This window comes from Lathyrus oleraceus, chromosome 3 (genome assembly GCF_024323335.1).
Source record: "Lathyrus oleraceus cultivar Zhongwan6 chromosome 3, CAAS_Psat_ZW6_1.0, whole genome shotgun sequence".
NCBI classification, from domain to species: Eukaryota; Viridiplantae; Streptophyta; class Magnoliopsida; order Fabales; family Fabaceae; genus Lathyrus; species Lathyrus oleraceus.
Genome location: NC_066581.1, coordinates 421,599,516 through 421,743,694, shown reverse-complemented (window position 1 = coordinate 421,743,694; position 144,179 = coordinate 421,599,516). Strand labels below are relative to the sequence as shown.

The 144,179-nt window shown below is 40.5% G+C and overlaps 2 protein-coding genes and 1 long non-coding RNA gene across 3 annotated transcripts; 2 read left to right on the top strand and 1 right to left on the bottom strand.

The window, feature by feature from the left end:
• The first annotated feature begins 7,504 nt into the window (after positions 1 to 7,504).
• On the top strand, positions 7,505 to 13,362 carry LOC127128016 (peptide deformylase 1B, chloroplastic/mitochondrial). Its single transcript, XM_051057275.1, has 7 exons — positions 7,505 to 7,888; positions 7,971 to 8,109; positions 9,002 to 9,194; positions 10,783 to 10,893; positions 12,121 to 12,183; positions 12,575 to 12,689; positions 12,862 to 13,362. Exons 1-6 carry the CDS (start codon positions 7,717 to 7,719, stop codon positions 12,686 to 12,688), a joined length of 792 nt encoding a protein of 263 aa, XP_050913232.1. The 5' UTR covers positions 7,505 to 7,716; the 3' UTR covers position 12,689; positions 12,862 to 13,362.
• A 64,889-nt stretch (positions 13,363 to 78,251) lies between these two features.
• Positions 78,252 to 79,942, bottom strand: LOC127128015 (uncharacterized). The gene is made up of 2 exons (XR_007805619.1): positions 79,377 to 79,942; positions 78,252 to 78,642 (listed from the first exon to the last, which is right to left on the bottom strand). It is a non-coding gene; the product is annotated as an uncharacterized LOC127128015 (long non-coding RNA).
• Positions 79,539 to 104,778, top strand: LOC127128014 (uncharacterized). The gene is made up of 3 exons (XM_051057274.1): positions 79,539 to 79,681; positions 81,362 to 90,877; positions 93,446 to 104,778. The coding sequence occupies exon 2, from the start codon at positions 84,964 to 84,966 to the stop codon at positions 86,236 to 86,238; it is 1,275 nt and encodes a 424-aa protein (XP_050913231.1). The 5' UTR covers positions 79,539 to 79,681; positions 81,362 to 84,963; the 3' UTR covers positions 86,239 to 90,877; positions 93,446 to 104,778.
• Positions 104,779 to 144,179: the final 39,401 nt, after the last annotated feature.

Below are 144,179 nucleotides of genomic sequence, written 5' to 3'. Positions count from 1 at the left end.
CCGTTTCTAGGAAAACTCCAGTTCGAGCGACAAACACTTTTCCCTCCGAAGGATTGTAGAAGTAATATCCTCTTGTTTCTTTAGGATACCCTACAAATAAGCATTGGTCAGATTTGGGCTCAAGCTTAGTTGAAATTTGTCGTTTCACATAAACTTCGCAACCCCAAATCTTCATGTAAGACATATGTGGTCTCTTACCACTCCATATCTCATATGGTGTCTTTTCAACCTTTTGGATGGAACACGGTTAAGTGTGTAAGCTGATGTCAATGGTGTATGTCCTCAAAAGGAGTTTGGAAGATTGGTGTGACTCATCATGGATCGGACCATGTCCAACAGGGTTCGATTTCTTCTCTCATATACACCCTTCCATTGGGATGTTCCAGGAGGAGTAAGTTGGGATAGGATCCCACACTCTTTCAGATGGTCATCAAACTCTAGGATTAAATACTCATCACTTCGATCTGATCGAAGAGTTTTAATATTCTTACCTAGTTGGTTTTAACTCGTTAGGTTTCACCCTTTTTGTATTAATATTATTAATAGGCATTTCAAGATCAAGGACATATAGTCCATTGTTCATTTGTGCAGTAGCATAGAATATATCATTCAAATAAATTGAGCAACAATTGTTCTTTATTATAAATGAAAAACAAACTTGTCCAAACAAGCAATGGAAATAATATTGCTGCTAATTGCAGGTACATAATAACAGTTCTCTAACTGAATTATTAAACCACTAGGTAAAGTCAATACAAAAGTTCCTACGGCTAAAGCAGCAACCTTTGCTCCACAGCCAACTCGTAGGTCGACTTTACCTTTTGCCAAATCTCTACTCCTTTTTAGTTCTTGCACATTTGTACAAATGTGAGAACTACATCCAGTATCTAATACCCATGATGCAGAAGTAGATAAATTAATAACAAAAATACCTGAAGTTGAAGTCTCTACTCCATTCTTCTTATCTTCCAAGTACTTTGGGCAGTTCCTCTTCCAGTGTCCGGTCTTACCGCAATGGAAGTAGGTGCCTTCTTTTGCTATGCCTCCACTAGGCTTCAAAGCAGCAGTGGGTCTGGGATTGGCAACTTCCTTGCCCTTCCCCTTATCACTCTGCTTAGTGGGCCTTTTGTTCTGTCTCTTTCCATTTCCGATCATCAGAATGGACTTCCCTTTTGACTTCAGATTCTGCTCGGCAGTTCTTAACATGGCGAGCAGTTCAGGAAGAGATTTGTCCATATCAATCATATTGAAATTTAGGACAAATTGACTGAAACTATCTGGCAACGATTGCAAGATCAAATCAGTTGCAAGTTCCTTTTCGAGGGGAAAACCCAATCTCTCAAGGTTTTCCACATACCCAATCATCTTGAGTACATGGGAAACTACAGGGGCTCCCTCAGCTAACTTGCTTTGAAAAAGGGCTTTTGAAACTTCAAACCTCTCATGCCTTGCTTGCTCTTGATAGAGCAACTTCAGGTGTTCGATCATATCGAACGCTGACATGTTCTCATGTTGCTTTTGCAATTCTGAGTTCATGGTAGCCAGCATGAGACAAGAAGTTTCATTGGCATCATCGACATGCTTCTTATAAGCATCTCTTTCTGCCTTAGGTGCAGAACTAGGAGGTTCCTCTTCAGGAACATGTGTCTCCAAGACATACAGCTTTTTATCATGTTTGAGGACAATCCTCAGGTTTCGGTGCCAATCCAGAAAATTTGTCCCAGACAATTTTTCCTTATCAAGGATTGATCGCAGGATGTTGTTAGAGGTGTTTGTTGTCATGGTAATCTACATAAGGATTAATGAAAATATAAGTATCATTGACATATTCAATTAGGCCTTTAATTAAATATGCTCCCACTATTTTACTCAAAACAAATGACCCTCATCATCTGATTCGGAAAATCCCGTTGGAAGATTTTCTAGTGGGTCGAGATCCATATTCACTTCGTTCTAAGTCCGCGTAGGCGGATTACACAAAACTAGGTTATTTAGGTAGGAACTCCTTCCAATTGTATCTCATACAACTCTCGAAAATTTCAGTTAGGTGAATAACTCCTTATTCCAATCCATCATATGGATTATTCCCAACTCTTGCTTCTAAACGTATATATAATCTTATTATAATTTGTTTAGTTAAGTTTGACCCATTGTTTTAACAGTTGGATATTACAATTATCCCATCGCACCTTACTAATATAGAACATGCACCTCGCGTAGGCGAAACCTACATTATTCGATTCTAGTCTTGATGAGTGTTAAAACTTGGAAAGCTTAAAACTTAATATTTATTTTGAGGGAATTGCAATTTTTCTGATCTCACCGGCTTGTTTATCATATAAACCGTCTCTCACATGCATCAACATACATTCACATGCATCAACATACATACATACATAATGAAACAGTTATGGCCCCTAGCGCAATTGTTCTCCCAAACCAATGAGAGAACCTAAGCTAACCTACAACGATCTAAGCTTCTCCAAGCAAGATCTTCAAGGTTGTCCTCCTTTGGCACTGACTTCTTTGCTATCTTCATATCATTACATTACATGAAAGAAACTCGTTTTACATACGAGGGAGTGAGATGAGAAAAGAAGTTACATTTGGGAGATTAATAGAGAGGCACGACACGCAGGTCGTATTTTAAAAAAACCCAAAATAAAACAAAGGAAAACTAAGGCCATAACCGATCACCACAAGACAATAATAAACACTTTATTATTATTATTATTATTATTATTATTATTAATTCCTTTAATTAATTAAAATCAAATTAAATTTCGATGACCGATCACACTACATAGAGTTAGCCGGGGGTGAATTTTTCCTTGCGTTAACCGGTTAACCATATGCGTTAACCGGTTAACCATATGCGTTAACCGGTTAACACTGTTTGAAAACTTTTAGAAAATTCTTTTCTGCCTTGCGTTAACCGGTTAACCATATGCGTTAACCGGTTAACACTGTTGAAAAATTTCTTGGAAAACTATTTTCCGCCTTGCGTTAACCGGTTAACCAAATGCGTTAACCGGTTAACACTGTTTGAAAATCTCAAAAATTTTATTTCGCATTCCGTTAACCGGTTAACCATATGCGTTAACCGGTTAACACTGTTCCAAAAAAATGTTTAGAAGGCTGTATTCAGTTTCTCGTTAGCCGGTTAACCATACGCGTTAACCGGTTAACACTGTTCGGAAAAGTGTTTAGAACGCACAACTCTTGTGCAGTCAAACCCCAATCGCATAACTCTCTGACAACACAACCCTTGTGCCGTCACTAACCCTGATGCACCAATTTCAGACCGTCAAACACATCTCGATTGTTAATTCAGTATGATTGATCAACACGTCATTGCTTCACCATACTAATGTCGGATCAAGAAGCAAACGACCATTGATCGCTCAAAGGAAAACAATCATCGATGGTTTGAATGAACGAAACGAGAACACTATATCATATATAATGTATTTTGCATCAGGATTACATATATCACATATATGTAACTTGATCGATCTCAATTTAATCTTTGATTCATTCTATCTTTAATCATATTATTACAGAACAAAAACAGTTATCAGATTCATGGTTTCGTAAGTGGCTCTGATACCACTGTAGGAGAATTGCCATCCAAGGCGCAGCGGAATTTAAAAATTTCTCCATTTAGTGATCCTTACGAATGGGCATGATCAGTGATAGAATCGTTACCTCTTGTGGCGATTCAAACCTTTGGTGCAGGTCTCTGATAATGATCAAAACCTTTGATACAAATCCACGGGGCGATCACGAACGTTGAACAATGACAACGTCTCTACTCAGTCCACACGAACGGATTCCTTCAATCGCAGTGCTAGCTGTTATGAATGAAGGCTTTGAGTGAGAGAAAGAGGGAAACAAAATTCCAAGTCTCTACTTGAATTTCTGTCTGAGTGGATTGGAGTGACAATGCTTCTACCCAAGGGGTTCTATTTATAGAACCACTTGTGTGGGCTTCAAGCTAAAAAGCCCACTTAAGTGTATTTTGGCCCATATCTTATAATATGCCCAAAATCACTTAAGTATTTGGTACCTTACCATATTTCGTCTCCCACTTAAGTGCACCGTACCTTACGGTGTTCCTTAGTTACTCTATCTCTCATCAATCCGTCCTTTGTGTGTGACCCTATAGGTTTTCGCGGCGTTGGCAATTATATTAAATCACGCATTTAACATAATAAACAGTGAGCGGTATCTAGCAACACATCACTGCTACCCAAGTCACGAAAATGTCATGTGATCTGACAAAACCTCCTGTGATAATAATTATGTGTATAATTACCCCTTTGCCCTTATGTCTATATTGAACACAAGGTATAGACCGTGTCACCCTTGTCTAGTTCAATATTGGGCCCATAGACATTTATCCTGTTACGCAGGATTGGCAAATTCCATCTAGGACACTCATGTCCCTCAGCATGCTTCGTGGAGTACCCATCAACTGTCTTTATGGTTATCCAGTTACGAACAATGTTGGATCAGCAATAAAGCACTCGACTCTACATCTAGGATCCATAGTGGTTTCAGGTCGAAGAGTGGTATACACTATTATCACCATGAGAATAACTTATGACACTTTGCATAACTTTCTATATAGTATTCTCATAGCGGGTCAATCCGGTATAAATATTACTCCTAATATTCATACCTATGTTTAAGACTTGATAACTCTTTATCCATGATCTATGAGATGTGATCATCAGTCTACAAACATAATAGTTCTAATACTTTAATGTTATCTCACTTCACATTAAAGCTCGACTACGGATACTTTAAGAACAGTGCCCTTATGTTTAATGTGTTCTCATGATTAAGTCACACTTAATACATTAAATGGACTATCTATTCTAGGGACTTTATTAATCAACCATAATAAAGAAAATGCCTTTAAATAATTCGATACAAGTACCAAAAGTATTGGCGTCTAGGGCTTACACCAACATCCCCTTCCTCTTCATCTAATTCCCATTCTTTATGCATTCATTTCATTTGGCCTATGACATCTCAAAATCCTAAGGCTAGTTGATTGCAAAATCAATATAAGTATGGATGAGATTAGGCCACCTCTTTTGCATAATCTTTTTGTGTGTGATATGTTTCATGAGCATAGTTCATTATACTATGTCTCTAACATGCATTAACATCAAAATTCTATTGCCCGACCTCAAATAGTTGTGACTTCTACATAAGTCCAATTACGATTGCTTAACATAACGCTAAATTTTTGACACAAAAGGCATATCATTCTACTTAGTGAGATTGTAAGTCTCCCCTCTTTCATGGTATTGTGTGGAAATTTGGCCTTTTTTCCTTCCTTTGGAAGATGTTTTATCTCAAGGATCCATGCTTGTGATAAGTGGGTTGAGTGTTCTCCAAAGAATGACTTAAAAAAAAAGCAAAACAATACTAACTTCTAACTCATTAACAAATAACATTTCATTTCAAGCCATTTACTTTAATGCCATTTAATTTCAAGTCTATATTCATTTGTCATTATTCATACCATTCTAATTGTTTATGTTAATGCTCTTTTCACTTTGTCCACTTGGACCATATTGTGTGATATATATTGTTTGTGTATATTTTGTTTGTTTGTATGGTCTTTGACCACTAATGTACATAATAAGAACAAAAACCCTAAAAAACTATTGTGTGGACTGTTGACTTGATCTTGGAAAATTTGACTTAGAATTTAGGCAACATTCCTATGCTAAAGGATTTGGCCAATACCAATTTTTGTGAAACCAAGTGCTTGCAATTTGAAACTTCATCTGATACATCTTTGAAGATCCATCTGAGTTCGTCTGCTACAAGATCATTGTGAAGCTGTTATTTTGAACCTATGATTTGTGGAATTCATCTATTACATGAGCAAATTTGAAGGAGATTATGGAGTGGCTAAAGCTTGGATGAGGCTATCTTTATTTGATGCCTTGCTCTTCAAGATAATATTGTATGCATTGTTTGTTGCTTCATTCTAATATCCAAGGGAACTTGGGGTTTCTATATGACATTCTTGTCTATTGGATTGTTACCCATGGGTCAGATCTTTTCAACTCTTAACTTTTAAATTTGTGCTTAGGATTAGTCTCTTCATCTCCTCCCCATCTCTTTAATTTCAAAATCTCTCTCTCCTTTTAAAAAACTTCTTTGATTGAACTTGTTTTTTTTCTTAACTTTGACCACTTTGCAAACTAGAAACGTTGGCCTTATGCCATTGCATTTTCAAACTTCTTTTCTTAAATCAAACTTGTAAATAAACTTAACTATACTTGACTTAAAATTTTCAAAAGTCAAAAAGAACTAACTCATTCAAACCATTTTCTAGGCCCTTGTGCCTTTCAAACTTAATTTTTGATTAAAAGCAATGCATTCACTTTGAAATTTGTATCACGAACTACGAGGTTTTGATCCCTCATTGTTTATGTTGGTACGTAGGCACAAGTCCGAAGGTCTTGTCAAACACAAAAATATAATTAATGAATTCTTTTCTCATCCCCCATTCTATTTGTTTGTAAACATCACTTTATACTAAGTACATATGCACACAAAAAGGGCTCCCTAGGAGTACCTAGGACACTTTGGGTGCTAACACTTTCCCTCTGTGTAACCAACCCCCTTACCTGTGATCTCTGACTTTTATTACTCCCTCCTTTCCTTTTTAAGTGTCATTTTTTGACTTTTTACACATACCAAGAAAGCTAATCATTATTGTTATTTTTTAAAAAATAATTCTCATTTTACCTATAATACCCTTAATCATATATTACCTTCATTTTACTTTTTTTCTCTCCCTAATAATTGCATGAGGGTAATTTTGACAAAATTACATTTAATACTACCTTAAACTTTGCAAGTGACAATTAAAAAGAAACAAAAATTTATCAAGAAAGTGACACTTAAAAAGGAACGGAGGGAGTAGTTTTTATTTGAAAACTTCTTACTTATTGGGTTTTGTTCGTACTTTTCCCTTTTTCCTTGGAAACAATAAAAGCGCGGTGGTTACTCTTGTTAATTGATCTCTAGCTTGTCAATAGCTTGATGATCATGAATTTTTTGCTACAGCGTGTACTTCCTTCTGATGCGTCGAATCTCGGACTCAAAAGAAGTCTTCATCTGAGCCTTCTCAAGGACAATCTGGCCAACAATCTTCTTCCAAGCACCGGAAGACTGAGGCATACTAGAGGAAGTACCTATGACACTTTGAGTGTTAACACCTTCCCTCTGTGTAACCAACCCCTTACTTCTAATCTCTGACATTTTTATTAGTTTTGATTTGAAAACTTTTTATTTTTGGATTTTATTCGTACTTTTCCCTTTTTCATTGGAAACAATAAAAGTGCAGTGACGACTCTGATTTTATTGATGTCTATCTTATCAATAACTTGATGATCATAAATTTACCGCTACAACATACTGACCAAATATAAAATTTATTATTAATACTTAATTGGATTCAAATAAATACTTAATTGGATTCAAATCTAAAATTTTAATAAAAACACACTTCGAGGATCTAAACGCTTAAACCAAAACCCAAAACTAACGCATCCGATCAATCCCATTATTCTATAGTTACTTTTCTTAAACACCGAATTTTGTGTAACATTTCCCATCTATTTGAAGTTACCCGATTTAATTTTATTTTCTAAAACCTTACCCCGTTCTCAATTCGTGGCCATGGCTTCCCTCCTCCCAACTCACCCTCTTCTACTTCATCATCCTACCGGTTCTGCACTTGCTGCCGTTCCAAGCGGCTGCTTCCGTCAACCATCCTCCTTCAACCCGGCTCTCTCCTCCATCCACCGGACTAAGGCGGGCTTTTCATCCTCACAACATGAATTAGCTTCTCGTGAGTTCTCCTCTTGTCATATTTTTCCATTGCTTTTTTTTACACCTCTTGATTTTGAGTTTGAGATTGTTTTATTTCAAAGCTGCTGATTTTGAATTTGAGGCCCCTCTTAAAGTATTGAAATATCCCGACCAAAAACTAAGGAAAAAGAATAAACGCATTGCAACCTTTGATGATAGTACAAAGAAACTTGTCCATGAAATGTTCGATGTAATGTACAAGTAAGACTTTTCTATTTTCAACTGTTTTTTTCCTCCTTGCAGTTTAATTTTCTTTTGGGTATACAACTTTACTTAACTTTTTATCAATTAATTGCTTATTTATAGGCTGTTTCTAACTAAAGATGGAATAGAAGGAAAATGTTTGCTCATAGGCTAAAGTCGTTTCTGTAGAATCTTGTGGAAATAAGCTTAAAAGAATCTTGTGTTCGTGTCCGTGTCGGTGTTGGACATTTGCACCGAAACTTGTGATCACTTTTAAATTTATTCATTTTTTCAAAGTATTATCAGTGTCGAGGTCGTATTCTGGTTGATAAGTTCAAATAAATTAATCTAAACAAGCCCTTGGTCCGTCTCTATTTGTTTGATGGAGTAGAATGTATATTAATTGAAAATCATTAATGAACTGCATCATAAGAAATTTTAAGGAAGATGCACTGAAAAGGATAATACATTGCGTTGGTTCTTGTTTTCGTTCATGGCTACCTTGTTTAGTTGCTTGAAATAGTTTGGGTAATATAAAGCATAGTCTACAAGAAGATGTAAAACCCACACTCACACAATTGCAGAATAGTCCCACGCCCAAAGTGCGTTGCTTCACCTTGTGGCCTTGCAAAAACAGTACATATCTATTATAATAATATAACAGAAAAAAGAGTTGATTTAGAACAATACTTCAAATATATTTTGGATCATGTAAGCCAGGTTAATGTAAATGTCAATATTATCAATAGCGGAATTCAACTAACATTGAGGGATATTTTAGAGAATTCGATATCTGCATTGTTTTAGAACATTTAGACTGAAATTGAAAATAATATCTATATTGGGTGCTTTTTAACAAGTCCTTCCAATTTACTGTATACTATATTATTGGCTGACTTTGTTTTTACAGAACTGATGGTATTGGCCTCTCAGCACCCCAAGTAGGGGTTAACGTTCAACTTATGGTTTTCAACCCGGTAGGTGAACGTGGTGAAGGAGAAGAAATAGTTCTTATAAATCCAAAAGTCAGAAAATACTCAATGAACCGGACACTATATAATGAGGGTTGTCTATCTTTCCCCGGCATTAATGCTGATGTAAAGGTATGAAAATGAAACCTTTTTCTTTTAATGGACTATTTTGAACCTAGCTTTCCTTTGAGGCTAGTTTATAGATATAGCCACTTTTGACCTTAGTATGAAGGTTTTTTCACCTATTCTATTTATATTTTTGTAGTAATCTTCATACCTATCAACCATTGAACTATGAAAATCTCGGTACCTTCTTTTGCTATCCTTACTCATGCATTCTGTCTTACCAAATAAAAATTTAATGATAATTAGGCGCATGTTAATTCATATTTTAGTTCCTTGATAATGCAAACGAGGCTTAGTTATTGGTGTTTAGATTAATCGTAATCTAAAATAAGGTGCAACTAAAAGTTTGAACTATTTGCCGTCTTTTATAGCAGAACCTTACTTTTAAGTTTAGTAGATATTTGATAGGTACACGAGGAAGTACAATGAGTAATCGAGGATAGAGGGAAGCAGTTAGAAGAGAAGGGAAATTATAGCTAAATGGACAGGTGGTACCTTGTAATTGGTGGCTAAGAAAAAACTTAAGGTGGTTTAAAGGAGTGTGAAGTGGAATTAGTAAGGACGAGTGCCGGGGTTTTTTCCATCTCACGCTAGGGGTTGCTCTCAAGTGGGAGTATCAATTACTGTCTTCTCTTCATTTTGCAAGGAGATTCTTCTCCATTTATAGACACCTCTGAAATTAGGCATGTCCTCGTGTCCAACAGTTATACGACACGACAGGAGTCCAAAAAAACTTTTTTTTCCTATACTATGACACACTTTAGACACTCCTTGGATATTTCTATAAGGGTTAAAGTTGTGTCAAAATAATGAAGATCAATGAAGGGGTTGATAATATCAAGTTTAATTGCATCATTTTTTGCTTTTTGATATAGCAGGGTGATGAGAATGAAGTGAATTAGCAGGGCTGAGTATTTCATTGAAGCAATATCACTCTGCAAAATCATCTGCATCCATTGTCATTTATTTACTGTTGTAATTCATCTTCTATAGTGGATTAATCACAAGAGTTCATCTACAATACAAATCAGTCTTTTTTCAGTTAATACTTTCTGTTAAACCTATCAATATTCATTGGGTTTCTCCCTGCCATTTTTGGCTTTTGGTGAGTGTGCACTTTTCTCCTTTCTAGCAATTACAAACTACCAAGAATGAAACTAGAAATGTGGAACTTAGCATTCAACAAGAACCGGCTATTTAGCACAACCATCCTTTTAAGTTCATTAAATACTTCCTGTAATTTTGCATGTTTTTTATTGGAGTTCCTTTCTAAATGAATTGTTCCATTGGTTATAGTTTAGTGCTTACCATGACTAGCTTCAAGGGCGATATGTATATTTTATATCTTCTAGATTTATTTTGTAAATAGCACTGGTGTCTGTTCAAATTTGTTATTTATTTCATTTTGTTTAGTTTGCTATCCATACCAAAGTTATTGATGTGTATATAGTTAATATTTTTTATTTTGTTGATATTTCAAGATGTACCCAAATAACGAAACATTGTGTGCCCTAAATTACATGACTATGATGGGGTGATCTTTGAATTTGTTTATCTCATCCTTACCCAAACAAATCACATTATTGCTGTGCAGCGACCAGAATCTGTGAAGATTGATGCACGTGATGTCAATGGTATGCGGTTTTCAATCAGTTTGTCTGGCCTTCCAGCACGAATATTCCAACATGAATTTGACCATCTCGAGGTATGTTTTTTTTTCAACTTGCAAAAATAAAAGTTTTTTTGGGTTCTAAAAGTAAAGCATTTCTACTAGTAGATGCTGGCTTTTTTTATGACCTTTTGGTGTGTCATCTACATATACCAAGTGTTTTGATAGGCATCCAAACCCAATGGTTGGGAAGGAATTGATGAGATGTAAATAAAAAGGATCTAAGGGTTGGTCAGTTAGTTTGATAGTCAGTAAACTTGTAAGGAGAGAATTGATCTCACACACACCTTGCATTGTAACTTTCTTGATACATCGACCACAGGCTAGTGAAAAATATCCACATGGTTTTCTAACAAAAAAAGTATAAATTAGGATCCTGTTAGGATCACACTATGAAGCACGAACACCTCTAGGAGTAGGCGTGTCGCGGTGTCCGACACACGTTGGTGTCTGACACTTGTATGACACCCGTTCGATACGTGTCGGAAAAGTCAAAGAAGTGTCGGAAAAGTCATACAAGTGTCTCTACTAAAAATGGTTTTTTTTCTTTGTTTCGACACTCTTTGAATCAATGGTTGACACATGTATGGCACTCATAACACATATGTCAGACAATTTAGACAAGTGTTTCAAACAAAAAATTGTTTTTTCTTTGATTCAACACACCTTTATACATATTTTGGACGAATCTCACACAAATTTAAAATTGTTAAATGTGTATTTAAGCAATGTTATCAATAAAGAATTAAAGACATTAATTTTTTATTAGAATATTTTCAACTTTTTAAAGCATAGATGGATAAATAGAGCTCAAATACTTTCTTATATATTGCAGTGTCGGTGTCCTATGTCTTAACATTATCGGTGTCAGAGTGTCAGTGTACGTGTCCTATTGTGTTCCGGTGTCCGTGTCGGAGTTCGTGCTTCATAGGAATCGCATGATTCTGATTGATTCTCACAACTATATACACTATTTATAAAAATAAGACTCGAGGCATATAGGGATGCTCAAACCTGAAGAAAAAGAAAATTTTATCCCTCTACCTGTACTACACTTTTATGTGTGGCACTTCATCTACAATAAACATACATGATACACTCGTTACTTTGGATACAAACTCAGGTATCATTGGGTTAGTTATCCCTTGATTCGTCAACCTTCTCACTCTCTCTCTTGATAAGGCAGAGTTTCATCATGGTCAAACTTTTTAAACGTTGGTTAGCCATGTGCTTATATAATATATATAATGGTTGTATCTGCAGGGAATCCTTTTCTTTGAGAGAATGACAGACGAAGTTCTTGATAGTATTCGTGCACAGTTACAGGTTAGAAAAAGTACACCCTCTTTTGTCATTCTTTCACTTGGTTATTTCCTCTTAACATGAGAAATACATCATGGCGATTTAGAAAAACACTTAATCCAGCTAATAATATACCAGCCAAGCATAGATATATGATGCCATGATTTAAGAAAATCACTTAAATTTTTTGTGCACTTTCCGATCTAATTTCTACCAACACCATTTTTCTGCTCCACTTTTCAAGTAGCTTAGATTCGTCGTATAGCAGGGAGATCAAGTTTAATGTATCTTAGGAAGTAGGGGTGGCTTAATTGTACCCTTTTAAATTGCATTTGGGATTATTATCATTGTAAACCACACTGGAATATGATCTTATGTAAAGAACTTTGATACAATTTTGGTCAAATTATTACAGGCCCTTGAAATGAAGTATGAGGAAATGACTGGATTCCCAAGTCCTGAAAAGATAGAAAGTCGCAGGAGAAGAAAGGTTGCGACTGGCTTTGGGAAATCAAAACCTTTAAGATAAAGTAATGATAAATTTCACCTTTCTCTTTTGCACTAATAAATACTAGTACTGTATATATGTTGCCTTTCTCTTTTGCACTAATAAATACTAGTACTATATATGTTGCCTTTCTCTTTTGCACTAATACTTATTATATGTGTCAACTTGAAAATTGCTTGATGCTTATTTTACAGGTCAATGTTATACTCATCATATACCAGAATTCCAAGCTTGAGACTGAATTCATTCAGTAAAACCACAGATTGTCACAAATGCTGCATATGGATATGTATCATATATAGAAGATAGATATGGATGTAGAAAATTGAAAGGTCTCATTCATCTATGGGTGGACTATCTAATTGCTTCTATAGGCATCACTAGTAGTGCATAGTCATCAAAGACATCTCTTATCATCAAAGCCACCGTCACGTATTCATGTTGTTCTGAAGGGAGGAATTCTTCAATGACCATTCCTCTTGTATTGTGTTGGTTGGTGTCAATTATTTCATCTCTTTAACTACTGTGTTGTTTAAAATCTATGACATGGATGGTTTTAGTACTGTTTAATTATCATTCTTTCGGGCTTTCTACAAATTCATGTAGAGCTCCTATGTGATGATTTGAGCTGATAATATTTGAACATTTAGGTGATACTACAACATTGAATAAAACAATTTATATATTTTCTTCAATTTATTTTTAAATCAAATTTAAATAATAAAATTGTTTGCAATTTGTCCCAAATAAAATAATAAAATTCATCTAATTTGGCTTTTAGAATATTTAATATGTCCAAATACGTAAATTTTATGAGAATATATATATATATATATATATATATATATATACACGCAATCAATCAATTAAAGTGTATTCTGTCAAATCACACATACATTTTAAAATTACGATAAATTAATGAATTTTTATTGGATGTGTGCTACTTTTAATCTCAAATTTTATATTATTTTATTTGTCTCAATTGTCTTTCCTTTAATCTCAAATTTTATATTATTTTATTTGTCTCAATTGTCTTTTAAACATTTGAAACTTAATTTAACAATTTTTCATTTATACAAAGAATTATATGGGGTCAAAAACCAAGTCCATGAAAGACGAAGATGAGTCATAAAAGGAAAGCTTGTCTACGCATCCTTCACCCTAAAAAAGAAGAGTGGAGACAAAAAAAAAAAGCTTACTCTCAAAATCAAAGTCATTACAATAAAATCACTCTCATCACAACCCCTTTTTCATATAAACACTTCTGAGAGAACATTTTAACTAACATTCATAACTTTAGTTTTACATTCAATTGTATGATATTGAAAATAATTTATTGTTAAATATTTTGGGATATGATCTTGAGAAATAAAGAAATGGCTCATTCTCTTGTGAGTATTCTTAGGTGAGTGAATTTGATAGAGTTTAAATTCATCACATTGACTGTTCAAATTCTTAGGTGAGTTCTTTATTTCTTCAAGCTTAATTTGGTGAAAAGTTTGGTATACATAATATCGCATGAGTTTTTTTTTTCCGCTAATAAGAATCTTGTTAATGAGGATGTTTGACAAATTAAAGTTGACCATGATAGTCGTCATCAGTGAGAAAAATATCTGTTGGAACTGTCCCTTACCTTTTCATTGTCTTTAAAATTTAAGATAAGTTATTTAAATTCCTCTTCTCCTGATGACGATTCTCCATTTCCTATCTATTTCCAATAATTTCACAATCTTTCTCTTCATGGTCCCATGGACAACATCTTGGGATATGGGTCTATCTAGTAATATACATAATAAAATGATAGCTACCATAGATTAAATCTATGAATGGTTGATTTCCCTTATTGTCATCCTCCTCTTCGTTGCTATCTTTGCCTTTACTAGTGCCTTCTGAAGCTAGCGGAACTATACCCGAATGCATCGCACGCTCGAACATACAACAGAGTCGCCATCGAACTTTATTTATTCCCGAAGAAAAGGAAAAACATCGATAAAACCCGGGGGAAAGAGATATGTTGAGTAAGGAAGTCGGTTATGCAAGGGAAAAATATTAACACCCCTTACATCCATGGTACTCCATGGGAACTGTTTTGATTGTTCTCGCTCGAATATGTATGATATCTAATAATATTACTCGTAAAAGAATGAGGGGAAAGGAAAGAAATAGATAAAGTTCTAGGTGAGGATTGGGGCCCTCATGCCTACGTATCCTTATAGTGCAATGAGGAATTCAGAGCTCCGTAATTCAAAGAACTAGTGGTGGGAGGTGAAAAGAATTGTGATCAAAGTATGGTCTGAACCAAAGGATTATGTGATTTGAACTCCAACAAGGGGTAAAATATGAACCCAAGAGTAAACTGGTATGAACCAACAAGTCAGGGCCTACAACACAATATCGCTGTATTGGAACAACCGAAAAAGAATGAATTAGGTGTTTGGGTACAAGCCAAACTTCTCTTGGTTCACAAAGGGATACAAGATGAAGCACAAAGGATATTATTGTATTTGGATCAAAGAATAGGGTATATCACATGAAGTGAATGAATGTAAAATATGAATGTATCATGGAAATGAATGACCAAAGTCAAAGAAATGAAGGTTTGGCAACAGTGACTAAAAAAGTATAGTTTGAAACCAAAGGTAAAGATGTATTGAAATCCATAGGAGAAATGAAATTTGTACCATAGAGGAAAGGTGGCATAATCCACAAGTGAGGGGCTTAAAACATGGTATCACTGTTGTTAGATACCCAAAAGTGCTTATTTGAGCTATCAAATATGGGCATCTTTCACTCCATTTCCTTGCTAAAGTATTCGAAACCACCTTTGTTTTTGATGAATTGCAATACAATGATACGCGATCTTGGTACCTTTGATTTGTGTGTTATTGTGCAAGAATTAGGCATGAAATAATAGAAAATGAAGGCACAAGAAAATGGCAAGGGACCAAGAAAAAGAATGCATTCATCAGCTTGCTCGCTAGGCGAGGGCTGTGGCGAAGAGCTCGCTAGGCGAGCGCCCAACGAGTCCCCAGCGAAGAGCTCCAGTATTTTACAGTAGCAAACATCAACAAACTCGCTAGGCGAGCTGCCAGCGAAGGGTGTAGCGAACACGTCCAGACTTGGCCAAAAGCGCAGCCAGCACTCACTCGCTAGGCGAAGGTTTTGTTCGCCTAGCGAACATGCCAATCTGGCAAAGGTCATTTCTTTGGGCGCAGGTGCCACAGGTGCCTCATTTTGGGGCTCGCTAGGCGAGCCATTCTGCTCGCCTAGCGAGCATGACAGCTCAGTAGCAGCACTATAAGTAACAAGGGCTACTTTTTGGAGCCATACTTTTACACCTCCATACTTTTGTACTTTTTAGATATTTTTCCAGCATTGCTCTAGAGATCTTTTGTGACCTAGAAATCATTTCTCTTCATCTCTTAACAATCTTTCACAAAAAGAAGGTGGATTCCCATCCAATCTCGATTATTCGACTCGGATGTTGATCAACCTTCTTCCGAAACTTGTTGACCAAGCTACCATGAGATTAAGAGAATTCTCGAAAAAACTGTGTCAAATTCGAAAAAAGAGTGGTCACAAAAATTGGATGAAGCGTTATGGGCATACCGTACCGCCTTTAAAGCTCCAATTGGGCTCACTCCTTTTCAATTGGTGTTTGGTAAAACTTGCCATTTGCCGGTCGAATTGGAGCACAAAGCCTTGTGGGCTCTGAAATTTTTAAATTTTGAAAAGGATTTGGCAGGTGAGAAAAGGAAGGTGCAACTGCTTGAGTTGGAAGAGATGCGCAATGCCGCATATCACTCAAGTTGGTTGTACAAAGAAAAGGTAAAAAAATATCATGACAAAAAGCTTCGAAAGAAAGAATTTGTGCCCGGACAGTTGGTCCTATTGTTCAATTCCAGGTTGAAGTTATTCCCCGAAAAGTTGAAATCAAAATGGTCCGGCCCATTTCGGGTCAAAGAAGTGAAGGAGTACGGAGCTATTGTCATTGAGGACATGGAAAAGAAGGAGAGTTGGACCGTTAATGGCCAACGTTTGAAGGTTTATCTCGGCGGTCATGTGGGTCGCGAGAGCTGTGCTATTTCTTTGGATGCTCCTCTGTGAGCATCGCACCGTCGAGCCTATCCGACGTTAAACAAGCGCTTGTTGGGAGGCACCCCAACATTGTAAGTATTTACAGTTTTTCTGTGTTATCGTAATGGGATTCCAATTGTTAAAACCTTGCTGAATGTACCATAAATGCTGTTTTTGAAAAGGCAAATGCTGTCATGCTCGCTAGCTGCTCGCTAGGCGAAGCAGCAGCGAGCGCTGCGTGGAAGCACTAATCTAATTCTCAGCAGGCCACTCTTTTGGGCCCATAACCATTTTTAAAGTGTTGCACTCACGAACTCTGAACTCACACTCACAAACACTCTCTCACATTTCATCTAACAACTCTAAACCCTAACATTGCATCCCTAACCTCCTGTGCATTTCAAATTCAACAGATCTCAAATCAGGTTTTCCCCTTCTTCATTACTTTCTGTTTCCAATTGTTTGAAATTTCTGAACATGAGACATTTAGGGTGAAGTTGGTGGTGTGGGAATCTTTAGGTTTTGCATGTGGGTTTAGAAGTACATGTATCCTAGAACGATTCTTTACATGATAAACCATTTTGTTTCTGAAAGGGATACCATGAGACTTAGGTTTTTCTGGAATTTGGTTGTTAAACATTGCAGAACCCAAAAACCCGTAAGATTCGCTAGCAACTCGCTAGGCGAATCAGTGGCGCGCATTCGCTGCCACTTCGCTAGGCGAACCTGTAGCGAAGCTTCGCTAGGTTCTCGCTAGGCGAAGCAGCAGCGAGCATGACAGTAGTTGGAATTCTGCTTTTGCTTTCTAATCTGTTTTGTGTTGTGTGGTTTCCTCTCTATGTCTGTGCAGATGGAATCCAGGTCCGGAGCTTCGAAAAAGAGAAAGGGAGGTAACACTTCCCGTCCCGTACCAATACAATTCGACACCGACAAATTTGTCGGGCCAAAGCAAGCCGCAAGATATATTGCTTTGGAAAAGCGAAAGATTTTTCCGGAAAAGAGATTTTTAATCAACCCTGAAGGCACGAACCGAACATTCGTCGGGTTGATTAACAGCAAAAAGTGGGATCGGTTAATATCCCCCCTGGAGCATTACGATATCGCAACAGTGCGTGAGTTCTACGCGAACGCACTGCCGAACGACGACGAGCCATTCACATGGACGTCTAGAGTGTCCGGCCGTCCTGTTGCGTTCGATCAGGATGCAATTAACCGTGTCCTGGGTGAACTGCTCCATCTGGGAGCCGAGGAGAGAGACACCTACCACCAAGATTTAAGGCTTCACCGGGATACTGATGCGATTTCTGCTGCCCTGCTTTTGAAAGGGAAATCAGTTGAGCTGAACCCATCTGGGGTTCCCATGAGATACCATAGGGAGGACATGACTCCCTTGGCTCAACTGATTCTTTTGTTAGTTCTTACAAACATCGCACCCAAGTCTCATACTTCTACCATGCCGATCCCAGTGGCACACTTGGTACACAGCATCCTCACGAATGTCCAGATTGATGTGGCGAGGATTATTGCTTTTGAGCTGAAGTCCGTGATTGAAAGCGGGCTAAAGTCGGGGGCACGAGTGAATTGTCCCCTGGCTTTCCCTTGCCTAATCATGGCTTTGTGCCTGCAAGCGAGGGTGAGGCTACCCTCTAGGGGTCAAGTAAGGATCCCGCCACCCATTGATGACCGATACGTGGCCAAGTATTGCAAACCGAAGAATGTAAGAAGTAGTTCAGCTGCTGAGGTTACCGGGGCTTCTGATGGTCCTGGTACTTCTACTCTAGGATCCGATCCTTTCCAGCAGGCTGTCTGCAACTACAACTGGGATTGGATGGCGGCAACTCAGCGCGCCATGCTAGATATGCACGATTCTATGCAGCTGTTACAGCTGCAGATGCGCGACCCCTCCGGAGAGCATTCTATGATGACACGTGAGCAGTTTCTGCAGCATGCGAGCTGGCCTGTGGACAGGCCTGTGTTTGGAGAGGGGGCGGGTGCTGGTGCGTCTTCTGGTGCTGCTGATGGAGATGATGATGATGATGATGATGAGGCTACCGGTTCTGAAGCCGATACTGATGAGGGTTATGAGTCCTTGGAGGGCTAAGTTTATTTTTTTTTTCTTTTCATATTTTGTTTTATTTCTATTGTATTTTCAGATTTGTGTATTTTGATGTTGGTTATGTACTTTTGGGGTGTTTTGTCCCCCATGAACAATTTTAAATTTTGAAGTAATGTATTATTTATGTTTTAAATTTCGTTTGTTTTAATAAAATTTTGGTTGGTTGAGTGTCAAACCTTCTAGATTGGTTGCTCCTCAAAGAAGTATCCAATGAAGGTGCATCCGAGCTTGGATGGCAATGATAAAAATAAACAAGTGAATAATGCTAAGGTACATGGTTACCTCCGGCTAGAATTTTAGAATGCATTAAGAACTTTACTCTTTTTTGTAATTGAATATTGTCTTTTTGCAACATAATTGAATGAATGTTTCATCTAGGACTTAAAACCACAAATTGTGAGGAAACCTCCATTGTACACTTAAATGCTGGATTCTAATAAGCTTTGTTGATTCATTTGATTCATGCTTTGTCTTTTATTATTGTGAATATGTGGAAGCAATTAGGAATGATCAAGGCACTTGTTTTCTATCGAGCACAACCAGTTCCAAATACAACTTACCTGTGAGCAGAGAGAGTATTCGTTAACCCCTTTGAGCTTAAACAGTTGAATCTCAACTTGAAATAAAGCGAGATTTCAAAAATCTTTTTTTTATAACCCGGAAAATTTTGATAATTGTTCTTTTGCCGTAAAAAGTCAAGAGCATTCACTTAGGGTGAGTAAGAAATAAGTTGGGGAGAACGAAAATGAGAATCGGTAAGTGCCACAACTCTTGAAAAACCGAGCAAGCATAAAAAAAAAATATATAAAATATAGAAAAGAGAAACATCTGTTTTGTAAATATGATGTGAAAGAAAAGAAAAAATAGAGAAAATGAAAATGAATGCTTGCTTGGAAGAAAAATAGTGAAAAACAAAAATTGAGTGGTGAAATAAGAGTTGTGAAGGTTTCAAATGAGAAATAAATGGAACGAAGTTGAGATGTGTGAATAATGTACAGTGAATGTCTCTTTTGCATCGGCAATTTCGTTTTCAATGGCCTTAGAAATGACCCTTGTTTGTTAACCTAACCAAGCTTCAACCGAAAAGTCCTTAGTGATCTTCGTGCTTCCACATTACCATTTATAATTGTTAGACATTGTATGAATTGAATTGATTTCTTCATTGCTGTTGGAGAGTGAGATTATTCCCGCGGTTGCAAACGCGTAATTTCTTCAATCCTTATTCAAAGAGGAGAGATAGGATGATTCATTCAAGATAATATTGTTATGGATAGATACATATTTCGCATTGCTACTAAGTTTTAGTTCTTGTGTATTATTTTATTCTAACAGTTGGAAATTTGTATCTCCTGATTCGCTTGTGTTTGAGCCGTTTTATCCGATTTCGGAGAAACCTTTTTCTTAATGCAAATCCTCTTGTCCTTCAAGAGGCATACTTTGCTTGAGGACAAGCAAGAATCTAGTTGGGGAGAGTTGTTAGATACCCAAAAGTGCTTATTTGAGCTATCAAATATGGGAATCTTTCACTCCATTTCATTGCTAAAGTGTTCGAAACCACCTTTGTTTTTGATGAATTGCAATACAATGATACGCGATCTTGGTACCTTTGATTTGTGTGTTATTGTGCAGGAATTAGGCATGAAATAATAGAAAATGAAGGCACAAGAAAATGGCAAGGGACCAAGAAAAAGAATGCATTCATCAGCTTGCTCGCTAGGCGAGGGCTGTGGCGAAGAGCTCGCTAGGCGAGCGCCCAGCAAGTCCCCAGCGAAGAGCTCCAGTATTTTACAGTAGCAAACATCAACAAACTCGCTAGGCGAGCTGCCAGCGAAGGGTGTAGCGAACACGTCCAGACTTGGCCAAAAGCGCAGCCAACACTCACTCGCTAGGCGAGCCATTAGCGAGCTCCCAGCGAGCAATTACAGTAGCAAAACCTCCTAAGCTCGCTGGAGCGAAGGGTGAAGCGTCTGCTTCGCCTAGCGAACATGCCAATCTGGCAAAGGTCATTTCTTTGGGAGCAGGTGCCACAGGTGCCTCATTTTGGGGTTCGCTAGGCGAGCCATTCTGCTCGCCTAGCGAGCATGACAGCTCAGTAGCAGCACTATAAGTAGCAAGGGCTACTTTTTGGAGCCATACTTTTACACCTCCATACTTTTGTACTTTTTAGATATTTTTCCAGCATTGCTCTAGAGATCTTTTGTGACCTAGAAATCATTTCTCTTCATCTCTTAACAATCTTTCACAAAAAGAAGGTGGATTCCCATCCAATCTCGATTATTCGACTCGGATGTTGATCAACCTTCTTCCGAAACTTGTTGACCAAGCTACCATGAAAATGAGTAGCTAAGTTCTTCATTTTGTCAAGGTTAGATGTAGATGATCACTAGCTTTGTGTGTAAATGGGATGATCTTCATTTGTAAACTCTTTAATGGTGAATATATGGTGAAAACTTTGTTTTATTGAAAACTCTTTGTGTTGGTTTATGATCGAGAGATGTTTACCAACTCTTTACCTAGGTTTTCATCCAATCTTATTTGTTAGCTAGAGATAGTAATGAATGATTTTGTTCACCATAAGGTTGAACCAAAAAGTTGTCATTTTGATAGATTGTGTTAGAGATAAACAATGGATCAAAATGGGAAAACTCACAATGTGTGTTAGAGATAAACACATTGGGAGGACTTTGTGAAATAGTTTATCATCTAAAGGAGTTTATAAGTTTTGTTGATCGAACATATACATGCAAAGTGATCGTCGAACCCTAACTTTGGCAATATTTCTCAAATATTAAAACCAAATCTTTTACCGCATTTTAGTACACTTTTATGCAAGATACCGTGACTAAACCCAAAAACCCCCTTGTTACTACGAGTTAAGAAATGAAACAACTGTCGAACGGCGGCGATATCTCACAATCCCTGTGGAGACGATAACAAAAACCCGACACTTAAAATTACATTCAACAACTGTACGGTTGAGCCGCAAAAGAAGAATTAAATGTCTGGGTACAAGCCAAACAACTATAGGTACAAATGCGGATTCGTCACTATATGGTCCTAAAAGGGTGTATATGGATATACAAAGAAAACTATATTTCGATTTCAAAGAAATGATAGGTCACTAGGTGAACGGTTTATGATCAAAGGTAGATAATGGATTATGGAAGATATGAATGGTGCCCTAAGACGGAAGGAAGAATAATAAATAAGTATGCTCGCGGAGGATTCAAACCCTCGTGCTTAAGTATTCTCATCATGTAATGAGAAAACCAAAATAATCGTAGTTCAGCCTACTACGGCTGAAACAAAAGGGAACGAGATTGATTTTCCAGGGTACAATATCCTTCTAGGCTGAAAAAGGAGTGCCATTGTTCACAACCTTCTAGGCAATGTATCACTACCAGAGTTTATAACTGATGATGTCGAGGAACTGAACTTCCAAGTTTTATTACCTTATAGGACGAAGAGAATCAAATGCCAGAGTCTATGACTCTCAGGGAAAATGACTGAATCGAATAGCCAAGATTTAACACCTCACAAGGCAAAGAGAATCACATGCCAGAGTTTATGACTCTCAAGGCAAAGAATTAAATGGAATAGCCAAGGTTTATCACCTTACAAGGCAAAGAGAAGCAAGTGCCAGAGTCCATGACTCTCAAGGCAAAGAGCTGAACTGAATAGCCAAGGTTTATCACCTTACAAGGTAAAGAGAAACATATGCCAAAGTCCATGACTCTCAAGGCAAAGAACTGAATTAAATAGTCAAGGTTTAACACCTCACAAGGAAAAGAGAAACATATTCCAGAGTCCATGACTCTCAAGGCAAAGAATAGTGCCAAGGTTTATCACCTTACAGAGCGAGGAACAAGTGCCAAGGTTTATCACCTTTCAAAGAAAATAATTGAATTGAATGAGGGTGTACAACCATGAATTACTAATAGCAAAAGTTACTCCATTATTGAAGTGTTGAAAGCTTGATACTCGCTTGAAGAATACTTGTCAATTGTGTGATTCAAATTGCACTAAAGTCTATGAACAAGGGCGAGTGCTTTGAATAGATAAGGTCTACGCCTCGTACGCAAAGTCACTCTAGACAAGGGTAGGAGAAACTCCGTCTCATCATTCGTCATTACTTGAGGCTCATAGCGTGTAATCCTTATCATGATTGACAAGTGTTGTTAGAGGCTTCTGATTATTGATCTTGGTGATGCCATGCTGTTGTTGTATTGAGAAGACTTGACATTTGTTTGATACAAATAGTGCTAAAGTCTATGAATGAGGGAAAATGCTTTGAATAGCTAGGGCCTATTCCTCGTACGCAAAGTCACTCTAGACAAGGGTAGGAGAAACTTTGTCTCATTATTACCCATTGCTTAAGGCTTATAGCTTACAATTTGAACCGCCCTTGTCAAGTGTTGACACCTTTGTTGTGCTTGAGAAGTAGTCCACTTTGCTAGCTATGCTTGACTGATGTTGACTTGAAGTCTTGGTATGACGTTTGAACCTTGAGATGTTGAGCTCCTACGATTCAACATATCCATGATAGCTTGAGCATAATGAACTTGCCATATAAAGTGATCAAGGGTCCTTTGATCACTTGAATAGGCTTGAGGCTTACAACACAATTACAAAGGATTTGGTTGACCAAAGTCACCTTTGGTCAACACTAATCAATGGGACTAAACTAATAGATTTAATTATATTCTATAATGTCCTATTTAAATAATCAGCTAAATAAAATTAGACAAGTCTGATCAAGGTCCTAAACTAGGGAAACATGTACAAAAATCAAGATTTTAAGCCTTAAGGGCAAAATGGTCATTCCACAAAGCCATTAATATTGAATTAAATCCTAATCATGAAATCCTAATGAAAATCAATTAAATCTAATTAGTTCTAATTTCCAAAAAAAAATCTAATTAAAACTAATTATCAACATTTCTGAAAATTCTATTATTATTTCAAGCTCAAAATTTCTAAAAATTCTAATATAATAATCCTAAGATCATAAACAAGTCCAAGGAAAGAGGTGCATAACCTAAACATAGAGTGAAAAATTCAATAATAGGGACTTTGGGGAAAACTGAATAATCCCAAATACAAGGAAAATTTATTGGATCCAATATGGCTAGCACCTAGTGAAATAAGGGCGTGGAAAGCAAAATATTGGGCTTAAGGGCTAAGCCCAACAAAATTTGCAAAGGGGAATGTAGAAAAAACAACAAACTCACTTTGTCTTCTCTACACATCATCTTCCAATTTCATGTCAAAAAGGAACCACCACCGAAGCTCCGACACCACCGCACCGGAGGCGGCGGAGTTAGTCGAAATCAAGAAAAAGCACCACTTTCCTACTCCTCTAAACCCCTTCTGTCCTAATATGTCATCTATTCTAACTAAAAGTTAATCAATTCTGGAAACTGAGCCAATAAAGTCAAGAACTCTAAGCACAAAATGTGAAATTAAATGGAGATGGAGGAGAATCAAACCACCAAACCTTGGGGGTTTGATTCTCCCATACACAAGCTACATTGTGGTATCAAAAATTCAGAAAACAAGCAAGGATGAAGATTCACCGGCCTGCAAGAACGGAGCTTTGTTCTTGGAATTTAGTGTTGGATATGAAGAAGATGAAGTGAAAACCAGAGATATGCTACTTCGAACCTTTAATCTTCTACTTCTACTATGAACTCCTCCTCTTCAAGAATTGACTCTAAATTGAATTGTTGTTGTTGATGTTGGTTATGTGAATGTAGGAATGATGTTGAATGCAAGAGGTTTATCTCAATTGATAATAAACTTCAATGTGAAGCTTTCTCCAATGGTGATTTGAGCTTTGGTGTAGGGAGAGGAATTGGAGAAGATGAAGTGAGAGGAGAAAAGTTGAATTTCCTTTGATGAGAATTAGGGAAGTGATGAGTTTATATAGATGCAAATTCCAGCTATTTCGGTCAGTCTTTCGGGTGGAGGAAGTTGGAATTAGGGAAGTCGTTATGGTTAAGTGATTCAATGAACAAGTTTGTTAGTGATGTTAACATTGTTAGATTTTCTGTTAAATGTCAGTTGGGACTGTTATGACAGTGAGGGATGTTAGAATAGCTTAAAGTTGATGATTTGAAGTGTTGGGAATACTTGGTTTAATGTATGAATGTTATTGTTAATTGTTGCATAAATGAGTGAAAGTTGCTATGTGTATTGATGTATGCATTGGAACTGGTTTGGAGTGCAAAGGAAATTGCATTATTGCTGAAAAAATGCAGTATGTTGGCTATTGTCCCAGGTGTAATCGATTACCCTAGATATGGTAATCGATTACCATAATGAGAAATGGGATTTTTTGGCTACTGGAAGCAGTGTAATCGATTACCCAAACATGGAAATCGATTACCATCATGAAAAAATGGTTTTTTGGCTACTGGAAGCAGGATAATCGATTACCCAAACATGGTAATCAATTACCATCATGAAAAAAATAGTTTTTTTGGCTACTGGAAGCAGGGTAATCGATTACCCAAAACATGGTAATCGATTACCATCACGTAAAAATGGGTTTTCTTTTGTTTTGATGCATGGGCTCATGTGTGAGGCATAATGGCTTGGCTTTTTTCTTGTGTGTGATTTTGCAGGATTGATCAAGGCTTGATGTTGGTTAATGGTACGGAGCATGGCATTTACGACTTTGACACTTGGGTGTTTTGTAGAAACTCAAGAGGTGTAACGCGGATATACTTGTTGATTTTGGCCTTTTAAACATTTTGTATTTTAACAATTGTTTGAGCTACGTTTTGTGCTTGAGTAAATTTGAACAAATCTTGAATTTGATATATTTAACTTGAATGAACAGTTGTTCCATGAATCGAATAAATCAGAGACCAAGATAGCCCATAGTATCCCCAATATCCAATGTCCTGATGAAATCAATGCAACTACCAATGTATACCACAGATTGGAGTCCCACGTGATTTGATCCATAAGTAACGAACCAACCAATATTGTTGTGCCAGTACCACCTTAGTAAAACCTTTGAATTAATGATAAAAATACCCTTATAAATGAATTTGCTATGAGGGATGGATATGCAGATGCAATGGGAAATAAGCCAGACAAAAACTGCAAAAGGTAGGGCATATTTTGGGGTACGACAACTGTCCCTATTTAATCTACTTAGACCTTGATGGTCAAATTGCGAGAGCTTTTCGAGTATTCAAGGTATGAGTGGATTAAATACCGAAGTATCCAAAAAAATTCCCGTTGAGGACGGTCACATGAGATATAGGAATGGAAGTTTAACTGTTACAGGTTCATCTGCTGGGATTTTTGATGTATTGTGGGGATTTAATGAAAAATGTAGGTCATGATATGCATGTTATATGCATTTTTTTAATCATTTTTTGAAACATGAGGCCATGTATGCTAACCTCTGATATAATAACAGGGAGCCCATAAGTTAACATGAAAGTTCTGAATGCCCTTGCAGATGAATGATATGCATGAGTGAAGCGACATGATTAATATATGATGATGATTCATGTAATGGTTAATCCTGATGCTCATATAGAGGGAGGTAGAAATTTTGGGCTAGGATATAGGATCAACCAGACGTGATTCTCTGACACCTACTTCAATCTAAACAGTTGTTATTACACCTCTGAGTTATGTCTAAACATGGAGAGAGCTTGTACCTGCGTAGCCTGCCTCTGCCCTAATATATTAGGTATCTACGCCAACTACCCCAATTACCAGTTATGGATTAGTCCCATCAATTGAGTATCTCCAACTAGCTTGCCTCAGCGTCTTGAAATTGTATTCTCTTGATTAACCATTCTTGGGAGTGATTGACTTCTCGTGCTCCTGGGGTGGCCTACCCCAATATGAGCCTTGAAGTAATTTTTCCCTATCCAGCTGATTCAGAGAGATTTGTAGAATCTCGACGTGGTTGCCCCAGATTGACTGACTCTTGAAGAGATCTGAGTTATGGGATATCAGGAATTTATTCAACCTTCCCATTGTGTATGTTTCCTTGATGTCAAATGATTGTTCGCATGTAAAGTGCTTATTTTGAAATGATAACTGTAATGTCATGCTCATGCAAGTTTTGAAAACTCAAGTGTATTCACTAATATTATGACACCTAGTGAACGAATCACTGATTAGAATGCCATATCAGTATCAATACAGATGACAGACAAATATTTAGGAGTCAGCTTAACATGATCTTACCATAGTATGCTTTCGAAATAAACCCTACTTCAATTAGGTCTTTTGAGGGTTGTAACATGGTCTGGTTCACAATTTCAGAAAGAGAGGATACAAGGCTCAAAACCTATTCTAACCCACTCATTCTCCATGGTATTCTCCAGTCCTACGTTTAGTTAGCTTAAAACAAACGTCCATCTTTCAGAAAAGGATTTTGGATATCAAGACTAATGGTTATGGAACCTAAGGAGCATTTGGAGCGACAATCACTCACCTTTTGCTTTTGTTTGCAGTCATAGAGATTTGCTTTTGCTAAGGATTTTGATATTGATCCTCTATTTTTGTTTTGTTTTGTTTACTCTAATTTTTGCCTAGGCTGATCCTTTGGGTCTGCAGCCCACCGAGATGCCCTAACTTTTGCCTAAGTCAATCTTGTTTTCAAGCTTTTGACTTAGCGGGATTTTCATTTGCTTTTGATTTTTTCATTTTATTTCATCTTTTCTTTTGGAGAAAATCCCGTGACACTGCTTTCTCGATTTGTTGCAAGGTTCGTGACTATCTCACTCCTTTTATGGGTAAGGGATAACCATTTTGAATTTGTGATTCCGTCCTCTTGAGAGATATGATATGATTGATCACTTGATGTGACATTTTCCTTTTGAAATTTGAATGGCAGTTCAAACTAACTGAAGACTACCCTGCCCCTGGTTAAACATGAGGGTTTTATGTGTTAAAGAAAGAGACTCCTACTTCAGGGCCCAAAGGGGTTTACTAGGGATTAAATTCCTTATATCTCCGGTGTTTAGGGATTTGAACAATGCCTTACATCATCAACACAGTCTTATTCAAAAGCATACAGGCAACGAACTTGCGTATTTTTAATTGCATCATTCTCTTTTGATTTCATTTGACAAACAGTTTGATACTGATAAAATAAAATATGAGTGAACACAAATGGATTTAAGCAAACCATGCACGTTTATTTTATTATTATTATCATCTGAAAACCAGACAAGTTTTAGAAATGAACAACATATAACAAACAAGAAAAGATTACAAATGAGACATGATTGAATCAATTTGATATTGCTAGATTTGATACTCCTCTGAAGAGGAAACTGAATCTGAGCAATCTTCACCACTAACTGCATTCACTATCTATCCACAATGATCTGGCAGCAAATTGGTTATGACATTGGGTCCTACCTCGGAGAATCACAAAATCTTCTGATCAATTAACTCTTGTACTCTGGTCTTGAGGACCAAACATTCTTCAGTAGAATGCCATATGTACCCGACATGGAAAGCGTAAGATACACTAGGGTTATGCTTGTGATTGTAGGGAGGAGTTGTAGGCGGAATATCCTTTAGCACAATTACCCCTTGTTGGACAAGATACAGGAGCAATTGAGTGTATGATACAGGTATCTGGTCATGTTGAGGACGCTTTCTATCATAACGTTTGCCCTGACCTTGATTCTGGTTTCTGTTATCTTATTGATTCTGAGAAACTAGAGCATGTGGAGGCTGCAGATACTAAGCCTGGTATGCAGGTTGCTGATATTGAGCAACAACAATGTATGGATAAGGGTAGTATGTCATATGAGCCATAGGTGCTTGAACTTGAGGGTAGACATTTTCTATCATAACGCTTTCCTCGACCTCTTTCTTCTTAGAAAAACCATGAGATTTCCTGACCACTGTCTGGCTATCAATACTAGCAATCTTTCCGGTTTTCAGCCTATTTTCAATTTGTTCTCCAATGGTTACTATGTCGTCGAATTTGTATGATGAACTACCAACCATCTTCTCATAGTAGAAACCTTGGAGTGTGCTCATGAAGATATCGACCAATTCGGCATCTGTCAGCGCAGGTCTAACTCTAGAAGCCATCTCTAGGCATATTCTTTGAATGTCTCATTGCGCTTGTAGGCTTGATTTTGCACCTGTAACCTGGTGAGAGCCATGTCCAGGTTATACTTGTATTGCTTGAGAAAGGATTCAGACAAGTCCTTCCAAGATCTAATTTTACTACGTTCTAAGCTCATATACCAGTCCAAGGATGCCCCAGATAAGTTGTCTTGGAAGCAATGGATGAGAATCTCATCATTACCAATGTAGGATGCCATCTTCCTACAATACATGGTGACATGACTTCTTGGACAACTTAAACCCATGTATTTTGGTAGTTCTAGTGCTTTGAACTTAGGAGGAGGCACCACATTAGTAACTAGGCATAAGTCATTAACATCCATACCATAAGCATAGAAACCTTCAATAACTCTGATCCTCTCATCTAGTAACCGATAGTCTACTCATCTATTCTGATCTGAACCAAAAAAAATCTGATTAGCAGTCTGACATTAACTTGATGATTAGAAGTTGGACACCCTAAGGAGCTTCCTGAGCAATAACTGGAGGAGGAGCAAACAAGGGATACCCTTGAGGATACATCAATCCCGAATTCTCCATCTGACCAACATTCTGACCATACTGACTCTAATATGGAGCATAGGGTGACCTTGGATACACAAATGGAGGTGCAACAGTAGAAGATACCCCGGGATAAGGAGGAGGTATCTAAACACCTTGATTCAAATTCTAAACAGGAGGTTGAGCAGCTCGAGGAGGAAGACGAAAATGAAGGTTAAGGCCTATGTACTCATCTTCATTATCATCAGGAGTTTCAACAATCACTGGTACAGAAGTCTGAAGAGCCTGTTTTGGGTTGATCTCACAGTTGTCGACATTAACCATTTGAGGAGAGTGAGTAGTGTCATACCCCAAAATTTGCCCAGCATTTTCGCTTTTCCATCTAACCCACGATTTGAGACTCATATATACCCATGCATACTCATCATTCATTCATTATCGACATCAACTAAAAAACATCATAGATTCAAGGTTTTGAAGCAGTTTTAGCCTGAAGATTATGGTATCACTCATCATGTGGGTTGATAGCTCACCATTTGCACTTAGTTTTCATCATCCATCCAGCATGAATCTTTAAGAATCGGTAACACTTTGTTCTTTCTTTTAGTTGATTTCCTAAGTTTTATCGCATTTCATAATTTCCTTCTTGTCTTACGTTTTATTAGTGGTTCATCTCTTTTTGTCACATTTTATGCGTTTCCATGGTAGTTCTATTTGGTTTCCAGGTCCAACAATAAGCCCGAAAGATGCGTAAGGGAAGAACGGGAGTAAAAAATGGTGTGCAAAGTGAAATATGCGCAAAACAGGTGCCTGACACGGGTGTCCGTGTCAGCTGACATGGCCCGTGTCAGCTTATGCAGAAGGTGGAAAACTTGAAGGCAAAAACAAGGGGCTGACACGGGTGCCCGTGTTAGCTGACACGACCCGTGTCAACTTGTGCAGAGGTGGAAAGCAAGGAAGCAGATAACAGGGGGCTGACACGGGTGCCCGCGTCAGCTGACACGGCCCGTGTCAGCAAAGTCGGAATGAGAAAGTTAACAGGGAGCCAACACGGGCGCCCGTGTCAGCTGACACGGCCCGTGTTGGCCAATCCGCTTCTTTTGTTGATTTTTAGTTTTCAAGTCTCTTTGTAATCCCGGAGGGAAGTCTTGGTATTTCACGATGCTTTTGGATGATTTGGAACAATTTAGTCTACTATTGATGAAGAGAAAAGGTACTTTTGGATGGTACGAAGACTAGACAGAAAAGAGAAGTGAGCTTTCAAGGGGTTTGGAGAAGAAGAGATTTTCAAGATCGGATGAGATTGAAGATCAACCTTCATCACCAAAGAATTGTAATGTCTCTATTTTGTAATTTACTTTCTTTGAATACTATGAGAAGCTAAACCCCCTAATGCTAGGAGGTGTCCCTGAATTACTTATGTATGAATAATATTTCTATGTTTTTATGATCATCAACATTGTTCTTAATTCAAATTATTATACAAAGTTCTTAATGCTTTTTTCTATCGGACAAATAGAACTTTGATCTATGGATAGGGTTTAGGTCGGACAAACCACCTTATCGCTTTTTGTATAATAATACTTCGGTATAATCGCTTAGGAATAAGGATCAAACTGTAGTAGCCGTAAATTCTTGTTACAACTGCGTTTTTCTTAACATCATTTTGAATAGCTAAGGAATTGGGATGGAAAATGACTCTTAATGGTTTTCGGCTAAGGAATTAGAGAAAATAATTCTTGAGAATCGGCGTTGAATAATTACAACGTAGATATTATATAATATGGAAGTAGTGTAGTACAAAGCAATTCATACATCTTTCCCTAGCATGCTTTCTTATATCGATTAACAGATTTTTATACACTTTGTGTAATTTATTCTCGTAATTATCATTTTGAAAACAATCAACAAACCCCTTTTGATCTTTTGTTCAATGGAATTATTGTAAAGGTATGTACTTAATACGCAGTCCTCGAGGTCGATACTCGGGATAACTCCCATTTTATTACTACATCAGTGCAAATAGTACACTTGCTATTTTACCGATCAAGTTTTTGGCGCCGTTGCGGGGGACTGCCAAAGTATAAGTTGAATAATAATTCAATTGAAATTTTGTTGCTCTGCAACCAAAATTTTATTTCTCTGTACTATTGTTTTGTTTTATAAATTCTAATAATTGTCTAATCTTTGAATGCAAGGTAAGTCCTTAGGTGAATTTCTTTTTGATGTAGAACCAGAAAGATTATTGCGTGCAAGACGCCGAAAAGCTAGATTGGAACTATCAGAAGCGACCCTCATTGTTTCTGAGTCTGAAAAAGAAGAAGTTGTTTCCGTTCATTCGGAAGACTCCGACACCGTATCTGAAATGATGGTTGAAGCTCCACCTCCCGTGGAAAGACTTCTGGGTGACTATGGAGGTGCAAATGCTCCGACTGGAAGGTTAAAAATAGTAAACCAATCGGTGAATGTTGATCATTTTCAGCTACACCCTTCAACAATTCGTCAACTCGAAAGGAGACCGTTCTCCGGAAAAATCAATGAAGATGCCAACAAGCATTTACAAAGATTTCTAACCATGACGACATCATTGAAATTTGAGGGACACTCAGAAGAAGCTAAAAAGTTGGTGATGTTTCCGTTTACATTATCGGAAGATGCCGAAGAATGGTTTTACTCTTTACCCGCGGGAAGCATTACAGCTTGGCAACAAATGGAGACAACATTTTTGAATGAGTACTTCCCTGCTTCTGTTTATATTCGTAAGAGATATGACATAGTTAATTTCAAACAGAAGGAAGGAGAGTCACCCGGAGACACTTACAAGAGGTTCAAGCGATTGTTGGTTGCATGTCCTACTCATAACATGGATGCAACTGAACAGATGCAAAATTTTGTGAATGACCTTAGAATGAAAACTAAGCAACTCATAGACACGGCTGCCGGTGGCTCAACAAATTTTACAATAGCCATTGGAAAAAAGAAAGTTATCGAAGCCATTGCAGCAAATGAGCATCTGAAGCTCTATGACCGCACTATAAGTCAACTTGAAGGTATCTTTGATCTCAAGCTAGCAAATCATGTTGTGAAGACGGAAGATCAAATAACAACTAAAGTAGCGCGAAGATTCAAGAAAATGGCTCTTGACACTCAAACGATGGCACAAGTTCAACCGGTTCAACCAATTCAAGCGGTTAGTTGTGAAATTTGTGGGGGACCTCACTTCGCCATGCATTGTGTGGCAACTGCACAATAGGTAGAAGAGATTAATTTTCTGAAGCAGAACAACCCTTACTCAAATACATGCAATCCTGGATGGAAAAATCATCCAAATTTCTCCTGGAAGGACCAGCAAGGAAATGTTTAGAAGCAAGCGCCCAATCAATATCAAAGCCAACCACAACAACAATATCGACCACAACAACAACAACCATACCAGCAGCAGTTTCAACAACCCCAACAACAATTTCAACAACAGGTACCAAGAAAAACAAATTGGGAAATTGCCATTGAAAAAATGGCGGCTCAAAGTTTCCAATTTCAAGAGGAGACTAGAAGTAATCTAAGAAACACGGGTGCTTCGATAAAGAATATGGAAATGCAAATGAGTCAGATTGCTCAACAACTCGCGGGTTCTCAAGCACCGGGTGCATTACCGAGTGTTACAGTTACAAATCCAAGAGAGCATAATAATGTGAGTGTTGTAACCACAAGGAGTGGTAAATCGAAATAAGTCCCTGAGAAAGATGGCGAAGAAGAAGACCAATTGCTTGAAGTTGAGTTGGAAATAAAAGAAAATGAGGTTGTGAGTGAAGAGGTGGTGGTGCCTAAACTAGTGGTTAAAGAAAAAGTTAGTGAACCAAAGTCGGTTGTCAAACTCCCTTTCCCCACAAGAAATAAGAAGAAAGCGCAACATGAGAAGAACTTCGAGAAATTCTTAGAGATGTTCAAAAAGCTTGAGATTAACATTCCGTTCTTGGAGGCACTTGAACAAATGCCCTCTTATGCCAAATTTATGAAGGATATTATTTCAAAGAAGAGGAGCATTGATACTGACCCTATTGTACTAACCGGAACTTGTAGTGCAATTTTGCAGGGTATGAAGATTCCGGTGAAGAAGAAAGATCGAGGCTCGGTAACTATCCCTTGCACTATTGGGGATAGATCTTTCAAAAAGGCCCTTATAGACTTGGGGGCAAGTGTGAGTCTCATGCCGTTATCCATTTACAAGAGGTTGGGGATCGGAAAAGTTCAAGATACCAGAATGACACTTCAATTTGCTAACCACTCTTTGAAGAGACCCTATGGAGTAGTGGAAGATGTTCTTGTGAAGATTGATAAGTTTGTGTTTCCGGTGGACTTTGTCATCTTAGAAATGCCAGAAGATGAAGAGATATCGCTCATTCTTGGTAGACCATTTTTGGAGACAGGAAGATGTTTGATAGATATAGAAGAAGGCACCATGACTCTAAAAGTTTACGATGAAGAGTTAAAAATTGATGTGCGAAACACCATGAGATACAAAGATGATGTGGCCACCAATCAACACATAGAGGTGATTGATCAAGTGGTTCTGCAAAAAAATCCTTTAGGTGAACCATAATTGCCCTTGGAGAGAGTTCTAAGTCTATTAATTTATGAAGACACTCAAGAAGTTGATGAAAAGGAGAGGGAAGTGTTAGCTATGATGAAAACACAACCACCCTTTAAAGGATCCCGATCACTCCGGTGGGAAAACTTGAGGGAACCTCAGTTGGAGGAAAAGAAAGATAAGACCAAGAAAGTATCTGAACTGAAACAACTGCCTGAAAATCTCAAGTATGTTTTTCTAGATTCTGAAAGGAGATGCCCGACTATTATAAGCTCTAGTTTAGAAGGTTCCCAAGAAGACAAGCTCGTCAAGGTTCTGAAGAAGCACAAAAGTGCAATGGGATGGGCAATAGAAAACTTGAAGGGGATTAGTCCTACGGTATGTATGCATAAAATTCTCATGGAGGATGGTCAGAAACCAGTGGTGCAACCCCAAAGAAGACTAAATCCCGCAATAAAGGAAGTGGTTAGGAAAGAGGTTGTTAAACTATTAGATGCGGGGTTAATTTATCCCATATCCGATAGCTCTTGGGTAAGTCCTGTTCATGTGGTTCCAAAGAAAGGAGGGACTACCGTGATAAAGAATGAGAAAAATGAGTTGCTCCCTACAAGGATAGTCACGGGGTGGCGTGTTTGCATCGATTACAGAAGGTTGAACTTGGCGACAAGAAAGGATCACTTTCCTTTACCATTCATTGATCAAATGTTGGAAAGGTTGGCTGGTCATGACTACTATTGTTTCGTTGATGGCTACTCTGGATATAATCAGATAGCGGTTGCACCAGAAGATCAAGAGAAGATATCTTTTACATGCCCCTATGGTATTTTTGCTTACAGAAGAATGCCATTTGGGTTATGTAATACGCCAACCACATTTCAAAGATGCATGACTTCCATTTTTGCTGACATGCTTGAAAAGCATATGGAGGTCTTCATGGATGACTTCTTGGTATTTGGTTTCTCTTTTGATAATTGTTTGACTAACCTTTCCCTTGTCTTAGAAAGATGCCAACAGACCAATTTGATTCTCAACTGGGAGAAGTGCCACTTCATGGTGCGAGAAGGCATAGTCTTGGGTCACAAAATTTCCCACAAGGGAATAGAAGTGGACCAAGCCAAGATCGAGGTAATAGTAAAACTGCCCCCTCCAATAAACGAAAAAGGTATAAGAAGTTTCTTGGGGCATGCGGGTTTCTACCGCAGGTTTATAAGAGACTTTTCTAAGATAGCTAAACCTTTAACTACCCTTTTGGTTAAGGACAAGGCTTTTATTTTTGATAAAGAGTGTGCCGTTGCATTTGAAACTATAAAAAATAAATTGGTGACGACACCAATTGTCATTTCCCTAGATTGGTCTCTACCGTTTGAGATCATGTGCAATGCGAGTGACATTGCAGTGGGAGCAGTTCTTGGGCAACATAGAGATAAACTGTTGCATGTCATATATTATGCTAGTCATGTTTTGAACCCTGCACAGATGAACTATGCGACTATCGAGAAGGAGTTGCTAGAGGTGGTCTATGCCTTCGATAAATTCAAGCAATATCTGTTGGGTTCTAGAGTCATTGTTTATACTGACCATGCTGCCTTGAAGTATTTATTTGCTAAGAAGGACTCTAAGCCAAGACTATTGAGATGGATCTTACTCCTCCAAGAGTTTGATATGGAAATTCGTGACAAGAGAGGGTGTGAAAATATTGTGGTCGATCACCTCTCTCGGATGTCCCCTATATAGGAGAATGAGGAAAAGCGTCCAATAAAGGATGAGTTTGCTGACGAACACATCCTTATTGTTATTGGAATGCCATGGTTCGCAGACTGCACGAACTATCTAGTAGATGGGGTGATCCCTAGCGATTTTGACTCTAACAAAAAGAAAATGTTTGTGCATGATTGCAAGTTTTACTTGTGGGATGACCCATTCTTGTACAAGAAAGGAGTAGACAGGTTGGTTAGAAGATGTGTTCCCGAAGACGAACAGAGAGATGTCCTGAAAGCATTCCATGTCTCTGACTATGGTAGACACTTTAGTGGTGATAGAACCACAGACAAAGTCCTCCAGTCAGGCTTATACTGGCCTACACTTTTCAAAGATGCTCAACAATTAATCAAAGAGTGCGATAAGTGTCAAAGGATGGGTAACATATCGAAAAGAAATCAGATGCCTCAGAACCCCATGTTGGAAGTTGAACTCTTTGATGTTTGGGGTATCGACTTTATGGGACCATTTCCACGTTCATTTGGAAAGAACTATATTTTGGTGGCGGTGGATTATGTATCCAAGTGGGTAGAAGCAGTTGATCTACCAACGAATGATGTAAAAGTGGTAGTCAAGTTTCTAAAGGAGAACATATTTGTCAGGTTTGGAGTGCCAAGAGCTCTAATAAGTGATGAGGGAACTCATTTCTTAAATCACCTAATGGAGAAGCTACTCTTGCAGTATAATGTAAAACATCGTATATCCACTCCATACCATCCGCAAACAAGTGGTCAAGTTGAAGTGTCGAATAGGCAGCTGAAACAAATTCTTGAGAAGACGGTTAACTCATCTCGCAAAGATTGGGCAAGTAAGCTTGATGATGCGCTTTGGGCATACCGAAATGCTTCCAAAACACCGATTGGTATGTCTCCTTATCAATTGGTATATGGTAAGGCTTGTCACATACCCTTAGAACTTGAACACAAAGCTTTGTGGACTTCAAAATCCCTTAATTTGGATCTTTCGAAAGCGGGAGAGTCCCGAATCCTTCAACTCCATGAGTTAGAAGAATTTAGGAACTGAGCATATGAAAATGCCAAAATTTACAAAGATCAAACAAAAAAATGGCATGATAGAAGGATCCAAAAGAAGGAATTTTGGGAAGGACAAATGGTGTTATTGTTTAATTCGAGGATGACGTTGTTCTTGGAAAACCTGAGATCAAAATGGCCGGGACCGTTTATGGTACACAAGGTATATCCCCATGGAGCAATTGAAATAAAAAATCAATTCAATGGGGACATTTTTAAAGTGAATGGCCAAAGGTTAAAACCTTACAATGTGAAGCAAGAAGTTGGTCAAAATGATGTTGTTCATCTTGTCTGAAAAGATGAACAACCGTCGAGTCAGGCGACGTTAAACGAAGCGCTACGTGGGAGGCAACCCACACTTTTGTGTCTAATTATTTTCTTTATTTTGTTGTCTGTTATTGACTTGTAGGTTTGAACAATGTTTGCTAGAGGAGCCAAAAGTTCATGTGCAAAAAGTCTATGGAAAATCGGAAGCAGAAGCCTGGTGACGAAGCTTGAAACAAAATATGAAAGAAAAAGAAAAACAGGGACCTGACACGGCCGCCCGTGTCAGCTGACACGGCCCGTGTCAAGTAGAGAGTGGAGATGAATTTTTTTTCTAGGGGTCTGACACGGCCGCCCGTGTCAGCTGACATGGCCCGTCTCAGCCTCTACTGAAGCAAATTTTGAAAAAAAAAGGGAAGAGCGCTGACACGACCGCCCGTGTCAGCTGACATGACCGCCCGTGTCAGAAAGCGCGTTTTCAAAAATTTTGAATTTTTTTGACCGTTTTGACATGGGGCCCACCTCCAATTACACCCAGTAATTATCTTTTATCACTCATTCACACCTCATAAACACTTTTTCTTACCTATTCTCTCACCTTCATCTCTCTTCCTCTCAAGAAAACCTAAGAGCCTCCATTTAAGCTTCACAAAAAGCTTCAACCTTTCCCCTCAAAACTCCATCAAATCTCCAACCACCTTCACAAAAGCTTCTCCATTTGCCATCCTCTACCTTCCTACGGTGATATTTTTCCCTAATCTTTATTTTTAATTTCAAGTTTTTTGTGTGTGCAGGTAATAACATGTCTCGCCGAGTAGATAGAAGCACGAACGTGATGGAATCATCCCAACCACGTCAAAGGGCAAGAAGGACTCTGAATGAGCATAATATTGTGTTTGAAGACTTAGAGCACCAAAAAAGGTATACTGCTCACCTTAAGAGAAAATTGACACCCACTAGATACATGTGTGATAACACTTTGCAGGAATTAGGATTGCAGGCTGAAATCCACTGAATGTTCCATAGCTTAGGTATGTTGGAATTCATGCAGTTAGAAGCGCCAACTTTTGCGCGTATTACTCTTGAATTTTTAAGTACCATTGAATTTAAATTGAAAAATTGGTGGAATGGAACTGAGAAAGAGTACTATGGTACTTTACGTTTTTGTTTGTTTAATACTGACTTGGAATTGTTTGTGGATGAATTGGGGAGTATCCTAAAACTCCCAATAGTAGGCCCTGGAACGGTGCCCGATACTTTTGTTCCGGCTGAATTTTGGACAGCTATAACAGGTAATGTTAAATATATCTCCAAGGGGGCAAAAGCATCGGGTATCCATAACCCTTGTTTCAGGTGCGCTCAGAAGGCTTTGGCGTACACCATGTTCGGTCGCGGTGATAACACCGGTGTCTCCACCCAAAGGGAGCTTTTCTTTTTGTATAGTATGGCAGCACAAAAACCTATCAATGTAGCACAAAAACTTCAGGCGACATTTCGGTTGGCGGAATGATCACCCAGATTGCCGACCATTTTGAGTTTGTGATGCGCTTGCTGAATTTCCACAGGTGCCAGGTAAGAATAAATTGGACATGGCCGCACTAATTTAACAAGGCATGATTGAGGTAAAGCAAGATCACTATTCTCTTGTCTGCCAAAAAGTTCATATTCTTGCTTTACCCGCTTATGATTTCATTAGTATTACTAATAAAGCCAACTGGCTTTATGAGTGACCCGCCCTAGACGAGGGGGACGAAGATTTTCTTGATTCCTTTCCTACAGATGAGCATATGGAGGGTGCACCTAGCACTGAGGAGCAGTTTTACCAACAACCACAAGGAACGACCCAAGCTTCAGGGTCCTACTCCATGCCACAAGACCAATGGGGTTGGATTCAAAATGAGATTGGTCACCTTCGCACGGAGCAATCTAAGCAAGGTGAGGAGCTCACAAGGTTCGGAGTTGAACAACGCTGCCAAGGGGAGGTTTTGGATGAAATGAATGTGATGATGCAACACATGATGTTGCATTATCCGTATCCTCCTCCACCTCCTCAGTAGACACTCTGAGTACCCCTATTATCTTGACAATGAATATTACGGACAATGTTTGGTTCAAGTGTGGGGAGGTTTTTATTGTTTTGTATTTTGCTTAAGTTATGTTTGTTTGTATTGTTACTTTGTTTTGTTTTTGTGTGTTTGTTTTATTTCCATGTGTTACAGATAAAAGTGGATTCTACTGGATAAATGATGGACTAGTGACCAGTGAGGGAAAGATGCAACCCCGGATTTGCTCCCGAGGCAACCTGGAAGTTGATACAGCTGAGAAAGAAAATGTTGGACGCAACTTAGCGACTCTAGACCGAAATAGGGGATGGTAGACCCAAGCTGAAAAAGAAGTTGTTTGACATGAAGAGTGGTTTGGAGCCTGCAAGCTTATCCAACATGGTGAGAATTCAACAAAATCAAACACAAAAGAGTGCATTCAGGTATGACTTTATCACTCTGATTTTGCGTAAGTTCTACTGATACAACACAACACAAAGACGCACACCGAGGCACATTGTTTGTTTTCGCCCTTTAGCCGTTTTAGCCATCCGTAATTTTGTATTTATCCATTGTTAACCCCGTTGAGCATGTTCCCCCTTGTTTGTGAAAACCATTATGTTAACCATAAGCCAAACACTTCCTACCTTCGCTCGACATGACTGTTGTAGTTCAAAATTCATGCAAATAGATAAGTTTGGGATGGTGATCCTTAGAAAAATTGAAAAAGGGCAAGTGCAACAAAATAATTTTTTTTTTTGGAAAACATATACTTCTACCGAAAATAAAAAAGAGAAAAGAAATGAAAAATGGAGATGAGATAAAAGCACTTGCCTAAGTCAAAGACTCATACCATAATGAGATACTCAAAGAAAAAAATTGAGTGAAAAAAAAAAAAGAGTCAAGTTGGACAACACCCCATGAAATAATTTGTGCACAAAGAAAAGCAACAACATAAATGTCGAGTTTTAAACCGTTGTCATCCATTTCCTTGTCTATCCTTACCGTACCTAAGCCCAATTACAACCCGAAAGACCTCTAAAAGTATGTGAATTTGGTTTGTGTAGTGAACGTAGAATTTATTCAAAAATTAAGAGTTGATATTTCATACCTTGATATTATGAGTGCTAAACACTTTAACCGCGAGAGATGCGGTGAGTGATGTGAAGAAGTTTGCAGGTGAATGTCGCATTACGCGAAAAACCGGCGGGAAAACAAGAACAACAGAGCCGCCACCGTGCGTTATTTATCCCAAAAGAGGGAAAGGAAACGCTCGAAGTAAACCTAGGAAAAGACATGGTCTCGCGACCAAAGAGAATGGGATCGGGAGTCGGTTATGCGAAGGGAAGGTATTAGCACCCCTACGCATCCGTCGTACTCGACGGGATCCACGCACAATAAGAAGGGAAACGGTTGCTAAAACACTGCTCAAACAATCATCTACACAGGCTGAAAGAGACGCAAGAAAACAAACAAGACTGACTCGGCAGGATATCGCATCCTGGGCCTACTTAGTCTATCAGGCATAGACATCAGAGTCGAAGTAGTTCGGACTGGGGAAACGACACATGCTCGCTAGGACATCGCATCCTATGCATACGTATCTCCTTGGACGAAGGAGAATCAGAGCATTCGTAGCTCGGCTGACACGCACACAAACAAACACAGGCAAAGGCAAACGTGGAGCCTGAATGCCAATCACTGGACTTACATCAGCATCCGAACCGAAACACACACAGGAAACCAACTGCCAATCGCTGGACTTACGTCGGACTCCAACCAGAAAAAGGAGAAACAACTCACACAAACAAAACAAAAGGGTGAACGCGGAGCCCGAATGCCAATCACTGGACTTACATCAGCATCCGAACCGAACACACACAAAGAGTGTGGAGACACAAAGGGTTGAAAAAGAAAAAGGGCGCCCGGAGAGATCAGCTCATCTCCTGCCTACGTACCTCATCTGGTATGAGGATCAGGGCGACGTAGTTCCCCTACGCAGGGAAAAAGGACTAGCCTAACCAGATAACAGAGGGAGACACAACACTAGGGAGACTACGACTCGAGCCTAGATGTTGTCATGCAAAATCGTCCCTAAGTTAAGGTTTCTAGCTAACTGGCACAGGGAGCAAGCCTATCCTAATCATGACTTGCACAGGAAGCAAGCCACACCTAACCTAACTCGCACAGGAAGAAGAAGGGTCTCGATTGCAACTAGGGCAAGAGAAAGGGGAGGTCTCAATCGCAACGAGGGCGAGAGAAAAGAATTAGTGTTAGTTGTTAGTCAAACTCGACAAGACATCGCATCTCGTGCCTACGTATCTCATCTGGACATGAGAATCAGAGTTGCCGTAGTTCGGCTAAACTATTCCCGTTGGTTTGTGTTTTTTAAGTGGACAACGTCACTGCGCAATCTACCTGATGCTCGACCTTTGGAGACTTACTCACCTGTAGTAGAAGGAGCTAACGTATCCTTAAGAGGGGATAATGTTTGTTTGTGTTTTAGGAAAGCTCAAGCAAGAAAGGAAGTCCTATACGAAGGAACCGTGCTACCTTAATTGACATGCAAACGAGACTACACGGAGTCTAACAAACCTAGGGGATACAATCACACCACACAAGCACATACAGCATGAAATAAACACACCAACAAGGGGCTCAAACATCAAGGCTAGGTTTTAGTCGAGGGGTCATATCAACCTCAACAAACAAACCACTGGAACTGGGTAGTGTTAGCTCTTAACCTTGCCATTGAGGGGCTAAGGTGAAGCAGATGAAAGGTGAGTGAAGATGAGACTTCACAGCTCTTATCCCTGGCCTGGGAGAGCTTAAGACAAGAATGTGTGGGTTCAGAAAGTGGGAACCCTTCTACACATTTAATACTGACTCAACTGTACAATTGTACAAGATCTTGGGTTTGTATCTGCAATGCATCAACACAGTGGTGTGAGCAAAGCAGATGACACACAGAATAGCAGGGGATAGATTGCATATCCCTTGGGTTCTGCCAATTGCCTCTTCACTTAGGAGGTCTTTGACTCTATACAAGGACAAATGTAAACAGTCACAAACATTGCCTCCTAAGGAGGACTTCAGACAGTTGCCTGGCCAAGTAACAGGCCAGGTCTTCCAGACTACATGAAGATAGAAAGGTATACCTCAATGCAAATTGCTTATCAAGCAAAGCAAAGCAAAAGTTCACAAGGAACTGAGCAACTAAAAGTACCTGAAACCAGTCAGACAACATTAGTACACAAGTCAAAGTTAAATCAAAATGAACAAAAATCAACAGTCAACACAAGCAGGCTAAGTGTGCAATGCACAAGGCTCAAGGCATGTGAGCCAAGCAACCTACAAAACAAATAGATTAGTCATGATAAACAAGCACACTCAATCAATTTGTATTGGTCTCATTGGGTAATTGTTGGTTAACCTGAAAAAATGAGCTCAAATGTGAGTAACAGGACCACTAGGACAAGCCTAGGGTCAAAAGAGGATAAGAAAGTCAAAACAGAAAATGATAAGTGTCCAAAATCAAGCTCAAACAATCAAGAAACAAACCCAATTGGTTTCACATTCATATCAATCATTATCATGATTTCATACACAAATTAGGTCAAAACATGGCAAATGAAAGCTCATAGAAGTCAACAGCAAGACTTAACTCAAAACCAAACATAAACATTTCAAAAAATTATCAAATAATTCATGATCAATCATAATCCATAACATGTCATTCATATAAAATTTCAGCTCATTTGGATCAGTAGAAGGTGGTCAATGAAAATCAGAAAGGCAAGGCAATTCCAAACATGTTCAAAGAAGTCAACCAAACATGCATCAACTTGAAAAAAATCATAAATCAGTGATGGCATATGAGAAATGAATGGGACTAAAACCATGGCAAAGCTTAAGATGTCTAGTAATCACATATCAAATTTCATGTCCATCTAATAAAGTATGAGGATTTCACAAATGAAATGGGAACATGTGTCACAAAACGTCAACATAAGACCAAACAGGGGACAAAAATCTCAATCAATTAGGAAATGCCACAAATAATTCCAAGAAAAATCACATGTAAACTAGACATACTCAAGTACATTCATGCAAAAATTCAATCCAATTTGAGGTCAAGAGGCATGGTATTGAAAATCATCAAGTTGCACATCAATGGTGTGACACAAATTGTCACACCTTACTTCAAAAAAATCATAACTCAATGACCAGAGAAGATAAATTCATGAACTCTATACCAAAATCACCATGGATGTGTCTAGTTTGAGCACAAAAAAATTCAAGGCCAATGGATAAAGTGTCACTATTTCACAAATGATTTGGTAAAAGGTACAAAATATTGTTACATGTCACAAACCCTAATACCAATTAAAAACCATCCATCAAAAAAATCAGGAAAAAATATGACAAATAAGTAGAGGTTATGATGAATCCAATGCAAAAAATCCCATTAAAATTGGATTAAAAATGATGATGTTATGAATTTTGCAAAATGATGTATCAAATTGAAATAAATAATGAAAAATGACATGAGTTTAATGAGACAAGGGGCACGCTGATGGCATTTTTGTAATAAGCAGAGTCACTTATCCAAACGCCGCGTTTTGGCCAGGGAAAGGAAATAATCTGATTGGTCAGCATGAATGTACAGGAACATGCAACGTGAAAAGCATTTTTCTGGAAAACGCAGGCTAGGGTTTGTCGCACACAGTACCAGCTTCATCATCTCCAGCAAATCGAAAAATAAATTTGCCCAGAAATACAAATTGGATACACCATCATGACCAGCAAACATCCAGCATTACAAATCCAAACATCATTTTCATTGAATCAACTTGAACAACACGAATCGAGCAAAAATAACATTTAACATCAAACTTGAAACTTAGATTTCTCTCAGAATAGTTAACCATTTTTAGTGATTCAAGTTCCAACATGACCAGCACAACAAGACCTAACTAAAGCATGGCATAGTTTCAAGAAATTGGAGATTCGAGTTCTTACTTGATTTTGAAGAAATTAGTGAAACAGTTGTTGTTTGGATCTTTGGTGATGAAACAGTTGCTCCAACAAGCTCCCAATGATGAATGATGAAGTTTGCTTGGCTCAAGAAAGCTTGGTTTGGCTCCAATCAAATTTTGCCATTAATGGAGCTTGGAGAAAACAGTCACGAAATGGTCTTTACAGTCAGTGTTTGATGCTTGGAATCAGTTCAAAGATGATGAGAGATGATGTAGCAAGCAAGGATAGCTCGAGTGTTTTGCAATTTTCAGAGTGAAGTTTCAAAAATGCAAGAATGAATATTTTGAGAGAGTGAGAATTCTGTGAGAATGAGAGGCTGCTAGGGTTGCAAATGAGCAGAAAATCAGTCTATATACTTCGGTTTTAGGTGCTAAGCATGATTCATTAACTTGGTAATTGGCAATTTGTAATTTTTGTGTTTTTGCTAATTTTCAACCAAGTTGGTAATGGGGTGTAAGTCTGCACGAAATGGGCTTGTAACAAGTCTCAAATATCATTTCAGACCATATTTGAATGGCCAAAATGGTTGGAAATAGTTAAATTGAATATTCACTTTTTCACCTCTCTTGAAAATAAATCATGTAAGTGCAAAAGGCCATTTTGATTTGTAATGTTTTGGTGCATGAGGGTTACATATTTGGAAAGAGGAGGTCAAATGTGACTTGTTGCAAAAAACCCCACCCAAATTGGCCAAATGGTTTGAGAGATATGGCCTTTTGAAGTTCAAGAATTTTTGAAAATGATTTGATCATAACTTGCCAACCATACATGGGAATTGAGAGTTCTTGGACTTTTTGGAAATGGGAGAACAAGATCTTAAACTTTCATGTTGGGCAAAAATTCATTTGAAGCTTGTATCATGATGTAAGTTAAGGATCAAGAAGTTTCCATTTTTGGCAAGTTTCAAATACAGGTCAAGTTTCTATTTTTGGAAATTTCTGATCTGGCTTCAAATTCTTCCATGATGGTGTTTGACATGATATATGAAGCTTATTTGGACATGAATGAACCCTCTCAAACCAATTCCAACCATCAAAACCATAAAATCAGGCCCAGTTGACCAAGGTTGACTTTTTAGGGTTTCTGGTAAACTGTGCATTGACTGATGACTTCTGAGCATCCAATCCTTGACCAGAACACTTCAAAAGGACCCCTAGGTCATGTGAACATGTTGGACCAACCCTAGGGCCTTGCCTCAATGGAAAATGCACTGGCTTGCTTGATTGACTGATCTCCTGACCAGTTTGACCTAATTCTTCTGAATGGCTTGCACTTGAGCAAAAGGGACAATGCAATGTTATGCAGTGGACTATGTTAATGCTATGACCTAATATGAGAATGTATGTACAAAAGGTAGGTGCAAATTTGAGGTGCTACAGCTGCCCCTATTCAATCAGCTGGGAACCCGAATGGATGAGAGCGACGGTTGTCAGACTTTCAGGGTAAACAGGGATTGAATACCAAGAACCGTAGAATTTGCACAATACAGGAATCCACCAATGGAAACGTCCACTGGGATCTGATACCTATTACTGGGTACTCTTTTTTTTTTTTCCAAAGGATACAGCCACATCCAGACATCACAACGATGATGAATGGGAATAAAAATCACAACTAGATGCCGACGGACAACTAGGAAAAACTCAACGTTTACCGAGACCAACGGAGAGGTAACCAGACATTAATGAATGACTGGAAGAGATACAACCATACGTCAACGGACGAAAATGGAAAAAACTCAACGTTTACCAAGACCAACGGAGAGGTGACCAGACATTAATGAATGACTGGAAGAGATACAACCATACGTCAACGGACGCAATGGGAAAAAACTCAACGTTTATCGGAACCAACGGAGAGGTAACTCTGCATGGAGAGGGGTACAACTAGACATCATCGGATGACTAGGAAAAACTCGACGTTTATCGTCACCAACGGAGAGGAGGAAACTCTACTGGGGAGAGTGAACACAACCAAATCATCAACGGATGACCGGGAAAAACTCGACGTTTATCGACACCAACGGAGAGGAGGATTAACTGGGGACGACCCTGTGGGGAAAGATATCAACTATACGCCAACGGACGCATAGGAAAAACTCGACGTTTATCGACACCAACGGAGAGGAGGAATACTTCACTAGGGAAGAAGGACACAACCAAATCATCAATGGATGATCGGGAAAAACTCGACGTTTATCGACACCAACGGAGAGGAGGAATACTTCTTCGATCTGAAAATCGGAAATTGGCCTGAACGCCACTTCGGTCTGAATACCAGAAAATTGGCCTGAATGCCATAAGTACATCGACCTGATCGTCGGAAACTTCTTCGGTCTGAATACCGGAAAATTGGCCTGAGTGCCATAAGTACATCGACCTGATCGTCGGAAACTTCTTCGGTCTGAATACCGGAAAATTGGCCTGAGTGCCATAAGTACATCGACCTGATCGTCGGAAACTTCTTCGGTCTGAATACCGGAAAAAACATAAGTATATTATCTATAGCCGTCAAAACGTAGATAATACACTCGCATGGAAGATTATCCATAACCGGGTTGTAGGTTGTTAAATGGATAAATCGACCGAAAAGAAAGGCATCGGTACCAGGACTAGGTATGCAAAAGATGACCAATCAAAAGAGGATAAAGTTGCTAACTTGGAGCAAATATCCAAAAGAAAAGGGGAAGACCCGATGGGGACAATACTGCTTGATTAGGGCAAGTATCCAGAGGGGAAAGAATATCAATACCGCAAACCGGATACTGATAACTGCAAAGAGGGGATTACATCTACCGGTTTGTAGGCAGAAAACCACGGAAAAGTAACCAGTCATCGGTAGGATGAGCACACAGGGTTAACTCCACCAAGGGGATGAAAGTGGGATTTTACAACTACCAGCTAGTAGGTAGAAAACCACAAAGATAGGACTTACAGCTACCGGTTTGTAGGTAGAGGCCAACAAACAGAATGAACCACAAAGGTTACCTCTGCTAGGGGGTGAAAGTGGGATTTTACAACTACCAGCTTGTAGGTAGAAAACCACAAAGATAGGACTTACAGCTACCGGTTTGTAGGTAGAGGCCAACAAACAGAATGAACCACAAAGGTTACCTCTGCTAGGGGGTGAAAGTGGGATTTTACAACTACCAGCTTGTAGGTAGAAAACCACGACGATAGGACTTACAACTACCGGTTAGTAGGTAGAGGCCCACAAATTCCGCTGAGGATAAGATGAATGAGTGCCGGTTAGTGAGCAACTATTCATTTATGCCCCAGGGAAGCACAAGAAACAGTCGACGGGGAGCCAGTTTAGGATCGATCCAAAAAGGCAGACTGAAACAAGACTCATCCTAATGAGGAAAGAACTCAATAGGGAAAACCCATCCCAATGTGTGTTGGGAGGGAACGGAAACAACCGTCATCCACGAGGATGTATCTCAGTGGGGAAATGGCAGGGAAGGATAGACACTTTCTGCTTAAGGGGTAGACTCTACATGGAGAGATCAGACACACCCACATCTGCTAGGGAGGATCTACTGGAGAGACCTGTAAATAGCAGGAGACAACCATCAACAGATACACGGCAACAGCTGCATCATGAGTATCCGAATGCTATGATTATGCATGTATGCATTATGCATGATGAATGTATGATGAATGCTGACAAACAGACATGTAAACACACAGGCCCAGGAATCAACCACCCGGTACTACTCTCTTTCCATAGGGAAGGCCAAAAACACCAGAGAGCAAACGCGATCTGCTGGAAACCGGGATATCAGGGAACAACACCATCCTGCGGGGAGAGGAGAAGACTGCTCTGTTGGAGAGACGAACGCTAACGTCTTCAGTAAACACTCTGCTTGGGGAACTACCCCACAAAAGTATTTCAACAGCAACCTTGCTGGGAATGCCCCACGGTAGGGCTCAAACAAACCTATACTGGAGATGCCCCACAATAGGGGTAACAGGGATTTGGAGGAAGAATGCCGTACTGCCGGGAACGTGAAGGCGAACAACTTCAACCGACACTGCACTGAGCAACCTTGCTGAGGAGAAACCAAAAGAGGTTCGACAGGAGAAAGATAAAGTTATGCTCGAGATACGAACAAATGTCTTACCTGTTGGTAATCATACCATCCTCGGGAGATCACTGCGGATCTCCTAAGTATCCTCCCATCATTGTGAATGTTCCCTTTGTTTAAGAACAAATTTTTTTTTTTTTGTGAAAAATTTGTTTACTTTGAAAACAATGATACTTTATCAATTAAAAACATGCAAAACATTTGTTGAGTTGAAACAAAAAGGAGTGCAAATAATTGGATAAAAGCTCAAATTAATGTGATGGGATGGTAGTCTGCAAAGGGCGAGACTCCATAGATCTGTACAAGTTTGAAATCGGTGATATATATTGGAGAGGGCTACATTGAACATAATGACCTTTCCTCTACCATTCTGAATTTTCGATGTATTCAAAGCTTCAGTCGACGACGAATCGAGAATCCCTGACGGATGACAGATATAGAGCACAGTCTTGTCAAGATGCAGTTACTTGCCAAATCCCTAATTTTTGCCTAGATTGCCCCAGTGTGAGGTGATCAATCTAGCGGGATGCAAATTCTTTTTTTTTTTTTTTTTTTTTTAAAAATGTCTCTAACTTTTGCCTGGATCGCCCTTTCGGGTTTTCAATCCACCGAGACGCTCCTTTTTGCCTAAGTCGCCCTTTGGGGTGTCCGACTTAGCGAGCTATTCTGCTTTTTTCTTTTAGGAGAAGTATTTCTTGACTGCATCGGAATTCACAGGACGAGTGAACTTCTCCATCCATTGTTGTAAGTGTCAAAACATTGCCTGAAAAGGCTTTCTTGACCACACATGGACATTCATAGCTTGGGGTTCACTTGCCCCTGGAATCGGGCACGAAAGACAAGACTTTCTTGAGCACGAGGTCACCTCCTCGGAACACACGAGGCTTGACCTTCTTATCAAATGCTTTCTTCATTCTCTGCTGATATAACTGACCATGACACATGGCAGTTGATCTCTTCTTTTCAATCGAATTCAGCATCAGCCAACTTGGGACTTTGAGGGTGCTATTTTCTTTTATTTCTTTCCTTTTTCTTCTTTCTTCTGATTTGATTTCTTTTGATTTTGCACCCTCCTCTTTCTTTTTTTTCCTTCTTTTTTTTTTGTTTTATTGTTTGTTTTTTTGTTTTTGTTATGCCCCAGTTGGTTGTTCTGCTGATTCTCGAGATGCAGCTGAGGGATTTTCTTTTCTTGCTCAAGAAGTCGGGAAATCTTGTCAGGAATCCCTTCTAGCATCATCTTCTTCCGCTTCGAATACAGGGAATTCAAAATTGGGAGATGACGTCCGATCATTATGTTCAATGGGTTTGAGAAACAACCTGCATAAAGATTTTGATATGAAAAGCTCTTTGAAAATCAAACAAGACAATCGTTATGCAGATGAAAAGATTGCTTTTATTCTTGTTTTTAGGGTCTTTTGTGATCACCAATTTCATGCAAAAAGCGAAAAAGGAAAACAAATGGAAAAACAAATGTTTAACATGAATTTATTTGAATGAAAATATCATTGCACAAAATGTTGCCAACAATGCCATCACTTCTCCTTTTGGCATGGGAGAAGGGTTTTTAAACAAAGTGATTATTGCTCTGACTTATGAACAACTGTAGGAAAGCCCACAGTGACCCAATTGTGATAGATCCCACCGGGGATGACAACTGTCGGTATCCTTTGCATCAGCAACTTCTGCTTTTGAACAAACCTCTTTGTTGAAAACTCAGAAAAACAACCATCGCCAGCCCGGGACTTGCCGTCTTCAAGCTTGATTAACACGGGGACCTAAATCCTCCAAGCTCAGAATCCCTGACCTCACAAGGTCTTGTACCTTCATCTTCAACTGAAAGCAACTATCCACGTCATGACCAGGAGCACCCGAATGATACACACAATGCTGCTCAGGCCTATACCACCACCGAGGGTTGTCGGGTATAGCCGGCGGGTCTCTGGGAGTAATCAAGTTCCGCTCTATCAACGAGGGATACAGCTCTGCGTACGACATAGGGATCGGGTCAAAAATGATCCTCTTCCTCTCATTACCCATATTGGCTTGATTATCATAGGGAGGCTGGTAAGCCTGCTGTTGAGGACGATGTTGCTGATGTTGATACTGCTGAGTTGGTCTTCTCTGTTGCTGTGGAGTTGCTGGAATAGTCACAGCAGCAGCCTGACGATTCTGTCCTCTGTTTGCACTCCTCCGACGGTGCACGGCATTTGTTTCACTCTCTCCCTTTTGGGTGCCCCAGAGGATGGCTTATTAGAACCGGAAGAACTTGAAGAGCCAGGATGGCGAACCGGAGTGCGGGTTGCTCTGACATTAATAGTCTCTGCAGCAAGAGGCTGTTCATTGATTCTGATCCCCCTCAATTCATCACTCACGGCACAATCATTGACGAGAATAGTGACAGCAGCATTCTCATGAACGGGTACATCCACTGGTGGAGCACGGTGGACTGGTGGAATCACGACTTCCAGTCTCTGGGCTAAGGCACGCAGCTCCTCTTGCCCCTGAACAACTCCTTGCATCATTGTCATGAACTGGGCCATGTTTGCCCTCATCTCAGCCAACTCTGTCTGAACCTGGTCCATAATCCTCTGATGATTGAGTCTGGTTGAGTAGCGGTGCGGACGATGATCAGCAATCCTGTCTCAGTCAGGAACCAAAGTGAGAAGTCTCTCCCAAACATGTCTGTAATGCAAGAATGATATGTGCATGATATGCATGATGCAGATGCGGATGCTATTTTATCATGAATGATCCTGATGAAGGATATGCGTATGCGAGTTAACTTTTTTCTTTTTTCATGCATTATTATTTTTTGGAAAATAAATATGCTATGATGCAAATGATGTGAACATGACTGGTCAGGCTGTGCGTCTCAAGGCACAGGATCAAAGCTTCGGCTTGAACTCTGATCACAAACATCTGAAATCCAAAGTCAATTGATACTGTCATCTGAAACCAATCCGATGAACCAAGTCACCATAAATCCGACTTGGGGAGTTCCGAAATAAACGAAACTGGAGATTACATCACTATCATCACAGGAACATCCACTGAACGGATGACAGCCAGCTCCTCTGAACAGGTACTCTCAAATTCAACCCGGGGATCCGAAATAAACGGAACCCGCTGATAAACCACGGACAGAACTCCGGCGTCCCAGAAATAAATGTCCAGAATTCATAGTCACCATCAGTACCGGGAGTCACCAACTGTACCTGTAATAATGATCAACCCTTCCCCACTCACAGGTGTAGTCTAGGCCAGGGTAAGGTCGAGAGAAACACAGCATAAATAACCTTTCGCAGAATATCATCATATACACACCTGAAGTATGCAACGACAATATCCCACCAGGGTCTGAACTGTTCGTGATATCAATGTTCCGCTGAGTGGCGCAATACCACCCGCTTCCCACGAATCACTCTATTCCTAAGCATCCTAGATTTCACTCATGGTCTGGGTATTGGACCTTTTACCTCAAGTAACTCCCACCCCAAACAGAGAAACACAACACAGCCAGCAAATGAATATGAATGAATGCAAACAATAATGCAAACAATAAATGCAAACAGTAAATGCAAATATATACAAATGAATGCAATAAATAAAGCAGCACAAAGCAACCAAAACCCTAACCTAGAGAGCGCTAGGAGAGACTCGCTTAGGGAAGATGGACCAGCAAGAGGTCAACTTCTCTATTCCCCAGCAGAGTCGCCAGCTGTCGCATTATGCGAAAAACCGGCGGGAAAACAAGAACAACAGAGCCGCCACCGTGCGTTATTTATCCCAAAAGAGGGAAAGGAAACGCTCGAAGTAAACCTAGGAAAAGACATGGTCTCGCGACCAAAGAGAATGGGATCGGGAGTCGGTTATGCGAAGGGAAGGTATTAGCACCCCTACGCATCCGTCGTACTCGACGGGATCCACGCACAATAAGAAGGGAAACGGTTGCTAAAACACTGCTCAAACAATCATCTACACAGGCTGAAAGAGACGCAAGAAAACAAACAAGACTGACTCGGCAGGATATCGCATCCTGGGCCTACTTAGTCTATCAGGCATAGACATCAGAGTCGAAGTAGTTCGGACTGGGGAAACGACACATGCTCGCTAGGACATCGCATCCTATGCATACGTATCTCCTTGGACGAAGGAGAATCAGAGCATTCGTAGCTCGGCTGACACGCACACAAACAAACACAGGCAAAGGCAAACGTGGAGCCTGAATGCCAATCACTGGACTTACATCAGCATCCGAACCGAAACACACACAGGAAACCAACTGCCAATCGCTGGACTTACGTCGGACTCCAACCAGAAAAAGGAGAAACAACTCACACAAACAAAACAAAAGGGTGAACGCGGAGCCCGAATGCCAATCACTGGACTTACATCAGCATCCGAACCGAACACACACAAAGAGTGTGGAGACACAAAGGGTTGAAAAAGAAAAAGGGCGCCCGGAGAGATCAGCTCATCTCCTGCCTACGTACCTCATCTGGTATGAGGATCAGGGCGACGTAGTTCCCCTACGCAGGGAAAAAGGACTAGCCTAACCAGATAACAGAGGGAGACACAACACTAGGGAGACTACGACTCGAGCCTAGATGTTGTCATGCAAAATCGTCCCTAAGTTAAGGTTTCTAGCTAACTGGCACAGGGAGCAAGCATATCCTAATCATGACTTGCACAGGAAGCAAGCCACACCTAACCTAACTCGCACAGGAAGAAGAAGGGTCTCGATTGCAACTAGGGCAAGAGAAAGGGGAGGTCTCAATCGCAACGAGGGCGAGAGAAAAGAATTAGTGTTAGTTGTTAGTCAAACTCGACAAGACATCGCATCTCGTGCCTACGTATCTCATCTGGACATGAGAATCAGAGTTGCCGTAGTTCGGCTAAACTATTCCCGTTGGTTTGTGTTTTTTAAGTGGACAACGTCACTGCGCAATCTACCTGATGCTCGACCTTTGGAGACTTACTCACCTGTAGTAGAAGGAGCTAACGTATCCTTAAGAGGGGATAATGTTTGTTTGTGTTTTAGGAAAGCTCAAGCAAGAAAGGAAGTCCTATACGAAGGAACCGTGCTACCTTAATTGACATGCAAACGAGACTACACGGAGTCTAACAAACCTAGGGGATACAATCACACCACACAAGCACATACAGCATGAAATAAACACACCAACAAGGGGCTCAAACATCAAGGCTAGGTTTTAGTCGAGGGGTCATATCAACCTCAACAAACAAACCACTGGAACTGGGTAGTGTTAGCTCTTAACCTTGCCATTGAGGGGCTAAGGTGAAGCAGATGAAAGGTGAGTGAAGATGAGACTTCACAGCTCTTATCCCTGGCCTGGGAGAGCTTAAGACAAGAATGTGTGGGTTCAGAAATTGGGAACCCTTCTACACATTTAATACTGACTCAACTGTACAATTGTACAAGATCTTGGGTTTGTATCTGCAATGCATCAACACAGTGGTGTGAGCAAAGCAGATGACACACAGAATAGCAGGGGATAGATTGCATATCCCTTGGGTTCTGCCAATTGCCTCTTCACTTAGGAGGTCTTTGACTCTATACAAGGACAAATGTAAACAGTCACAAACATTGCCTCCTAAGGAGGACTTCAGACAGTTGCCTGGCCAAGTAACAGGCCAGGTCTTCCAGACTACATGAAGATAGAAAGGTATACCTCAATGCAAATTGCTTATCAAGCAAAGCAAAGCAAAAGTTCACAAGGAACTGAGCAACTAAAAGTACCTGAAACCAGTCAGACAACATTAGTACACAAGTCAAAGTTAAATCAAAATGAACAAAAATCAACAGTCAACACAAGCAGGCTAAGTGTGCAATGTGTCGCATCACGCGAAAAACCGGCGGGAAAAGAAAGAAACAACAGAGCCGCCACCGTGCGTTATTTATCCCAAAAGAGGGAAAGGAAACGCTCGAAGTAAACCTAGGAAAAGAACATGGTCTCGCGACCAAAGAGGATGGGTTCGGGAGTCGGTTATGCGAAGGGAAGGTGTTAGGCACCCTACGCATCCGTAGTACTCTACGGGATCCACGCACAAAAGGAAAGAATATGGTTGCTAAAACACTGCTCAAACACACACACACACACTGGCTGAAAGAGACACAAGAAACTGACTGAAACCGACTCGGCAGGATATCGCATCCTGGGCCTACTTAGTCTATCAGGCATAGACATCAGAGTCGAAGTAGTTCGGACTGGGGAAACGACACATGCTCGCTAGGATGTCGCATCCTATGCATACGTATCTTCTCGGACGAGAGAAGAATCAGAGCATTCGTAGCTCGGCTGACACGCACACAAACAAACAAGACACAGGCAAACGTGGAGCCCGACTGCCAATCACTGGACTTATGTCAGCATCCGAACCTAAACACACCCACACTGGAACCCAAATGCCACTCGATGGACTTACATCGGCTTCCAAGCACACAACAACACAACAAGTTGATAGGGAGTCGGGGACTCGAGCCTATAACTGTCAAACAACACACACAAAAGAGAAAAAGGGCCCGGAGAGATCAGCTCAATCTCCTGCCTACATACTTCATCTGGTATGAAGATCAGGGCGATGTAGTTCCCCTACGCAGGGATAAAGGATCTAGCCTAACCAGATAACAGAGGGAGACACAACTCTAGGGAGACTACGACTCGAGCCTAGATGTTGTCATGCAAAGTCAACCATAAGTTAAGGTTTCTAGCTAAATGGCACGAGGGCCAACCTATCCTGAACAGACACAGGAAAAAACAAAGTCTCGATTGCAACTAGGGCAAGAGAAAGGGGAGGTCTCAATCGCAACGAGGGCGAGAGAAAAGAAGAGATCTCAATCACACATGGGTGAGAGAAAAGAGTTAGATGTTAGTGGTTAGTCAAACTCGGCAAGACATCGCGTCTCGTGCCTACGTATCTCATCTGAACGTGAGAATCAGAGTTGCCGTAGTTCGGCCACGGAGGGAAAAAGGACTCGATTGCAACTAGGGCAAGAGAAAGGAAAAGTCTCGATCGCAACGAGGGCGAGAGAAAGGATCGCAACGAGGGCGAAAACAAACAAGGAGTAGTCTAAACTAAACCTAACTTGCACAGGAAGCAAGTCTAAGCTAGCCTAAGAAGCAAAGCAATCACAATCACAGATAGCACACACTATATACACACAAGAGGCTCACACAAGGGTTAGGTTTTAGTTGAGGGGTCATATCAACCTCAACAAACAAACCTCTGGAATGGGGTGAAGTGTGCTCTTAACCTTGCCATTGAGGGGCTAAGGTGAAGCAGATGAAAGGTGATGAGGGGTGTGCCTCATTGCTCTTATCCCTGGCCAGGGAGAGCATTTGACAAGAATGTGTGGGTTCAGAAAGTGGGAACCCTTCTACACATTTGATACTGACTCAACTGTGCAATTGCACAAGATCCTGGGTTTTATCTGTAATGCATCAACACAGTGGTGTGAGCAAAACAGAAGACACACTGAATAGCAGGGGATAGGTTGCTTATCCCTTGGTTCTGCCAATTGCCTCTTCACTTAGGAGGTCTTTGACTCTGTGCAAGACAAATTAAACATAACAAACATTGCCTCTTAAGGAGGACTTCAGACAGTTGCCTGGCCAAGTAACAGGCCAGGTCTTCCAGACTACATGAAGATTAAGGGATTATACCTCAAGCAAGTTGCTAAATAGCAAAGCAAAGCAAGTTCAGAGAACTAAGCAACTAATGGTACCTGAAATAGTCAAACAGATCAGTACACAGACAAACAACAGTAAACAGCAAAAGTCAATAGTTAAGTTGTACAATCAGACATAATCACAATGCACGAAGGTGCAAGCCATAAGCTCATACTCAAAGGTCAACCCTACAAAACAAATTCAAATTAGTCATACACAAACAAACAGTCAATTCCCATTGGATAATCATCATCAAGCCTAAGCACAAGTGCTCCTAACCTGAAACAAAAACTCAAATGTGAGAGCACAGACCACTAGGACAAGGCCTAGGGTCAAAAGAGGAAAAAAAAAATCCAGGACAGAAGCTGATACTCCATATGAAACTCATTTAATCAAGTACTAACACGTCCTAAAATTAAGGGAGCATGCAAGATTGAATTATTTCTAAGCCTAGGGGTAGAATGGTCATTTCACAGTTAGGGAGTAATATTGAATTAAATTTCTATTTACAAAAGTAAGTTCTATTTAAAGTCAATTAGAACTAAACTAAATTTAATATTTCTAAACTATTTCTAATATTTCTTTTTAATATTTTTTAATTAACTCTAAAGTTCTAAAACTATTATTTCTAAAAATATTCTAATTCTAATAATCTAATTAACTAACTCTAAAATCTAATTCCCTAAATCAGTAGCCTAAATTTAATATTGCTAATTAATTTCTAAAATCTATTAAATCCCATTTAAGACTTTATTCTAAAATTCTAAATCTGATCATATTCTAATTCTAATTTGACAACTAATTAAAATGGTTTCCAAATTCTAAAATTAATTTCTAATAATATCTCTAATTCTAATTTCTAACAGCTAGTTAAAATTCTAAAATCAGTTCCTAATAATATTATTAACCTAATTAACTAATTCTAAAATTAATTTCTAATTGTCCTAAACAAACTCTAATCCTAATTTTCCTAATTAATTTCTACGGTTATTGTATTTCTAAAAAACTTTTCTAATACTAATCCACCTAATTAACTTTGAAGTTAATCCTAATACTAATGTATTCAATGTAACAGTCCTAAGATTAATTTCTAATTATTATTTAATTCTAATTCTGATTCTACAATTACTTAAGCAATATTCTAAAATCATTATTAAAAAAAACTATTCCTAGCATTACTCTAACTATATCCTATCAATCCTACTTATTACTAATTATTCTAAATAACACCTAACCCTCTAATTACGCTAGTTACAAACTTAATTAACCTAATATATACTAATTGAAAACCAAACAAACAGTTGGAACACAAAATTCATCTTCCTCACATTTCTACGCCTCAGCATATCCAGAAGAAAAATAAGATAGTATCGCGGCGAAGAACCTAACCGCGTCGGTTCTCGCCACCGACGACGGCGGTAGAAACGGCGGAGCAAGGACGAGACGGCGAGTCCCCAAATCTCAGTGCTGAAACTACATAGATCTTTCCGTCTCTGCATGTGAGAAACTTCACCTTCCCCAAATCACGGTGCATCGAATAGAGCAACACCGATTCACGGCGTTGAACCTCTGCTTCCACCAGTTTAAACAGAAGAATATGAACGCTAAATTGAAATCTCACCAGTCTATCAGGTACCGCGTATTTCCGCTTTGATCTCGCTTGATCCTTTCTTCTCCCTTCTCGAACTCTTTCGTTGCTGTGCGTTGTAAATAATTTCTGCAATCCTGTTATCGTTCTGAGATGAGAGTGGGGTGATTATTGCGGTGGCGAGCGGTTGAGATTGAAGGAATCTCGGTTGGGAAGAGGAGGTTGAAGTGGTGGCTGGTTTTGTGAGTTGGTTACGGTTGTTGAAGATTTGGATTGTGAAGTTGTTAGAGTTTGGAGGTGGTTGTTGGGATTTGAAGAGAGGAAGAAGAAGCTCTCCAAATTGTTAGAGAGAGGTGAAGATTTTTTTATAAAGTTGTGAGAGATTAGATGAAGTTTGTTAGAAAAAACTGCTATCCAATTTGTTATTTTCTTCTGTGAAATTTTGCAGGAATTCTGTTATGCAGTGAATTGGTAGCTTGTAGTTTTGGAGGCATTTTGGGATGTATTTCGCTTGCCTCTGCTGTGCGTTTAGAGCTGGCTTGGTAGCAGAATTTTTGTTAGGCGGTTTGGGCTATGCAGCTACTGCGTTGTTTTGTCGGTTTGTGAATGAGCTACCACACCTTTTTTGCTGTGCGTTTCAATTTTGCTTGTTAGCAGGTGGCTCATGTTTGGATAGCTTACAGCTTGGTTCTTTTTGTTTTATTAGAAAAAGGATAAAAGAGATGGATAACTTGTTTAATATGGATTAATTGGATTTTGTGAGATAAAGAAATGGATATGGGTTAACCAGATGGATACAAAAGGATTAATGAACTTGGATTAAACTTGGATAAATTGGGGATATTAATCAATGAAATGAAATTGGATTGGAAAAATCAAATTGGATAAGATTTTGGTTTATGTGGTTTATGGATTCAAAAAGTTGGACAATTGGTTAAAACAATCAAATGGTTAAATGGATATAAAAATGGATCATGGTTAAATTGGATTGTGTTAAAATCAAACTAAATGGATTATGGATTATGATTTGGATAATAAAATGGAATTATTTGGAAAATGGTTAATGGGCTATTGAAAATGGTCTATCAAGATGAAATATGGACAAATGTGGATATTGAATGAATGTTTAGAAAATGGATAAATTTGGAAAATGGTTAATGGGCTAAAATTATGGGCTTAACAAAAAGAAATGAATGGGCTCAATGCAACCACGATTAAATTTCCACAACCAAATCAACTTTTCAGTAATTAACCAGGATCATCCAACCCAATTTGACTTTCCAAGATTAATTCGAGAAAAGAACGAAATGATTTCTTCTTCCAGACAAGTGTTTGTAATGACAAATGACCTTCTTTGGGACATGAAGGAAGTGTCTCAAACCATCTATCCATCAAAACCATAGAATCAAACACAGTTGACCAACTTTGACTTTCTAGGGTTTCTGACTGTCTGTGCATGAACTGATGGCTTCTGAACAAACAACCCTTGACTTAAACACTTCAAATGGACCTCCAAGTCATGTGAACTTGTTGGACAAACCCTAAGGCCTTGATTCCTTGAGAAACACCCTTGCTTGATTGGTGGACTGATCTCCTGATCAGTTTGACCTAATTTCTTGCTTGCTTGCTCTTGAGGCAACTGGGGACAATGCAAATGCTATGCAATGTATCATGATATGCTATGACCTAATATGAGATGGTATGTACAATGATAGGTGCAAATTTGAGGTGCTACAGCTGCCCCTATTCAATCAGCTGGGAACCCGAACGGATGATAGCAGTGGCTGTCAGACTTTCAGGGTAAACAGGGATTGAATACAAAAGAACCGTAGAAATTTGCACCGACTGGATATAAAAGAACCACGTCATTTACCGATGACAAACTGCATGACAGCTTCAGAAAAGCAAAACCATTTACCGATGGTTGGAGAACTGGAACCTTGATATTTACCGATATCAACTTCAGCACGACCATTTACCGATGGTGACTGGGGAAAACAAAAATTCTGAAAAACAAAACCATTTACCGATGGTTAAAGCTTGATATTTACCGATATCAACTTCAGCACGACCATTTACCGATGGTGGCTTCAAAGCAAACTTGATATTTACCGATATCAAGGCCATTTACCGATGGCTGCTGCAACTGGGAATTCGATATTTACCGATATCGAAGAAAACTGGGCCATTTACCGATGGCATCTCCGCTTGGGGAGGAACAAAATCTCTGTGGTGGAACCAGACAAGACGTTTACCGACGACTTCTGGGAATAAAGAATGACCAGACATTTACCGATGACTGGGATGAGACTCGATGTTTACCGACATCGAAAGATGATGTTTACCGACATCAAAAAGAATGACCAGACATTTACCGATGACTGGGGTGGGAAATTTATTGGTGAGAGACAAACAAAAGTTTGCAACTGAAAACCGGGTAGGACATTTACCGATGACTCTACTGGGGATTTCTGTTGGGGATTATCAGACATTTACCGATAACTGAGTGAGACTCGATGTTTACTGACACCGAAGCAATGGCGTTTACCGACACCAAAAAAAGACCAGACATTTACCGATGACTGGGTGAGACTCGATGTTTACCGACATCGAAAGATGATGTTTACCGACATCAAAAAGAATGACCAGACATTTACCGATGACTGGGTGAGACTCGGTGTTTACCGACACCGAAGCAATGGCGTTTACCGACACCAAAAGAATGACCAGACATTTACCGATGACTGGGTGGAACTCGATGTTTACCGACACCGAAGCAATGGTGTTTACCGACACCAAAACAAAGAAGACACACGCGGGTGTTGACGTGACACTTACTGATATCACAAGAATAGAATCTGGGATATGTTGAAGCAAGGTTGATCACTTGCGGGGGTCTCACTGGGGAGAAACAAATTTCTGTCACCATCGGGTGAGGAAATAAACCTCTGTCACCATCGGGTGAGGAAATAAACCTCTGTCACCATCGGGTGAGGAAATAAACCTCTGTGGGGATAATCAATTCTGAATGCTGTCTGTAGCAACTGTAGCAGACTTGCTGTGCTGATGTTGAATAAAGATGATCCGCCTCTGCCGGGGATACTGCCTGATGGGGGGTCGAACACATGAATGCATATGTTTGAATTTTTCTATGGCGTAATGCTCCATATGGGGTGGAAATGCTACGCAGTTTTGGGGATGCAATGATTACTATATGCAATGCAATATGATGAGAACTCTGCGGGGAGAGTACACAGGACGACTGTGCTGAGGAATCTTCAAGATAAACCCACTAGGGGAAAAGAAGGCAACTGCTGGGGAGCCGTCAATACAAATCCACTAGGGGGAGACAAGGCAACTCGCCGGGGAGTAACAAAGCAACTCTGCTAGGGAAAACAACGGTAAACTGCTGGAGATAGTCCAATGAATCCACGAAAATCCCACTTGGGGAAATAACCGTTCTGCTGAGGAAATCACTATTCCGCTGGGGAAGATAAACCAGGAAACTCTCTGGGGATAAGGCTCAGACAATCCTCAGATATGATGAACTCTGCTTCGGGGAATAACTGTTACTCCGCTGGGGACGACCCATACCATACAAGCAGAAACAACTCAGCTGGGGATGTAGGTATCCGTCTGCTATGAAAACCAGTCCAATCCACTGGTGGGATGAACTCTGCTGGAGAAATATTTCATGAAACCCGCTCCACTCGGGGATCCAGGTCACGACAGCGAGCAAACAGGAAGGAACACCATGGATACCGGGTTGTAGGTATGAAATGGGTGACCGACCAAAGCGTGAATTGGTTTGTGTTCCAAAACACTCAGCATCCTGAAGAGGGCTTAGAAAAGCAGTTTTGTTAAAGGATGGACATTCGATTCCACAAGGAAAACGAATCTTACTCGGCTGGGGAGTACGACTTCGACCCAAGAGCGCATGAGACATATTATCTATTGCCGTCAAAACGTAGATAATAACCTCGCATGGAAGATTATCCATAACCGGGTTGTAGGTTGTTAGATGGATAAACGACCGAAAACATCCTGAAGAGAGCAAAGGCAAACTTGTTAAAGGATGAAACATTCAATTCCACAGGGAATACGAATCTTACTCTGCTGGTGATAACAATCGAAGGATTGACCAAAGAGTGCATGAGATATATTATCTATTGCCGTCAAAACGTAGATAATAAACTCGCATGGAAGATTATCCATAACCGGGTTGCAGGTTGTTAAATGAATAATCGACCGAAAAGAAAGGCATCTGGCCAGACTAGGTATGCAAAAGATGACCAATCAAAAGAGGATAAAGTTGCTTACTCGGAGCAAGTATCCAAAAAGAAGTGGAAGACCCAATGGGGACAATACTGCTTGATCAAGGCAAGTATCCAGGGGAAAGAATATCAATATCACAGACCGGATACTGATAACTGCAAAGAGGGGATTACATCTACCGGTTTGTAGGCAGAAAACCACGGAAAAGTAACCAGTCATCATCGGGATGAGCACAAAGGGTTAACTCCACCAAGGGGATGAAAGTGGGATTTTACAACTACCAGCTAGTGGGTAGAAAACCACAAAGATAGGACTTACAGCTACCGGTTTGTAGGTAGAGGCCAAAAGATTCTGCTGAGACAGAGTGAGAAAAAGGATTTACAACTACCAGCTAGTGGGTAGAAGACCGTAAAGATAGGACTTACAGCTACCGGGTTGTAGGTAGAAGCCAACAAACTCCGCTGAGGATAAGATGAATGAGTGCCGGTTAGTGAGCGACTATTCATTTATGCCCCAGGGAAGTACAGGAGACAGTCAACGGGGAGCCAATTTAGGATTGATCCAAAAAGGCAGACTGAAACAAGACTCATCCTAATGAGGAAAGAACTCAATAGGGAAAACCCATCCCGTGTGTTGGGAGGGAACGGAAGCAACCGTCATCCACGAGGACGTATCTCAGTGGGGAAATGGAAGGAAAGGATAGACACTTTCTACTTAAGGGTAGACTCTACATGGAGAGATCGGACACACCCATATTTGCTTGAGGAAAATCTACTGGAGAGATTTGTATTACCAAATAGCAGAAGACAACCATCAACAGATACACGGCAACAGCTGCATCATGAGTACCTGAGTGCTATGATTATGCATGTATGTTTTATACCTAAAATGTATGATGAATGATGACAAACAGACATGTAAGCACACAGGTCCAGGAATCAACCACCCGGTACTACTCTTTTTCCATAGGGAAGGCCAAAAAACACCAGAGAGCAAACGCGATCTACCGGAAACCGGGATATCAGGGAACAACACCATCCTGTGGGGAGAGGAGAAGACTGCTCTGCTGGAGAGACGAACGCTAACGTCTTCAGTAAACACTCTGCTTGGGGAACTGCCCCACAAGAGTATTTCACAAGCAACCTTGCTGGGGATGCCCCACGGTAGGGCTCGAACAATCCTCTACTGGAGATGCCCCACAATAGGGATAACAGGGATTTGTAGGAAGAATGTTGTACTGCCTGAACATGAAGATAAACAACTTCAAACAACACTGCGTCGGGCAACTTCACTGAGGAGAGACCATACGAGGTTCTGCAGGACAAAGATACAGTCATGCTCGAGATATGAACAATTGTCTTACCTGTTGGTAATCATACCACCCTCGGGAGAGCACTGCGGATCTCCTAAGTACCCTTCCATCATCGTGAATGTTCACTTTGTTTAAGAACAATTTTTTTTGAAAAATTTGTTTATTTTGAAAAACAATGATACTTTATCAAATAAAACATGCAAAACGTTTGTTGAGTTAAAACAAATAAGAGTGCAAATAATTGGATAAAAGCTCAAATTGATGTGATGGAACGGTAGTCTGCAAAGGGCGAGACTCCATAGATCTGTACAAGTTTGAAATCGGTGATATATATTGGAGAGGGCTACATTGAACATAATGACCTTTCCTCTACCATTCTGTATTTTCGATGTATTCAAAGCTTCAGTCGACGATGAATCGAGAATTCCTGGCGGATGACAGATATAGGACACAGTCTTGTCAAAATGCAGTTACTTGCCAAATCCCTAATTTTTGCCTAGATTGCCCCAGTGCGAGGTGCTCAATCTAGCGGGATGCAAATTCTTTTTTTTCAATGTCTCTAACTTTTGCCTGGATCGCCCTTTCGGGTTTTCAACCCACCGAGACGCTCCTTTTTGCCTAAGTCGCCCTTTGGGGTGTTCGACTTAGCGAGCTTTTGATTTTTTTTTTTTTTAGGCGAAGTATTTCTTGACTGCATCGGAGTTCCCAGGACGAGTGAACTCATTCATCCATTGTTGTAAATGTCAAAACATTGCCCGAAGAGGCTGGACGTTCATAGCTTGGAGTCCACTTGCCCCTGGACTTGGGCACGAAAGGCAAGACTTTCTTGAGCACAAGGTCCCTCGGAACACACGAGGCTTGACCTTCTTGTTGAATGCTTTTTTACTCTCTGCTGATATGACTGACCATGACACATGGCAGTTGATCTCTTGTTTTTGATCGAATTCAGCATCAGTCAAACTTGGGACTTTGAGGGTGCCATTTTCTCCTTTTGTTTTTTTTTTTTATTCTGCTTTTGATTTTGTTTTTGATTTCTTTTGGTTTTGCACCCTCCTCTTTCCTTCTTTTTTTTTTCATTTTTCATTCATTTTTTTTTATGCCCCAGTTGGCTGTTCTGCTGATTCTCGAGATGCAGCTGAGTGATCTTCTTTTCTTGCTCAAGGAGTCGGGAAATCTCGTCAGGAATCCCTTCAACATCATCTTCGTCCGCTTCGAATACAGTGAATTCAAAATTGGGAGATGACGTCCGATCATTATGTTCAATGGGTTTGAGAAATAACCTGCATAATGATTTAGATATGAAAAGCTCTTTGAAAATCAAACAAGACAATCGTTATGCAGATGAAAAGATTGCTTTTATTCTTGTTTTTAGGGTTTTTTGTGATCACCAATTTCATGCAAAAAGTGAAAAGGGAAAACAAATGGAAAAACAAATGTTTAACATGCATTTATTTGAATGAAAATATCATTGCACAAAATGTTGCCAACAATGTTATCACTTCTCCTTTTGGCATGGGAGAAGGGTTTTTAAACAAAGCGATTGTTACAAAGACTTATGAACAACTGTAGGAAAGCCCACAGTGACCCAATTGTGATAGATCCCCCCAGGGATGACAACTGTCCATATCCTTTGCATCAGCAGCTTCTGCTTTCTGAACAACTCTCCTGAAGAAAAGTCGGCGCCAGCCCATGACTTGTTATCTTCAGGCTTGATTAGCATGGGGACCTAAGTCTTCCAAAATCAGAATACCTGACCTCACAAGGTCTTGAACCCTCATCTTCAGCTGAAAGCAGCTATCTACATCATGACCAGGAGCACCCGAGTGATACACACAATGCTGTTCAGGCCTATACCACCACCGAGGGTTGACGGGTATGGGCGGCGGGTCTCTGGGTGTAATCAAGTTCCGCTCTATCAGAGTGGGATACAGTTCGGCGTAGGACATGGGGATTGGATCAAAAATGATCTTCTTCCTTTCATTACTTGTACCAGCTTGATTGTCAATGGGAGGCTGGTAAGCCTGCTGCTGAGGATGACGTTGTGGAGTCTGATACTGCTGAGTTGGTCTTCTCGGCTGTTGTTGAGTTTGAGTTGCTGGAATAGTCACAGCAGCAACTTGCCGATATGGTCCTCTATTTGCACTCCTTCGACGGTGCACAGCATTTGTTTCATTCTCTCCCCTTTTGGGTGCCCCAGAGGATGGCCTTTTAGAATTGGAAGAGTTTGAAAAGCCAGGATCTTGTATCCTCCCTGCTTTGATAAGGCTTTCAGTTCTCTCCCCACAGACAACAACATCTGAAAAGCTACTGAATGGACAACTTCCCAAGCGATCCATGAACACGCCTTGCAAGGTTCCAATGAACATGTCAGTCAGCTCTCTCTCCAGCATCGGAGGTTGCACTCTGGCGGCCAGCTCACGCCACCTCTGGGCATACTCTTTGAAGCTCTCCTTATCTTTCTGATACAAGCTCTGTAACTGAGTTCGGCTCGGCGCCATGTCCATATTATGCTTGTATTGCCTTAGGAAGGCCTCACCCAAATCTTTCCAGCTTCTGACTGATTCTCGCTTCAGACCCATGTACCAATCCAAAGATGCCCCAGATAGACTATCTTGGAAAAAGTACATCCACATCTTTTCATCGTCAGTGTAAGCAGAGATCTTCCTGAAGTACGCCTGCACGTGGGTGCGAGGACAGGAAGTGCCATTGTACTTGTCGAAAGAGGGTGCTTTGAACTTGTACGGGATCTTCAACCCTTCCACCAGACCCATGTCGGTCACATCAAACCCAAGGGAGTTCTGACACTCCATGACTCGGACTTTCTCAGCGAGAGCATCCACTTTTCTATCCCTCTCTTCAGTTTTCACAACATTATAGTCCTCGCTGAGGAGAGTAAACGTGTCCTCTTGTTGGTTGACAAACGAAGCTGGATGACGAATCGGAGCCCGGGTAGCTCTGACATTGACCTCTGTAGCAAGAGGCTGTCCATTGATTCTTATACCCTCAAGTTCATCCCCGACGGCATAGTCGTTAGTGGGAGCCGCAACATGGATAGTCTCATGAGCGGGTGCAGCAACAGGCGAAGCACGGTTGGATGTTGGAATCACAACTTCCTGTCTCTGGGCTAAGGCACGCAGCTCCTCTTGCCCCTGAACGACCCCTTGCACCATTGTCATGAACTGGGCCATGTTTGCCCTCATCTCGGCCAGTTCTGTCTGAACCTGATCCATACTTCTCTGTTGATTGAGCCTGGTTGAATACCGGTGTGGACGACGATCAGCAATCCTGTCTCAGTCAAAACCCAAAGTGAGAAGCCACGTCCCCAAACATGTCTGTAATGCAAGAATGATATATGCATGATATGCATGATGCGGATGCTATTTTATCATGAATGATCCTGAAAAGGATATGCGTATGCGAGTTAACTTTTTCATTTTCATGCATTACTATTTTTTTGAAAATAAACATGCTATGATGCAAATGATGTAGCCAAGACTGGCCAGGCTGTGCATCGCTGAACACAGGGTCAAAGGTCCGGCTTGAACTGGGAGTTGCAATCCATCTGAACCCCAAAGTTATCTGGTCAACTGTTATCTGAACAGGTACCCTCAAATTCAGCTCAGGGATCCGAAATAAACGGAACCCTCTGATCAATGCCAGGGTCAAACCTCCGGCGTCCAGAAATAAAGATCCATAAATCAGGCTGAACCAAAGTTACCAACAGTCACCATCTGTACCTGTAATAATGATCAAACCCCTCCCCACTCGCGGGTGTCATCTAGGCCAGGGTAAGGTCGAGAGAAACGCAGGATAAATAACCTTTCGCAGAATATTATCCTGTGCACACCCGATGTATGCACCGATAATACCCCACCAGGGTCTGAACTGCTCGTGATATCAATGTTCTGCTAAGTGGCGACATACCACCCGCTTCCCATGAATCACTCTATTCCTAGGTTTCCTAGATTTCACTCATAGCCTGGGTATTGGGCCTTTTACCTCAAGTAATCCCCCCCAAACAGAGAAACACAGCCTCAAAGCAGATGAATATGAATGAAAGAATGCAAACATAAGTGTACACAATAAATGCAAACAGTAAATGTACATATATACAATGAATGCAATAAAATACAACAAGCAGAAAGCAACCAAAACCCTAATCCTAGAGAGCGCTAGGAGAGACTCGCTCAGGGAAGATGGACCAGCATAGGTCAACTTCTCTGCATCCCCAGCAGAGTCGCCAGCTGTCGCATCACGCGAAAAACCGGCGGGAAAAGAAAGAAACAACAGAGCCGCCACCGTGCGTTATTTATCCCAAAAGAGGGAAAGGAAATGCTCGAAGTAAACCTAGGAAAAGAACATGGTCTCGCGACCAAAGAGGATGGGTTCGGGAGTCGGTTATGCGAAGGGAAGGTGTTAGGCACCCTACGCATCCGTAGTACTCTACGGGATCCACGCACAAAAGGAAAGAATATGGTTGCTAAAACACTGCTCAAACACACACACACACTGGCTGAAAGAGACACAAGAAACTGACTGAAACCGACTCGGCAGGATATCGCATCCTGGGCCTACTTAGTCTATCAGGCATAGACATCAGAGTCGAAGTAGTTCGGACTGGGGAAACGATACATGCTCGCTAGGATGTCGCATCCTATGCATACGTATCTTCTCGGACGAGAGAAGAATCAGAGCATTCGTAGCTCGGCTGACACGCACACAAACAAACAAGACACAGGCAAACGTGGAGCCCGACTGCCAATCACTGGACTTATGTCAGCATCCGAACCTAAACACACCCACACTGGAACCCAAATGCCACTCGATGGACTTACATCGGCTTCCAAGCACACAACAACACAACAAGTTGATAGGGAGTCGGGGACTCGAGCCTATAACTGTCAAACAACACACACAAAAGAGAAAAAGGGCCCGGAGAGATCAGCTCAATCTCCTGCCTACATACTTCATCTGGTATGAAGATCAGGGCGATGTAGTTCCCCTACGCAGGGATAAAGGATCTAGCCTAACCAGATAACAGAGGGAGACACAACTCTAGGGAGACTACGACTCGAGCCTAGATGTTGTCATGCAAAGTCAACCATAAGTTAAGGTTTCTAGCTAAATGGCACGAGGGCCAACCTATCCTGAACAGACACAGGAAAAAACAAAGTCTCGATTGCAACTAGGGCAAGAGAAAGGGGAGGTCTCAATCGCAACGAGGGCGAGAGAAAAGAAGAGATCTCAATCACACATGGGTGAGAGAAAAGAGTTAGATGTTAGTGGTTAGTCAAACTCGGCAAGACATCGCGTCTCGTGCCTACGTATCTCATCTGAACGTGAGAATCAGAGTTGCCGTAGTTCGGCCACGGAGGGAAAAAGGACTCGATTGCAACTAGGGCAAGAGAAAGGAAAAGTCTCGATCGCAACGAGGGCGAGAGAAAGGATCGCAACGAGGGCGAAAACAAACAAGGAGTAGTCTAAACTAAACCTAACTTGCACAGGAAGCAAGTCTAAGCTAGCCTAAGAAGCAAAGCAATCACAATCACAGATAGCACACACTATATACACACAAGAGGCTCACACAAGGGTTAGGTTTTAGTTGAGGGGTCATATCAACCTCAACAAACAAACCTCTGGAATGGGGTGAAGTGTGCTCTTAACCTTGCCATTGAGGGGCTAAGGTGAAGCAGATGAAAGGTGATGAGGGGTGTGCCTCATTGCTCTTATCCCTGGCCAGGGAGAGCATTTGACAAGAATGTGTGGGTTCAGAAAGTGGGAACCCTTCTACACATTTGATACTGACTCAACTGTGCAATTGCACAAGATCCTGGGTTTTTATCTGTAATGCATCAACACAGTGGTGTGAGCAAAACAGAAGACACACTGAATAGCAGGGGATAGGTTGCTTATCCCTTGGTTCTGCCAATTGCCTCTTCACTTAGGAGGTCTTTGACTCTGTGCAAGACAAATTAAACATAACAAACATTGCCTCTTAAGGAGGACTTCAGACAGTTGCCTGGCCAAGTAACAGGCCAGGTCTTCCAGACTACATGAAGATTAAGGGATTATACCTCAAGCAAGTTGCTAAATAGCAAAGCAAAGCAAGTTCAGAGAACTAAGCAACTAATGGTACCTGAAATAGTCAAACAGATCAGTACACAGACAAACAACAGTAAACAGCAAAAGTCAATAGTTAAGTTGTACAATCAGACATAATCACAATGCACGAAGGTGCAAGCCATAAGCTCATACTCAAAGGTCAACCCTACAAAACAAATTCAAATTAGTCATACACAAACAAACAGTCAATTCCCATTGGATAATCATCATCAAGCCTAAGCACAAGTGCTCCTAACCTGAAACAAAAACTCAAATGTGAGAGCACAGACCACTAGGACAAGGCCTAGGGTCAAAAGAGGAAAAAAAAAATCCAGGACAGAAGCTGATACTCCATATGAAACTCATTTAATCAAGTACTAACACGTCCTAAAATTAAGGGAGCATGCAAGATTGAATTATTTCTAAGCCTAGGGGTAGAATGGTCATTTCACAGTTAGGGAGTAATATTGAATTAAATTTCTATTTACAAAAGTAAGTTCTATTTAAAGTCAATTAGAACTAAACTAAATTTAATATTTCTAAACTATTTCTAATATTTCTTTTTAATATTTTTTAATTAACTCTAAAGTTCTAAAACTATTATTTCTAAAAAATATTCTAATTCTAATAATCTAATTAACTAACTCTAAAATCTAATTCCCTAAATCAGTAGCCTAAATTTAATATTGCTAATTAATTTCTAAAATCTATTAAATCCCATTTAAGACTTTATTCTAAAATTCTAAATCTGATCATATTCTAATTCTAATTTGACAACTAATTAAAATGGTTTCCAAATTCTAAAATTAATTTCTAATAATATCTCTAATTCTAATTTCTAACAGCTAGTTAAAATTCTAAAATCAGTTCCTAATAATATTATTAACCTAATTAACTAATTCTAAAATTAATTTCTAATTGTCCTAAACAAACTCTAATCCTAATTTTCCTAATTAATTTCTACGGTTATTGTATTTCTAAAAAACTTTTCTAATACTAATCCACCTAATTAACTTTGAAGTTAATCCTAATACTAATGTATTCAATGTAACAGTCCTAAGATTAATTTCTAATTATTATTTAATTCTAATTCTGATTCTACAATTACTTAAGCAATATTCTAAAATCATTATTAAAAAAAACTATTCCTAGCATTACTCTAACTATATCCTATCAATCCTACTTATTACTAATTATTCTAAATAACACCTAACCCTCTAATTACGCTAGTTACAAACTTAATTAACCTAAATATATACTAATTGAAAACCAAACAAACAGTTGGAACACAAAATTCATCTTCCTCACATTTCTACGCCTCAGCATATCCAGAAGAAAAATAAGATAGTATCGCGGCGAAGAACCTAACCGCGTCGGTTCTCGCCACCGACGACGGCGGTAGAAACGGCGGAGCAAGGACGAGACGGCGAGTCCCCAAATCTCAGTGCTGAAACTACATAGATCTTTCCGTCTCTGCATGTGAGAAACTTCACCTTCCCCAAATCACGGTGCATCGAATAGAGCAACACCGATTCACGGCGTTGAACCTCTGCTTCCACCAGTTTAAACAGAAGAATATGAACGCTAAATTGAAATCTCACCAGTCTATCAGGTACCGCGTATTTCCGCTTTGATCTCGCTTGATCCTTTCTTCTCCCTTCTCGAACTCTTTCGTTGCTGTGCGTTGTAAATAATTTCTGCAATCCTGTTATCGTTCTGAGATGAGAGTGGGGTGATTATTGCGGTGGCGAGCGGTTGAGATTGAAGGAATCTCGGTTGGGAAGAGGAGGTTGAAGTGGTGGCTGGTTTTGTGAGTTGGTTACGGTTGTTGAAGATTTGGATTGTGAAGTTGTTAGAGTTTGGAGGTGGTTGTTGGGATTTGAAGAGAGGAAGAAGAAGCTCTCCAAATTGTTAGAGAGAGGTGAAGATTTTTTTATAAAGTTGTGAGAGGTTAGATGAAGTTTGTTAGAAAAAACTGCTATCCAATTTGTTATTTTCTTCTGTGAAATTTTGCAGGAATTCTGTTATGCAGTGAATTGGTAGCTTGTAGTTTTGGAGGCATTTTGGGATGTATTTCGCTTGCCTCTGCTGTGCGTTTAGAGCTGGCTTGGTAGCAGAATTTTTGTTAGGCGGTTTGGGCTATGCAGCTACTGCGTTGTTTTGTCGGTTTGTGAATGAGCTACCACACCTTTTTTGCTGTGCGTTTCAATTTTGCTTGTTAGCAGGTGGCTCATGTTTGGATAGCTTACAGCTTGGTTCTTTTTGTTTTATTAGAAAAAGGATAAAAGAGATGGATAACTTGTTTAATATGGATTAATTGGATTTTGTGAGATAAAAGAAATGGATATGGGTTAACCAGATGGATACAAAAGGATTAATGAACTTGGATTAAACTTGGATAAATTGGGGATATTAATCAATGAAATGAAATTGGATTGGAAAAATCAAATTGGATAAGATTTTGGTTTATGTGGTTTATGGATTCAAAAAGTTGGACAATTGGTTAAAACAATCAAATGGTTAAATGGATATAAAAATGGATCATGGTTAAATTGGATTGTGTTAAAATCAAACTAAATGGATTATGGATTATGATTTGGATAATAAAATGGAATTATTTGGAAAATGGTTAATGGGCTATTGAAAATGGTCTATCAAGATGAAATATGGACAAATGTGGATATTGAATGAATGTTTAGAAAATGGATAAATTTGGAAAATGGTTAATGGGCTAAAATTATGGGCTTAACAAAAAGAAATGAATGGGCTCAATGCAACCACGATTAAATTTCCACAACCAAATCAACTTTTCAGTAATTAACCAGGATCATCCAACCCAATTTGACTTTCCAAGATTAATTCGAGAAAAGAACGAAATGATTTCTTCTTCCAGACAAGTGTTTGTAATGACAAATGACCTTCTTTGGGACATGAAGGAAGTGTCTCAAACCATCTATCCATCAAAACCATAGAATCAAACACAGTTGACCAACTTTGACTTTCTAGGGTTTCTGACTGTCTGTGCATGAACTGATGGCTTCTGAACAAACAACCCTTGACTTGAACACTTCAAATGGACCTCCAAGTCATGTGAACTTGTTGGACAAACCCTAAGGCCTTGATTCCTTGAGAAACACCCTTGCTTGATTGGTGGACTGATCTCCTGATCAGTTTGACCTAATTTCTTGCTTGCTTGCTCTTGAGGCAACTGGGGACAATGCAAATGCTATGCAATGTATCATGATATGCTATGACCTAATATGAGATGGTATGTACAATGATAGGTGCAAATTTGAGGTGCTACACAATGCACAAGGCTCAAGGCATGTGAGCCAAGCAACCTACAAAACAAATAGATTATTCATGATAAACAAGCACACTCAATCAATTTGTATTGGTCTCATTGGGTAATTGTTTGTTAACCTGAAAAAATGAGCTCAAATGTGAGTAACAGGACCACTAGGACAAGCCTAGGGTCAAAAGAGGATAAGAAAGTCAAAACAGAAAATGATAAGTGTCCAAAATCAAGCTCAAACAATCAAGAAACAAACCCAATTGGTTTCACATTCATATCAATCATTATCATGATTTCATACACAAATTAGGTCAAAACATGGCAAATGAAAGCTCATAGAAGTCAACAGCAAGACTTAAATCAAAACCAAACATAAACATTTCAAAAAATTATCAAATAATTCATGATCAATCATAATCCATAACATGTCATGCATATAAAATTTCAGCTCATTTGGATCAGTAGAAGGTGGTCAATGAAAATCAGAAAGGCAAGGCAATTCCAAACATGTTCAAAGAAGTCAACCAAACATGCATCAACTTGAAAAAAATCATAAATCAGTGATGGCATATGAGAAATGAATGGGACTAAAACCATGGCAAAGCTTAAGATGTCTAGTAATCACATATCAAATTTCATGTCCATCTAATAAAGTATGAGGATTTCACGAATGAAATGGGAACATGTGTCACAAAAAGTCAACATAAGACCAAACAGGGGACAAAAATCTCAATCAATTAGGAAATGCCACAAATAATTCCAAGAAAAATCACATGTAAACTAGACATACTCAAGTACATTCATGCAAAAATTCTATCCAATTTGAGGTCAAGAGGCATGGTATTGAAAATCATCAAGTTGCACATCAATGGTGTGACCCAAATTGTCACACCCTACTTCAAAAAAATCATAACTCAATGACCAGAGAAGATAAATTCATGAACTCTATACCAAAATCACCATGGATGTGTCTAGTTTGAGCACAAACAAATTCAAGGCCAATGGATAAAGTGTCACTATTTCACAAATGATTTGGTAAAAGGTACAAAATATTGTCACATGTCACAAACCCTAATACCAATTAAAAACCATCCATCAAAAAAATCAGGAAAAAATATGACAAATAAGTAGAGGTTATGATGAATCCAATGCAAAAAATCCCATTAAAATTGGATTAAAAATGATGATGTTATGAATTTTGCAAAATGATGTATCAAATTGAAATAAATAATGAAAAATGACATGAGTTTAATGAGACAAGGGGCACGCTGATGGCATTTTTGTAATAAGCAGAGTCACTTATCCAAACGCCGCGTTTTGGCCAGGGAAAGGAAATAATCTGATTGGCCAGCATGAATGTACAGGAACATGCAACGTGAAAAGCATTTTTCTGGAAAACGCAGGCTAGGGTTTGTCGCACACAGTACCAGCTTCATCATCTCCAGCAAATCGAAAAATAAATTTGCCCAGAAATACAAATTGGATACACCATCATGACCAGCAAACATCCAGCATTACAAATCCAAACATCATTTTCATTGAATCAACTTGAACAACACGAATCGAGCAAAAATAACATTTAACATCAAACTTGAAACTTAGATTTCTCTCAGAATAGTTAACCATTTTTAGTGATTCAAGTTCCAACATGACCAGCACAACAAGACCTAACTAAAGCATGGCATAGTTTCAAGAAATTGGAGATTCGAGTTCTTACTTGATTTTGAAGAAATTAGTGAAACAGTTGTTGTTTGGATCTTTGGTGATGAAACAGTTGCTCCAACAAGCTCCCAATGATGAATGATGAAGTTTGCTTGGCTCAAGAAAGCTTGGTTTGGCTCCAATCAAATTTTGCCATTAATGGAGCTTGGAGAAAACAGTCACGAAATGGTCTTTACAATCAGTGTTTGATGCTTGGAATCAGTTCAAAGATGATGAGAGATGATGTAGCAAGCAAGGATAGCTCGAGTGTTTTGCAATTTTCAGAGTGAAGTTTCAAAAATGCAAGAATGAATATTTTGAGAGAGTGAGAATTCTGTGAGAATGAGAGGCTGCTAGGGTTGCAAATGAGCAGAAAATCAGTCTATATACTTCGGTTTTAGGTGCTAAGCATGATTCATTAACTTGGTAATTGGCAATTTGTAATTTTTGTGTTTTTGCTAATTTTCAACCAAGTTGGTAATGGGGTGTAAGTCTGCACGAAATGGGCTTGTAACAAGTCTCAAATATCATTTCAGACCATATTTGAATGGCCAAAATGGTTGGAAATAGTTAAATTGAATATTCACTTTTTCACCTCTCTTGAAAATAAATCATGTAAGTGCAAAAGGCCATTTTGATTTGTAATGTTTTGGTGCATGAGGGTTACATATTTGGAAAGAGGAGGTCAAATGTGACTTGTTGCAAAAAAACCCACCCAAATTGGCCAAATGGTTTGAGAGATATGGCCTTTTGAAGTTCAAGAATTTTTGAAAATGATTTGATCATAACTTGCCAACCATACATGGGAATTGAGAGTTCTTGGACTTTTTGGAAATGGGAGAACAAGATCTTCAACTTTCATGTTGGGCAAAAATTCATTTGAAGCTTGTATCATGATGTAAGTTTAGGATCAAGAAGTTTCCATTTTTGGCAAGTTTCAAATACAGGTGAAGTTTCTATTTTTGGAAATTTCTGATCTGGCTTCAAATTCTTCCATGATGGTGTTTGACATGATATATGAAGCTTATTTGGACATGAAGGAACCCTCTCAAACCAATTCCAACCATCAAAACCATAAAATCAGGCCCAGTTGACCAAGGTTGACTTTTTAGGGTTTCTGGTAAACTGTGCATTGACTGATGACTTCTGAGCATCCAATCCTTGACCAGAACACTTCAAAAGGACCCCTAGGTCATGTGAACATGTTGGACCAACCCTAGGGCCTTTCCTCAATGGAAAATGCACTGGCTTGCTTGATTGACTGATCTCCTAACCAGTTTGACCTAATTCTTCTGAATGGCTTGCACTTGAGCAAAAGGGACAATGCAATGTTATGCAGTGGACTATGTTAATGCTATGACCTAATATGAGAATGTATGTACAAAAGGTAGGTGCAAATTTGAGGTGCTACAGTGAAGAAACACTTTGATATGGTAATGCGGTGGATAGTTCGAATGGGTGAACCAAAAGCTTAATCGGGAAGGAGGAAGATAAGTTGCGAATAACATCAGCTGTATTGTGGAAAGAAGAAAATCCATGGTTGACCTCTGTGTTGTCTCTTATATCACTTGAGGACAAGCAATGAGATAAGTTTGGGGTTGTGATCGGTCACCATTTGCACTTAGTTTTCATCATCCATCCAGCACGAATCTTTAAGAATCGGTAACACTTTGTTCTTTCTTTTAGTTGATTTCCTAAGTTTTATCATATTTCATAATTTCCTTCTTGTCTTACGTTTTATTAGTGGTTCATCTCTTTTTGTCGCATTTTATGCGTTTCCGTGGTAGTTCTATTTGGTTTCCAGGTCCAGCAATAAGCCCGAAAGATGCGTAAGGGAAGAAAGGGAGAAAAAAATGGTGTGCAAAGTGAAATATGCACAAAATAGGTGCTTGACACGGGTGTCCGTGTCAGCTTATGCAGAAGGTGGAAAACTTGAAGGCAAAAACAGGGGGCTGACACGGGTGCCCGTGTCAGCCTGTGCAGAGGTGGAAAGCAAGGAAGCAGATAACAGGGGGCTGACACGGGTGCCCGTGTCAGCAAAGTCTGAATGAAAAAGTTAACAGGGAGCCAACACGGGCGCCCGTGTCAACTGACACGGCCCGTGTTGGCCAATTCGCTCCATTTGCTGATTTTTAGTTTTCAAGTCTCTTTGTAATCCCGGAGGGCAGTCTTGGTATTTCACGATGCTTTTGGATGATTTGCAACTATTTAGTCTACTATTGATGAAGAGAAAAGGGACTTTTGGATGGTACGAAGAATAGACAGAAAATAGAAGTGAGCTTTCAAGGGGTTTGGAGAAGGAAAGATTTTCAAGATCGGAAGAGATTGAAGATCAACCTTCATCACCAAAGAATTGTAATGTCTCTATTTTGTAATTTGCTTTATTTGAATACTATGAGAAGCTAAACCCCCCAATGCTATGGGGTGTCCCTAAATTGCTTATTTATGAACAACATTTCTATGTTTTTATGATCATCAATGTTGTTCTTAATTCAAATTATTATACAAAGTTCTTAATGCTTTTCTCTATCGGATAAATAGAAGTTTGATCTATGGTTAGGGTTTAGGTCGGACAAACCACCTTATCGCTTTTTGTATAATAATACTTCGGTATAATCGCTTAGGAATAAGGATCAAACTGTAGTAGCCGTAAATTCTTGTTACAACTGCATTTCTCTTAACGTCATTTTGAATAACTAAGGAATTAGGATGGAAAATAACTGTTAATGGTTTTCGGCTAAGGAATTAGAGAAAACAATTCTTGAGAATCGGCGTTGAATAATTACAACGTAGATATTATATAATATGGAAGTAGTGTAGTACAAAGCAATTCATACATCTTGCCCTAACATGCTTTCTTATATCGATTAACATATTTTTATACACTTTGTGTAATTTATTCTCGTAATTATCATTTCGAAAACAATCAACAAACCCCCTTTGATCTTTTGTTCAATGAAATTATTGTAAAGGTTTGTACTTAATACACAGTCCTCGAGGTCGATACTCGGGATAACTCCCATTTTATTACTACATCGGTGCAAATAGTACACTTGCTATTTTACCGATCATGGGTTAAAACCCGAACCGCTTGGTTCACGCCATTTGAGGACCTTTTGGTTTGTGAACTTGGATTCGATAACTGGTACCTTGATCTTGGGATTGGCTGGAAACCCTAATGGTAGTGTGCTTTGATTTGGAGACCCTAACTTCCTGACACTTTCACGTACATGGTGAATAACCTATCTTGAGGCATTTGATCAAGCTTGATCATGCCTTGATCATCAGGGTTTGCCACGTATTTTGTTAATCAGGTGTCCATATGGTTTTATACCTCATTTCATTCTTGGATCCACCTTCATTTAAGACCAGTCATTGGTTCTTGGTTACATGTTTCGTATTACACACATTCATCCATTCATTTCATTCAACCATGGTTCAATCCGATTTATAAGTCTTGTCATTTGGATTCATTAGTCCATTGTGTGTTCTTATTATAGTCATCGTTGTGTCATGGTCTTCTTTTTTCAAATTGATTTCGAATTCGATTTAATCCCGGAGGTTCAAATTGGTTTGTGTCCAAATTAACCTTTGGAGGTTCGAGTTGACCTTTGAGATTCAAGTTGATTTTTTAGGAGCATTGGTTTGCTTTTGTCGAATTAATGTTAGAAACCATTAACCCTTTAATTTCGAGTCGATCTTAGAACTCCATTTGCTTTGTTAGAATTGTTTTTTTCTTGGTTTTCCATATCGGCCCATTCATTTTTTTTCTTCTCATATTGAAAGCCCAACAAATAGTTAAACCCACTAATCCATTAACCTTTTCTAAATCCATTTTTAAATCCAATAAACCCCAATTTGTATTCATTTCAATTAACCATTTTTACATTCCAATTCAAGTATCCAATGTCTAAACCAAATCCAATGAACCATGACCAATTTCATTCATTATCCATTTACCACATTAATTCCAATTTGCAAACCAATATCACAATCCAAAACCAACTATCCATTTCATAACCAATTGACAACCATAATATTAAACCATTTACATAATCCATTATCCATTTACAAATCTCTTAAATCCACTTGATAAAATCCATTTACCAATCAGTATCCAATAGCATCCAATACAAGAAAATGAAACAAAATGAAAAAAAAGCAAAAGTGAAAAGCTGCATCAGAAACCACAATGCTGCATACACACCAACGCACCAGGTACCGTCGAAGCTGCAATTCCGAAACACCGCAGTCACACGACGACATCAATCGAAATGACAAAGGCAACACGGTGGCAGAAACGCGCAAGCCAGCTGCATACAAGCCAACTCCAACGACAAATGCAATCCAAGTAAATCAAAACGACAACACCGAGTAACCTGCAAAAAACCAAGTTGAAGAATGAAAAACTGAACTAACTCAATTAACCTGAAAAAAGCTATAACAAAAATCAAAATAATCTAATAGATATTCATCTAACTGATTTACAATCCACACCAAATTCAAATAGAGGACAAAGTTACTGCATAATAACAAATCTAACCCAGTCCAACAGTCTTCCTCTAATAGTTAACTTAGCCAAGATCTAACGGAGGTTTAATGAAAAATGTAACTTCTAACTAATCTACATGATTCGGTCGTAACAGAATCCTAACACTGTTAATTCCAATCCCTATATAACTCGTCGATTCACCAAGCATTTGGGGTCTTTTTTTCTTGCGAACCAATCACTCCATAACCAAATCCTAACAAAAACTTCAAGAAAACCATAACAGAATTTCCGATCCATAACCGAAAAACTCCTTCGATAACCAATCTAACATAATTTTCAATCAACTTCATTCAACCCTATCTAACCTCACTCCCCTTCCAATCACTATATAAGTCGCAACTCACAACTAACCAAGGGATCGATTTTCAGTTGGCTAAAAACTTTCAATTCAGTATAAACAGATTCAACTTTTGAGCCTCTACAAGTTCCACCGGAGCTTTCATCTTGAGACTCCAAGAAGAAGGCGAAGTCTGGGATATAGGAAGAAGAAGAAAACAAATCGTAACGGAAGGAGAAGAAGAGGAGCACAAAGTGAAGAAGATTGGAACACGAGAGACTCACCGACCTTGGAGAAGGCTTCATCTCCAATCTGTTGCGCAATTCCACTTTCAATCATTATTGCCACACAATGATTCGAGTCTAAATTCATCCTTCAACGCAATTTCATCACGCATCGATAATCGATATGTTCTCTTCATTATCAATCAACAAACGCCACCTATTCGTCATCATAACACTACTCTGCCAAGACGAAGAACCGCGCGGCGATCCATCCGCTATCAACCACAATGTTGCGCCCGCACACGGGATCCAAGCAAAGCTCTCTTCATCCCGATCCACCAAGAACAGAAAATCATACTGCCGAGGTGAGTTTTGTATTCTCCTTTTTCTGTTGGTTACGCGGTTGTTTGTACGGGATAATCAGAAGCCAGGTTAAGGGTTGCGCAAGATTGAGGGAGAATTTGTTGAGCTAAGTTTTTCAGGTTACGCACATGGCCATGGTTTCTCACAGCGAACCCAGTTTCGTCATACATAAGGGTTTCTAGAGTTAAGCCTTCGGTCCAAGCAATTCATTCTTGCACCTCCTATCCCTGGCAATACACCCCCACCGATGGGCTTTGCAATAACAATTCACCAAGGCCTATTTCATGTTAATTGTGTGTTAATTAGCTTGTAATTAATTCTTAATTAGTTATTAGGTTAATTGGAAATAGACAGACGCAAACAAAGGTTTAACTGCTAAAGTGAGATCCGAGTTCATCCATTCTACCGTAAACAGACAGACGCTTAATGCTCCCATGCTTAAGCATACAAGCCAGTTGACAGTAGAATGCGAACGTTAATACTATCCACTAAAAACAACTAACGCATCCATCCTAGTTCCACGAACTACGGAGCTCTGATTTCCTCATTGCACGAATGAGGATACGTAGGCACGAGGGCTCAAATCCTTGGCGAGCACAATTATTTATAACCTTCATTTTCCATAATTATCCTTTTTTTCACCTCTTTCACATTATCTATTAAACCCCCCCCCCCCCCTCCCCATTTCCCTTTTTCGCGAGTAATCTTCAGATAATAACACCTATTCTTGCAAAGAACATTCAAAACAGTTCCCATGGAGTACCATGGATGTTTGGGGTGCTAATACCTTCCCCTTGCATAACCGACTTGCTTACCCATTTCTGTTCCCCCATGGTTTTATCGATGTTTTCCTTTTCCTTCGGGAGTAAATAAAGCTCGATGGAGACTCTGTGGTATCTTTGAGGTTGCGATGCGCTCGGGTATAATTCATGTGGCTTCAGCCGGCGACTCTGCTGGGGATCCTTTCATAAGCAAGTTGAGCCCAGTTTTGTTTGTTCTCCTTGTGAGTTTAGGTGTTTACCTTTATTGCTTTACTCTCTTTATTTATGTTGTTTATCGCATTACTTTGTTGCTTTAAATATTCATATGCTGTTATATTCTGGATATTATCTGTCATATCTGTTAGGATGGGATGATACTATGTGAGAGAAGCTCTACACCCAAGCTTGAGTATACACACATGATATATTCGTGGATAGTCGTGTAGGCCTGCGTTTTTCGCGTTGGGTTATCACGAGAACCACACCCAGACTAGACTCACTTGAAAGTACTTTTGTTCTATAAGAATTCACTATGGCAGGGTATTTTCATTTGACTCGATGACTCTGAGATACCTTTTAGGGACCACCTTTGAGGACTAGTACACACCTGTGAGAGGGCTATTGGGTTTTTTATGCATGAAACCAAAACCCTTCATACGATTGATATCTTATATACGTCGGACCTTTGATCCTATATTGAGTTACATAGACATGTTATTATTCGGATTTCTCATATCACATCAGATTATTGATCCTATGCTGAGTTATCTAGACTGTCTAGGTCGTGTTGGACCTTTGATCTTATGTCGTGTGATATGGCCAGATTATCCAGAATCTCCAGATTATACTAAATTGTTGAATCTATGATGCTTTCATATCATTGCATCATTTTGAAATTAATTTTTGCATGTATATTTCCAGGGAATTCAAGAGACAAGTCTTTGTTTGAGTGACCATTAGAGAATAGATCCTACTAGAAGAGGTGTTTATAGCTATAAGTTTGTGGAACCTTATTTGAATACATTGAGAGGATTGGGAGCTCGCCTGGTTTTCAGCAATAAATACAAGTTCAAGGACGCCTATAGGAATCTCCTAGGCATGCTTAACACTGAGGTCAACATTATAGCTCTTCACACTCTAGTGCAGTTCTACAACCCTCCTTTGAGATGATTCACATTCCAGGATTACCAATTGGCTCATACTTTGGAGGAATATTCACACATTCTGGGGATTGAGATTAAGGAACAGGCTCCCTTTGTCCCTACAAAGGAACTTCCTAAGCCTTAACATCTAGCTGAAATCCTTCACATAGGGAAGAAGAAGGTGAAGCTCAATCTTAAACCTAAGGGTGGGACCCATGGGTTTGCCTTGAAGTTTCTGGTTGACAAGGCTATTGCATTTGCTGAAGCTGAGAGTTGGGATGCCTTCAAAACTATCTTTGCTTTGATCATATATGGGATCGTGCTATTCCCAGACATGGAAAACTTTGTTAACTTGGCTTCTATCTACCTCTTCATGGCCCAGAATCCCGTTCCTACTCTTCTTGTTGACATATACTATTCCATCCACATGAGGAATGAGAAGAAGAAGGGGACTATCGTGTGTTGTACCCCTCTGTTGTATAGATGGTTTATTTTGCATCTACCCAGCAAGGGTCCTTTTGTTGACAACAAGGGAAATCTGAAATGGTCTCAAAGGATCATGTCCCTCACAACTGAAGACATCTCCTGGTATTCTAGAGTTTATGACGGTGTTGAGATCATCATGGATTATGGTAATTTCCCCAATGTACCTGATCGGTCACCATTTCCATTGAACTCCCGCCGTTAATTCGACATATTGTCATCACTTTGGTAAGATTTATGTTTGTTTTTAGTTGCTTTGGAGTCATTTATCATGTTTTGTTGGTTTGGTATCGCATTGCATTCGATTATAAGTTTATGTCAAAAAGATCTCGTTTATGCTTCGTTTGGTAGTGTCATTGTTACAGGCCATTGCACAGGTTTAAAAGCAAGAATGGTGAAGTTATGGACACTCTGAAAGGCAAAAATATGAAGAAACAGTCGGTCAACACGGGCACCCGTGTGCCACAACACTGCCCGTGTTGTTGATCAGGTAGAGCAAAAGAGGAGAAGAAAAACAGAGATCAACACGGGCACCCGTGTGTCACTACACGGCCGTGTTGATTAAAACAGTGCATTAACACGGGCACCCGTGTGGGGGAACACAGCCCGTGTTGTTGCCTCTGTAGCTTGTGCTGAAAATAATTAATTATGGAGAACAACACGGACACCCGTGTGGTGACACACGGCCGTGTTGATTGGACGCAGCTTGGAAAACCTAATTTTTGCTTTGTGAACCGATTCTGCTCATTAAGGGTAGTTTGGACCTTTTGCTTGGAAGAGATGCATCTGAAGCTATAAGAAAGCTTGGAAGAGAAAGAAGAAGGCACCTTTTGACAGACGAAAGAAAAGATTGCATTGGAGAAGATAGCGAATACGAAGGATTTGAAGACGGCGAGATTCAAGGGCATCAACCATTGAAGATCAAACTCTCCTGATTCTTTGTAATGTCTAATCTTTACATTATGAGTTCTTTAAGTACTATGAGAGGCTAAACCCCTATATGCTAGGGGGGGTGGTCCTGATGTTATCGCATGTTATGAATTTGAACCAATGATTTCTTGATTACTATGTTACGTATTTCAATTCAATTGTGTGATGTTATTATGCTTTTGTATCGGACAAATACAAATTGATCTATGACTTCCAATAACAGGATTGTGATTGTTAGGGTTTTCACACAATTGAGTTTATGAATGCATCATCTAGGACTAGTAACTTTCGTAAATCACCGTAAACCTCGATATTTTGTATGATTAAAACCAATGATTAATTGAATGGACATTTGAGTAAGAATTGGTAGTTTAATAGTTTCTTCCTTAAGGACTTAAGTAAGAACATTCTGAGGTTAGGTGATTGAATGTTTCATATGTATTAAGGAAATCTTGACTAAATTCATAACCGGTTAACTCAACCGCTCACCCTAGCATCTTTTATCTTAATCAATTATTTTTACTCTTTGTGTGTTTACTATTATAAATTCCCAAACAACCCAACCATTATCTTTTTGTTCTGATAGAATCAAATTAAAATAAGTATTTCCTACGCAATCCTTGAGATCGATACTTGGAAATAAAACTCCTTATTACTACATCGGTAAAAATAGTACACTTGCTATTTTTTCGATCAAGTTTTTGGCGCCGTTGCCGGGGATTGCCAAACTACATATTTTAATTTCTATTCTATCGAAATTTTGTTGCTCGCCAACTAAAATTTTATCTGTGACAATTTTGTTATTCAATTCTAATATTTGTCTAACTTGTGTATGCGAGCTAAGGCCTCAACAGATTTTTCTTTTGACGCAGATCCCGAAAGAACTCTTCGCGCTAGACTAAGACAAGCTAAGCGAGAAAAACTGGAAATAGCAGAAAAAGCAGAGAAGGAAGTTGTTGCAGTGCACTCAGAGAATTCAGATTCAGAAGCAGAAACAACTCCCGAGGTCATGGCTGCAAAACCACCACCACCAGAGAGACTTCTCGGTGACTATGGTGGAAACAACACTCCGGGTGGTCGTATGACAATTGTAAACCAACCGGTAAATGTAGACCAATTTCAGCTGCATCCCAGCACAATTAATCAACTTGAAAGGCGGTCATTTTCTGGAAGAGTGAATGAAGATGCCAACAAGCATCTCCAAAGGTTTTTGACTATGAGCACAACGCTGAAAATGCCTGGACATAATGAAGAAGCAATAAGGCTTTGTATGTTCCCGTTCACTTTAACAGATGAAGCCGAAGAGTGGTTCTATTCCTTACCGGCTGGCAGTATCACTACATGGGAGCAGATGGAAACAACATTCTTGCAGGAATATTTTCCCGCATCTGTGTCATTGTGGAAAAGATATGAAATCCTAAACTTCAAGCAGAAGGAGGGTGAGTCACTAGGAGATGCCTACAAACGATTCAAGAGAATCCTAGTGGCTTGTCCTACTCACAACATGGATGAAATTGAACAAATGCAAATGTTTGTCAATGGTCTTCGAATTCAAACGAGACAAATCCTTGATTCAGCAGCTGGTGGCTCAGCCAACTTTGCAACAGCCACCGGTATGAAGAAGATAATTGAAGCTATTTCCTCGAACGAGCATTTAGAGTTATATGACAGGGTATCAAGCAAATCTGCAGTTATTGACTTGAAGCTGGAAACAAATAAACAGGTGAAAATTGAAGAAGCTGTTGCTGTAGAGGTAGAGAAAAGGTTGAGAGCACTAAACATAGGTGCTCAGAAAGTGGCTCAAGTGCAACAGGCACCGAGTGAAGTGTGTGACATTTGCAATGGACCATACAATACTGTTCATTGTTTTGCAACACCACAACAAATCGAAGATATAAAATTTTTAAAGCAGAACAATCCCTACTCCAACACATACAATCCGGGGTGGAAAAATCATCCCAATTTTGCATGGAAAGATCAAAGAGGGAACGTGCAACAACAGCACAGGGTCAATATCAAAATCAATATCAGCAGCAACAACAACAGGTACCTAAGAAGGCAAATTGGGAGATTGCAATTGAAAAGATGGCAGCTCAAAATATGCAATTTAAAGAAGAGACTAGAAACAATCAGAAAAACACCACTGCCTCCCTAAAGAATCTCGAAGTTCAGCTGAGGCAGATAGCACAGCAACTGGCAAGTTCTCGAACACCAGGTTCCCTACCAAGTGAAACAGTTCAAAATCCTAGAGGGCAGGAGAATGTTAATACTGTCACGACGACAGAGAAAAAGGCTGCTAAAAAGAAAAAAATTATATCACCGAGCGAGCCGACTAAAGAAGAAACTACAAAAGAAACTAAACCGGTGATTAAGTTGCCCTACCCTCAGAGAATGACAAAGAAGGAACCTAGTGAGTCAGACTTGGAGAAATTCATGACAATGTTCAAAAGGATTGAGGGTCATATGGCCTTGTTTGAAGCACTTGAAAGGATGCCCATGTACAAGAAATTCGTGGAAGAGGTAATGGCTGAAAAGAAACCAACCACTAAAGAACAGGTATCTGGTAAGGAACAATATAATGCAAACTCCCTGGAGCAGAACATTCCTAACAAACAGAAGGATCCAGGAACCGTCACAGTACCATGCACAATCAAAGAAAGAACCTTCAAAAAGGTACTAATAGATTCGGGAGCTAGTGTGAATTTGATGCCATTATCAGTCTATCACAGGCTGGGTATTAAAAACATCAGTGATATAAAGACCAATCTGAAGTTTGCGGATCACTCAAGAAAATATGCATATGGTATAGCTGAAGATGTGCTGGTAACAATAGCGGACTTGACTTTCCCAGTCGATTTTGTAATCCTAGACATACCTGAAGACAATGAGGCACCCATCATTCTGGGTCGACCTTTCATGAAGACGAGTCGATGCAAGCTCGACATGGATGAGTGCACGTTAACCTTGAAAGTTCACAACAAGGAAATAACATTGAATGCTATTGAAAACCAGGAGATGGAGGAAGATACAAAATCTCAGTATCAAGTAGGCTTAATCAGGACATTGAATATTATCAAAGGCTCACCACTGCCAGTAGCCACCCGAAATGGAAAGATTCCTAACACTGAAAGGATAGTTAAAAAGGAATCGTGGCACAAAGGAGTCCACACTGATAAAAGAGACAACGTCCGTGTTGTAGACAAGAGGTGCAACAAGGTTTTGAACCTGAAATACCCCCCATGATAAGGGAAATGAACCCGTCGAGCCATGCGACGTTAAACGAAGCGCTTCGTGGGAGGCAACCCACGTGTTTGATTTCTAATTTATTTTGTTTTTATTTTTCTTTGTTTGTGCTAAAATTTTGTGTAGGGGAGGAGGAGAATTAAAAGGGCAAAGTCACAAATACCTCCAAATGGAAGGAAACCACACAAGTGCAGTAAACCAACAGTAGTCGCTGTGAGTCCCCTTTGTATCTGGATTTAAACATTGAGGTCAATGTTTAGTTCAGGTGTGGGGGGGGGGGGGTCCTTTCATGTTTTATTTCCATCGCTTTTGTTTTTGTTGTCGTTGTATTGTTTTTGTTTGTTTTCGTTGTTTACTTGTGTGTACAGAGTGATGAGAAATGGTTGGACAAATCCGGGATCAATGGTAGTGGATGAAAGACACCCCTCATACTTATTCTGATAAGGCACCCCAGAAGTTGATGCAACCATGAGAAAGTAAAGTCGGACACAATTTGGTGACACTGGACCAAGAGAGCGGTATGGTAGAACCGAATCAGAAAAGAAACCACATGACACGAGGAGGCTTCAGAACTTGTAAGGCTAACCAACATGGTGAGATTACAAAAAGCCAGACACTAAATATCAGCATGAGAGTTCAGCCAGGTATGACTTTATCACTCTGATTTTGCGTATGTCCTGTTGACACGTCACAGCATGACAACACACACTGAGGCAAGTTGTTTGTTTAGCCAGGGCCTTTCTAACCATCCCTATCTGTATGTTTCCCTTCGTGAACCCCGTTGAGCCTTAGCCATTTTATTCATCATAAACCCCCTGTTAACTATTAAGCATTTATTCATCATAAACCCCCTGTTAACTATTAATCATTCATTTTTTTCCATAACTCGGTATGATTGTGTGAATTGCAAAATGTGCAAGAAAACTAAGTTTGGGGTGGAAATCTTGAAAGAGAAGCAAGTGCATAATAAGAGATCATACAAAAAGAAATATAGTATGTATTTTCTTTAAAAGAAAAAAAAGAGAGAAAAAAAGAGAAAAGAAAAACAAAAGAGAAAAATGCACTTGCCGAGACTTAAGACTCTAACACATATGAAATGCTCGGAAAATTCGAGTAGGAAAAGAGTCAAAAGAGTGAAATTAACCCCCAGAGTATACGTGATGCACGAGAAAAAAGAGAAAGAAAAATCACACAACATGACTACCGAGTTCAAAACCCTTTGTTATCCAATTTTTTGTTTATCCCACCGTACCCAAGCCCCGTTACAACCTAAAAAGACCTCAAAAAGTGTGTGGAATCTGCTGTGGTAGTGACATTAGAATGTATTCAAAGTTAAGAGTTTGGTATTGCATACTGTGTGTAGTACCTCAAATTTGCACCCTGCATTTTGTACATACATTTTCATATTAGGTCATTTAACATAACATAGGCCACTGCATAGCATTGCATTGTCCTTTTGCCCAAGTGCAAGCCCATCAGACAAAATTAGGTCAAACTGGTCAGGAGATCAGTCAGTCAAGCAAGCAAGTGCATTTTCCAATGAGACAAGGCCCTAGGGTTGGTCCAACATGTTCACATGACCTAGGGGTCCTTTTGGAGTGTTTTGGTCAAGGTTTGAATGCTCAGAAGTCATCAGTCATGGCCCAGTTCACCAGAAACCCTAGAAAGTCAACTGTTGGTCAACTGGGCATTTAATCAGGGATTTGATGGTGGGAATTGGTTTGAGAGGCCTCATTCATGTCCATATAAGCCTCATATAACATGTCAAGCATCATCATTGAAGAATTTGAAGCCAGACAAGAAATTTCCAAAAATAGAAAGTTGACCTGTAATTGGAATTTGCCAAAAATGGAAAGTCTTGATCCTCAAACTTACATCATGATACAAGCTTCAAATGAATTTTTGCCCAACATGAAAGTTGAAGATCTTGTTCTCCCATTTCCAAAAAGTCCAAGAACACTCAATTCCCATGTATGGTTGGCAAGTTATGATCAAATCATTTTCAGAAATTTTTGAACTTCAAAAGGCCATATCTCTCAAACCATTTGGCCAAATTGGGTGGGGGTTTTTTTGCAACAAATCACATTTGATCCCCTCTTTCCAAATATGTCATCATCATTCACCAAAACATCACCAATCAAAATGGCATTTTTGGAATGGCATGAATTAATTCAAGTGTAGTAAAAAAGTGACTTTCCAAAATAATCATTTCTAACCATTTTTGCCAATTGAGAATGTTCAGAAAACTTATTTTGGTTATGTTAGAGGCCCATTTTCGTGCACATACTTACACCCCACACAAATGTAAGTTGGTTTAGCAAAATTCAAAAACATGTCATTTTAGCAAATTGTGATTACATTCCAATTAGCCACACTTAACCAACCTTAAACAGCATACAAATAGATCATTTTCTTTCTGAAACCAACCCTAGCAGCCTCATTCACAAACAGAAAATCCCATGTTCTCAAAAAACCTTCATTTTGCATTTTAGAACTTTTCTCCAAAAACCTTCAAGAACTCGAGCCTTGGTTGGTTGCTGCATCATATACCATCATCTTTGAGCCCATTTCAAGCCTTGTTTCCCAGCTGTAACATCATCTTCCAGCTCTGCTACATCAAGAACTCATCCCATGGCAGTTCAAAGTCTGGACCATTCCAAGCATTCCTGAGCTTAAAGTCCTCAACCATCCATCAATACAAGCTTGAAGCAACACCTGTTTTAACCTTTTATGGCCTAATCATCACTGAATCACCATTGTCTTCCAAATCAAGTAAGTTTTCGAGTATCACCATTTGCTAAATCTTGATATGCATTAGCTAGGTCTTTGTATACTGAGTTCAATGGTGGTCATGGTTTTGAAAATGGTTGAATGATGAATGAGAAATCTGATTTTTAAGTTGTGTTGATGATTATGTTTTTACTTGATTCTCCCATGTTAAGTTGATTTAATGAAAATGGAGTTTGGATTATGCATGTGTGTTGTTTGCTGGTCATAATGGTATGCTCAATTTACATTTCTGGGCAAATATTTTTTTTCGATTTTGTGGATGAAGATGAAGCTCCACTGTAGCAGCAAACCCTAATTTCATGGCTGCCCAGAATTTGTTTTACGTACGTTGCATGTTGTTGCTACTGTTCCATTGCCTGGCCAATCAAAACATTTCGTCCTCTTGCCTTATGCGCAGCGTTTTGTTAAGTTGTCCCAGTATTTACATTATTGCCACTGCCGTGCCATTTGTCCCATTTAATTCATGTTATTTCACAATATTATTTCATTTTTGATCCAATCTTACAAAATTCATAAGTCCATCATTTTTAATCCAAAATTCATGGGATTTTTTGCATCATGTTCATCACAATCTCTAGTTTTTTATCATGTATTTTCCAGAATTTTTGCATGAGTATATTTTAAATGGTGCTAGGGTTTTGTTCATGTGCTCATATTTTGTACACTTTGCCAAAACATTTGTGAAATGGTGATGCATTATCCAATGGCTTTGAAATTTTTTGTGATTAAACTAGACACATTCATGGTGATTTTGGTGTAGAGTTTATGAATTTATCATCTCTGGTTGTTGAGTTATGATTTTTTGAAGTAGGGTGTGACAATTTGTGTCACACCATTGATGTGCAACTTGATGATTTTCTATACCATGCTTCTTGACCTCAAATTGCTTTGAATATTTGCATGAATGTACTCTTGAATGTATAGTTTACATGTGATTTTTCTTCGAATTGTTTGTGGCATTTCCTAATTGTTTGAGATTTGTCTCCCCTGTTTGGTCTTATGTTGACTTTTGTGACACATGCTCCCATTTCATTTGTGAAATTCTCATACTTTATTGGATGGACATGAAATTTGATATGTGATTAGTAGACATCTTAAGCTTTGCCATGGTTTTGATCCCATTCATTTCTCATATGCTATCACTGATTTATGATTTTTTCAAGTTGATGCATGTTTGGTTGACTTCTTTGAGCATGCTTGAAATTGCCTTGCCTTTCTGATTTTCATTGACTACCTTCCCATGATCCAATTGAGCTGAAATTTGACATGCTTACCATGCTATGGATTGTGTTTGATCATGATTTATTTGATGATTTTTGGAATTGTTTATGATTGGTTTTGAGTTGAGTCTTGCTGTTGACTTCTATGAGCTTCCATATGCCATGCTTTGACTTCTTTTGCTTATAGAATGATGATGAGGAATGATATTATTGTGGAACCAATTGAGTTTGCTTCTTGATTGTTTGAATATGATTTTGATTGGAGTTCATTTGCTGTTTTGACTTTCTCATCCCCTTTTGATCCTAGGCTTGCCCTAGTGGTCCTGTTGCTCACATTTGAGTTCATGTTTTCAGGTTAAGCAACAATTACCCAATGAGACCAATAAAAATTGATTGATGCTTGTTTGTTTATCATGACTAACTTGTTTGTTTTGTAGGTTACTTGGCTCACATGACTTGAACCTTGTGCATTGCACATTTATCTGCTTGTGTTGACTGTTAACCTTTGTTTCATTCTGATTTAACTTTGACTTGTATACTAACTGTGCTTGATTGATTTCAGGAACTTTAGTTGCTTTTAGTTCCTTGTGAACTTTGCTTTGCTTTGCTTAAGAGCAATTTGCATTGAGGTATAACTTCTTTACTTCATGTAGTCTGGAAGACCTGGCCTGTTACTTGGCCAGACAACTGTCTGAAGTCCTCCTTAAGAGGCAATGTTTGTGGCTGTTTAATTTTGTCCCTGTACATATTCAAAGACCTCCTAAGTGAAGAGGCAATTGGCAGAACCCAAGGGATATGCAATCTATCCCCTGCTATTCTGTGTGTCATCTGCTCTGCTCACACCACTGTGTTGATGCATTGCAGATACAAACCCAAGATCTTGTACAATTGTACAGTTGAGTCAGTTTCAAATGTGTAGAAGGGTTCCCATTTTCTGGACCCACACATTCTTGTCTTAAGCTCTCCCAGGCCAGGGATAAGAGCTGTGAAGTCTCATCTTCACTCACCTTTCATCTGCTTCACCTTAGCCCCTCAATGGCAAGGTTAAGAGCTAATACTACCCAGTTACAGTGGTTTATTTGTTGAGGTTGATATGACCCCTCGACTAAAACCTAACCTTGTTTGAGCCCATTGCTTGCATATAGTGTGTGCTACTTGTGTTTGTGTGTTTGCTTTAGCTTGCTTCCTGTACAAGTTAGGTTTAGTTTAGCTTGCTTTCTGTGCAAGTTAGGTTTAGTTTGACTTGCTTCCTGTGCAAGTCAGGTGTGGCTTGCTTCCTGTGCAAGTCATGTTTAGGATAGGCTTGCTTCCTGTGCAAGTTAGCTAGAAACCTTAACTTAGGGACGATTTTGCATGACAACATCTAGGCTCGAGTCGTAGTCTCCCTAGTGTTGTGTCTCCCTCTGTTATCTGGTTAGGCTAGTCCTTTGTCCCTCCGTAGGGGAACTACGTCGCCCTGATCCTCATACCAGATGAGGTACGTAGGCAGGAGATGAGCAGATCTCTCCGGGCGCCCTTTTGTTTTGTTTGTGTGAGTTGTTTCTCCTTTTCTGGTTAGAGTCCGACGCAAGTCCAGCGATTGGCAGTTGGTTTCCTGTGTGTGTTTTGGTTCGGATGCTGATGTAAGTCCAGTGATTGGCATTCAGGCTCCACGTTTGCCTTTGCATGTATTTGTTTGTGTGCGTGTCAACCGAGCTACGAATGCTCTGATTCTCCTTCGTCCAAAGAAGATACATATGCATAGGATGCGATATCCTAGCGAGCATGTGTCGTTTCCCCAGTCCGAACTACTTTGACTCTGATGTCTATGCCTGATAGACTAAGTAGGCCCAGGATGCGGTATCCTGCCGAGTCAGTTTCAGTCTTGTCTGTTTTCTTGTGTCTCTTTCAGCCAGTGTGTGTGTGTGTGAGCAGTGTTTTAGCAACCATTTCCCTTCCTATTGTGCGTGGATCCCGTCGAGTACGACGGATGCGTAGGGGTGCTAATACCTTCCCTTCGCATAACCGACTCCCGATCCCATTCTCTTTGGTCGCGAGACCATGTCTTTTCCAAGTTTACTCTGAGCGTTTCCTTTCCCTCTTTTGGGATAAATAACGCACGGTGGCGGCTCTGTTGTCTTGTTTTCCCGCCGATTTTTCGCGTAATGCGACAGCTGGCGACTCTGCTGGGGATAAGAGAAGTTGACCTCTGCTGGTCCATCTTCCCTAAGCGAGTCTCTCCTAGCGCTCTCTAGTTTAGGGTTTTGGTTGCTTTGTGCTGTGTTTATTTATTGCATTCATTATTTGTTCATTTCATTTATTGTTTGCATTTATTGTGTGCATTAATGTTTGCATTCATTCATATTCATCTGTTGTGCTGACTATGTTTTTCTGTTTGGGGGTGGGAGTTACTTGAGGTAAAAGGCCCAATACCCAGGCCATGAGTGAAATCTAGGATACTTAGGAATAGAGTGATTCATGGGAAGCGGGTGGTATTGCGCCACTTAGCGGAACATTGATATCACGAGCAGTTCAAACCCTGGTAGGATATCGTCGTTACATACTTCAGGTGTGTATATGATGGTATTCTGCGAAAGGTTATTTATGCTGCATTTCTCTCTCGACTTTACCCTGGCCTAGATGACACCCGTGAGTGGGGAAGGGTATGATCATTACAGGTACAGTTGCTGACTTGTTGGTGACTCTTGGTACTGATGGTGACTGTGAATTGTGGACATTTATTTCTGGGACGCCGGAGTTCTGTCCGTGGTTTATCAGCGGGTTCCGTTTATTTCGGATCCCCGGGTTGAATTTGAAAGTACCTGTTCAGAGGATCTGACTGTCATCCGTTCAGTGGATGTTCCTGTGATGACAGTGATGTAATCTCCAGTTCCGTTTATTTCGGAACTCCCCAAGTCAGATTTATGGTGACTTAGTCCCGATGACTGTGACTAGTTCAGAGAGTGGGTCTACAGATGACTTGGTGGCACAGTGGCTTGCATTCATGCATTTGCATCGCATTCATCTGCATTCAACTCATGTCTGTCCGTACTCAGGGTCCATTGTTTTGAGACTCAGGTCGAGAGACATCCAGATGTCAAAATGTTGTTGATAAAATTTTATGTGTCTCGATGAAACCGGAATCAAAGGACAGAATATTCCTAGTACGGACAGACATTGCATGTGTGAGTCATACTAACCCATTTGCTGTTTTGTAGGTGTCAACCGGTGCGCGTAGCTCTTCCATTCAGACATACAGTCAAACTCAACAAATCCAAGCTGATGGATCTTCCCAACGCCGACATCCTTGAACTGAAAGAGAAGATGGGAGAGCTGATCAATGTCATGCAAGAGTTCGCCTTGGGGCAGAAAGCAATTGCCGGGAAGGTGGGGAGGATTGAAGACTGGCTGAGGAAGGGGGGAATACAAGGAAATGCTTTGTTGTCTAGACCGAAGAAATCCTTTAGTGACGACCAGCGCAAGGATGAGGGTGAATCCAGTGCTGTGTATGCCCAGAGAGGACACTGTAGGGGTCGTTACTACCAGCACACTGCTGCAGTAACCATCCCTGCTGGTAATCAGTCAATCCGACAGCAACCTCAGCCAACTCCCCAGAAAGCACAAGGAGCTGGGAACCAAGTGAGAGGAAAGGGGGTCGATCGCCATTTTGACAAGCCACCCATGCCGTATGCTGCTCTGTTTAAAAGGTTGATGGATCTTGGGTTGGTTCGATAAAGGATGTTAGCTCCATTGAGATCAGATCAGAGGCCACCCAACTATGATGAGAACGCCAGGTGTGAATTCCATTCTGGTGCGCCTGGGCATAACATTGAGGGGTGTAGAGCCTTTAAGCATACTGTCCAAGACCTAGTGGATTCCAAGGCCCTCAATTTTACACTATCACTGGATGTTAATGCCGATCCCGTGCCAGTGCAGGGTCAGGTGATGGGGGGTGTGATCGCTGAAAATTCAGATCGCGTCTGTGCGGTGGGGGAAGAGACTGACAGTGACTGTGAACTGGAGTCATGGATAAAATCGTGCGCGGCAGGGAACTGGAAGGCTTAAAAAGATCAGCACTGTAACTCATCCTGAAGAGTAGTACTTTCTTGTTTTCAGTTTTATTTGCATGAAAGCCATACGTGTTGCCCGACACGTAATGGTCCATTGTAAGGGCCACCTCATGTTTCATTTTGCAACATTTCTGCATCATTAATAAATGGATGTTTTTTTTTTCAATCAAAAAACCGGTGTTCCCTGTTTTTCATTTATTTTTGCAGTTTTAAAAACAAATAAAAATGGTAATGTTTATTTTCATTTTTCCCTTTTGATTTGTCTCGTTCCAACTTCGACAAGTAATTCTTCGGATCTCATTGATAACAATTTGGTTACACCTCGTATGACTTCGACAATCCGATCTATCATGCCGAAGAAGAAGGCGAAGAAGATTGTGATCTGCTGGAATTAACCAAGTTGTTGAAACAAGAGGAGAAGGTGATTCAACCACACGAGGAGCGAGTCAAGATTGTCATCCCAAGTGCCGCCGAGATCAGAAGGGAAATGAAAGTTGAGGCCGCTTCAGAGACAAGCCAAGAACAGGATGGTATATGTGCGCCTGGTTGTATCTAGATACACCAAGGTAGGATACCAATGTTGTGGAGGCACGAGCTACCATGGAGAGAAGACTGTCCTCCAGTGAAGCGGAAACCGGTGCTAAAAGATGAGAATGTGTGTGGACTGCTGAGACGTGAATAGAGCTAGTTCGAGAGATGAATTCCCGGTACGTCACAACGAGGTATTGGTTGATTATAATGCTCAGTTTATCTTCATGGATGGCTTCTTGGCCGAGACCAGATTGAACTGTTGCCAGATGATATGAAGGAAACCATGTCCATCACACGAGGGGCACCTTCTGGTTATAAGATGATGTCGTTCAGTATCGAGAAGGCCGGTGCCAAGTATCAGAAGTCTAGGGTGACTTTGTTTCATGATATGATTCATCGTGAAAGCAAATGCCATGTTGATGACATGATGGCAAAGTCCCAAGCAGAAGAGGGGCATCCGGTAGATCAAGTTGTTTGACAGGTAGAGATAACTCATACTGTTGAGTTCGAATTAGCGCACTTATGGAGTGCTATCCAGCAAGCTGCCGAGGCATGTTGTAAATCAGAGGAATCAAGGTTGATCCTGAAAAAAAAAAAAAAAAGAGGGGATAAATTGCAGGAACTTCTGATTCCGATGCTTCCCAGGGGGATGATTGTTAACCTGGTACTCGGTAGCCCTCGAGAGGTCTATGAGGTGCGTACTAAGTCAGCATGACTAGTCTTGTCGAAAAGAGTATGCAATTTACCTAAGCAAAAAGTTTATCGACGGTGAAACAATACACTCACTGTTCGAAAAAACTTGATGTACTTTGGCATAGGCTGCTCGCCGACTGAGACAGTGTATGCTGATTCATACCACTTTGTGGATATCCAAAATGGATTTGGTTAGGTATGTGTTTGAAAAGCTAGTAGCAACCCATGGAAGGTTATCAACCAAGGAAGTTTGAGGTCCCTGATGAGGACATCTCGAGGTACTCAAATCGAAAGATTGAGAGTGACCGATCCCGGAGGAGGGGCCTGGCCCTGAATCCGAACGGATTCCGATGTCTGATGGGGAAGTTAAAGTGAATGAGGTAGTGCTTCCCGAATCACAGTTGGTTGCACCAACAATGGCGGCTGAACATAAAGTCTGTATCTTGGATATCGAACCTTGAGATGTGCATCTATTTGGGGCAGTGACTTCCTCACAGATATATGAGAAATCAGAGAAGACTGAATGGATAAGGACTCGAATGACATGTTGAGTCCAACTGAGGAAAGAGGGCTGACAGTTACTTGTCATGGGGCGTTGTACCCAGTGAATGAAGCGTATTGTTGACTGAGAAGTGTGACCTCGAGCGTACCACGTGGAAGAATTGGTTGAAAAGGATCCTTCCTCCTCAAGACGATCGTGGGGCAGATGGATAAACAGTTATGAGTGTCTCATTCGTGGTCAAGAAGGTTTTCTCAGACCAGGCCATGTTGTTGATGACCACGGATGACGAAGATTTTCCATCCACTATGAGTGCGGATGCAGTTAGAAAATACTTCGTGAAGGAGACCCGCTGGACAAAAAGAATAAAGAGTCCAGGCAAAAATGGGCATCCCGGCGAACCAAGAAAAAAGAGAAAAAGGTTCGGGCAAAAGTTAGGGATAATAAAAGAAAAGAACTGTACACCCGGCAAGTTGAAAACCCGCAAGGGCGACTTGGGCAAAAAAGGGTATCCCGGTGGACTAAAACCCGAAAGGGAGGTCCAGGCAAAAGAGGGAATGAAACGAACAACTGCGTCCAGCATGATCATTTGTGCTCATGATGACTTGGAGAATCTCCGACAGAGACCAATCGGAAGCATCTTGTTCAGAAGACAGAAAGTGCGGAAAGTCTTGAGGACATATGAGGTGTAATTGAGTTGGAACCCGATGAGATCATGGTTTCACATTGCCACTAGGATAGAGTTTTTTCTGTTGTATGCAATCACCTCTTTCCAGGGTTTGCTTCCTGTGTGTTGCTCGATTGTGAGCCATCTTTTGTTCCAGTCAATAAAGCATGTGTTCGGTCCAATAAATTTTGTTGTTGTGTCATTACCGCTTTGATTATGAAAACATCCATTCGTTTTGATAAGAATATTTGCATTTTAAAACATAGAGGTCCCTTCGATGCATGCTTATGAGGTTGAAATCTGGAAATCTTACTCGGAAGTTTGAGTGACCTAAGTGTTGAAATATCAGAACACCTGGGGCATACCTGGGGCACGCTTTTATCTAACGATCTCTGCTGCAGAGCCAGATCAGGGGCAAGGGATAGTTGAACGGTGAAAAGACAGTGAAGGATTACGACGACGGTCCCAGAAAGATAATCAAGAAGACTCTTCAAAGTCTAAGGACTGGAAAGTTTGTATGATCCCAGGGATTCGATCTTCGTGGGATGAATCAGAAAAGTCCAGGCGAGTCTGGGAGTTCTCAAAAGTGGAACGCCGACACTGTGGGTGGACGATGAATGCCTCTGTTCGACGAATCGACAGGTGTTCCGTGTCCAATGAGTTGTATTTCCCCAGTAGGTGTGAGAGCGTTACCTCCATAACAGATTTGAGATCAGTGTCTCCTCAGCGAGCCCGAAGGTTACTGCCTTCCCAGTAGGGTTTGTGTTGATGGTTTTCCCTCAGCGAGGTCCCCAAGCGGATCGGGTTCGGAGAAAATCATCCCTAGTAGAGATAGGAATGGGTTGCCTCCCCTAGCAGGGTAATCTCCAAGCAGTTTGGGTTCGATGGAGTGCATCCCCAGCAAGGTTTGTCTTTCCCCAGCAGGATGGAAGTTGACATGGTTATAGGATCCTCAACACAGTTCCTGGAGTTTCCCGGTGTTGTCTCTAGAGGAGACGTGTGTTTATGCATTCATCATTTAGATAAGCATAGCATATTGCATCATTAGTGCATAGCGTTTCCATGATCATGGGGCATTGTGTAAAGCAAGAAAAAACTCATGCATCAACATTGCAAGCATATCCATTAGCCCTAGGCCGTGGTGACCAGCCGAGATTGGGTTGTTGGAAAGAGTTTAGCATCGCACCATGGGATCGGCTTCAGAATTGGGTTCATCAGCATGTTTGAGAGGTTGGTGCTTTCCCAACAGGTGACTCCTTAGTTGAGTGGGTATCCCCAGCAGTATTACTCCCCGAAGTTGGCAGCATCTTGCAAGCTTGGGTCCATTCCCTTAGCAGAAGTGGGTGTGTCTGATCTCTCCATGTAGAGTCTACCCCTTAAGCAGAAAGTGTCTACCATTTCCTTCTGCGCTCCCCACTGAGTTATATCCTCGTGGATGACGGTTGTTTCTGTTCCCTCCCTAATGGGATGGGTTTTCCCTATTGAGTTCTTTCCTCATTAGGATGAGTCCTGTTTCAGTCTGCCTTTTTGGATCGATCCTAAATTGGCTTCCTGTTGGCTGTCTCCCGTGCTTCCCTGGGGCATAAATGAATAGTCGCTCACTAACCAGCACTCATTCATCTTATCCTCAGTGGAATTTGTTGGCTTCTACCTACGAACCGGTAGTTGTAAGTCCTATCTTTGTGGTTTTCTACCTACTAGCTGGTAGTTGTAAAATCCCACTTTCATCCCCTTGTTGGAGTTAACCCTTTGTGCTCATCCTATTGATGATTGGTTACTTTTCTGTGGTTTTCTGCCTACTAACCGGTAGATGTAATCCCCTCTTTGCAGTTATCAGTATCCGGTTTGTGATATTGATATTCTTTCCCCTCTGGATACTTGCCTTGATCAAGCAGTATTGTCCCCATTGGGTCTTCCCCTTCTTTTTGGATATTTGCTTAGAGTTAGCAACTTTATCCTCTTTTGATTGGTCATCTTTGCATACCTAGTCCTGGTACCGATGCCTTTCTTGTCGGTCGATTATTCATTTAACAACCTACAACCCGGTTATGGATAATCTTCCATGCGAGTGTATTATCTACGTTTTGACGGCTATAGATAATATATATCATGCACTCTTTGGTCAATCTTTCGATTGTTATCTCCAGCAGAGTAAGATTCGTATTCCTTGTGGAATCGAATGTCCATCCTTTAACAAGTTTGCTTTCGCTCTCTTCAGGATGTTTTCGGTCGTTTATCCATTTAACAACCTACAACCCGGTTATGGATAATCTTGCATGCGAGTGTATTATCTACGTTTTGACGGCTATAGATAATATATCTCATGCACTCTTTGGTCAATCTTTCGATTGTTATCTCCAGCAGAGTAAGATTCGTATTCCTTGTGGAATCGAATGTCCATCCTTTAACAAGTTTGCCTTCGCTCTCTTCAGGATGATGTCGGTCGATTATTCATTTAACAACCTGCAACCCGGTTATGGATAATCTTCCATGCGAGTGTATTATCTACGTTTTGACGGCTATAGATAATATATCTCATGCACTCTTTGGTCAATCTTTCGATTGTTATCTCCAGCAGAGTAAGATTCGTATTTCTTGTGGAATCGAATGTCCATCCTTTAACAAGTTTGCTTTCGCTCTCTTCAGGATGTTTTCGGTCGTTTATCCATTTAACAACCTACAACCCGGTCATGGATAATCTTCCATGCGAGTGTATTATCTACGTTTTGACGGCTATAGATAATGTGTCTCATGCGCTCTTGGGTCGAAGTCGTCCTCCCCAGTCGAGTAAGATTCGTATTCCTCGTGAATCGAATGTCCATCCTTTAACAAGACTGCTTTTCTAAGCCCTCTTCAGGATGTTGAGTGTTTTGGAACACAAACCAATTCACGCTTTGGCCAGTCACCCATTTCATACCTACAACCCGGTATCCTTGGCACTCAGGCCAATTTTCCGGTATCCAGACCGAAGAAGTTTCCGACGATCAGGTTGATGTACTTATGGCACTCAGGCCAATTTTCCGGTATTCAGACCGAAGTGGCATTCAGGCCAATTTTCCGGTATTCAGACCGAAGAAGTTTCCGACGATCAGGTCGATGTACTTATGTTTTTTCCGGTATTCAGACCGAAGAAGTTTCCGACGATCAGGTCGATGTACTTATGTTTTTTCCGGTATTCAGACCGAAGAAGTTTCCGACGATCAGGTCGATGTACTTATGATTTTCCGGTATTCAGACCGAAGAAGTTTCCGACGATCAGGTCGATGTACTTATGGCACTCAGGCCAATTTTCCGGTATTCAAACCGAGGTGGCGTTCAGGCCAATTTCCGATGTTTCAGATCGACATCAAATCTCTCATACACCGATGCTCAGTATTCAGACTGACGAGCGGCGCTCAGGACATGGTTATCCCTGTGTTACCATTTATTTTGGTATTCAGGTCGACGTTTCTGTTTCGGTATTCAGACCGATTTCTTTTTTCCGTTCCAGACGGATTTTTCTTTCAAGACTGTTTCTTTGCCGATCCTGACAGGCGGTGTTAATTATTTTCCCAGCAGAGTGCAAATTTCTACTGTTCTTAGTATTCAATCTCTGTTTACCCTGAAAGTCTGACAGCCGTTGCTCTCATCCATTCGGGTTCCCAGCTGATTGAATAGGGGCAGCTGTAGTACCTCAACTTTTGCACCCTGCATTTTGTACATACATTTTCATATTAGGTCATTTAACATAACATAGGCCACTGCATAGCATTGCATTGTCCTTTTGCCCAAGTGCAAGCCCATCAGACAAAATTAGGTCAAACAGGTCAGGAGATCAGTCAGTCAAGCAAGCAAGTGCATTTTCCAATGAGACAAGGCCCTAGGGTTGGTCCAACATGTTCACATGACCTAGGGGTCCTTTTGGAGTGTTTTGGTCAAGGTTTGAATGCTCAGAAGTCATCAGTCATGGCCCAGTTCACCAGAAACCCTAGAAAGTCAACTGTTGGTCAACTGGGCATTTAATCAGGGATTTGATGGTGGGAATTGGTTTGAGAGGCCTCATTCATGTCCATATAAGCCTCATATAACATGTCAAGCATCATCATTAAAGAATTTGAAGCCAGACAAGAAATTTCCAAAAATAGAAAGTTGACCTGTAATTGGAATTTGCCAAAAATGGAAAGTCTTGATCCTCAAACTTACATCATGATACAAGCTTCAAATGAATTTTTGCCCAACATGAAAGTTGAAGATCTTGTTCTCCCATTTCCAAAAAGTCCAAGAACACTCAATTCCCATGTATGGTTGGCAAGTTATGATCAAATCATTTTCAGAAATTTTTGAACTTCAAAAGGCCATATCTCTCAAACCATTTGGCCAAATTGGGTGGGGTTTTTTGCAACAAATCACATTTGATCCCCTCTTTCCAAATATGTCATCATCATTCACCAAAACATCGCCAATCAAAATGGCATTTTTGGAATGGCATGAATTAATTCAAGTGTAGTAAAAAAGTGACTTTCCAAAATAATCATTTCTAACCATTTTTGCCAATTGAGAATGTTCAGAAAACTTATTTTGGTTATGTTAGAGGCCCATTTTCGTGCACATACTTACACCCCACACAAATGTAAGTTGGTTTAGCAAAATTCAAAAACATGTCATTTTAGCAAATTGTGATTACATTCCAATTAGCCACACTTAACCAACCTTAAACAGCATACAAATAGATCATTTTCTTTCTGAAACCAACCCTAGCAGCCTCATTCACAAACAGAAAATCCCATGTTCTCAAAAAACCTTCATTTTGCATTTTAGAACTTTTCTCCAAAAACCTTCAAGAACTCGAGCCTTGGTTGGTTGCTGCATCATATACCATCATCTTTGAGCCCATTTCAAGCCTTGTTTCCCAGTTGTAACATCATCTTCCAGCTCTGCTACATCAAGAACTCATCCCATGGCAGTTCAAAGTCTGGACCATTCCAAGCATTCCTGAGCTTAAAGTCCTCAACCATCCATCAATACAAGCTTGAAGCAACACCTGTTTTAACCTTTTATGGCCTAATCATCACTGAATCACCATTGTCTTCCAAATCAAGTAAGTTTTCGAGTATCACCATTTGCTAAATCTTGATATGCATTAGCTAGGTCTTTGTATGCCGAGTTCAATGGTGGTCATGGTTTTGAAAATGGTTGAATGATGAATGAGAAATCTGATTTTTAAGTTGTGTTGATGATTATGTTTTTACTTGATTCTCCCATGTTAAGTTGATTTAATGAAAATGGAGTTTGGATTATGCATGTGTGTTGTTTGCTGGTCATAATGGTATGCTCAATTTACATTTCTGGGCAAATATTTTTTTTCGATTTTGTGGATGAAGATGAAGCTCCACTGTAGCAGCAAACCCTAATTTCATGGCTGCCCAGAATTTGTTTTACGTACGTTGCATGTTGTTGCTACTGTTCCATTGCCTGGCCAATCAAAACATTTCGTCCTCTTGCCTTATGCGCAGCGTTTTGTTAAGTTGTCCCAGTATTTACATTATTGCCACTGTCGTGCCATTTGTCCCATTTAATTCATGTTATTTCACAATATTATTTCATTTTTGATCCAATCTTACAAAATTCATAAGTCCATCATTTTTAATCCAAAATTCATGGGATTTTTTGCATCATGTTCATCACAATCTCTAGTTTTTTATCATGTATTTTCCAGAATTTTTGCATGAGTATATTTTAAATGGTGCTAGGGTTTTGTTCATGTGCTCATATTTTGTACACTTTGCCAAAACATTTGTGAAATGGTGATGCATTATCCAATGGCTTTGAAATTTTTTGTGCTTAAACTAGACACATTCATGGTGATTTTGGTGTAGAGTTTATGAATTTATCATCTCTGGTTGTTGAGTTATGATTTTTTGAAGTAGGGTGTGACAATTTGTGTCACACCATTGATGTGCAAATTGATGATTTTCTATACCATGCTTCTTGACCTCAAATTGCTTTGAATTTTTGCATGAATGTACTATTGAATGTCTAGTTTACATGTGATTTTTCTTGGAATTGTTTGTGGCATTTCCTAATTGTTTGAGATTTGTCTCCCCTGTTTGGTCTTATGTTGACTTTTGTGACACATGCTCCCATTTCATTTGTGAAATTCTCATACTTTATTGGATGGACATGAAATTTGATATGTGATTAGTAGACATCTTAAGCTTTGCCATGGTTTTGATCCCATTCATTTCTCATATGCTATCACTGATTTATGATTTTTTCAAGTTGATGCATGTTTGGTTGACTTCTTTGAGCATGCTTGAAATTGCCTTGCCTTTCTGATTTTCATTGACTACCTTCCCATGATCCAATTGAGCTGAAATTTGACATGCTTACCATGCTATGGATTGTGTTTGATCATGATTTATTTGATGATTTTTGGAATTGCTTATGATTGGTTTTGAGTTGAGTCTTGCTGTTGACTTCTATGAGCTTCCATATGCCATGCTTTGACTTCTTTTGCTTATAGAATGATGATGAGGAATGATATTATTGTGGAACCAATTGAGTTTGCTTCTTGATTGTTTGAATATGATTTTGATTGGAGTTCATTTGCTGTTTTGACTTTCTCATCCCCTTTTGACCCTAGGCTTGCCCTAGTGGTCCTGTTGCTCACATTTGAGTTCATGTTTTCAGGTTAAGCAACAATTACCCAATGAGACCAATACAAATTGATTGATGCTTGTTTGTTTATCATGACTAACTTGTTTGTTTTGTAGGTTGCTTGGCTCACATGCCTTGAACCTTGTGCATTGCACATTTATCTGCTTGTGTTGACTGTTAACCTTTGTTTCATTCTGATTTAACTTTGACTTGTATACTAACTGTGCTTGACTGATTTCAGGTACTTTAGTTGCTTTTAGTTCCTTGTGAACTTTGCTTTGCTTTGCTTAAGAGCAATTTGCATTGAGGTATAACTTCTTTACTTCATGTAGTCTGGAAGACCTGGCCTGTTACTTGGCCAGGCAACTGTCTGAAGTCCTCCTTAAGAGGCAATGTTTGTGGCTGTTTAATTTTGTCCCTGTACATATTCAAAGACCTCCTAAGTGAAGAGGCAATTGGCAGAACCCAAGGGATATGCAATCTATCCCCTGCTATTCTGTGTGTCATCTGCTCTGCTCACACCACTGTGTTGATGCATTGCAGATACAAACCCAAGATCTTGTACAATTGTACAGTTGAGTCAGTTTCAAATGTGTAGAAGGGTTCCCACTTTCTGGACCCACACATTCTTGTCTTAAGCTCTCCCAGGCCAGGGATAAGAGCTGTGAAGTCTCATCTTCACTCACCTTTCATCTGCTTCACCTTAGCCCCTCAATGGCAAGGTTAAGAGCTAATACTACCCAGTTACAGTGGTTTGTTTGTTGAGGTTGATATGACCCCTCGACTAAAACCTAACCTTGTTTGAGCCCATTGCTTGCATATAGTGTGTGCTACTTGTGTTTGTGTGTTTACTTTAGCTTGCTTCCTGTGCAAGTTAGGTTTAGTTTAGCTTGCTTCCTGTGCAAGTTAGGTTTAGTTTGACTTGCTTCCTGTGCAAGTCAGGTGTGGCTTGCTTCCTGTGCAAGTCATGTTTAGGATAGGCTTGCTTCCTGTGCAAGTTAGCTAGAAACCTTAACTTAGGGACGATTTTGCATGACAACATCTAGGCTCGAGTCGTAGTCTCCCTAGTGTTGTGTCTCCCTCTGTTATCTGGTTAGGCTAGTCCTTTGTCCCTCCGTAGGGGAACTACGTCGCCCTGATCCTCATACCAGATGAGGTACGTAGGCAGGAGATGAGCAGATCTCTCCGGGCGCCCTTTTGTTTTGTTTGTGTGAGTTGTTTCTCCTTTTCTGGTTGGAGTCCGACGCAAGTCCAACGATTGGCAGTTGGTTTCCTGTGTGTGTTTTGGTTCGGATGCTGATGTAAGTCCAGTGATTGGCATTCAGGCTCCACGTTTGCCTTTGCATGTATTTGTTTGTGTGCGTGTCAGCCGAGCTACGAATGCTCTGATTCTCCTTCGTCCAAAGGAGATACGTATGCATAGGATGCGATATCCTAGCGAGCATGTGTCGTTTCCCCAGTCCGAACTACTTTGACTCTGATGTCTATGCCTGATAGACTAAGTAGGCCCAGGATGCGGTATCCTGCCGAGTCAGTTTCAGTCTTGTCTGTTTTCTTGTGTCTCTTTCAGCCAGTGTGTGTGTGTGTGAGCAGTGTTTTAGCAACCATTTCCCTTCCTATTGTGCGTGGATCCCGTCGAGTACGACGGATGCGTAGGGGTGCTAATACCTTCCCTTCGCATAACCGACTCCCGATCCCATTCTCTTTGGTCGCGAGACCATGTCTTTTCCAGGTTTACTCTGAGCGTTTCCTTTCCCTCTTTTGGGATAAATAACGCACGGTGGCGGCTCTGTTGTCTTGTTTTCCTGCCGGTTTTTCGCGTAATGCGACACTGTGCTGTGAGTGTACACACCTAACCCTGAGAGATATTGCGAGTGTGTGAAAAGCTTGCAGGTGAAGAGGTTTCTGATGTGGAAATGTGGTAAACTGCCTGAATCGGAGAGACCTGAAACTCGATTGCAAAGGAAGAACACAAATGGTGAAAGACTAGGTTGCATTGTGGAAAATGAATTCAAGGGTGACCTTTGTTTGGACTCAATACATCACTTGAGGACAAACATTGAGACAAGTTTGGGGTTGTGATCGGTCACCATTTCCATTGAATTCCCGCCGTTAATCCGACATATTGTCATCACTTTTGTAAGATTTATGTTTGTTTTTAGTTGCTTTGGAGTCATTTATCATGTTTTGTTGGTTTGGTATCGCATTGCATTCGATTACAAGTTTATGTCAAAAAGATCTCGTTTATGCTTCGTTTGGTAGTGTCATTGTTACAGGCCATTGCACAGGTTTAAAAGCAAGAATGGTGAAGTTATGGACACTCTAAAAGGCAAAAATATGAAGAAACAGCCGGTCAACACGGGCACCCGTGTGCCATAACACTGCCCGTGTTGTTGATCAGGTAGAGCAAAAGAGGAGAAGAAAAACAGAGATCAACACGGGCACCCGTGTGTAACCACACGGCCGTGTTGATTAAAACAGTGCATTAACACGGGCACCCGTGTGGGGGAACACGACCCGTGTTGTTGCCTCTGTAGCTTGTGCTGAAAATAATTAATTATGGAGAACAACACGGCCACCCGTGTGGTGACACACGGCCGTGTTGATTGGACGCAACTTGGAAAACCTAATTTTTGCTTTGTGAACCGATTCTGCTCATTAAGGGTAGTTTGGACCTTTTGCTTGGAAGAGATGCATCTGAAGCTATAAGAAGGCTTGGAAGAGAAAGAAGAAGGCACCTTTTGACAGACGAAAGAAAAGATTGCATTGGAGAAGATAGCGAATACGAAGGATTTGAAGACGGCGAGATTCAAGGGCATCAACCATTGAAGATCAAACTCTCCTGATTCTTTGTAATGTCTAATCTTTACATTATGAGTTCTTTAAGTACTATGAGAGGCTAAACCCCCTGATGCTAGGGGGGTGGTCCTGATGTTATCGCATGTTATGAATTTGAACCAATGATTTCTTGATTACTATGTTACGTATTTCAATTCAATTGTGTGATGTTATTATGCTTTTGTATCAGACAAATACAAATTGATCTATGACTTCCAATAACAGGATTGTGATTGTTAGGGTTTTCACACAATTGGGTTTATGAATGCATCATTTAGGACTAGTAACTTTCGTAAATCACCATAAACCTCGATATTTTGTATGATTAAAACCAATGATTAATTGAATGGATATTTGAGTAAGAATTGGTAGTTTAATAGTTTCTTCCTTAAGGACTTAAGTAAGAACATTCTGAGGTTAGGTGATTGAATGTTTCATATGTATTAAGGAAATCTTGACTGAATTCATAACCGGTTAACTCAACCGCTCACCCTAACATCTTTTATCTTAATCAATTATTTTTACTCTTTGTGTGTTTACTATTATAAATTCCCAAACAACCCAACCATTATCTTTTTGTTCTGATAGAATCAAATTAAAATAAGTATTTCCTACGCAATCCTTGAGATCGATACTTGGAAATAAAACTCCTTATTACTACATCGGTAAAAATAGTACACTTGCTATTTTTCCGATAAGTACCCCTTCTAGGTACAAAGGGTGGAATTAACTATAACCCAAGGATAGCACTACGACCGTTGGGCTACCCAATGGTAGACAAGCCATATTCCGAGCTTCTATAGGAGTTTGTTATGTATGAAGGGGTTTACAACTCAGAGTTCCAGAAGAGGATTGTCCAAGCCTGGGGAGATATCCATCGTCATGGAAGGGCCAAATTGGGAAAGAAGAACTATATTGCAAAGGAAGCCTACACTCAATGGGTTAAGGAGAGAGCCAAAGAGTTTTTATTGCCATTTTCGCCTGAACCTTCCATGATCATCAAGCCGGTTGAGCCTATTGGTGCTCCTATTTCAGAGGTTGACAAACTCAATGGGATTATCAAAGCGTTAGAGAAAGAGAACGCCGATCTCCGATGCAACCTAGGTAAGCTCACCTTAGAGAAAGAGAACCTGAAGTTTAAGCTCAACCAGAAAAGGGACCGAGCAGCCAAGACCGCCAAAGAGATCCAGGAAGAACAACACAAAAGAAGGAAAGTAGGTGATGCTTTGAAGGGTACTATCAAAATCCTTTTTGTGAAGAGGAAGCAAGTTTCCTCAACATAGTACAAGGTGTGCGAAACCGAGACTAACTGTCAGGATCAGCTCAAGAGGTTGCAAAGGCAGCTAGAGACTTGCCAGAAGGAGATGAAAGAGGAGCAAGATCGGGCTAAGAAGTTATAAGTTTCTCTGTCTCAACATCAGTTCGACTTGGACAAGAAATTCAAAGAGATTCGGGAGCTGAAGAGTCAAGCTCACAAGAACTTTGAAAGTACCAAGTTGCTCAATCAAGAGGTCACTCAGTGGGAAATAAAGAGTCGTCATCTTCAAGTCCTTCTAGACCAGAAGGAAGCTTTCTTGAGGGATCTTCTGTACCTGTTATTTCCTCAATATTGAATAAAATGTGTTATTTCCCTTTATTTAAGCATTATCTTCTACTCTATGATTACTCGTAACAATAGACGAATCTCAAAGATTCCCTGTTAATAAAAAAAGAAAATGATAATAATTTTTTTTTGCATACATGCATCATTCATATGTCATATTGCATTTCATAAATTCGAAACCAATAAACTCATCATCGCTTGAACTTTCACAGAACCACTTCCATCAGAGTCGACTACCCGACAACTGTCTTGAACTAGAAGAATGTCGCAGGTTACCATGGAGGAACTACGATGAAATCAAGAAGCGTTGAAGGTTGAGATCAACCAGCTGAAGACTCATTTGAGAAGGATCTCCCCGAAGATTGTCACGCTATCCCCGCTGTCATAGTAATTTCCAGTCTGAGGATCTGAAAAATAAGGCCGATTATACCAGCAGTCACTAGTTTTGTTCAATCACGTTCATGTGTGATTTTCTTGATTGTCATTTGTAGCATTCATTTCTAATAAACTCGTTTGTTTTGAATAATAATGACATTGAAATGAATATGCATATTTTTAAAGCAATCCATTTGTGTTCACTCATACTTTATTTTGTCAATATCTAACTCTTGTTTGAGCAAAATCAAAAGGAGGATGATGAAATTAAAAACACGAGATCACTACTTGTATGCTTTTGAATAAGACTCTGATGATGATGTAAGGCATTGTTTCAACTCCCAAACACCATAGTTATAAGGAAGATAACCCCTAGTTAACCCCTCTGGACCTTGTAGTAGGAGTTTCTTTCTTTAACACATAAAACCTTCCAATTAAATTGAGGCAGGGTAGTCGTCAGCTAGTTTGACCATGCGTTCAAATTCCAAGAAAAAGGAGTGTCCTATCTGAGGATCAACCACCTTTTATCCCTCATAAGTGGTCAGAAACCACAAATCCTAAATGGTTGTCCTTCACCAACAGAGGAACGAGGCAGTCATAACCCTTTCAAATCAAACAAACTGATGTCACACGATTTGTTTCAACAAGAAGAGAAACAAGAAGAAACACAAAAAACAAAAGGAAGAAAGCCTGCTAAGTTAAAAACTCGAAAACGAGTGACTTAGGCAAAAATTAGGGCATCCATGTGGATTGTAAATCTGAACCAATCCAACAAAAATAGGGATATGAAAAATGAAACATAAAGAGGAATCAAAAGAGAATCCTCAGCAAGAACAAATTCGTGCGGCTACCAAACCAAATAGAAGGCGCATGACTGCCACTCTAAAAGACTTGTTGGTTCATTGAACATTACTTCAAAATCCCTTTTGGAAGATGAGCGTATGCGTTGAACTAGCTGAACATAGGACCGAAGAATATCATGAAGAACAGGTGGGTTAGGATAGGTTTGAGCCTTGTATCCTTTCTTTTTGAAACTGTGAACCAGGCTACGTTACAACCCTCAAAAGACCTAATTGAAGCATGGTTTATTTCGAAAGCATACAGTTGGTATGGTCGTGTTAAAATTGACTCCTTAATAATTCGCTCATCATTTATGCTGATATTGATACGACATTCTTAATCAGTGATGCATTCATTGTATGTCATAATTCCAGTGAAAAAGCTTGGATTTCAAAACTGCATAAACATGACATTGCTATTATCATTTCTAAAAATGAACATGTGTTACTCGTGAGTAAGCATTTGACATCAAGAGAATTTCCACAATGAACGTGAATTAGAAAGCTTGATTATTACATCAGAAGAGAGAATGCCAGAAGACTTTGTTAAGTAGAGGCCAATTACTTCAACTGATTGAATCATAATTGAAAAATGCCTGAGAACTCTGTTGAGCAGAGACAGGTCACCCTGATTTGATCGTCTCAGAGAGACAAACGCCTGAGACTCTATCGAGTAGGGGAAAATTATTTTGATTAATCATACCAAGTGTTGAACGCTTGAGTTTCTGTTGAGCAGTGACCAGCCACTTCATGTGATTATATCGAGCAGAATGTCCGAGAACTCCGTTGAGCAAAAGGACAAGATGTTTCATTTTTCAGACAACCTGAGACAGTTACATCAAGAAATTTCAACAAGATTCAGTTAGTCTGAGACAGTTATGGTGAGATTCGACGAATCTCTCCAAAGATCAGATATTCAGGGGGTGAACCAGTCCAGTTGATCGCGTCAGAAGACCAACACTTGAGACTCTGTTGAGCAGGGGCAAGCTATTTTGGTTGATCATATTGTCGCATCGCGCGAAAAACCGGCGGGAAAAGAAAGAACAACAGAGCCGCCACCGTGCGTTATTTATCCCAAAAGAGGGAAAGGAAACGCTCGAAGTAAACCTGGGAAAGAACATGGTCTCGCGACCAAAGAGGATGGGTTCGGGAGTCGGTTATGCGAAGGGAAGGTATTAGCACCCCTACGCATCCGTAGTACTCTACGGGATCCACGCACACTAGAAAGGAAAATGGTTGCTAAAACACTGCTCAAATATTCACACACACTGGCTGAAAGAAACGAAAGAGACTGACTGAAACTGAACTCGGCAGGATGTCGCATCCTGGGCCTACTTAGTCTATCAGGCATAGACATCAGAGTCGAAGTAGTTCGGACTGGGAAGACAAAACATGCTCGCTAGGATATCGTATCCTATGCATACGTATCTTCTCGGACGAGAGAAGAATCAGAGCATTCGTAGCTCGGCTGACACGCACACAAACAAACACACACAGGCAAACGTGGAGCCTGAATGCCTATTACTGGACTTACATCAGCATCCGAACCAACAAACACACACACACTGGAACCCAAATGCCACTCGATGGACTTACATCGGCTTCCAAGCACACAACAAGACAAAACAAAGACACAGGCGCCCGGAGAGATCTGCTCATCTCCTGCCTACGTACCTCATCTGGTATGAGGATCAGGGCGACGTAGTTCCCCTACGGAGGGATAAAGGAGTAGCCTAACCAGATAACAGAGGGAGACACAACACTAGGGAGACTACGACTCGAGCCTAGATGTTATCATGCAAAATCAACCCTAAGTTAAGGTTTCTAGCTAAATGGCACAAGGGCCAACCTATCCTAAGTATGGCTCACACAAGAAGCAAACCACACACACTTAACTTGCACAGGAAGCAAGCCAAGCAAAACCTAACTTGCACAGGAAGCAAGTCTAAACTAATCCTATCTTGCACAGGAAGCAAGTCAAACTATCCTAACTTGCACAGGAAGCAAGTCAAACAAACCCTAACTTGCACAGGAAGCAAGTCAAACTATCCTAACTTGCACAGGAAGCAAGTCAAACAATCCTACAAGCACAGATAGCACACGCTATACACAAACAAATGGCTCAAACAAGGGTTAGGTTTTAGTCAAGGGGTCATATCAACCTCGACAAACAAACCTCTGGAATGGGGTGAATGTGCTCTTAACCTTGCCATTAAGAGACTAAGGTGAAGCAGATGAAAGGTGAAGTGAGGATGAGACCTCACAGCTCTTATCCCTGGCCTGGGAGAGCTCAAGACAAGAATGTGTGGGTTCAGAAAGTGGGAACCCTTCTACACATTTGATACTGACTCAACTGTACAGTTGTACAAGATCTTGGGTTTGTATCTGCAATGCATCAACACAGTGGTGTGAGCAAAGCAGATGACACACTGAATAGTGGGGGATAGATTGCATATCCCTACCTTCCACCAATTGCCTCTTCACTTAGGAGGACTTTGACTCTATGCAGGGACAAAAGTAAACATCCACAAACATTGCCTCTTAAGGAGGACTTCAGACAGTTGCCTGGCCAAGTAACAGGCCAGGTCTTCCAGACTACATGAAGTAAAAGAGACATACCTCAATGCAATTGCTAAAAAGCAAAACAAGCAACTAAAGCAACTAAAGTGTACCTGAAAAAGTCAAACTTATTAGTAAACAGTTCAACAGTTAAAACCAAAGGAAATGGATAAACAGTCAACCACAGAAGGTCAACTGTGCAAAGCAAGACTCAAGTTACATGAGTCAAACCATCTGCCCAACAAATGTTAGTTCATATGTAAACAAAAATCAATCAAACTGGTATGATCTTGGAAGCACTGTGCTCAACCTGAAACAGATGAACTCAACATAAGTCCAAAGGACCACTAGGACTAGCCTAGGGTCAAGGATGAAAGAAAAAGTCAACGCAGCAAGTAAAAGTCAACTAAAACCAAAGTCAAACATTTGAGAAGCTAACACAATTGGGCCCACATTCAAATCATGCACTGTGATCATTTCATGAACATTTGAAGTCAAAGTAAGGCAAAGAAAGCATACAAAAGTCAACAGAATGACTTGCATCAAAAGTCAACTCAAACAATTTCAAAAATCATCAAATAAATCACACTCAATCCTAACATCTAACATGGTAGACATGTAAAATTTCATGGCATTTGGATGAGAGGAAGGCAGTCAACTAAAATCATGAAGTCAAACCAAGTTCAAGCATGTACAAAGAAAGTCAACAAGCATGGGTCAACTTCAAAAAGTCATATCAAATTGAAAACAGATGAGAAATGAATGAGATTAACACCAATGCAAAGCTTGAGATGTCTAGTTATCACATATGAAATTTCATGGTCATACAATATGATGTGAGAATTTCCCAAAAGATTTGGCAATGTAAAGCACAAAACGTCAACAAATGACTAAGCATGGAAGAAAATTCACAATCAAATGGAAAACAGCAAGATTAATTCCAAGAAAATTCATACACAAACTAGACATGTGAAAGAACATCCATGCAAAATTTCAAGTGATTTGGATAAGAGGAAGCATGTGAACAAAAATTGGGAAAATGCATGATCATGGTATAGCACCAAATGTAACACATAACTTCAGAAAATCATAACTCTCAATCCACAAATGATAAATGCACAAACCTTATATGGAAATGAAGGTCAATGTGTCTAGTTTTACCACAAAAATTTTCAGGCTCATTGGATATGACATGAGTATTTCACAATTGAAATGGCACAATGTATCACTTATGCACACATGTGAAGAAAATAATTATCATTTAAAAATCCAGCCACTGAAAAATTAAATAAAATTCACCATAAAAAACTAGACACATTCATGAGTTTAATGCAAAAAATCTCACAATTTTTGGAGTTAAAATGAGTTAAAAATGAATTGTGGAAGTTGGATGAAATTATGGATGCAATATGAACAAAATAGCATGAACTAATGGTCAAACCAAGGTCAACCGATGGCATACTTGTAATTCCGGGCTCATTAACCTAAACTACTGCGTTTTGGGGAAAGAAATGAAATGTTCCTATTGGCTCCCAGCCAATGGAACAGTAGCACGGCCAACAAGTTGAAAATTCTGAGTTTCCCATGAACCCTTAGGGTTTTACAGCATACATGGCATATAGCAATCAACAGCAACACAAAAACTTGACTAGCATACAACAGCATTTATTCAGCAAGCAATCAACAACATGGTAACACAAAACATATGGATTTCTGGGCTAAGTTCAAGACAGCAACAGGGTTTTAACAGCATGGCTTGGCATTCTCACTCATGTAACTTCATGCAATTAATCAAAATGAAGTCCAACAAACAAACTCAAAACAGCAGGGCAATGCATCAAGCTCATGGTATCGATCCAAAACAAAACAAACAACAGCAATGGCTCATCATTCAGCTTGATCAATCAACCAGAAACAACAACAAATGAACAGCAACATGTAACAATACATAAGTCAAGCATCCACGACCAACACAACCAAACATCAATCATGTGGATTTTACAAGCAAGTTTAAAGGTTTTTTCAAACAGCAGGGCATTGACAGCATCAAGTAATCAATTGAAATTCCAACAAATAAACAACCAATCAAACAGCATTCAAACATGATTCACATGGATTTTCTAGGCATGGTTCATTGTGTAGTTACCAACATCAAAACAAACTTCTAACACCAACAGACAAACATCAGCCAACATACATGATCTAGTTGTCTGGAAAAATCACAGGATTTATCATGGCAGGGTTTAGCAGCATGGTAACATGTATTCATCACTAATCATCATTCAAACCACCAATCATGAACAACAGCATACATCATATTCATGAGATTTCCTTGGCAGCTTAAGGCAGCAAAACAGCAGGGGTACACATCATTTTCAGCATAGCAGTAACAAATGATCATGCAAATACTAATAACAACAGCAGGGCATAGCATAGTATTGGCTCTCACACAACTAAAACAATAGTAAGCCACTAAATTCATGTAGGCTTCTGGAAGACTAGGGTTTAAACAGCAGCCTGCATAAACTCATCTCATGCTTAATCAACATCAAAGAAAACAAAAATCACTTAGCAGGGTGAGCAGCACCAATTTCATGTTTATGATTCATCAACATCCAACAAGTTTCAAACACAAACACACAATGTCATGGCATAGTGACCATCAAGCAACATCAACCATCCACCAAACAAGCATTAACAGTGAGAAACTCTGGACAGAATTAGGGTTTTAAGGTAACAGCATGATCATCATTTTCATGTAAGCAGGAAAATCAAAATGCTCAGATCCCAAAATTAATTGCACCAATAGCATCATCAAACATTCAGTATCACAAACATGGCACCACTTTTCACCAAATCATTATAACCAAGCTAAATCGATGAAAAATGCATTTGTTCACCAAAATGAAAATCAAAATATCTCACAGCATAGTCATCCATTTAATGTGATTCAAAGCTTAAATCATCCTACTAAGTAAGACCTACATGAAACATGGCATGGCTTAATGAATGATGAAGTTCGAAATATTACCAAATTTGAAGCACAATGGTGATGCAGTGGTGTTTTGAAGTTGTTGTGCTCGAACAGTCCTTCCTTGTGCTTGGCAATGAAGGATACTTGGTGTAGACAAGCTCAAGAATGCTTGGAAAATCTCACAGCTCGATTTGCCATTTGTTGAGCTTTGAGAAAACAGGACATGAAGATGGCTATGCAGAGGATGTCTGATGCAGCAAATCACTTCCAAATGGAGTCCAGATGAAGAAATAATGAAGGTGGTTCAAGGGTTTTTTGATGTTTTGCTCAGAACTCCCTTTGTGCAAAAAATGCAAGATGAGAGGAGAATGGATGTTTTGGTCTGTGGCTGCTGTATGGTGGTATGCTGCTAGCAAGTTTGTTGGCAAGGTTTTGGCACTCTTGTGTTTGGACGATTTTTAGAAAATGCAAGGCCAGGTCCAAGAACCTTTGGTTGGTCTGCTGCTAGGATTTTGTGGTGTGGCAGAAAAATGAACAAGATTGGTCTCTGCAGTACCAAGCATAGCCATGAAAGATGGAGTTTTTGACAGTTTTCCAACAGTGCCAAATGAGAGGGAAATCAAGATTTTGGCCTCAGTCAGTTTGTTTTTGTCTGCTAATGGTCTTGTTATGGCAGGGAAATGGTGCAGTTTTTTTTTAGACAATGCAAGGCAAGGTTTGGCATAATGCAAGTGAGTTTATTTTTTATGAACCAGGTTGCTGTTGTCTACCAAGGGCAGGAAAAATGATGCAGGATCTTTTCATGACAGGGGTGTGGTGCCTTTTTTTGCTGGTTTTGAGATTTAGTTATTTTGTGGCAGGGTTGTTTGTTCTATGTGTGTGTGTATGACAGAAAATGATGCAAAAGAAAGGGCAAAGGCTTTGGCTTAGGTGTTTTTTGTTCTTGACAGAAGAAACAAGGTGAGGGCCAGATCTATCTCATTTTTCTTTTTGGCAGAAAGGGTGAGATGCCCATAGCAGGGTGAGGGCAAGGTAAGGTTGAGTTTGTTAATGAGAAACTGAGATGGACAAAGGCAAGGCAAGGTTGAGTTTGTTATGTTGGTTTGGACAGAAGGTGTGGGATGCAAAACAGCAGGTTGTTTTGAGGAATGGCCAAGTTTTCTTTTCTGCTGTAGTGTTGTGACAGTTTTTTAGAAAAGAAATGCCAAGGGTTTGTGGTGGATGGTTTGTGGCTGCTGTAGCAGGGTGGGTTTGTGTTAGTAAGTTTGTGAGATGCAAAACAAAGGCTCAGGCAGCTTTTTGTTTTGGACAGGTTTTCTGGACAGAAAAAATGCCAAGCCAGGTCAGGGTATGGTTGGCCAAAGAGTGAAGTTGTTGTGGTATGCTGGTTGCTTTCAAAATGGTGACAGGATTGTGAAGGCAAGGCAAGAGGTTTAAGTGTTTTTGTTTTGGACAGAAGAGAATAGAATGCAAAATGGTAGGGTTTATGTCATGTTGTTGCAGTGTCTTGACAGTTTTTTTTTTTTTTGAGATGCAGTGCAAGGATCATTTTGGATGAGTGTGGTTTTTTGTTGTATGCTGGACAAGGTTTGGTCAAATGCTAAGAGTGAGGGCAACTTTGACTGGTTATGTTGGTTTTGTTGGATGCTGCAGGGTTTAGGTCATGCTAGCAAGGTTTAGGAATGATGAGAAATGGAGATGAACCAAACTGTTATGGTTGGTAAAGCAGTGTTTAGAGTTAGGCAGGATTTTTGGAGTTTGGCCAAAGCAAAGCAAGGTTGAGGTTTGAGAATGCTACTCAGGTTCAGCATGAGTGAAAGAGGTTAGGTCCTGTCATGTTGGTTTGGTTGGCTGCCTCAAAACGGTGAAGAGGTGTGGAACCAAAATGCCCTGCCCAAGTTTTTTTCTGGAAATCCCCTTGACAACCCTCTCAAATGCAATAGCAGAAAATCAAAATTTCTGGTGAGTGAGCCATGCCTCTTCTGTTGTAGTCTTTTGTGAGTTTTTGACTGAAAGTTTGGAAGTGCTAAGAATGAATGAGGTCTGTTAGTTTCTGTTGCAAGGCATGGTGTATTTTGGAAGTTTGGAAAGAAAACGCAAAAAGTGGTGAGTGAGCCCTTTTTTGCTGGCTGCTAAATGTGTTTTTTTATGACAGACCAACCATGTGTTTTTTTGTTGCTTCTAATGCTTGCAACATGACAGAAAAAATGGGGGAAAAGTTCTGCTATGGGACAGTGCAAAGCATTGTTACAAGCATGGCTCATGGATTGGATTTGTTGCAAACATGTCCTTTCTTCCCCAATTCTAAGCAAGTAAGCATGGCCATATGTACCATTGGTTTTGGCTGCAGAATGTATTCATAATTGACAGTAAAATGGCCTTCTAATCTTCTGTTTTGAGAGTACAAATCATGGTATGGTGGATGCATAAACAAGTATGGTGCAAGTATGGTTAAATGGTACTTTTCTTACAATTCAAGCAACCAAGCAATATTCACATGTGCTGCATAATTGACTTTGCAAACACACTCAAAATGATATTTATGAGCTGTTCCAATTGGCCAAATGCTGAAAAAATGTTTGAGTCAAAAAGTCAACTCTTGGTCAAACTTTGAATTTAAATGAAAAAGGTCCAAAAATGCCATTTTGATTGGTAAGGTTTTAGGTCATAAAATTTATATTTTTGGAAAGAGGATGAAAAATGTGGTTTGTAGGAAAAAACCCCACCAAATTTGGCCAAACGGTTTGGGAGATATGGCCCTTTGAAGTTCAAGATTTTCTGAAATCGATTCGATCATAACTTGCCAACCACACATGGGAATTGAGAGTTCTAGGACTTTTTGGAAATGGGAGAACAAGATCTTCAACTTTCATGTTGGGCAAAAATTCATTTGAGGCTTGTATCACAATGTAAGTTTGAGGATCAAAACTTTCCATTTTTGGTAAGTTTCAGTTACAGGCCCAGTTTCCGTTTTGGGAAATTCATGATCTGGCTTCAAATTCTTCCATGATGGTGTTTGGCATGATATATGATGACTATTTGGACATGAATGAACTCCCACAAACCAATTCCAATCATCAAATCTCTGATTAAATGGACAGTTGACCAACAGTTGACTATTAGGGTTTTTGTCTGATTATGCATTGACTGATGAATTCCAAACCCTAATTCCTTGAGAACTTGACTTCAAATGATGCCTCAAGTTGTATGGACTCTTGATTATTGGTCATGGTGCCCAAATTCCACAAGAATGACCACCATCCATTGCTTTGACTGACAGTTGACTTTTTTAGGGTTTTTGACTGTCTGTATATGAACTGCTGACCTCTGAGCCCTTAATCCTTGACCAAAATACTTCAAATAGACCTCTAAGCCATGTGAACTTGTTGGACAAACCCCAAGGCCTTGATTCAATGAGAAATTCCTTTGTTTGCTTGGTTGACTGATCAGGAGATTAGTTTGACCTAATTCTTGATTGCTTGCACTTGAGGCAACTGGGAACAATGCAATGCTATGCAATGGGCCATGACATGCTATGACCTAATATGAAAATGTATACATAATGGTAGGTGCAAATTTGAGGTGCTACAGCTGCCCCTATTCAATCAGCTGGGAACCCGAACGGATGATAGCGACGGCTGTCAGACTTTCAGGGTAAACAGGGATTGAATACCGAGGAACCGTAGAATTTGCACAGACTGGATATAATACAAAAGAACCACGTCATTTACCGATGACAAACTGCATGACAGCTTCAGAAAAGCAAAACCATTTACCGATGGTTGAGGAACTGGAATCTTGATATTTACTGATATCAACTTCAGCACGACCATTTACCGATGGCGGCTGGGGAAAACAGATTTGATGTAGAAAGGAAACCTGACCATTTACCGATGGTGGCTGGGAACAAAATTTGATGTTGAAAGGAAGCAAGACCATTTACCGATGGTGGCTTCGAAGGAACTTGACATTTACCGATGTCAACTTGGCAAGACCATTTACCGATGGCTGCTGCAACTGGGAATTCGATATTTACCGATATCGAAGAAAACGGGGCCATTTACCGATGGCATCTCCACTTGGGGAGGAACAAAATCTTTGTGGTGATACCAGACAAGACGTTTACCGACGACTTCTGGGGATCTTGACTTTATCAACAAGGGGACAAAGCATGACCAGACATTTACCGATGACTGGGATGAGACTCGACGTTTACCGACATCGAAAGATGATGTTTACCGACATCAAAAGAAATGACCAGACATTTACCGATGACTGGGATTGAGAAATTTATTGGGGAGATACAAATATTTGCAACAGGAAACCGGGTAGGACATTTACAGATGACTCTACTGGGGATTTCTAGTTGGGGAATTATCAGACATTTACCGATGACTGAAGGAAAAACTCGATGTTTACAGACATCGAAAGATGATGTTTACCGACATCAAAAATGACCAGACATTTACCGATGACTGGAGTGAGACTCGATGTTTACAGACATCGAAATATGATGTTTACCGACATCAAAAATGATGACCAGACATTTACTGATGACTGGAGGAAGACTCGATGTTTACAGACACCGAAACAATGGCGTTTACCGACACCAAAAATGATGACCAGACATTTACTGATGACTGGAGAAAATACTCGATGTTTACCGACACCGAAACAATGGTGTTTACCGACACCAAAAATGATGACCAGACATTTACTGATGACTGGAGAAAATACTCGATGTTTACCGACACCGAAACAATGGTGTTTACCGACACCAAAAATGAATAAGCACACGCGGGTGCTGGCATGACACTTACTGGTATCACAAAAACGACATCTGAGATATGTCAAGGCAAGGTTGACCACTTGCTGGGGGTCTCACTGAGGAGAAACAAACTTTCTGTCACCATCGGGTGAGGAAATAAACCTCTGTCACCATCGGGTGAGGAAATAAACCTCTGTGGGGAATAAACAATTCTGAATGCTGTCAAGAGCAACTGTAGCAGTCTTGCTGTGCTGATGTTGAATGAAATGATCCGCCTCTGCCGGGGATACGGTCTGGTGAAGTTAACACATGAATGCATATGTTTGAATTTTTCTATGGCGTGATGCTCCATTTATGAATGGAAATGCTACGCAATTTGAGGATGCAATGATTACTACATGCAAAATGCAAATGAACTCTGGCTAGGGAGCCAAAATGATCAGATACTCTGACTCTGTGGGGAGACTCCTCTTGGGGAAATAATCTGCGGGGAATTCTGCTTGGGGAATGGCAAAGCGACTTCACACTCATGTTGAAGAATAGCACTGCTGCTGGGGGAGAGATAAACTCCGCCGGGGATATCCTTCAGTCCACAGGTAGGATAAATGCTGGAGATAACCTTAATGAACCTGCCTCACTCGGGGAGGAAATTGGCAAATACAGGCTTGCTGGGGATAGGCAATCCTTAGATCTGTTGGGGAATAGAAGGCGCTATCCACAGACGTCTTCGCGGGGGAACATAGCTCTGATAGCTTCCAAGCTTGCTTGGGGAAAATATCTGCTGAGGAAACATCCTCACAGATGCCAACCTGAAAAACAGCACAACAAAATGCCCCCAGGGGATACATGGACAAGATACGCTCAAGTGTCCTCAACATTCAAAATGATTTTCAAATGTTTCATCTTTCTGCACATTATTGTGTAGCCTTCATGTTCTTATATGCAATGCTTATCAAAAATTCGGACATTTTTGCAAACAAAACAGTAAAAATAAAAACAAGAGCTATTTATCTGAATAACGACTTTTATTGATTGAAAATGTGCCTGAAGAGGCAAATACATTGGGAAGCAATTCCTAGAAAGAGGTAATTGCGCACAAAAGGAAAAATCTACCCTAATGGCAATGTGAACACGGCATCCACTATTTCCCAATTCTGTTATAACTCACAGATCATCAGTTTTCCTCCCAACTCCTTGCTTTCTGAGAAGAATGACTGGACGGATCACATCTTTCGAGATGGCAGACGACAAAGCTTGATGAAGTACAGACAACTCAGACTGTAGTCTTCGCTTTAATCCCTAACTTTTGCCTGGATCGCCCTTTCGGGTTTTCAATCCACCGGGATACCCATTTCTGCCTAAGCCGCCCTTGCGGGTTTTCGACTTACCGGGTGTACGAATTTTTCATTTTTATCCCTAATTTTTGCCCGAACCTTTTCTTTCTGTTTTTTTGGTTCGCCGGGATGCCCCCCCTTTTTTTTTTTTTTGCCTGGACTCTTTTATTCTTTTTGTCCAGCGGGTCAATTTATGCGAAGTATTTTTTGACTACATCTGAGTTGACAGGAGACGGAAAATCTTCACCATCCATAGTTGTAAGCATCAAGGCTCCACCGGAGAAGACCTTCTTCACAACATACGGACCTTCATAGTTAGGAGTCCACTTGCCCCTGTTATCTGTACCGGGAGGGAGGATCCTCTTCAAAACTAGATCACCAGTCTGAAATGTCCGAGGACGCACTTTCTGATCAAAGGCTCGCTTCATCCTTCGCTGATACAACTGTCCATGGCATACAGCTGCTAGCCGTCTCTCCTCGATGAGGCTCAACTCGTTAAACCTTGTTCGAATCCACTCGGCTTCGTCCAGCTTGACATCCAATAAAACTCTCAGAGAAGGAATCTCCACTTCAACAGGTAGGACAGCTTCCATACCATACACAAGGGAGTAAGGGGTTGCCCCGGTCGACGTACGTACTGAGGTACGGTACCCATGCAAAGCGAAAGGCAGCATCTCATGCCAATCCTTGTACGTAACGACCATCTTCTGCACAATCTTCTTGATATTCTTGTTTGCCGCTTCTACAGCACCATTCATCTTCGGTCTGTAAGGAGAAGAATTGTGATGTTCAATCTTGAAATCTTTACAAAGCTCTTTCATCATCTTGTTGTTGAGATTCGAACCATTGTCAGTGATGATTCTCTCAGGAACTCCATAACGACATATGATTTCTTTCTTGATGAACCGGGTAACCACTTGTTTGGTAACGTTAGCATAGGAAGCTGCTTCCACCCACTTGGTGAAATAGTCAATCGCAACCAAGATGAAGCGATGTCCATTCGAAGCAGTAGGCTCAATCTTCCCAATCATATCAATGCCCCACATGGCGAACGGCCAAGGCGAATTCATGATATTCAGAGGGCTTGGTGGTACGTGCACCTTATCAGCATAGATTTGACACTTATGGCACTTCCGAGCATACTTGAAACAATCGGATTCCATAGTCATCCAGTAATAACCCGCTCTCAACAATTTCTTAGCCATTGCATGTCCGCCGGCATGAGTACCGAAGGAACCTTCATGAACTTCCTGCATTAACATGTCTGCCTCGGGTCTGTCCACGCATCTGAGCAAGACCATGTCAAAGTTTCTCTTATACAACACATCATCCTGATTCAAAAAGAAGCTTCCAGCTAGCCTCCTCAGGGTTTTCTTGTCATTCTTTGACGCACCTTCAGGATACTCCTGAGTCTTGAGGAAATTCTTGATGTCATAATACCACGGCTTCTCATCATATCATTAACGGACTCGGCTGCAAACACATACGCAGGCCTCTCGAGTCGATTCACTTCAACATGTGGCACATGATTCCACCAATGAACTTTGATCATAGACGACAAAGTAGCCAAAGCATCAGCCATTTGATTCTCATCCCGGGGGACATGATACAACTTCACCTTCTTGAAGAACGTCAGTATTCTTCTGGTATAATCTCTATACGGAATCAAATGCGGCTGATTCGTATTCCAATCTCCATTGACTTGATTGACCACTAGAGCGGAATCTCCAAATATATCAAGAGTTTTGATCCTCAGATCAATGGCTTCTTCTATCCCCATGATACAAGCCTCATACTCAGCTTCGTTGTTGGTGACGTCAAACGTCAATCTGGCAGAAAAAGGTATATGAGCACCTTTAGGATTGATCAATACTGCCCCAACACCGTTACCGTTCATATTCACAGCCCCATCAAACATCAGTGTCCATTTGTCATCCGGGTCCGGTCCTTCCTCGACAAGAGGCTCTTCGCAATCTTTCATCTTCAGATACATGATGTCTTCATCAGGAATTCAAACATCATAGGCTGATAATCTTCAATCGGTTGCTCGGCGAGGTAGTCTGACAGAATACTACCTTTGATGGCCTTCTGGGACGTGTACTGAATGTCGTATTCTGTTAAAATCATCTGCCAACGGGCAACACGTCCGGTGAGAGCTGGTTTCTCAAAGATGTACTTTACTGGATCCATCTTAGAAATCAATAGAGTAGTATGGTTCAACATATACTGTCTCAGTCGGCGAGCAGCCCAGGCCAAAGCACAGCAAGTTTTCTCGAGCAGTGAATATCTTGTTTCACAGTCGGTAAACTTTTTGCTAAGGTAGTATATGGCATGCTCTTTTCGACCAGACTCGTCATGCTGTCCCAATACACACCCCATCGAGTCTCGGTCACTGAAAGGTACATTATCAGTGGTCTCCCTGGAACTGGAGGAATCAGGATTGGAGGTTTCTGCAAATACTCCTTGATTTTGTCAAAAGCTTTCTGACAGTCATCGTTCCACTTGATTGCTTGATTCTTTCTGAGCAGTTTGAAAATTGGTTCACATGTGGCAGTTAGGTGAGATATGAACCTTGCAATGTAGTTCAACCTCCCTAAAAACCCACGGACTTGCTTCTCCGTTTTCGGTTCAGGCATCTCTTGAATAGCTTTGACTTTTGCTGGATCAACCTCAATCCCTTTCTCACTGACAATGAAGCCTAAAAGCTTCCCTGATCTCACCCCAAACGTACACTTGTTCGGATTCAACCTCAGCTTGAACTTTCTCAACCGGTCAAACAGCTTCTGCAAATTAACCAGGTGCTCCTCTTCTGTCTGCGACTTCGCAATCATATCATCTACGTACACTTCAATTTCTTTGTGCATCATGTCATGAAAGAGAGTCGTCATTGCCCTCTGATAGGTAGCACCAGCATTCTTCAGCCCAAATGGCATCACCTTATAGCAGAACGTGCCCCAAGGTGTAATGAATGTCGTCTTTTCCATGTCCTCTGGCGCCATCTTGATCTGATTATATCCGGAGAAACCATCCATGAAAGAGAATACCGAGGATTGAGCCGTATTATCAACCAATACATCAATGTGAGGTAATGGGAAATCATCTTTCGGACTCGCTCTATTCAAATCCCGGTAATCGACACACATTCTGACTTTACCATCCTTCTTCGGCACAGGAACGATGTTGGCCACCCACGGTGGATAACTGGTAACAGCCAGAAAACCTGCATCCCACTGCTTCTGAACCTCTTCCTTGATCTTAGTTGCCATGTCAGGACTCGTTCTACGAAGCTTCTGCTTGACCGAAGGACATCCTTCCCTAAGAGGTAATCGATGCATCACAATGTCTGTATCTAAACCAGGCATATCTTGATACGACCAGGCGAACACTTCCACATATTCTCTCAGCATCTCAATCAGCCTCCTCTTGACAGAGTCCTCTAAAGCAGCCCCAATCTTGATTTCCTTTTTGTCGTCCTCAGTACCCAAATTAATAGTTTCCAACTCCTCCTGATGAGGTTGGATGACCCTTTCCTCCTGCTTCAGTAATCTGGCCAATTCTGCAGGGAGTTCACAGTCTTCCTCACTCTCCTCTTCAGCTTGGTAGATGGGATTATCGAAATCATACTGAGCCATAACAGAACTGTTCATAGTGAATGCCATAAGATCGCTTCTGCATGTTGATGCTTTGTTTTAGAAAAAGAGTTCAATAAAGTCACAAAAACAAAAAACATTGCCATTTTTATTGTTTTTGAAAAAGAAAAATGAAAACAAAAATAGAAAGACAAGGATCACAAAGTTTGTTCAAAAAATGTCCTTCATTAATGATAATCATTAAAACATGATGAGGCCCTACAAAAATGAATCACTACGCCTTGGGCAGAACGTAGGATTTTCATGCAAAATGACAAAACAACAGAAAATTACTCTGTCAGAAGAGTAACTTGAACCACTTCTTCAGCCGTCCAGTTGTTGATAGACCCCCCTGGTGCACACGGGCGAACCCAGTTGTCCAAATCACAATCACTGTCACAGTCTTCACTACCGGTTGCAGAGACGTCGCCATGATTCATCAGCCCAGCGCTGGTAAAAGTACTCGGACCCGCTTGACTATTCTGCTCTGCTTGGAGAGGCTCGTAACCAACGCCAAATTTGTCTTCTTTGACAGGCAAATCCACCATCTTGCCCCAGCCTTCAGCTTTGCCAGAATCAACAACCTCCTTAGCCTGCTTGTAAGAAATGATTGAAGCACCAGGCTTCTTCTGCTCAGCATACGCCACCTTCTCAAGAGCCACAGTCTCAAACGCCTGGCATAAGGTTTCGTGGATCTCGCCATCCACCTCAACATATTTGAACGAGGATAGATGACTCACCAGAATCTCTTCTTCACCGCACACAGTCACAATCTGACCGTTCCAGACATACTTGAGCTTTTGATGGAGAGTCGACGAGACTGCCCCTGCTGCATGAATCCATGGACGCCCCAACAAACAACTATAGGCGGGCTGGATGTCCATAACATAGAAGATGATATCAAAAACCTCAGGACCTATCTTCACAGGCAAGGTAACTTCTCCACACACAGAACGTTTGGATCCGTCGAAAGCACGAACGATCAGGTCACTGGGATTAAGCACAAACCCTTCCGCATCAATCTTCCTCAGAATCTGCTTAGGCAACACATTCAGCGACGACCCGGTGTCTACCAATACGTGAGACAACACTGCCCCCTTGCACTCCATGGTGATGTGCAAGGCTTTGTTATGGTTTCGCCCTTCAGGTGGTAAGTCCAAGTTGGTGAAACCTACACCATGTCTGGTGCTCACATTGGCCATCACACCCTCCAGTTGATTGACAGAAATCTCTTGAGGTACGTAAGCCAGATTCAACATCTTCAGCAAGGCATTACGGTGTGCCTCAGAGCACATCAACAGTGAAAGTATAGAAATCTTGGACGGAGTTTGATTCAACTGGTCTACAATCTTGTAGTCACTCTTCTTGATTATTTTCATGAACTCCTCCACGTCCCTCTCAAATGACCCCTCGGGGGCTTCTTTCTGGACAGGTTCTTCCTCAACCACAGCTTGTTTACCCTTTGCTCTGGCGAGAGCCTCAGCATTATTGTCCCTCAAAGGCTGCGGTGCGAACAGACGACCGCTTCTGGTAAAACCTCCTGGACCCCCTACATTATCCACAGCCGGACCAACACTTGTAGGAACTCTATTCGGTACACCAATTGTCACTGGAGTTGGATTCACTGGTCTTGTCTGACTTTCAGTCCTTCTGTAATTGCGGTGAGCATTATCATACTTCCACGGCACAGCTCTACTATTCTCAACAGCCCTTCTTTCAGACGTAACGATAGTAGTTGGAACACTGATGGTTACAGGCACGGGAATGGTAACTGGGGTACCATTTGCTGCAGGTGCACTGACAATCCTTTGTCCACGTTCTTCAGACGGTTTAAAGTAAATGGTGATAGTTGACGCTGTTCCACGATCTTTTACAGCCCTACTGAATTGCAAACAACCTTCATCCATCATACCCTGGATACCGGCCCTCAACTGGTCGCAACCATTCTCAGATTCTGCACAGCCCAAACAATCTTCATCACAGCCCGGGTAGACACCCCCATTCAGCAAACGGCACTTCACAACTAGCAGAGAAGTCTGCACATCATCAACATTAACAACCAGATCTTCAGCTTCTTTCCCTTCAATATTGTTCACTCTATGCCCACCGTGCTGAGGCATAGGGTTGTTTACGACGTTGGGCACTGGAGCGAAGTTGATCGCCTTGGCATCGATCAAATCTTGAACCTTGTGCTGGAGAGCTCGACACTTCTCAGTATGGTGGCCTGGTGCCCCAGAATGAAAGTCACATCTAACATTAGCATCATAGCCAGGAGGCAGCACTGTAGGCGGAGCCATTGTACGCAACTCAATCATCCCCAACTTGAGTAGTTCGGGTAATAACTCGGTGTAAGACATGGGCAGAGGATCAAATCTTCTATCAGCCTGCAATTTCTGTCTGGGCTGATAAGGACGTTGCTGTTGTTGTTGTTGCTGTTGCGGTTGTTGAACTCTTTGTTGTTGTTGACGAGGTTGAGGTGCCGGAATAGTCACTGCAGCCACTGGACGATATTGATCTCCGTTAGCATTTGTTCTGTACACACCCCTCTGTGCTGTACAGCATTGGTCTCTCCTTCTCTACGGCGAGGTGCCCCGGAGAAGGGTTTCTTTAATGAAGACGAGGAACCAGCATCATGGATCCTACCAGCTTTGATTAGACTCTCAGTCCTTTCTCCACAAATGACAACATCAGAAAAACTACCGAACGGGCAACTCCCCATCCGGTCCATAAACACACCTTGAAGAGTACCAATAAACATGTCTGTCAACTCCCTCTCCAGCATAGGGGGTTGAACTCTAGCAGCCAGTTCACGCCACCTCTGAGCGTACTCCTTGAAGCTTTCATTGGATTTCTGACATAGACTCTGCAGCTGAGTCCGGCTCGGTGCCATGTCCATGTTGTGTTTATACTGCCTCAAGAAGGCCTCACCCAGATCCCTCCAACAGCGGATAGAATCTCTCTTTAATTCCATGTACCAGTCCAAAGAAGCCCCAGATAGACTATCTTGGAAAAAATACATCCACATCTTTTCATCATCAGTATACGCAGAGATCTTTCGATAATAAGCCTGCACATGGGTGCGAGGGCAAGAAGTACCGTTGTATTTGTCGAAGGACGGTGCTTTGAACTTGTGAGGGATTCTCAAACCTTCAACCAACCCCATATTAGTAACATCAAAACCAAGAGAATTCTGACTTTCCATAGCACGGATCTTTTCAGCAAGAGCCTCAACTTTGCGGTCTCTCTCATTAACCCTTCCCAGAACGTCTTCGTCTTCACTGAGCAGAGAGAACAAATCCTCTTGTCTGTCAACAATCGGAACAGGATTGCGGGCCGGAGCACGGACTACTCTGGCATTAGCGGCATCTGGAACAATAGGTTGACCGTTGATTCGAGTACCCCCCAACTCATCACCTACAGCATAGTTGTTGACGGGTACAGCAGCAGCAACATTGTTATCATTGACCGGACCTCCCTCTGGCGGAGCATGGTTGACCGGTGGATTTGCAGCCTCTTGTCTCTGAACCATAGCTCGAAGTTCTTCTTGACCTTGCGCAACCCCTTGCATCATATTCATAAACTGGGCCATGCTAGCCTTCATCTCAGCCAACTCAGCTTGAAATTGATCCATACTTCTCTGTTGATTCAGTCTTGTTGAGTAGCGGTGCGGACGTTGATCAGCTATCCTGCCTGAACAGGAACCAAGAGTGAGAAGTCACGATCAAGAGCACCTGTTATGCAAAATGATATGAGTATGATGCTAATGATATGCATGATGCACATGATATGCTCATTTCTCAGGCATTCAAAGAGCCTGACCCATTCTGAAAAGATGGCGACTTGCAGCAACAAGAGAGCAAAACAGATACAAGGAAATGCTGACATCCTTATACATACATAAGGGTAAAAGGCATACAACCAATGTCAACAGAATATCTGAATAAACAACGTACAAAGAAAAAGAATCCCGTCCAACAAGCCTGGAGGTGATTCTCAACAAAAAGATCCAAGAGATGGCCTACACGCAAATGAATCCCATCCAACAAGCCTGGAGGTGATTCCCAACAAAATACAATCAGAGATACAAACTAAGACAGACGGTCTTCCGGAATGAGGGTCTTCAGGTAATGGCACTGGTCTATCAACAGTGAGCATTCTGAACAATCTGGTAAAGGAGTGATCTTCTCTTTCAACTGTCTTCTCAGCTCCAAGACTTCTCCTCCAAGGCGGTCCTCTGATGCCTGTCTCAAGTCTACTTCCTTCTTCAACTGGATGTCTTTATCTCTGAGTTGCTTCTCCAAGTCTCTGATCTTCTTCTGATAGCTGGCCTCAACCCTCTGCAGCCTCAAGCGCTCCCGGTATTCTGCATCTAACATACTCTCCATCTCCTCATATGACCTCTTCTTACCTCTTGCTCTGCTAGCATCCTCTCCTTGCACCTCCCTGAGTTGATGGGCCAAGTGCAGCTTATCAGCCTGAGCTTTGTACAACTCCATCTGAGTGTCTTGCTCCTTCTCTCTCAGACGACGACTCTCCATCAGGGCTTGCTTATAGTGCTCAGCAGGCACACTATCAGCAAGAACCAAAGGTGGTTGCTCCTGCAACGGCTCCATCCTATCGTAGGGCAACAACAAAGTTTCCACTCTCTTCTTGACCCAATCAATGTAATCGGGCATAGCAACGGTAAACTTCTTCCCTAAGACAGATCCATCCTTCACACCAATAGACCTCCAAGCTCTCCCTACCTGCTCCAATCTAGCTGGGTCACTCTTCTTCTCAAAATACACACTCTCAGCTACTTCAGCCTCAAGTGGTCTTCCTTTCATCACAAACCCCAACTGGCGAAGAGAAAGAACCGGGTTGTAATTGATGCAACCCCTAGTCCCTATAAGTGGTACATTACGGAATCCTCCACAGCTCATAATGACGTTACGCACATCCATCCGGTAAGATTGCCACCTGATATCATAGGAGGTAAGAGACATAACCCTCTGAGTCCATTTATGCGTGCTCTGGGTATCCACAAATGGTCCACTAGCTGGCAGAAGAGACATGAACCATTTGAACAGAAGAGGTAAGCAGCACCTGATGGCTCCACCCTTACCATGCCTACTGTGGATGGCATAGTAAGTATCAGCTAGAAGGGTAGGGACTGGATTCCTTCCAATGAAGATACTGATAGCTGCATGGTCAACAAAATTTGGCATACTGGGAAATAGGACAATCCCATAGATCATGGTGGCAAGCTGCGCGTGAAAAACTTCCCAATTCCCCTTCTCGGCTTCATCTCTAGCAACTCTCAGAAGGAACTTCAACGGCAGACCCACAACTTCCCCACAGGGCTTCCAATTCTCACCAACTTCCTTGACATTCATTCGTAGAGCTCTGGCAATCAATCGGAAATCGACCTCCTTTGGGACGTCCAAAAAGGGAATCTGATGCTGAATAGGGATACTCAACAGGATAGAATACTCCTCGAGAGTAGGTGCAAGCTGATAATCCTGGAAAGTGAAGCATCTGAGCTCTGGGTCATAAAACTGTAGTAGTGTCTGCAGAGGCACTGGATCTACTACCGTCTTCAATACTGTCAAGATGTCTCCATACCGCCCAACAAAACTCTTCAGTCGATCGTCTATCACGAGGCTACCCAACTCAGCTGGCGGAGTCAACGGCTCACGGTGGAAGCTGTAGGAACAGGTCTTCCGCTTCGGCTCTGAGACTGTTGCCATCTCTATCAGTAGACCAGCTCTGGAATGTACCTGAGAAATGATATGCATGCAGAGATTAGTTTTTTTCTTTTTTTTCTTTTTTTTTTTTTGATTTTTTTTCATTGCGTTTCTTTTGAAAAATAAATATGCTATGATGCAAATGATGCAGACTGGACTGGCTGTTTGTGCAATCTCTGATCACTAGGCTGAAGCTTCAGTCAAAATCAGAACATAAATCCAACTTAAGGTCAACTGAACACTGTCTGAACACAAAGTCACCATCAGAACCAAGTCACCAACAGAACCGAGTCACCAACGGTACCTGTAATGAAATAACCCTTCCCCACTCACGGGTGTAGTCTAGGCCAGGGTAAAGCTTGAGAGAAACGCAGCATAAATAACCTTTCGCAGAATACTGTCATATACACACCCGAAGTATGCAACGACAGCATCCCACCAGGGTCTGAACTGCTCGTGATATCAATGTTCCGCTAAGTGGCGCCATACCACCCGCTTCCCATGAATCACTCTATTCCTAGGTATCCTAGATTGCACTCATGGTCTGGGTATTGGACCTTTTACCTCAACTGACTCTTCCCCCCACACAGAGAGAAACAAACAACCAGCCAGGTGAACAGATGAATAAATGCAAACATTAATGCAAACATAAATGCAAACAATAGACAATGAATGCAAACAGTAAATAATGAATGCAATAAATAAACACAGCACAAAGCAACCAAAACCCTAACCTAGAGAGCGCTAGGAGAGACTCGCTCAGGGAAGATGGACCAGCATAGGTCAACTTCTCTATGTATCCCCAGCAGAGTCGCCAGCTGTCGCATCGCGCGAAAAACCGGCGGGAAAAGAAAGAACAACAGAGCCGCCACCGTGCGTTATTTATCCCAAAAGAGGGAAAGGAAACGCTCGAAGTAAACCTGGGAAAGAACATGGTCTCGCGACCAAAGAGGATGGGTTCGGGAGTCGGTTATGCGAAGGGAAGGTATTAGCACCCCTACGCATCCGTAGTACTCTACGGGATCCACGCACACTAGAAAGGAAAATGGTTGCTAAAACACTGCTCAAATATTCACACACACTGGCTGAAAGAAACGAAAGAGACTGACTGAAACTGAACTCGGCAGGATGTCGCATCCTGGGCCTACTTAGTCTATCAGGCATAGACATCAGAGTCGAAGTAGTTCGGACTGGGAAGACAAAACATGCTCGCTAGGATATCGTATCCTATGCATACGTATCTTCTCGGACGAGAGAAGAATCAGAGCATTCGTAGCTCGGCTGACACGCACACAAACAAACACACACAGGCAAACGTGGAGCCTGAATGCCTATTACTGGACTTACATCAGCATCCGAACCAACAAACACACACACACTGGAACCCAAATGCCACTCGATGGACTTACATCGGCTTCCAAGCACACAACAAGACAAAACAAAGACACAGGCGCCCGGAGAGATCTGCTCATCTCCTGCCTACGTACCTCATCTGGTATGAGGATCAGGGCGACGTAGTTCCCCTACGGAGGGATAAAGGAGTAGCCTAACCAGATAACAGAGGGAGACACAACACTAGGGAGACTACGACTCGAGCCTAGATGTTATCATGCAAAATCAACCCTAAGTTAAGGTTTCTAGCTAAATGGCACAAGGGCCAACCTATCCTAAGTATGGCTCACACAAGAAGCAAACCACACACACTTAACTTGCACAGGAAGCAAGCCAAGCAAAACCTAACTTGCACAGGAAGCAAGTCTAAACTAATCCTATCTTGCACAGGAAGCAAGTCAAACTATCCTAACTTGCACAGGAAGCAAGTCAAACAAACCCTAACTTGCACAGGAAGCAAGTCAAACTATCCTAACTTGCACAGGAAGCAAGTCAAACAATCCTACAAGCACAGATAGCACACGCTATACACAAACAAATGGCTCAAACAAGGGTTAGGTTTTAGTCAAGGGGTCATATCAACCTCGACAAACAAACCTCTGGAATGGGGTGAATGTGCTCTTAACCTTGCCATTGAGAGACTAAGGTGAAGCAGATGAAAGGTGAAGTGAGGATGAGACCTCACAGCTCTTATCCCTGGCCTGGGAGAGCTCAAGACAAGAATGTGTGGGTTCAGAAAGTGGGAACCCTTCTACACATTTGATACTGACTCAACTGTACAGTTGTACAAGATCTTGGGTTTGTATCTGCAATGCATCAACACAGTGGTGTGAGCAAAGCAGATGACACACTGAATAGTGGGGGATAGATTGCATATCCCTACCTTCCACCAATTGCCTCTTCACTTAGGAGGACTTTGACTCTATGCAGGGACAAAAGTAAACATCCACAAACATTGCCTCTTAAGGAGGACTTCAGACAGTTGCCTGGCCAAGTAACAGGCCAGGTCTTCCAGACTACATGAAGTAAAAGAGACATACCTCAATGCAATTGCTAAAAAGCAAAACAAGCAACTAAAGCAACTAAAGTGTACCTGAAAAAGTCAAACTTATTAGTAAACAGTTCAATAGTTAAAACCAAAGGAAATGGATAAACAGTCAACCACAGAAGGTCAACTGTGCAAAGCAAGACTCAAGTTACATGAGTCAAACCATCTGCCCAACAAATGTTAGTTCATATGTAAACAAAAATCAATCAAACTGGTATGATCTTGGAAGCACTGTGCTCAACCTGAAACAGATGAACTCAACATAAGTCCAAAGGACCACTAGGACTAGCCTAGGGTCAAGGATGAAAGAAAAAGTCAACGCAGCAAGTAAAAGTCAACTAAAACCAAAGTCAAACATTTGAGAAGCTAACACAATTGGGCCCACATTCAAATCATGCACTGTGATCATTTCATGAACATTTGAAGTCAAAGTAAGGCAAAGAAAGCATACAAAAGTCAACAGAATGACTTGCATCAAAAGTCAACTCAAACAATTTCAAAAATCATCAAATAAATCACACTCAATCCTAACATCTAACATGGTAGACATGTAAAATTTCATGGCATTTGGATGAGAGGAAGGCAGTCAACTAAAATCATGAAGTCAAACCAAGTTCAAGCATGTACAAAGAAAGTCAACAAGCATGGGTCAACTTCAAAAAGTCATATCAAATTGAAAACAGATGAGAAATGAATGAGATTAACACCAATGCAAAGCTTGAGATGTCTAGTTATCACATATGAAATTTCATGGTCATACAATATGATGTGAGAATTTCCCAAAAGATTTGGCAATGTAAAGCACAAAAAGTCAACAAATGACTAAGCATGGAAGAAAATTCACAATCAAATGGAAAACAGCAAGATTAATTCCAAGAAAATTCATACACAAACTAGACATGTGAAAGAACATCCATGCAAAATTTCAAGTGATTTGGATAAGAGGAAGCATGTGAACAAAAATTGGGAAATGCATGATCATGGTATAGCACCAAATGTAACACATAACTTCAGAAAATCATAACTCTCAATCCACAAATGATAAATGCACAAACCTTATATGGAAATGAAGGTCAATGTGTCTAGTTTTACCACAAAAATTTTCAGGCTCATTGGATATGACATGAGTATTTCACAATTGAAATGGCACAATGTATCACTTATGCACACATGTGAAGAAAATAATTATCATTTAAAAATCCAGCCACTGAAAAATTAAATAAAATTCACCATAAAAAACTAGACACATTCATGAGTTTAATGCAAAAAATCTCACAATTTTTGGAGTTAAAATGAGTTAAAAATGAATTGTGGAAGTTGGATGAAATTATGGATGCAATATGAACAAAATAGCATGAACTAATGGTCAAACCAAGGTCAACCGATGGCATACTTGTAATTCCGGGCTCATTAACCTAAACTACTGCGTTTTGGGGAAAGAAATGAAATGTTCCTATTGGCTCCCAGCCAATGGAACAGTAGCACGGCCAACAAGTTGAAAATTCTGAGTTTCCCATGAACCCTTAGGGTTTTACAGCATACATGGCATATAGCAATCAACAGCAACACAAAAACTTGACTAGCATACAACAGCATTTATTCAGCAAGCAATCAACAACATGGTAACACAAAACATATGGATTTCTGGGCTAAGTTCAAGACAGCAACAGGGTTTTAACAGCATGGCTTGGCATTCTCACTCATGTAACTTCATGCAATTAATCAAAATGAAGTCCAACAAACAAACTCAAAACAGCAGGGCAATGCATCAAGCTCATGGTATCGATCCAAAACAAAACAAACAACAGCAATGGCTCATCATTCAGCTTGATCAATCAACCAGAAACAACAACAAATGAACAGCAACATGTAACAATACATAAGTCAAGCATCCACGACTAACACAACCAAACATCAATCATGTGGATTTTACAAGCAAGTTTAAAGGTTTTTTCAAACAGCAGGGCATTGACAGCATCAAGTAATCAATTGAAATTCCAACAAATAAACAACCAATCAAACAGCATTCAAACATGATTCACATGGATTTTCTAGGCATGGTTCATTGTGTAGTTACCAACATCAAAACAAACTTCTAACACCAACAGACAAACATCAGCCAACATACATGATCTAGTTGTCTGGAAAAATCACAGGATTTATCATGGCAGGGTTTAGCAGCATGGTAACATGTATTCATCACTAATCATCATTCAAACCACCAATCATGAACAACAGCATACATCATATTCATGAGATTTCCTTGGCAGCTTAAGGCAGCAAAACAGCAGGGGTACACATCATTTTCAGCATAGCAGTAACAAATGATCATGCAAATACTAATAACAACAGCAGGGCATAGCATAGTATTGGCTCTCACACAACTAAAACAATAGTAAGCCACTAAATTCATGTAGGCTTCTGGAAGACTAGGGTTTAAACAGCAGCCTGCATAAACTCATCTCATGCTTAATCAACATCAAAGAAAACAAAAATCACTTAGCAGGGTGAGCAGCACCAATTTCATGTTTATGATTCATCAACATCCAACAAGTTTCAAACACAAACACACAATGTCATGGCATAGTGACCATCAAGCAACATCAACCATCCACCAAACAAGCATTAACAGTGAGAAACTCTGGACAGAATTAGGGTTTTAAGGTAACAGCATGATCATCATTTTCATGTAAGCAGGAAAATCAAAATGCTCAGATCCCAAAATTAATTGCACCAATAGCATCATCAAACATTCAGTATCACAAACATGGCACCACTTTTCACCAAATCATTATAACCAAGCTAAATCGATGAAAAATGCATTTGTTCACCAAAATGAAAATCAAAATATCTCACAGCATAGTCATCCATTTAATGTGATTCAAAGCTTAAATCATCCTACTAAGTAAGACCTACATGAAACATGGCATGGCTTAATGAATGATGAAGTTCGAAATATTACCAAATTTGAAGCACAATGGTGATGCAGTGGTGTTTTGAAGTTGTTGTGCTCGAACAGTCCTTCCTTGTGCTTGGCAATGAAGGATACTTGGTGTAGACAAGCTCAAGAATGCTTGGAAAATCTCACAGCTCGATTTGCCATTTGTTGAGCTTTGAGAAAACAGGACATGAAGATGGCTATGCAGAGGATGTCTGATGCAGCAAATCACTTCCAAATGGAGTCCAGATGAAGAAATAATGAAGGTGGTTCAAGGGTTTTTTGATGTTTTGCTCAGAACTCCCTTTGTGCAAAAAATGCAAGATGAGAGGAGAATGGATGTTTTGGTCTGTGGCTGCTGTATGGTGGTATGCTGCTAGCAAGTTTGTTGGCAAGGTTTTGGCACTCTTGTGTTTGGACGATTTTTAGAAAATGCAAGGCCAGGTCCAAGAACCTTTGGTTGGTCTGCTGCTAGGATTTTGTGGTGTGGCAGAAAAATGAACAAGATTGGTCTCTGCAGTACCAAGCATAGCCATGAAAGATGGAGTTTTTGACAGTTTTCCAACAGTGCCAAATGAGAGGGAAATCAAGATTTTGGCCTCAGTCAGTTTGTTTTTGTCTGCTAATGGTCTTGTTATGGCAGGGAAATGGTGCAGTTTTTTTTTAGACAATGCAAGGCAAGGTTTGGCATAATGCAAGTGAGTTTATTTTTTATGAACCAGGTTGCTGTTGTCTACCAAGGGCAGGAAAATGATGCAGGATCTTTTCATGACAGGGGTGTGGTGCCTTTTTTTGCTGGTTTTGAGATTTAGTTATTTTGTGGCAGGGTTGTTTGTTCTATGTGTGTGTGTATGACAGAAAATGATGCAAAAGAAAGGGCAAAGGCTTTGGCTTAGGTGTTTTTTGTTCTTGACAGAAGAAACAAGGTGAGGGCCAGATCTATCTCATTTTTCTTTTTGGCAGAAAGGGTGAGATGCCCATAGCAGGGTGAGGGCAAGGTAAGGTTGAGTTTGTTAATGAGAAACTGAGATGGACAAAGGCAAGGCAAGGTTGAGTTTGTTATGTTGGTTTGGACAGAAGGTGTGGGATGCAAAACAGCAGGTTGTTTTGAGGAATGGCCAAGTTTTCTTTTCTGCTGTAGTGTTGTGACAGTTTTTTAGAAAAGAAATGCCAAGGGTTTGTGGTGGATGGTTTGTGGCTGCTGTAGCAGGGTGGGTTTGTGTTAGTAAGTTTGTGAGATGCAAAACAAAGGCTCAGGCAGCTTTTTGTTTTGGACAGGTTTTCTGGACAGAAAAAATGCCAAGCCAGGTCAGGGTATGGTTGGCCAAAGAGTGAAGTTGTTGTGGTATGCTGGTTGCTTTCAAAATGGTGACAGGATTGTGAAGGCAAGGCAAGAGGTTTAAGTGTTTTTGTTTTGGACAGAAGAGAATAGAATGCAAAATGGTAGGGTTTATGTCATGTTGTTGCAGTGTCTTGACAGTTTTTTTTTTTTTTGAGATGCAGTGCAAGGATCAATTTTGGATGAGTGTGGTTTTTTGTTGTATGCTGGACAAGGTTTGGTCAAATGCTAAGAGTGAGGGCAACTTTGACTGGTTATGTTGGTTTTGTTGGATGCTGCAGGGTTTAGGTCATGCTAGCAAGGTTTAGGAATGATGAGAAATGGAGATGAACCAAACTGTTATGGTTGGTAAAGCAGTGTTTAGAGTTAGGCAGGATTTTTGGAGTTTGGCCAAAGCAAAGCAAGGTTGAGGTTTGAGAATGCTACTCAGGTTCAGCATGAGTGAAAGAGGTTAGGTCCTGTCATGTTGGTTTGGTTGGCTGCCTCAAAACGGTGAAGAGGTGTGGAACCAAAATGCCCTGCCCAAGTTTTTTTCTGGAAATCCCCTTGACAACCCTCTCAAATGCAATAGCAGAAAATCAAAATTTCTGGTGAGTGAGCCATGCCTCTTCTGTTGTAGTCTTTTGTGAGTTTTTGACTGAAAGTTTGGAAGTGCTAAGAATGAATGAGGTCTGTTAGTTTCTGTTGCAAGGCATGGTGTATTTTGGAAGTTTGGAAAGAAAACGCAAAAAGTGGTGAGTGAGCCCTTTTTTGCTGGCTGCTAAATGTGTTTTTTTATGACAGACCAACCATGTGTTTTTTTGTTGCTTCTAATGCTTGCAACATGACAGAAAAAATGGGGGAAAAGTTCTGCTATGGGACAGTGCAAAGCATTGTTACAAGCATGGCTCATGGATTGGATTTGTTGCAAACATGTCCTTTCTTCCCCAATTCTAAGCAAGTAAGCATGGCCATATGTACCATTGGTTTTGGCTGCAGAATGTATTCATAATTGACAGTAAAATGGCCTTCTAATCTTCTGTTTTGAGAGTACAAATCATGGTATGGTGGATGCATAAACAAGTATGGTGCAAGTATGGTTAAATGGTACTTTTCTTACAATTCAAGCAACCAAGCAATATTCACATGTGCTGCATAATTTGACTTTGCAAACACACTCAAAATGATATTTATGAGCTGTTCCAATTGGCCAAATGCTGAAAAAATGTTTGAGTCAAAAAGTCAACTCTTGGTCAAACTTTGAATTTAAATGAAAAAGGTCCAAAAATGCCATTTTGATTGGTAAGGTTTTAGGTCATAAAATTTATATTTTTGGAAAGAGGATGAAAAATGTGGTTTGTAGGAAAAAACCCCACCAAATTTGGCCAAACGGTTTGGGAGATATGGCCCTTTGAAGTTCAAGATTTTCTGAAATCGATTCGATCATAACTTGCCAACCACACATGGGAATTGAGAGTTCTAGGACTTTTTGGAAATGGGAGAACAAGATCTTCAACTTTCATGTTGGGCAAAAATTCATTTGAGGCTTGTATCACAATGTAAGTTTGAGGATCAAAACTTTCCATTTTTGGTAAGTTTCAGTTACAGGCCCAGTTTCCGTTTTGGGAAATTCATGATCTGGCTTCAAATTCTTCCATGATGGTGTTTGGCATGATATATGATGACTATTTGGACATGAATGAACTCCCACAAACCAATCCCAATCATCAAATCTCTGATTAAATGGACAGTTGACCAACAGTTGACTATTAGGGTTTTTGTCTGATTATGCATTGACTGATGAATTCCAAACCCTAATTCCTTGAGAACTTGACTTCAAATGATGCCTCAAGTTGTATGGACTCTTGATTATTGGTCATGGTGCCCAAATTCCACAAGAATGACCACCATCCATTGCTTTGACTGACAGTTGACTTTTTTAGGGTTTTTGACTGTCTGTATATGAACTGCTGACCTCTGAGCCCTTAATCCTTGACCAAAATACTTCAAATAGACCTCTAAGCCATGTGAACTTGTTGGACAAACCCCAAGGCCTTGATTCAATGAGAAATTCCTTTGTTTGCTTGGTTGACTGATCAGGAGATTAGTTTGACCTAATTCTTGATTGCTTGCACTTGAGGCAACTGGGAACAATGCAATGCTATGCAATGGGCCATGACATGCTATGACCTAATATGAAAATGTATACATAATGGTAGGTGCAAATTTGAGGTGCTACACATATCAAGTGAAGAACGCCCGAGTCTCCGTTGAGCAGGGGTAAGCCATTTCATTGGATCATATCATGAAGCATAACGTCTGAGAACTCCATTGAGTAGAAAGACAAGACACTTCAATTTTCAATCGATCTGAAGCAATCACGTCGATAAATCTCTCAAGATTCAGTTGATCTAAGGAAGTTAAGTTGAGATTCGATGAATCTCTATGAGATATGTTAGTCAGGGGCATTCCCTTAGAGATCGGCCAGCCAGGGCAAAGCTTTCTCCAAGACTCGTACTGGGGCAAGCTACCTCAGGAACTTAAGAAGTCATTATCTCCGAGATAGTTAATTATAGGTACAAAGTTCCAAGACACTAGGGAAGGTCAGATCGAGATAGTATCATGACAAAGATGCTTCGTGACTTGTGACAGGGGCAATCCGTGTAAACTCCCAATAGACTGGGGCATGACTGACTAATTAAGGAAGATCCTTTGTGTACTTTTGAGTCTGTTTAGAGCAAGATCCATTGTGCATAAACGACTTCTAAGTTCAAGATGAATGTAGGGGAATCACGTTAAACACATCCCCTAACCTTTCAACAGAGAACCTTGATTCTAATTGATAAACCCAATGGTTATTGGTACCCTATATTCTCAATCTTCAAGATACATCCTACCATATAGTTTAACCAAAAGCCTGGCCATGCATCAACATCTCGCATAAACAATCTTTCATTACATACCATTGCATCGTGAAGCACGTAGCATATTCCATCGAAATGGAGCATTACGCCTTGCAAAATAAACATGTGCATAACTAAATGAAATTATTTCTCGAAGTTTAAAAGAATCCTCCGTTGATACATTCTTCCTCCCCAGTGAGAACATTATCATGAAACTCTTGAGTGGTATTCCCCGCAGGTTTTCCCGAAATAATTATTCTTTGTGTTGCCTCGTGCCAGTCCTCATTTCCTTTCGCTTAGAGAAGATAATTGAGATAACTTACCTTTTATGGGTTTATTTCATTGCTTTCTGTGTGAAATCATGTCTCCCCCTCGTTGCCTTTTGCACGAGTAAGGTACCTTTGTCATATCTTTGCTTCCCGTTTGTTTAAACACCTAATATAGGTTTGGTGAGTCCCAGGGTCGGGTAGCCATTGTTTGAGAACTTCATCCCCGTCGTTGCGCCTAAGGGACAATATAAGGTTTTCATACCTATTTTCAAAGTTCCCCACCTATCAGAGTGTGATGAAGCCCAGATTCGTCTGGAAAATCCCCTTGAGCCTAGGTTTGTACCTAGCGGGTCTTGTTGATTGTTCTGCCTTGTGCATATGTCTATGACCTTTTTGACAGTTACTTACCATTTGTAAGTACTCCCATGCCTTTTGCATAGGAGACAATTCCTTTCTTGCTTACCTTTTGTAAGTACTCCTATGCCTTTCACATATGAGACAATTCCCTTCTCGCTTACCTTTCGTAAGTCTCCTTTGCCTTTTGCACTGAAAATTTTCTCTTGACAAGGAGCCATTGCTACCTTTTGTATTAGATAACCATCCCTTTCTTCTTAACCTTTCGTTGAGAAGTTTCTCATTACCTTTCGTATGAGAAATAACCAGATTTCTTCTTAACCTTTCGTTGAGAAGTCTCTCATTACCTTTTGTATGAGAGATCCAATCCATTCGTTCTTCTTAACCTTTCGTTGAGAAGTTTCTCACTACATTTTGTATGAGAAATCCCTAGCTTTCTTCTTAACCTTTCGTTGAGAAGTTTCTCACTACCTTTCGTATGAAAAATCCCCTATTTCTTTTTAACATTTCGTTTAGAAGTTTCTCACTACCTTTCGTATAAGAAATTCTCTTTCTTCTTAACCTTTCGTCGACAAGTTCTCACTACCTTTTGTGTGAGATCCCCAGTAGACCTTGTGTCTAGGAGCTCTCGTTGCAGGTTGCACGAGAACCTCATGCCCTTTCTTCTTAACCTTTTGTTGAGAAGTATCTCATTACATTTCGTATGAGAGATCCTATCCATTCGTTCTACTTAAACTTTTGTTGAAAAGTTTCTCACTACCTTTCGTATGAGAAGTTCCCTCTTTCTTCTTAACCTTCCGTTAAGGAGTTCTCACTACCTTTTGTGTGAGAATCCCCGGTATACCTTGTGTCTAAGAGCGCTCGTAGCATGTTGCACGAGAATCTCATGCCCTTTCTTCTTAACCTTTTGTTGAGAAGTCTCTCATTACCTTTCGTATGAGAGATCCTGTCCATTTGTTCTTCTTAACCTTTCGTTGAGAAGTTTCTCACTACCTTTCGTATGAGAAATCCCATCTTTCTTCTTAACCTTTCATTAAGGAGTTCTCACTACCTTTTGTGTGAGAATCCCCAGTAGACCTTGTGTCTAGGAGCTCTCATAGCATGTTGCACAAGAATATCATTCCCCTTCTTCTTAAACTTTCGTTGAGAAGTTTTCTCACTACCTTTCGTATAAGAAATCCCACCTTTCTTCTTAACCTTTCATTGAGAAGTTTCTCACTACCTTTCGTATGAGAAATTCCCAGTCTTCTTAACCTTTCGTTAAGAAGTTCTCACTACCTTTTGTGTGAGAATCCCCTGTAGACCTTGTGTCTAGGAGTTCTCAAAACATGTTGCACGAGAATCTCATTCTCATTTTCTTCTTAACCTTTTGTTAAGAAGTTCTCATCACCTTTCGTGTGAGAAGTTCAACTATCTTCCTTCCTAAACCGTTGTTTGGAAGCCCCCATTTCTATCTTGCTAAGGAGCCGTTACTACCTGTTGCACGAGAAGGTTATTTCTCCGTTGAGAAGTCTGTCTGCCTTTGGAAATTTCTTTCTCTCTTGCTAATGAGTCGTTGCTACCTGTTGCATGAGGAGGTCGTTTCTCCATTGAGAAGTCTGTCCGCCTTTGGAAATTTCCATCTCTCTTGCTAAGGAGCCGTTGCTACCTGTTGCACGAGTAGGTCGTTTCTCCGTTGAGAAGTCTGTCCGCCTTTGGAAATTTGTATCTCTCTTGCTAAGAAGTCGTTGCTGCTTATTGTGCGAGGAGGTTGTTTCTCCATTGAGAAGTTTGTCCGCCTTTGGAAATTTCTATTTCTCTTGCTAAGGAGCCATTGCTACCTGTTGCATGAGGAGGTCGTTTCTCCGTTGAGAAGTTTGTTCGCCTTTTTCCTTGACTGTATTTAGAAATTTCTATCCCTCTTGCTAAGGAGTCGTTACTATCTATTACTCGAGGAGGTTATTTCTCAGTTGAGTTTGTCCGTCCTTTTTGCAAGACGTCTCTCTGCCTATGGCAGAAGGTCTTGTTCCTATTTTGTTCACTCTGGTACTTGCGTTTGCAAACACACAATGCTTTTACCTTCGGGGAATCCTGCGTGGATATTTCAATTTTTGGTTATACGCCAAGAACTTGTTAGTGTAGGTAAGAATGAAAAAAAAAAGAATGAAAAAAAAGGAAAGAATGAAAAGTATAAAGAAAGACGAAAAAAAAGAGATCGGTCATACATTGCATGCATATCATACTATATACCTCATGCATGTCTTTACAAATATCCCTCTGTACAGCTGACTCATTTCCCCCACAGACATTTCAGTTGATCCTTGACGAATAACCATATACGAGATCCTATACGCCATTAATTGAACCATTTTCCATTAATACCCTTACCTTACATCTCATTCACTTCATTCATTCCCTGCGGGCAAATTTCTTGGTTATTCTAGCATTTAATCCTCTCTTACCATGTAGGTTCGAAAGTCGTTGCTATTCATACCTCCAGGTCTGAGAAGATTAAATAGGGGCAGCTATCATACCCCAAAATTTGCCCACCATTTTTGCTTTTCCACCTAACCCACATGTCGCATCCTGCGAAAAATCAACCGGCGAGGCTCGAAAATAAAACAAAAACAGAGCCGCCACTGCGCGTTATTTATCCCAACATAGGGAAAGGAAACGCTCAGAGAAACCTGGAAAGACATGGTCTCGCGACCAGAGAGAAAAGGTAAGGGAGTCGGTTACGCGAGGGGAAGGTATTAGCACCCCTCACGTCCTAGGTATTCCTAGGGATCCACGTTCTTGAAAAGAAAAGGTTGCTAAACATCACACACACACACGGGGAACGCAGGTGGGGTTAAGAGAAGGGAGCTCGATAAGGTATCGCACCTTATGCCTACATATCTTGTCTGGAACAAGAATCAGAGCCACTGTAGTTCGGCTTACGCACGCCAAACAACACAAAACGACACAAACAAGCAAGGGTGGCAAACATGGAGCCCGACAACCACTGGATGGAGTTACGTCGGCATCCGAACCAAAACACTCTCAAAACGGCAAACGTGGAGCCCGACAGCCAATTATTGGACTTACGTCGGCATCCGAGCCAAAACACACAGTCATATACAATTAAACACACGCAAAAAAGAAAAAGGTTGCCCGGAGTGGTCTCGCACGACCACCTGCCTACATACCTCGTCTGGAACGAGGATCAGGGCGATGTAGTTCCCCTGAAAGGGACTAAATTGCTAACCAGAAACCGGGGAAAACACGACACTAGGGAGCTGAGACTCGAGCCTAATGTTGTCATGCAAAGTCACCCTAAGTTCGGTTTTCTATCCTACTTGCATAAGCAAACTAACCTAACCAGGAAAGAAGCTAGCACACAAGCATACAATCATATATCATCAAATGAGAACAGGTATCTCAAACAAGCATGTCAATCAGATATCCACATAACACGCACTATAGCCAAACAAGGGGGCTCAATCAATCAGGTTTGACTGCCTCAGCAAGTCGTCTGTACGGGCTGTGTTTGCTCTTAACCTTGCCATTACGAGGCTAAGGTGAAGCAGATGAAAGGATGAAGTGAGGATCAGACCTCACAGCTCTTATCCCTAACCGGGGAGAGCTGACAAATGAGCATGGGTCCAGAATGGGGGAACCCTTCTATACTCGATGACTCTGACACAACAGATCTTGGGCTTTTGATCTCGATGCTACAACCATGTAATGGGAGCAAGGAGAAGACTCACTGAATAGTGGGGGACAGGTTGCTTGTCCCTACCTTCCACCCATTGCCTTCTTTGAAGGACTTTTCCTGCTTGGCTTAAAAATAAACATACACAAGCATTGCCTCTTAAGGAGGACTTCAGACAATTTGCCCGGCCCGGTAACAGCCGGGTCTCCAGACTACATGAAGTTTTAAGAAGTTACCTCAATGCAAATTGCTTATGCAAAGCAAAGCAAAGCAATAGTTCACAAGGAACTGAGCAACTAAAGTACCTGGAAACAAT

What these genes read in the sequence shown, in the direction of transcription:
- LOC127128014 (XM_051057274.1), top strand. Translation starts at nt 84,964, where the DNA reads ATGGAAAGATCAAAGAGGGAACGTGCAACAACAGCACAGGGTCAATAT.
- LOC127128016 (XM_051057275.1), top strand. Translation starts at nt 7,717, where the DNA reads ATGGCTTCCCTCCTCCCAACTCACCCTCTTCTACTTCATCATCCTACC. An exon ending in ATGAATTTGACCATCTCGAG is followed by an intron (nt 10,894 to 12,120) that starts GTATGTTTTTTT and finishes TTGTATCTGCAG; the next exon opens with GGAATCCTTTTCTTTGAGAG. An exon ending in GTATTCGTGCACAGTTACAG is followed by an intron (nt 12,184 to 12,574) that starts GTTAGAAAAAGT and finishes AAATTATTACAG; the next exon opens with GCCCTTGAAATGAAGTATGA.